The 144,179-nt window shown below is 46.5% G+C and overlaps 4 protein-coding genes across 9 annotated transcripts; 2 read left to right on the top strand and 2 right to left on the bottom strand.

The window, feature by feature from the left end:
- The first annotated feature begins 32,665 nt into the window (after positions 1-32,665).
- CD93 (CD93 molecule) lies at positions 32,666-36,558 on the top strand. The gene has a single exon (XM_061559480.1). It carries the CDS (start codon positions 32,844-32,846, stop codon positions 34,971-34,973), a length of 2,130 nt encoding a protein of 709 aa, XP_061415464.1. The 5' UTR covers positions 32,666-32,843; the 3' UTR covers positions 34,974-36,558.
- Positions 36,559-54,548: 17,990 nt separating this feature from the next.
- LOC133346931 (somatostatin receptor type 1-like) lies at positions 54,549-56,392 on the bottom strand. Its single transcript, XM_061558758.1, has 2 exons — positions 56,179-56,392; positions 54,549-55,928 (listed from the first exon to the last, which is right to left on the bottom strand). The coding sequence occupies exon 2, from the start codon at positions 55,778-55,780 to the stop codon at positions 54,659-54,661; it is 1,122 nt and encodes a 373-aa protein (XP_061414742.1). The 5' UTR covers positions 55,781-55,928; positions 56,179-56,392; the 3' UTR covers positions 54,549-54,658.
- Positions 56,393-63,474: 7,082 nt separating this feature from the next.
- TTC6 (tetratricopeptide repeat domain 6) lies at positions 63,475-117,260 on the bottom strand. Of its 6 annotated transcripts, none has more exons than XM_061559478.1 (32): positions 117,078-117,260; positions 114,796-114,936; positions 113,775-114,299; positions 113,169-113,436; positions 112,422-112,558; positions 111,105-111,266; positions 109,920-110,076; positions 109,636-109,740; positions 108,184-108,300; positions 107,762-107,878; positions 106,148-106,602; positions 105,463-105,976; positions 105,035-105,164; positions 104,437-104,612; positions 103,804-103,940; positions 103,020-103,189; positions 101,659-101,779; positions 100,298-100,448; positions 99,094-99,176; positions 95,466-95,542; positions 92,894-93,051; positions 89,147-89,284; positions 87,612-87,761; positions 86,655-86,795; positions 85,095-85,208; positions 83,625-83,744; positions 74,946-75,019; positions 71,145-71,355; positions 68,829-68,981; positions 67,334-67,504; positions 64,490-64,715; positions 63,475-63,728 (listed from the first exon to the last, which is right to left on the bottom strand). In XM_061559478.1, exons 4-32 carry the CDS (start codon positions 113,181-113,183, stop codon positions 63,583-63,585), a joined length of 4,626 nt encoding a protein of 1,541 aa, XP_061415462.1. In that variant the 5' UTR covers positions 113,184-113,436; positions 113,775-114,299; positions 114,796-114,936; positions 117,078-117,260; the 3' UTR covers positions 63,475-63,582. The 6 variants fall into 6 exon arrangements, with proteins under 6 accessions (XP_061415462.1, XP_061415461.1, XP_061415459.1 ...); XM_061559477.1 differs by having other exon boundaries at positions 113,775-114,168; XM_061559475.1 differs by having other exon boundaries at positions 113,775-114,936; positions 116,988-117,260.
- Positions 117,261-131,996: 14,736 nt separating this feature from the next.
- FOXA2 (forkhead box A2) lies at positions 131,997-136,077 on the top strand. The gene is made up of 2 exons (XM_061558757.1): positions 131,997-132,599; positions 133,799-136,077. The coding sequence occupies exons 1-2, from the start codon at positions 132,510-132,512 to the stop codon at positions 135,059-135,061; spliced, it is 1,353 nt and encodes a 450-aa protein (XP_061414741.1). The 5' UTR covers positions 131,997-132,509; the 3' UTR covers positions 135,062-136,077.
- Positions 136,078-144,179: the final 8,102 nt, after the last annotated feature.

The raw sequence follows: 144,179 nt of genomic DNA, 5'->3' as shown, positions 1-144,179 counted from the left end.
CAAACTAAACACAAAAAGCAATTCCAAAGAAATGAGTTTCAAATCTAGATTTAGAAGTGCATAGCTCCAGTGGCTTCCTAATGTCGGAAAGAAGAGCGTTCCAGACGGCCACAGAAGCGCATCCGAAAGTGCCACGCGATGCGTTGACCGTCTTTGTTCGATTGTTTGCCAAAAGCCGTTGCTGCGAGGATGACCGGTGTTCGCATGATGGTTTATGCTCCTTGACGACATCAGCGAGGTAAAATGGAGCATGGCCACTTGATGGAAGACTTTGATGAATGGAACTTTTCCTCTGTGCGTGCAGAAGCTAGCGACGGGGAGGGCACTTTGCGAATCGCGTCGTATTTCTCGTTGAACCACGGCCCTTTATGAATCAATGAGACGCGTGCGTTTGGTCAAAGAATCGGAAATGCAATGTGTCACCTCCAGGAACAAACAGTTTGTTTGGCTTCACAAATATAATAACACGGCGTGAACGCGACATGTCACTTCAATAATTTGCCATGTGTTTTTCTGCTCAATTATTGATATAGAATAAATGATGTAGGTCACCAAACCTCGGGTTATATCCACTAATTGCCAAAGTCCTTTGTTTAAACAAGCGTGTGAGTTTCCTTTATTTGTTCAACAACTCGGTAAATGCATTATAGAACACCTCCGAATGCCAGGCAAAGTCTGACTTTGTGCAACCAAGATTCCTTTAAATATAATCGTCCCCCACCGCGGATTTAATACTTTAAATGTCACTGCAAATAACATTGTAAAGCAACTTAATGAAGCATGAAATGGAGTGGCACCTGTGTTTTTGAAGATTGAACACGAATAAGATTTGCTCTATTGCAAGCTCTTTGCTTGCAACCTATGTTTACATAATAGGTTCAAGTATGGGACTTCGTTTTTTTAAAGAAAGCAAATCCCGTCCCAACATTTCACTTGACTCACGTGTTACCGCCTCACAGCATCGTATTCCACTACCATAATTTGGCCTTAACTACTTTTATCTTAGCTAAAGCCACGACATTATTTTCGGTTGTCACCCGGTCCACAATTAGTATGAACAGTAAATATTTTAAATAGGTCGTCTGGGCCCTGTTTTTTTTTTACTATTTTTGTCACTTTATATAACTCGTGTGATTTGATGCCATTGTCCAATGCGCCCGTTTGCCAGCATGTCACGACTCTATTGCTGAAACATTTCCACACGTGATCTTTGTCCGTGTTGTATTCAATCGTGGAGGGGGGGGGGACCGGAGGACCCTGGGAAAAATTCACTTTTTGGGGAGAGAGAGACACGCAAACTCCAAATATACAGCAGGCGTCAGGGTCGGGGTCGAACCCACGACCTCCGGCACGTGGAGCGAAACGTCGGACACCGCATTGAGCAACACGCGGTACAAGCCGAAAACACGGGGGAGAGAGTTGTACGGCGCAATCGCGAAAACAAAAACAACACCACGTGGCAGCGCGGGAATCAAATGGTCGAGACGCGCGGCGTCTCGTGCTCCCCTTCGCGTGGGGCCCACTCGGTCGCGTGGACGGGAAGACGATCGGGCGGCTTTTCGCGCGGGCGGCAACGCAGGAATGCAGACGGAGAAGCGACGGCTGCCTGGACACGCGAGGCGCGCGCGCCGGGCCAGGTGGCACCACGCGCTGCGGCCGGAGCGACCCGGCTTGGGAGAACTGTCGCGAGCGGTCGCCACGAGACGCGCTGCGCGTCGCCTGCCAGTGCCGCGAGGTCTCAGGCGCTCATCGCGAACGAGCCCCTTTGTGAGCAGGACGGGGGGGGGGATGGTGGAGGACACGGACGTTGGTGAATTACTCGGCCGCGAAAATTTTTGTCCACCCCCCCCCCCTTCTTCCCGGAACTCAATGATATCATGGCAAAAATGCATTTTCATCCGCCAAGGGTCCACGGTGCATTAGCGGCATGTGCGTAAGCAGATCCTTCCTGGATACGGCACAATGACGGGGGCTAATGCACCGAGCTTCCGTGTTGACATTATCGCAAGAACGAAGAAAAGCACGGCGGCACCCGCTGAACGTCGGTGCAATCACTTTTCTCGTGCGCACACAGACAAAGATCCTTCGTAAGTGCTGTGCGGCGAGCACCTATGAAGGCCGGCATGGTGCACGAGGAGGTGGGTAACCAACACCGCGCCGGCCGCCTTTGTCTCCCCCAGTGGCGATGTTTACGCACCGCACCAGGTACCGATTTTAGGCTGAGTCGACCTATGGGGAGGCCCCATGACCGGTTCAGATAATCATCACCGGTGTTGGCCGTGAGCGGGAATCGAACTCGGGTCGCCGGGTTTCGTAGCGCGAGCGCGCCAACCGCTGGTGCCACCGCTGTCCACGCGCAGATGAAAAATGCAATTCACGGTGCACACTCGTCAGCGAGGTGGTGGTGGTGATATCATGCACGCGTTGCAAGATGCAGACACACACAAAAAAATGCTCTCGGTACTAATGTATCTGCTGTTTATTCGCTTTTATTCACCGGCAAGATGCCGCGAATTGGCGGTGGGAGAATGTGACAATTGTGCCCTCGCAGTAGTTGGGAAGAGTGACATGAGAATCCCGTGAAATTAAACAGATTACTTACTGCACGGCAGCCTCTATTACCAATATGTAAAGCAGTCAATTTGTGTGTCTATAATTGTTGCCAACAGATAAAATATGGGAGACGATGGGAAAGGGAAATTCCCATTAAAAACGGATTATCATGAACGATATTGCATCTCCATCACGCGGAGCGAATTGACTGTGACCAAGAACACTTCACTGTAGTTATAGCGCATGCATTGTTAGCACAATTACGGAAGGAAATGTCAGAGTACTCTTCATTTATGGTTGTGTGCACTCGCAGATTGCACACCGCAAAACGAATTTCTCCAAGAGGAAATTACTGCTGTCACGCATTTTTAAAAAGTTGGGCCAAACTTTACACGGTATGCATGTATGCTGAACTTCTTTCGCACCGTACGTAGCCAACCGCGCTCACAGAGGGGAGGGGCACAAACTAAACACAAAAGCGGTTCCAAAGAAATTAGTTTTCAATTTAGAAAGCCATAGCGTGTATAACTAACGTTCAATACAGTTGCACGAACAGACACTGCGCATGCACACTCATTACACGCCCTGTGAGAGTACCCTGGCGGCTAAGAAGACTCTACGGTAATTTCGGAAATAAATGCCGTTACAAAAGCAATGTGGGTTCGCGCTCCTAATGTGTTCGCTTTCTCTAGCACCCCGAAGATGGCACAACGACGTCGGCCCGTGAGCCACACGGCCCCGTGGTGGCGAGGAGATGTTATTTCTCTCACCTGGTGTGCAGAAGGACATGGGTTCGATCTCGCACCCGTGCTATATTTGAATTCCGCGCGTTCTCTTTCTGCCCGCGGTGGTCGCGTGGATTGTCCTACGGGTAGCCCTCTCCATTTAGAGACGAGACACGCTTAGATGATTTGGCTGCCGCTTTACATTCCCACGTATGATGATACACGCCACTTGGATCAGCTCGCGATCGTGTGTGGCCAGGTGGCCCCGGAAAAAAAGCTAAGAGGTCAAGTGAGCGTTACCTGGTAAATTAATTATTTTAGTTTAATTTAGTGAGCGATGGCGAACATCTTGGTGGGAGGCCTTCATATGCCAATGGCTGTTGCAAGATGATGATGGTGCGTCAAATAAGAGTTGCGGTCTAATAACTGTAATAGGACACGAGGAAAATATGACAGGCACGCATTATGCTCACAGCACTGCGCTAACAGCGAGAACCCTGGTAGCAATGGCGATGAGTGTGGGCTTCATAGCGCACGATATCCGATCTCCGCTGTATGAATGACAGAGAAAATATGAGTACAAAACATGGCAAGCAGTGCTTGAGATCCATAACAGAGGCTTTTGGGTTAGATCGCGTACATATACGTGTCGTAAAACCCGCCACCACCCGATACAGCCAATTGGTAAGGATTGTAACGTAAACAAAACATGACAATTCGTTATTATCATGCGCCTTTTGGCGTCATTTGGTCCAATACCATGTGAGACTGGGCTCTAAGAAAAGCTGTCTCTGGTGTGGACCAATCAATTTCAAGGACAATGCATACATTAGCAGAGTTGTTTTTTGTTTGCATTCTGTCCGCAGGTATTGTGGTTAATGCAAATATGATTCCTTGTAAAAAGGTGTCAGTTGTGTTGCCAGAAAAAAGGGTAAAAAAACCTATTATTAAATTCGTTACTAGTTCAGCACACCGGTGTGTTGGACAGTAAACAACCGGCATCATCGGATGATGCCGGTTGTAATTACCGGCGAAACGTCGTACTCGAATTGTAGATGCTGTGAACTAGTAACGAATTGGCACGTTTTGTTAACGTGACCAACTTTAATAATTTTCCGTGTCGGGTGGTGGCCTGTTCGACGATACATTTATATTTACGCGATCTAACCCAACAACCTCGATTATGGATAATATTGCTCCCGAAAGCCAACGTGTTAAACAGTGCTCAAGACACAAACACCACGCGGTGCAACTATTTGTGGCAAATTATATCACGCGATTTAACATAAAAACTAATGTCCCTAGCTATAACACTCCATTAAAATATAATATTCAAGTACAAAAATGCGCATTTAAATGTGCCGACGCAATTATGCAATTAATAACGATCCTTACACATATTTCCATGCATAAATTAATGCAGATTACAATATATTAACCAAAATATCGGGCGACGTTGCATTTAGGCTAATGACTGAACAAAATTGTGTAAATGAGACGGATAATATTAGAACAAAAAAATATACACGAGCTAATTCTGAATAGAGTTTTCATGCTCCCCAACTAAGGTTGAAAGCGTCGACGCATGAGCTACCTCCGTTCGTTCATCCGTCCGTCACAATAAGTCTTGTGACAAATCATCTCGTACGAGCAAAAACGTCCGTGTTTTTCGCTGAGCGACATTCGGTTGAAAAGTGGCTAAGCGGATTTAGGAGTTGTCCCAAAATTAAAATAAAAAAAACGTAACCCAGCTGCAAAAGGGTAACGCCGGCGCTGTGACACAAACAATTGCCGGGCTGCGTTTTTATTTCTTAATACAAAACTGCAGGAAACCATTTCCCTCGAGACTTTGTGGAATTGAACACAAGAAAAAAAATCCCACAGCTTTGGCAGCCGCTTAATTTGTTGTCATAGGCAGCCAACGGGCTCTGCAGACCTGCTGACACGGCCGTTAATTACAAATCTGTTAATTGTGCCCTCCGCTATTTTTTGCAGGTGCATACCAGCTGTGTGATGATCCGTCGGCTTTTGAGCCCCGTGCGGGGTCACAGCTTTTCCTCTGTCGTTGCAAAAATAAATGTCATTTTACAAAGCAATTAAGGCATATATATTGGAGGATTTTTAAAATATATATAACCGATAGTCTTCTTGGTTCTTTCGGTAAAGTCACGTAGAATGTAAACAATAGAAATAATAAAATAAAACATAATAAAATAATTCTCACGACGTTTCGGCCACAACGCAAGCAGCCGTCATCAGGTGAAGACCAGGTCTGTCGGGGAGACAGCGTCACGAAAGCTTTAAATCGAAATATAACCGATAGTGTTTGGCCAATGTGTTAATTCTGCTGTCGCATCGCATTCTTAGACTTTTCTCGGAAAAATCTATCGAGTTGTATGCATTCCAAGACCGTGGTATTTAAACTGTTCATGGCCCAAGATACACACTGTCCATGCATTGCTTGTCAACACCAAAAACTATAAAGTACGGTTCCTGCCTTTGCAAAATAGAACAATACAGCTCACATTCTCACATATAAAGGTGACGTTACACACTTGTTCGTTGTTTTTGTGTGTTTAGTTTGTTGTGCGCACCTCCGATTCACACGATGAGCACGGTTGGCCACGTATGGTGCGAACGAAGTTCAACATACATACCTTTATAACAGGTAAATGCGCAGCCCTGCAATTGCTCGCTCGTGCCACTGCTGGTGGAATGGCCTCCACTAGAGGGTGTCCTAGAGAGCCCCTCTCAGGGGTATTTGGCCTTCTCTTCCACTTTACCCCACCACACGAGACCTGCTGATCGACTGACTGCCCCGACCACCCTCCATCTGTCATCATCCATGCCCATTAACAACTTCACGTGCCATCACACTCCACGTTACTCTGCCTTACCTACCCCTGCAGCATCAGCTCAGTTACCAGCCCCTGTCCCTCCATTCATTCCATCGCCTTCCTCACTGAACGCCGTAGGATTTCATCTTAAAGCGCCCTGGGAAGGGCTCTGTATAAATGCGAAATAGAATAGAATGTATATTGCTGGGTGGACAGAGGGGGGTCCAGGGGCATGCAACTCTAGAAGTCCTCACCAGAACGCAGTGGACCACCTCGTGAACCACGGCAACTCAGCGGAGGCATGGAAGACATCTACTCTGCTTGCTCGAGAGGTTCTTTTGTTAATCTCACCGGGACGCGGACCTCTGAGTTGCCATAAAAAGCCATAGTCGATATGTAGCAACACGGATCCAGTGCAAGAAATAATGAATGCAGGTAAGTGCATGTCTGTATCTCTGCAGAATTTATCCCACTTCACTATAATAATAGTAATACTTTCATTTTATATCGGGTCATTAATGCTTATAGCATCGCACAACGCTGTTCATTAATTCTATGTATAAGGGACCAAATCCCATACACAGTCACTACTGCCAAGCAAAATCCAAAATGAATAAACGCTTTAAGAAATGGCACCGAAACAAAAAAGTACAAACGACAACAACGACTAAAGTTATCACAGAAAAATAATTAAAAAAACCTTACCCAGCTGTAAAAGGGTAACGAGTCCAGAATATTTATATTCCATAAGAGTGCAGAAGGTCACATCCCAGACAAATCCAGGGAGGTTGAGTGAACTAACACGTAACCATCCATAATAAAGGTGTTTGGGTTAGATCGCGTACATATAAAACACACATTATACATAATATTGGTCGCGAAAGCCGAAGTAGGCAAACTAAAACATCGCCAGCACTCCGCGCTGAACCGTAATCAACCAACTTTGACAAACGTGCGAGGCATGTCTCCAACCGTGCAGCCATGGAGGCTGCATCATCGAGGTGAACAACAAAAAAGTGCTGATAACGATCCAGGAGGGCAAGGTCGAGATTCATCCCCCCGTACAATGGGCCGCCAAGAGCCCACTCAAGTAAGAACAGGGGGGAAAGTGATTCGAGAAAAAGAAACACACACACACTCCACAAACACAACATAATGATTTTGTGAATCTTTGAATAGTCCACATATGGGCCTGTCCCCTCTTCATGGGACCTCCACTGCCAGTAAATACGAATATAAGAAGAGGTTTATCCTTTTCTGGCAATGAAACAGTTGTGTTAAGATGTTAAAACACCAAACAGAAAGCCTTTTGCAAGGAATCATGTCTGCATTGACCACAAGTATTTGTGGTGAACATGCAAATTAATTAAACACGCTCTGGTAGTATATGATGCCTTGCCTTTGAAACTGATTGGTCCACACCAGAGGCAATCAGTTTCAAAGACAATGCGTATCGTTTGCATGATCACCACAAGTACTGTACTAAGTATATCAAAGCTTGAAATAAAGAAGGATTCATATGTAAAAGTTCAGGCTTTTGAGAGCAGCAGGTGACTCAACGTTTGGTGAAAATCACGTGGTAAAAGTGAACAGCAAGTCTCGATTTGAAGTTTTTGTAACTGCAGGGATCCATACTCTTTGGTTATTTTTGGTAAAGTCACGTAGGTAGAAAATAAAATGTCTTAATTTGGGGAGCGCATCACTACTGACGATGCGCTCCCCAAATTTCACCAGGCTCACTGTTCATGAACTCTTGGAAGTGCTTGCACAAAGGATAGTAACATCTCATCCTGTGTTCTTGGAATCTGATTATGAACAGCAAGTTCCTTTAAATAGTAATAACAATGAGAGCCAGTGGACAAACATTTTTAAAATAGTTGTTCTCCCCGACGGTGAATTGGACCCCGGTCTCCCGCGTGACAGGCGGGGATACTAACCACTATACTATCGAGGATTCGCTCAGAATGCGGCTGATTCTAGATTGACTGAAATTATAACAAGTAGAGTATGTGTGTTTAAGGCAGACATGATTCCTCGCAAAGGGTTTCAGTTTGGTGTTTTAACATCTTAACACAACTGTGTTATTGCCAGAAAGGGGTAGAAAGTAATATTATATTGCCCCCTCTTTGTACAGCACCTAGAGACGTGCTCGTATTTGGACGCCCCATGCCTCCAAATCGCATTCAACAGCAACAGAGTGTGAAGGCGACGTCCCCACAGAGTCGTGCCAGGCTCGCTGGCACTTTGGGGCCTCGTGGAGGGGTTCACAGGCTCGCTGACAGAAGGTCGTGGGGTCAGAGCCAGATGTTTGTCGGTGAACTCACTGTGCTCGCCACCGTGCCAATGTCTGGCAAGCACACACGTGCACACACACACTCGTACTCGCAGGCACCTTCCTATTAGCACGGTAGGCTACGTACGATGCGAAAATAGAAGTTTAAAATACATACAGGCGATATTCACACGGCTGTATCAGTGGTGCCTGATTACATAAATAGGTAATGTCTACGAAGACGAATTGTTAGGTTTGAAAAGTTTTAGGGTAGTTTTTTTTTTACAACTGGACTTCTACCACATTTAATTTAGACATTTTGTGAAAGCATTGCGTGAGTCTTCTTGGTTCTTTCGGTAAAGTCACGGTGAAGGGAAATAATAAAATAATAAAAATAAAACATAATAAAATCATTCTCACGACGTTTCGGCCACAACGCAAGCAGTCGTCCTCAGGTGAAGAACAGGTCTGTCGGAAAGACAGCGTCTGAATGGGCACCACCAGGCTTGGCAGCCTATATTTAAGCTGGGTTGGAGGGGGGAAGGGGCGCCTTGACAAGGAATTTGCATATCAAGAGAAATTTAGCATATTTATTGCGTGAGTATTTTTCTCGCACAACCCATACTTTCTGTTTTAATACGTTCTGCCCGCTGTGACTGTCGCGTTGAAGGCTGATACGTCACCACATCTCGTGGGTAGGTGGAGAGGTGGTGCAGTGGTTAGCGCCCTGCGCTGGGAACCTCGCGATCAACGTCTCCCAAAGCCCGCTGAGTGACGTCGGAGTCGAGTCCACGGGTCTACTAAGCAATCCGTGCTGACCAGCGTGGTGAAGTATGGTTAACCAACCCCCACACCTCCCCCCAAACGATGCTGTGTGTGGATCCCTTCATTCAGCAGTGGATTTACCAAGGGCTTTATCAATAGTTAAACGATGATTCTTTCGTACCTCTGGATGTTGGGTCGCAAGTGCACTGTGCTGTCATCACGAGTTGACAAAGTTCACCCTTGAGGCCCGATTTTGTCCGTCAATCCATCATCGATATTTGGCGCAAATGCGCAAAAACAAACCGTACCAAAAGAGAACATTGGGCATTTTCACTTTTTTTACGGGCGAAATGAAGCCAATTGCGATTCGTATGACTGTAAATGCAGGATGTTGCCACCGTGTAATGGTTAGCACGCTGGGCTAGCAATCTCAGTCGCCGATTTGTGTTCCCGGCAGTTGAAACAACTACCAATTTTCTTAGATCTCCCCACGCCTCTGTCCATCCATCAGCGTGAAACGGGTACACCACATATTCTTTGGGCCTTTCGGTAAAGTCACGTAGATAGGTTCAAATGATACTCAATAAAAATTAAATGAACAAAAAGACGACGTTTCGGTCACAACACAAGCGATCGTCATCAGGAGGAAAAGAGGTACAACACAGTTGATTGTCAGTTTTTACACGTGGTGGGGTGAAGTGTGAGTATTCTCACATTGCATAATCCCACGTTGGTATTTGTGTTTTATGGACTTGCACAGAGATAGAGAGGCGCGTTTAGCGTACCCACGCGCTCGCACAAAAACCCCAGACGCACGTGGACAACATTGACCGATTCCATCTGCAGATCGCGTATGCTTCACTACAGCATGCATTTTCACGCGACATAAATCCAACTCGCATTACACGGAATGTGAATATCCAAATAGGCGCTTGTGTGGGTTTATAAATGTGCTCGCTTGAATACAAATGCGCAAACCCGTGCTTGTGGAAGGAATGTACAGATAAGGGTGCAAAATGCTTCAGTCTAATGCGGACAATCCCAGTAATGCGTTCATACGCCAATTGAATTAACATGCAGGCAATGAAGGGGCTATGATCATCATTGTATTAGTCAGACGCTTTCATTGTTCTGCATTCATTTCACTCAACAGCTTTGAATAACCAACAATAGTTTATACTGGTAGAAACCTCCTGGTTACACCAGCCCACAGGGGATTATTGTGTCCGTCCGTCCGTCGTGAATGGAGGGGCTGGGTGGGGAGGGGAGGGTGGGGAGGGGCTGGGTGAGGAGCGTGGGGCTGGGTGGGGAAGGGCTGGGAGGGGATGGTGGGGAGGGGCTGGGTGGGGAGGGTGGGGAGGGGCTGGGTGGGGAGGGTGGAGAGGGGCTGGGTGGGGAGGGTGGGGCTGGGTGGGGGGTGGGAGGGGTGGGGCTGGGTGGGGAGGGGCTGGTCACCCCGTGGTGCCCTTATAAAACTCAACGTTTAACCTACTCACGCCGACTTGTGCCCGCCCTCACAGTCGGGCATATTTGCGGAATACACCACGCCGCCGTTGACCCTGGCCATTGACCGAGCAACCCAACGTTCCTACCAGCTCCCTCCGCAGGAATGTGTTATCCAGAGGTGGGACAAAGTCATTGTTATGCAAGTCCCTGTCGAGTCTGAAGTCATCAAATTCATGACTCGAGTCTGACTCGAGTCCAAGTCACATGACTCGAGTCCACACCTCTGGTGTTATCTGACCAAACATTCTCAACGGAGCTTTATTTCAGAGAGCATCGTGATCTCCGGAATGATTTGGTACCGTGGCGAGGGATAACACTCTGTTCCGGCAAAAACATATTTATATTCCATAAAACACAGTGACGTATCTTTGGACAAGAAAAAGATCAGTGAACGAGGAAGCTGGGTGGCTCTGAGCTTAGAGCGCCGAGCCAGCACTGCAGAAAGCCTGGGTTCGAATCTGGGCAGCTGCTTGCGAAAAATAAAGACCAGGTTGTCAAGTGTATGTAGTTGAACTTCTTTAGGACTGTATGTAACCAAACGTGCTAATCGGAGGTGCGAGGAGAATGACAACAGACTAACACACAAAAAGCACTTCTTAAAGAAATACGTTGTCGAGCTGGATTTAAAAGTGCATAGCTCCAGTGGCTTCTTGATATCGGAAGAGCTTTCCAGATAGCCGCAGGAGCGCATCTGAAAGCAGTGTAATTTGATAGTTTCTGCTCTCTCAATAACGCACGCAACAATAACATCCCATCAATTACATTTGTTTTTTCACCACAATCTGGCTAAATTCTAACGACGAAATGAAAAATGTTGGTTTCGCTGTCAAGAGGCGAACGAGAACACGGGGGGTGGGGGAAGTGCTCACTCGCAGGGTGCATAAGAAGTCACTTCAAGAGCTTTCAGAAGTAGTTTTGTGACATCTCCTTCTAACACAGGGCGATGTGCTACTCTCGTGAGAGATCTTTCTACTTTACCTGCGCCGATGGCGCAGGTAAAGTAGAAAGGTCATTATGTCATGATCATGCACGCAGCAAGCCAAGCAGGGTGGCCCAGCGGCAGAGTGGGCGACTTGCAATGGGAAGGTTGCAAGTTCAACTCCTGGTTGGGGTTGACTTGGCCCATCATCCATCCAGGGGTGATGTAACACGTGCCACTTGTTGGGTAATCAGCAGTGGTGGTACTTTGGATTATGACACATCCCTTGCCTTATGAATGAGGAATTTCCAGCACTGGCTTAGGACTGTCAGTCGATGACATGAGCACTGACTTCGCGTGATGTACCCTGCCCAAGTCCATTTTTCGTAACAGTCAATGTTATGTTTCACAGTCTATTTGTATCCTCTTTTTCTGTCTCCGAGTGTAAGTCCAAACGTACAGCGCTCCACGCTCATTCAGCTTTCATTCCACCTTACTTGTCAACGCCCATGTTTCTAATGCACACGCCATCGCTTGCGATGTACACGTTGTCCTACGAACACAATGCAAACGAATAAACTCAGTCGTACGACAAAAAAAAACACACGCGTGGCTGTTTCGCCTGCAAAATTAGCGTCACCAGGTACCGGGGAAATAAACGTGGACAAAATGCCGGGGCTGGAGTTCAGCAGCGCCCTGGGTCTGATGCAGAGAGCCAAGGGGCCGTCCATAAATGACGCCACGCGATTTTGGACGATTTTTGACCCCCCCCCCTCGTCACACGGCGTCACAAAAAGTCAGACCCCCCCTCAAATATGACGTCACTAAGCTCTGCCCCCCCCCCCCAAATAAAGATGCTTCAAATCGCTTTAAACTATTGTCATTGTAGTGCCTATTTTATGTGGCGCTGCGCTCTGATGTTGTAGGATAAAACATTTATTAAAAAGTCTATTTAATGAAGTAGAACGTGTTGTCTTTTTTTTATTTAAAGTTGCGCATTTTGATGTGACGTCACATTTCTCACCCCCCCCCCCCTCGTCACACATCGTCACAAATGTCTGACCCCCCCACCCTAGGTGCGTGACGCCATTTATGGACGGCCCCTAAGAGTCATTAGAAAAGTAAGTTTTCACTCTTTGACTTGAAAATGTATTCTTATTAGTATCATGTAGGCATACTGTAATAGAGGCACCTATGGTAGAGCGTGTACAGTGCTGTAAACACATGCTCTCATAGGCTTAGGAAACAGTATGTTAAGTTACATTGTTTTTTTACCCTTTTATCTGGCAACTAAACTTACACCTTTTTTACAAGGAGAATTGTTTGCATTGACCACAATACCTACAGTCGGAATGCAAACTAAAAACACAACTCTGATAATGTATGTGCACTGTCCTTGAAATTGATTGGTCCACACCCGAGACAGCTTTTCTTAGAGCCTAGTCTCACATGGGTTGGACCAGATGACGCCAAAAGGCGCATAACTCAAGGACAATGCACCATCAGAGTATGAGTGCTCGGGGTAAGCATTTACACCATTGGAACTTCATTTGCCAGTAGCAAAATATGATAATTGTTTTTTTACCCTCAATAAGGTATCAGTTGTGTTGCCAGATAAAAGGGTAAAAAACAATGATCATATTTTGCTACTGGCAAATGAGGTTCCAATGAAGTATGTCATGTTGTTGCATTAAAAACTCGTGAAAATAAAGAAGTTGTATTGTTGATTTAACGATTGTCGCATACAGCCATATAGATCAATACTGACACTGCAATACATACACGCTGATGACTAATGATTGCTATAGACCTTCGTATTATACGCAGTGCGAATTGAGCGAGTGCTTCGTTCTTGCCGATGTGCCACGGCAAAGCGTGCCACGGTATTTTCGGATGCAGAGGCAAGGAGAGAAGCTGGTAGGAGAGACGAACTTTACAATAGAGGTTTTTTTTTGGGGGGTTGGATTGCGTAAATATAAATGTGTCGTTTAACCTGCCACACACCGACACAGCCAGTTAGTAAGGGTTGTAACGTAAACAAAACATTACAATTCGTTACTAGTTCAGCACACCGGTGTGTTGGAAAGTAAACACAACCAGCATCATCGGATGGTGCTGGTTGTAATTACCGGCGAAATGGCATACTGTACTCGAATTGTAGATGTTGTGAACGAGTAACAAATTGGCACGTTCTGTTTACGTGAAAAACTACTAATTGGCTGTGTCGGGTGGTGGCGAGTTCAACGACACATTTATATTTACGCGATTTAACCCAAAAAACAACCTCCATTATGGATAATATGGTCGCGAAAGCCCTAAAACTGTTACTGCTGCGTGTTCAACTGACGAAACCCTCGCCGTGCCGTTCAGTGGTCGATCCAGATCCCCCCCCCCCCACCTCTCACCTCTCCCCCCACTCCTCCTCTCCATTGGTCTCGCATGCGCAGTGTGGCAGCAGACAGCCGTCAGCCCCCCACCGCCGGCCACCCCACCCCAGCCCACCACCCATCCGTTTAGGGTGCTGCAAAGATCGAGGCTTTCAAGGACGTGTGTGTGAGAGTCGTCGAGTAGCGCTGTGCTGAGAGTGGCTTGCACATTGTGCATTGGCATTGTCTTTGAGACAGTGAAAGATACACGATACACTACCGCACGCCAAGTCATTTTTCCCACGGTGTGCTATTGAACAGTCAGGTGAACATGCGTACGGATATTATTATTATTATTGCTATTGTAGAGGTGTTACGTGTGTGGGGGGGGGGGGGGGGGTTGAACGGGAAGTTACACTGGGGTGTCTACATCCACGTCCGCAAACGGTTACCACCCTGGGGGGCTGTGTGGGGGGGGGGGGGATGCTGGGATCCCACACAGCCCCGCCCCTCGAGGGCATGTCGGTATATAAGGCGGAGAGCGAGAGAGCTCGAGGCAGTTGTCGGGTACAGGTCAAGATGAAGAACCAGTGAATACTGAAGGCCACAGCTAGCTAGACCTGGAACTCCCCTGACTCGCTGTCCTTGTAAGGGCCGAGCAGGGCAAGCCAGTGGTGCGACCTCAGAGCAGCGAGGTCTGATGTCCTTCTAAGGGCCAGACTCGTGTGGCTGAGGGTCGGAACCTGCGCCGAAGCTGGGCCAGGTTAGCTAGCCTACATTTGGGGAAGGTCTGGGATAGAGGGGAGTAGGGAGTTAACGGGGAGCGTTAGCTGGGGAACACTTCCTCTAAATAGACCGGGTGAAGAGGCCGATACCTCTTCGAGTGTTAGAGTCGTTACTCTGCTGTATTGAATTTATTTGTAATAAATACGCGTTGCCTCCATCAACTTCTCCTGCGTCACATAAGCTCATCGCACTATGACCGCAGACATTTTCGACAAATGTGTTGCATCAGGAATGGACCGTCTCGTCATTCTATAAATGCGACGTGGAACGTCGGACATCGTTGCCGAATTCGCATCGCGCCGTGCGCACCCGAAACACATCGGAGTAGCAATTATATTATTACAGCTGATGCTGTAACCCTGCAGGAGTCGCTGGGACATCCATCTCAATCCATTTCACACTCGACGCTCACCGCGGTCACATTCGTCGTAATAAATGGGGGGGGGGGGGGGGTGATTGTGTTCTTCGGAAGAAGACAAAACACGGATGGGAAATGACTCTCCGATGTCCTTGCAGCTTTGTGCCGCGCGTTTCTCGGCATGACACACGTGCTGTTTACATCCGCGGGCTTGCAGCTTTAGTCCTCAGTTCTATAAGCGGACAGCTGTACAGCGCACCGGTGAGCACCTACGCAAGTAAACAAAGCAAGTGTAAGTCGCCGTATTGCCAAGGAGGAATTCGAATAACAACCTCGCCTGGTTCGATCCAGACCCTAACGCCTCCTGTATATTTGGAGTTTGCGTGTCACTCTCCCCGTGGTGGCGTGGATATTTCTCCCGGTCGTCCGGTTTTTCCCTCCACATCCATAAACATGCGTTTGGAGTAGAGTATTTGGCTGCTATAAATTTCCGCGTGATAAGCCATTTTGGTGAGCTTCTGAAAAAGAGTGATATTGCTCAGTGGGCCTTACCTGGTGAACAATTAAAATATTTATAGTTTCGTAATGGCCTTAAGCAGGATTCCAGTGAAGTGAGTATATGAAATCTGTTTTAGTAAACACATTAACGAATGTTGCACATTTATATCATTAAAACAAATCTGCACCTCAATGCGTGTATATATCAACGTTGTAAAGCTGCGAGAGAATTATTTTTAGCAAATTAATATAAATGTGTATTTGTTAGGGTGTAGATATTTCTCTACGGAAGCTTTGCTTAAGAGATTCGTCGGATTCTATATTTGAAGCTTTCGTGACTGCAAGAATTCATGCTCTTTGGTTTTTTCGGTAAAGTCACGTAGGTAAAACAATAAATAAAATAAAATGTAGTTATTTTCATTTATTTTATTTTATTGATTGTTTTACCTAAGTGACTTTACCGAATAAACCAAAGAGTATTCGTCGGATTGTTTGGTCGCTACAGATGAGTGGTTTGGTGAAAGAAAAAAAACCATCACCCTGATGCAATGTGGAGAGCAACATAATGAGGCGCAAACATCGCGTGCACTGCTGCACATTTGCCCAAGTGCTCACAAAATAACGCAAGTAATTGAGCGGTCATTCGTTACAGCCACTGCTCCATCAAGGCGTGTCCACTCTGCCGTGGTGGGGAGTGTGTTTTTTTAACTCTACTTTACCACTTTACCACAGTGCAGATTGGCCAAGTATGTTATGTTGTTGTTATGTTCTTGCATTAAAAATAATTATCAACCCGCCGTTGATGTGGCTGAGAATGGAACTCGGCTCATAGTGCATTGTGCTGAATGGAATATTAAAACTGTTTTCGTCCAATTGCACTCAAATGGATGAAATGAAATGGTGAAATTACAGGCTGGTAAAGGAATTTTATTTAAGTGGGAGGTATTTAAAATTTGTACCTTTCCGAACATTTCTAGCAACCGATAAATGTTATCTGTGTTGTCTGTTCAGCTGCACTCGTGCCATCATTTATATGATCATGAAATGTAAAAATGTTATCCGTAATTACATTAACATTAGATGTCTTTTTGACATGTAGACTCTTACAAACAAATGTATGATTTATAATACTTCTGACAAATACCTGATGATGCTGGTTGTAATTACCAGCACAACGTCTGCACGCAATTGCACGCAATTGTTGGAGGTTGTGAGATCGCTTGCCAACATGACCATTGTTGAACATGTGTTGAACTTCTTTTGCACCGTACGTAGCCAACCATGCTAATCGGAGGTGCGGGCGAAGGACAACAAACCAAACACAAAAAGCAGTTCTAAAGAAATTCTTTTCAATCTAGATTTACTAGTGCATCGCTCCAGTGGCTTCCTCATATCGGAAGGGAAGAGCGTTCCAGACGGCCGCAGAAGCGCATCTGAAAGCGCCACGCGATGCGGTGACCACCGTCTTTGTCCGATGGCCGAGCCAGGAGCCGCTGCTGTAGGGTGACCGGAGCTTGCCTGGTGGTTGATGGTTTATGCTCAAGCGGTAGTACATTCTGAGCACGTCCGTTGACTGAAAACTTTATTAATTGGCTGCATCGGGTGGAGGAGGGTTTACAACACACACACACAGACTTTACTTACACGATCTGACCCCAAAATCAATTGTGAACGAAGATTACGGGGTTAATGTGAGTTTCATTTCAGGTTTTTTTGTTAATGGAGAGGTAAAAGCTTTATTTTCCCACACAAAAACACCGCTGCGCTTGGATAAGAAGCGCATTAGTGGTTGTGATGGCAAAATCTGTCATTGTTATTGAAGATGGGACCTCAGACCCACGCTCTGAACGAGGTAATACGCTGCAGCTGTGCATCATGGACGAGATAAAAAAAAAAAACTAATTAAACCACCGTTACCAAAGTATAACCGGGGAGGGACTCACCTTCACACACAGAGACGGAATAGCGACCATTACATGTGCATCTCACGTAAGATAGATATTTATTTTGAAACTAAAACATGTTCGTGCGAAGCTCTGTTGCTGGATGCATTGTGTGTGCGCGCACATATACAGCGAGACAAAGGGCAAAGAAGGACAGGGTATAATCAGGCTCTTGTGTAAACATAATAACATAAGAGGTGCCATTCACATCTCTTCTGAAGCATCTTGCCAAATGTGAGCTGTCCCGGTCGCACTTATCATATGCAGCTGCAGTCGCTGCTACTGCTAAACACCGCAGTCATATCCTCAAAACGCAGCCAGCCAGCCTCAGCCGGCAGGCAGCAGCAGCAGTAACTCTGTGCAAATCGCACGTCATCCCAAACCACGACCCGATTACACACGGGAGCCAGCGAAATGATTACATCGGGGCTGAACCCGCACGCAAGCCGTGCCTGCCAAATCCGTGAAAGCAGTAAGTAAACAACAACAGCAGCAACAACAACAGCAGCAGCAGCAACAAAAACCCAGACAATGTGTCCATCTGCATCGTATTCAATTGCGTTCTTAATTGACAGACTATCCATTGCTTTGTAAGCAGCCGTTGCCTGCAGCCTGCAAACCCGCGCATCCTGCTGCCCGCTGCCCGGTGTCTCCGCTGAGTTCCCGCACCTCCGTTTAGCACGCTTGGCTACGTACGGTGCGAAAGAAGTTCAGCCATACACCGTTGACGGTGCAACGAGGCCGCTCACGGCCAACACCAGTGACGATTACATGAACCGGTTATGGAGCACCCCTAGGTCGACTCAGCCTCAAATGAGTACCTGGTGCGGTGTGTAGTCAACATCGCCGCTGGGGGGGACAAAGCAGGAGGCCCAGCCTGGTGCGGGCCGTCCATAAATGACGTCACGCGATTTTGGACGATTTTTGACCCCCCCCCCTCGTCACACGGCGTCACAAAAAGTCAGACCCCCCCTAAAATATGACGTCACATAGCTCTACCCACCCCAAAATAAACATGCTTCAAATCGCTTTAAACTATTGTCATTGTAGTGCGTATTTAATGTGGCGCTGCATTCTGATGTTGTAGGAGAAAGCATTTCTTAAAATGTCTATTTAATGAAGTACAACGTGTTGTCTATATTTATTTAAAGTTGCGCATTTTGATGTGACGCCACATTTCTCAACCCCCCCCACCTCGTCACACATCGTCACAAATATCTGACCCCCCCCCCCAAGGTGCGTGACGTCATTTATGGACGGCCCCTGATGTGCATTGCGGGGGGGGGGGTGGTTAGAGCTGACTGTGCCTATGACCCGTCATCAGCGGTGTCAAGATCGGCCTCTTCTTTGGCCGCGGAGGTTCGTGAAGGACGCGACCGGGCGCTTGGACGCGAGTCGCACTCCGGCAACAACGGAGGGCGCAGGAATCGACGCTCACGACAACGAGCGGAAGACGGGAGCGCTTCGACGCGGGAACGTAGAATCACAGTACAACACAGAACGCTGCTGATGAGCGCGGAGCGCAAGCCACCGTTGCGGGCATTGCTACGGTGCTCGTCATTTCAAAGCAATCGATTCAGGTGGGGAGCATCGGCGGGGAGGGGAGGCGTTGCAGCTGCCCGTAACGTAGCCCCGCAGGAGCGCACAAGCACTCGTGTCGTGGATGGTCGCTCGATGCTGAGCAGCATCCAAGGGCTTCAGTGCAGCGTTGCATCTTCGCGCTCTGACGAGATGGGGCGCCCGCCAGGGTGACTCGATCGTGGGCAGGAGCATCATTGTCTGGCGAATACCAACCAGTCACATGGGGATTGGATGGCAAGTTTTCTCTGAGAGAGCGGAAACGGATAATACAGGTAGGAACAACAGGTTCCACGCTGCCCACCAGGGAGTATTTGTCTGTCTGTCGTGCATATCCGGAATACCGCCCACCTATGCACCTCCCCACCGAACACCGAGCTACTCCGCGATTGGTTGACGATGTCGGGGAGGGTGGGGGGGTCAACATGCCCACTCATCCAACTGCCCCCCCCCCCCACCTGAACGCCGCGCTGTCCAACCAAGTTCCTACCTGCCCACTCCGAAGGAACGTGTTTAATGAGCGTTATTCCCGTATCAGCCGTCTCTTCACGGGAAAAAAAGAAAGTGACGAAAGTGCAGTGTTCATTTTACACATTCCCATCAGCCACTCGGCCTTCTGGGAGGGCATCATCTCAGCAGCGCCGGTTGACGTCTGTTTTCGTCACTGGTGGGAGCCCTAAAAAAATGAAAAACAGCACCCCTGAACGACCGCTTCCCACCACATCCATCCATAAATACCCTTTCCCATGAGATTTTGAACCGCGTCCATAGAGTATAAATAGGTGTTTCTTAACTCCAATGTAAAAAATAAAATAAAAGCGCAGCCCCTGAAATGTAACGCTCTCGCCACCGCTGCCGTAAGGTGCCTCCACGAGAGATGTCGTTTGGCCGGCCTACTCTTCCACGCCGAGCAGACGTCTCGAGAGGGATGGGAGAGTGCCCACACTTCACCCCACCTGCCGATCGTCTGAGCGTGGTGCACTGTCACTTCTCTCCGAGAGCCCCCCCACCCAACCCCCCCCCCCACCACCGCCCTCTTCACAAACCCTGCCGCGTCGGTCTCGGGGATTCTTTTCACGTAATCTCTGCCACCAACTCCCCCCCCAAACAAAATCGAAACTTTCACCCTTAATACAGAACATCCCGTATCTGACAATCATTTCTAGATTTGAAGCTTTCGTGACTGCAAGAATTCATACTCTTAGGTTTTTTCGGAGAAGTCATGTAGGTAAAAAATAAAATTAAAATTAATTAAAGTAATAATAGAAATAAAATAAAATAATAAATCACGACGTTTCGGAGGCAACACAAGTCTCCGTCATCAAGTGGGATCGTCACAGCTAGATTTACTGTATCAAGTGACAATCATATTTAAACTAAACTGTTTTTTGGTATTTTGCCAGGTAAGGCCCACTGAGCTATCTAGCTCTTTTTCAGACGCGACTTTGTTATCGAAAATGATAGCTCAACGAAGCGGCTTAGACATCGTGCGGACATTCACAGCCGCCCAATACTCCCATAAAAAAAATTTGTAGAGGGAAAAACCGGAGGACCCGGAGAAAATTCCACGCGACCACGGGCAGAGAGAGAGAGAGAACATGCTATCCGCCATCGCCAACGAACCCCCACACGCAACGCAGAATCTGTACGTGGCGTGACTCTCGCTTCCCAGAGACGATTACATCTTCGACTTTTTTTCCTCTCTCTCTCTCTCACTCGCACGAAATGCGTTCACGAATCACGCGCACGCTCGCTCGCTTCGATGGCGCAGTCAAGCGTCTAACCCGGTTGTGCGAAGCAGCGTGCGCGTTTCTTTGCTTTGTCCCCGGTGACGAATTCGTCGCGTCTGTGCGGCGAAGCCTTTGATGTCTGAAGGAGGTCCACGCGTTCCCCTCGGGACGTTCCGCTTGCAGCCGAGTCCCCGTAGAGACGGACATGCGGCGTTCTGTTGTTGTTGTTGTGTAGAGGCGTATCCATTCGTTGCCATCAAGGTGTTTTCAATTATGAGACTTGCACTATCCGATTGAGTTGGTGATGACGTTATTTTTGGGATTCATTGCCCACTTTATTGGCAAAAGCACAACTCTTTATCTGGGTGTGCACGCACACGACACCTGTCATACAATAACCCAGAATGCACCCTCGCTCGTCACATATAAAGGCTAAGCAGGAATGAGCCTGGACCGTGCTTAACGACGTACGATCGCCATCCACACGTGTCGAAAGCAAGATAACAATAGGCTCTACCCTACTCTACACTCTTTGGTTCTTTCGGTAAAGTCACGTAGTTAGAAATAAAATCAAACAAATCACGACGTTTCCATCGCAACACAAGCGGTCGTCATCAGTCACGAAAGCTTCAAATCGACATTGAGGAGGTGTTAAGATGTTCAAACATCAAATAGATGCTCATTGCGAGGCATCAAGTCTGCATTAACCACACATATTCGTGGCAAAACTTGCAAATAAATATACGCTGATAATATATGCATTGTTTTTTTTAAACTGATCGGCCTCCGCCACCTGTGTTAGAGCAGAGAAGAACGCCAAAAGGCGAACAGCACGAAGGCCATGCAAGCAGCAAAGCATGAACACCATTGGAACCTCATTTGCCAGTAGCAAAATATGATAATTGTTTTTTTACCCTTTTATCTGGCAACAAAACTGACACCTTTTTTTACAAGGAGTCATGTTTGCATAGACCACAATACCTGCAGTCAGAATGCAAACAAAAACATAACTCTGATAATGTATGCACTGTCCTTGAAATTGATTTGAAAGCTGTCTCGGGTGTGCACCAATCAATTTCAAGGACAGTGCATACATAATCAGAGTTATGTTTTTTGTTTGCATTCTGACTGCAGGTATTGTGGTCTATTCAAACATGACTCCTTGTAAAAAATGTGTCAGTTTTGTTGCCAGATAAAAGGGTAAAAAAACAATTATCAAAGCATGAACAGTTAAAGATTCAAGAGCCGAATGGCTCACAGGGCTATACCTAATAAATGAACTTGAGGTTTGAGCAGTTACGATCTAAGAGATCCACACGTGAATCGATGTAGGTTGCTGTGGGCCCACTCAGTGGGCAGTGAGAGTGCAATGCAGACAACTCCACTAGCGCGCACTGACCCACTCGTGGTGAAGTAGGGTCAAACGGCCCCCGCGACTCGCATGGCATGGGCAAGCCACCGTCCAACAGTGGCCTGACAACCCCAGCCCCGCACCAGTGCGTGTAGATACGCTTGGGTGCCATTCTAAAGCCCTCCACTTGCACACATTTGGCATTTGTTCCACGCGACGTGTTCTTGTAGTGGCCTTTTTGTTTCTCTAGACCCTGCAGAAGACTCCACTTTTTTTCTTCTGCTGTTGCTTTGCATGGGTATACAATCGAGCTTTTTATTCTCCGCAAAGAGATGCGGGCCCCCATGCTGGCGAATAAATGGAGCGATTTGGTGTGCAAGCGAAGAAAGGGGCCTTTGCTGGGGAGAGAGAGGGGGGGGGGCTCATTGCGCGCGATGCGCACCGCGCTCACCAACAGACGCGAGCTCCCCCTGAACATCGCCTCCAAGCGACTTGACGGCGGACAAATATCGCGTGTCCATTAAAGAGTGACAGGTCAGAGACAGGGGCCGAGAACGAATGACATGGGGGGGGGGGGGGGGGGGGGTCACGTCAACCTGGCGGTAGGCTTGCTTGCGAACCATCATTTGCTTAAAATACCCGTGTACGGAAGCGTATGCTTGTTCTGGCCAGGCGAACAACTGGAATGAGTGATTTCAGCTGCACGTTCAAAGTTCGGCGCATCCACGTAACGCCGCATTACCAACGCTGTTGCCGCGCACGTTAAATAGCAACTTGCATCTCGTTGGCATTCTTTGAAGCTACGACGAGAACATTGTGCCGGAGAGGCCACGTCAAAAGCAAGACCTTTCTCAAACGCCCACGTAAAAAGAAAGCACCAACAATAGGGACACTTTTTTCCCCAACAAAAGCTTCCACTGTCTTCATGCAGCGTTCCGTTTTTTTTCCTGTAAAGTCCGTGGCATTTTTTTTATTCCGTCTTTTGTTTCCATATCCTGCACTTCCGTAAGTTACAAATTCCATGCTGTGTGTGTGTGTGCTGTTGTATGTGCTGCAAATAGCGGCCATCAATCAGCGCGCCTGTGTCCCCAGTGAATGCAATGCGTCTAACACTTTTGTAGCCTGCCCATCTCTGTACGTTTGCTCTAACCAAGACCTGAACATTGCTCGCAATTATCCATCATATTGCTATATTATCCCCGCCTTTACCAAGTTGCACTCAGCAAAATGATGCAGGGGGGGGGGGGAACTCTCTCTCGGGACCGACCTTCGATTAGCACCCTTGGCTCGACACTGTGCGAAAGAAGTCCAACATACACACATACATCCATAGGCGGATTGAGATGATTACATTTTCAGTTTAAATCGATTCACCCATGTGTTGTCGGGTACACATTACTCATGATCCTCCGTGATAATGGGTGAGTCTTGTTGTAGGTGTGTGTGTGTGTGTAGATAAGATTCATGCTGGTATTGTTTTTTTATTCAGATCACGCAGCTTTGTAATTGCGAATATCACTCTTGATGATTCGATTCAGTATTTTTAATTCATAAGGCGTGACAATAAAAACATTTCAAATGTTTTTTTCTCCAACATGTTATGAATTAGAATAAGGAAGGTATTACTACTTTTGTTGCAAATAAAGGTTGCCTCTGAATATGTTCTTATGAATGTTTAATTCCTTTCATACTGTTGAAAGAGCACCCCATTGCTAAAGCTAGAACGAGTTGTGTTCTCGTAATTGTCAATTTCACATTTTTATTTGGTTCAGCATTCCCAACGAGCTATCCGGGTGGCCCAGAGGTCAGCGCGCCACCAGTGGTTGAACTGGGCTCCTCAACTTTGCAGTGAGTTGATGCCAGGTCACCAATGAGTGTCGTGCACTCCATGTAGCTCTTTTTCAGAAGCGACCTGACCGCAATGAATAGCTCAGAGAAGTGGCAAATCAATCACTCCGAACCTGACTAAAGCTACATTTCTGAGAATTTAAACAATGCTCCCGTACTTGGCCCTGCCCATAGGAATATGGAATTTCCACAAAACGTTTGGGGTTGCCAACTTAGATGAGCACTCTGCGATTCTTCGTCGGTGAAACTTTGACTCCTGACTTTCAAAAGTCAATGTTCAAAACGCACTTTGATATTTTACATTTCACGAAACTGCTTACAGATGGCTGCACGCACTAACTTTTAAGTGATCGCTCCACACCCCATGTGCATATAGATATACTAAAGTGCGCGTTTAACATTTACTGTGCAATCTCAAGAATCCTTCATCGTGCATTCTCTTCAATTATAAATGAGCAAGTCGGGTTTGTGGATGACGGCTCGCGATTGGATTCGGAGGGCAGCAGCAAACGACATCATCGAACTTTGGAGGATGAGAGAGACACGGACACGCTCATCTCCCGCAGCATTCAAAGTGGCCACGTTGTCAAGATCACAGGTAATGCTCCCGATCTCGACAGACTGTGAATGCTAAGCAGGTTGGAGCCTGGCTTTTACTTGAAATGGGCGACCACAGTCTATGTCGGGTTGTCATAGCCGGCCGGTTTTTTGTGTGTGCTGTGATCCTATGCTGCCTGTCTTGGCAAGCTCCGCACTGACCGGCGTGATGAAGTATGGCCCTCGTCCATGAGCCGGTTGGCAAGAGGGCTGCACGTGCGTCGACTGCACGATGGTCACGCGATCTGTCAGCGGGAAGGAATCGATGGCCCAATGTTGTGGCGTCACCCATCGGCAGCAGTTGCGATGGCCCCTTGGTGTTGACCTCTCGTGTCCAATATCACGGTGACGTTCATTTCAACGTCTATTTATATTGTCGGGGGAGCGGTGACGCAGCGGTTAGCGCGTTGCACTAGGAACCTGTTGACCGCGTGTCAATCCCTGGACACGTTTGACATCAGTGGCGAATGACCTCTGCGAATCCGTTTCGGAAATAGCCTTTACCAACCCGCATTGACCAGCTTGGTGAAACTTGGCTAAATAGCTCCTACGGCTGACATGGTGGTATAGGGGAGGCCGCTCATCCGGCAGTGGATTAAAATTTAAGGGCTGTAAATTATGATTATTGTTACTATGACGACCAGTCTAATCATTGTGACAATCGTGGCATCGGAGCCTATCTTGAAAAATAAATGATTGAGTAGCTTTATTTTACCGCGTGAGACCTCATGGAGACTTCAAGTGTCTTTTGCAAGGGAGACTCGAATCTAGCAGTGATTGTAATACACGTAGGCTTTCGCGACCAATATCACCCATAATATAGGACTAACCCGAACAACCTTTATTGTGGCTGATAGGAATGCCGTGCAATATGAGCCTCACATGCAAAGCGAAGCCAAAGCAGCTGACAAGTAAAGTTGGGGTCGCTTGCTCACGCAAGTGCTGCCCTGCAGAACCCCTCTCGAGGATGTTTTGGGAATGTTTGGCCTACTCTTCCACGTTGTCCAAACGTCTTGGAGGAGGTGGGAGTAACCACACTTGACCCCACTGCGGGCGGCCTTTGCATTGTAAATCCACGGCAGAATCCAGTGCGCTCCTTACCCATGGCACCACGGCAGAATCTCAAGGCAGCGCCAGAAAGAGACAGTCAATTACACAACAAAGGGGCCGTCCATAAATGACGTCACGCGATTTTGGACGATTTTTGACGATTTTTGACCCCCCCCCTCGTCACACGGCGTCACAAAAAGTCAGACCCCCCCCCTCAAATATGACGTCACAAAGCTCTGCCCCCCCCCCTAAATAAAACATGCTTCAAATCGCTTTAAACTATTGTCAATGTAGTGCGTTTTTAATGTGCCGCTGCACTCTGATGCTGTAGGAGAAAACATTTATTAAAAAGTATATTTAATTAAGTGGAACGTGTTGTCTATATTTATTTAAAGTTGCGCATTTTGATGTGACGTCACATTTCTCAACAACCCCCCCCCCCTCGTCACACATCGTCACAAATATCTGACCCCCCCCCATCCCCTAGGTCCGTGACGTCATTTATGGACGGTCCCAAAGTGAAACAGACCTAAGTCTCCCAACATACCAAGTGGGCCTTTGCACTGCACCGTGATCTCGTACGACGGAGTTTCTCGAGCTGCCGTGTTCCATCCGCAGTCCTAAGCAAGTCGCCTGCGCACCGGGTGACCTTCGTTTGCTTTTGGCAAAGAGCCGAGAGAGTTCAATTTGCGGTGCAGGATTTCAACGCTTTGCGCCGCTCGCTCGCTACGGCCGCTGCGGAGTTCTCCGGCTTTCTCGCCGGGTTCGCACCGACGACGCCCGACGTTCAGTTCGGCTCGCGAAAGAGGCTCCCGGCACGCGGAGCGAAACGCCGGGCGTCATCGTGGCCGAGCAACGCCGCGCGGAGCCCGCTACGACTGCAGAGAGCTGGCGGAGTTGACGCGACGCGGGACCAAGGCTCGCGCGCGCACGCAGCGGAGGCCACTCCGAATTCGACCCCAGCGAGTGGTCGGTTGCCAGCGTTGTGACTCAACCCTCCTCATTAACCACCCGATGGGTTGTCGTCAGTGACGTAGTAGATATTGAGGTGTGCAGGCGGTGCAACTGCGCCGGGGGCAAGTGACGGGGGTGGGTGAGAGGGGGGGGCAGGCACGCGCCAACCACGCTACGTTGCTTCACGTGGTTGTAATTCGAATCACGTGTCACACGTGTGTGTATGTGTGTGTGTTATTTGGGGTGAATGTAGCAGCCGCAAGTGGCTGCAGTGGGGCTACGTGAACAGATGACGTAGACAAGATTTACAAATACCCTACAACAAGATCAATCGAATCTCACCCACGGGAATCGATGCGTGCATCGCGAGCTAATGAAGCGATGTGAATCGATGAATAGATGTATGATCGTTACTCTCTCTGCTCCAATGCTTCCTGGGGGCAACTTGATGCGTAACGATGGGACATCATCAGGCCCTAACAGCTTTCCAACACTCCCCACACGAGCAGGAGTTTCAGAGTGCATTCATTTATCCGGGTGGAGTGATATTCGGTGGAATATTTACGCGTGTGATAGAGTGGGCTCACCGATGTCGTCTATCACACTGGGCCGAGGCCAGTAGCCCGATGGGTCATCGCATGGGTGGAGAGGCGCTTTTCATTAAACTGCGGAATGCGTTTTTGTCAGGAGAGGGAAACAACAACAAACATCATCATCATCCACGCGAGTGACGCCGGCCAACAAAAACAACCGAACACACGGATTCACTGATGCATGTGGTGGTGGTGGGGGGGGGGGGGTCCCGGTTCCGCTGCTGTTCAGCTCTCCGATGCGTGTCCGGCTCCTACCGCGTGTTGTTCGGCCACGATGGTGTCCGACGTTTCGCTTCGCGTGCTGGGAGCTTCTTCGGGGGGGGGGGACGGGGGGGGACGGAAGGAACCAAACGTTTGGCGTCGTGCAGGAGCGTGTGGTCGACGGAATGCGAAATAAACTCTCGTTTGTTTTGTGTTTTTACGCGGAGAAATAAATGTGGGAGTGAAGTATATTTTCTGCTTCAACTATTTCACTATGTTATATTCATTATTTTACCAGGTAAGGCCCACTGAAATATACAGCATAGCTCGTATTCAGAATCGACATGGCTATCACACAAATTATAGCTCACCGAAGTGGCTTATCACGTGGATATGTATAGCAGACAAATACCCTAAACACGTGTTTATACATGTGGAGGGGACACTGGAGGACCTGGAGACAAATCCACGCGACCACGGGGAGAGACGTATGCAGGCGTCAGGCAGGGACGGAGTCGAACCCACGACCTCCTGTATACCAGGCGAGGTAGTTAACATCTCCTCGCCACCGTGATGATGATGAGAGAGAGACACAAACTACAAATATACAGCAGCAGGCGTCAGGGTCGGGATCGAACCCACGACCTCCTGTATACCAGGCGAGGTAGTTAACATCTCCTCGCCACCGTGGTGCTTATTTACGTTCTCGTTGCATAAAGGTTGATGGATCTCACAAACGTCGTGAGACTCAATTCCTGTAAGTGCCGAGTAGGTGCCATACCCTGGCTCGCCAGTATAAGGCAGCACTGCAAGTGGAATAATCTCAATCTGTTTCCATCTGTACGGGGATAGAGTGCTGTATCGTTTTGGCGCGCGTGTGTTTCCTCCGGGTGCTCCGGTTTCATCCCTCACGTGCAATAAACACAACGCATCATTTATTGGCTGGAATCATATTAAATTTCAAACCCGATGTAGGACACCCCTGAAAATGACTTACAGGATTCAGTATGGTTTTCTTGGATACATAAATAATATTCTGATGTTCACTCACAACCAGTGCTTTGCCTTGACTGCAGCGGATAAAGTCCTCACTGCCAGGGCCGATTCAGCAATCGGTGACCGAGTCTACGAATAATTACCGGTTATCGTTCGACGTCCCCCGATACAAAAAAAACCATCCACAGTGCATTGTAGCCTCGCTGCAGAGGGCCCAACAAATGCACACATCCCTGTCTCGACATGGCCATCCCTCAACAAGAATCCCCACGTCCCTTCCCACCTCTCCACCCCCTGCGATTGCACGGCGGATAATGGGCTCGGGTGTCTAGACGGGTGGATGGAATGTTGCGGATTGAGATGGGTACACGAACGTCCACCCCCGTTCACCACCCTCTCCCCAACCCTCCTCACAAAATCGTTGTTGCCGGCTAAACCTATCTCTGTTGTGGGGAACTGTCAGACGAATGGCTTCATTAAAACTGTTAGAGAAAAGTGGGCCCAAGGCAGGACGCGTTGCTGTAAGAAATTGCTGGGAGGGGGATGGTGAAGGAAAATAACGGAGTGGCCGGGGTTATTACATCGAGGGCACGTCCACAGAAGGAGACGGAGCGATTAAATCAGCTCGTGTGCAGGCGCTCGGTCGATTATTATTCGGGTTACTACATTTCAAGGAACACGTGCATGCTGAATTTCTTTCGCACCGTACGTAGCCAACCGTGGCAATCGGAGGAGGTGCGGAGCAAGGACAACGAACTGAATTGTAATCGTGAGAATTGGCGACGGCGTGGGGAAGCCTTCATCCAGCAGATCATGGCTGATCACGATGATGACTTTGGGAGGTGGTGGCGGAGCGGTGGCGCAGCGGTTAGCGCACCGAGCGACAACCTCCGTTGCTCTTCCCGGCCACGGCGAGCGAGCATCAGTGTCGAGCGGCTTCCGTGCCACCACTCACGGGCCTCGCGTTCTCCTTCACCGACACGTGAAGTACGGTCAAATAAAAAAACTCGCACGAACGGCGCGGCGTCATCAAGTCTTCCTAAATATATGTTTAAATCCAGCAGTAGATTGTCCATGCAATGACTACCGATCTCCGCTCGCTGCAGTCGAAGAGTCTTCGCGTGACGAGAAGCTCCTTCGATGCGCGCCCCCACCCTGCGCCCCCGCCCCCCCAAACTTTCTGTTGTGATCAACATTTTTCATGTGCGCCCCCAGATGATAGGATAGCGACGTCGCGCAACAATCGATGAAGCAACGCCGAGCGCGGCTCAATACGGCACTAAATGGGCTCGGATGGCTGATTTGGACCGAAGGAAAAAGACAAAAAAATGCTAATAATCAGCGGTATGCATTCAATAGGCGATGCTATTGAGCGACACGCATAGATGCAGCAGCAGCAGCAGCAGCATCGGCAGTGTTTGGCCGGCTAAATATATCCTCGTCCCTATTCAAGCAACAAGGCCGACGACTTTAATTAAATATCGCGCGCTGACGACCGCCGAGGAGGAATGCGCATTGCACTGTAAGCGCCGCGAGGCGGTGGCGCTGGTTGGGCGGTGGTGCGTGAGGAGTTCTTCACTGGCCCAGCTGGACAGAGGAGGACAACCTCCCGGGCAGGGGAGAGACTTAAAGACCGATCCGAAACGACAACGTGATTTCAATGTGACCCCTGCAGCCATTGGTGGCCGCTACGTGCAAGGATTCACACCGATAAACAACACAAACTATTATTACATTCCGAAATCGGATCACATCCCCGTAACCGTGACGATCAGTGCATTGTGTAAGTTGTGGCATCGTGGGCCATGAATCAACTTACACATCTCCTCCCCCCCACCACCACCACCACCACCGCCACCACCACCACCACCGCCACCACCACCACCACCACCGCCACCGCCGCCACCGCCACCACCACCACCAATCACCTCTCTCCACCGCATTTCGTCTTTGCCCCTGCGCCTTATTAGGCCCCTACGCGCCCGTGCGCTCCGGTGCAGTTGCACCGCCTGCGCACCGGGTAGAGTGCAAGCGCTGACAGGCGCCTCTCTCCTCGCGCGCCTCTCGCAAGACACGGGGCACCAGCGGCAGCGGAGCGAGCGCGGGGCGGGCAAGGGGTGCCTTGGCCTCGCCCCTGGTGGCCAAAGACACGAGTGGGCCCCCCCTCCCATCCTTCACAAGCACCATGAGATATATCTTCACAACAACGGTATAAAAAGACAAGAACACGTACGGCACGATGCGATGAGGCAAGAGGAGCCGTGATGTATAACAGGCTACGGTGCACATCCCCTGAGCTGATAATGTAGTTCCGCTACAGATGGAACACATTCGTCAATAACACCTTGGCCATCGAAGTGATTCTTTTTTTCTTTATATATACCAGGCGACGTTTCTGGCAATCACTCTGCTTGCTCCCACGAAGGTGTTGAGATTGTGTCCTTCGCGCTCATGCACCACTGCTAACGCCGCATCAAAACGAGAGCATGGTAACAGCGACAAGAGCGTTCAACGGAGTTAGACCTCCGGTCCCGAGCATCCACGCAACCGCGCGGTGCCGCCCGCTTCTCGTGCGCTCGTCCTCGTCACGTGACGAGGTCACGTTACGAGGTGCGACACCGAACAAATCAAGAGAATGGCGCGATCTTCGAGGGCTTGTTTAAATGAACGTGGCAATTAATGACAGCCGGCGAGGCGCAAGAGACCGCGCGTGATGAGACTCGGGAGTGCTTTGATGAGTCTGTACATTCACCTCGTCCATCAGCCGCCGGCAGCAGTCCGGGCGACCTGAGGATGCGACACGCGACACATGCCATTGTGCGCTCTTCACAGCCACTGTGTATCTTTAGACATCGGTATTGACATTGACACGGTGTTACATCCTCTCGTACGTACGGACGAGCAGCGGCAGGCGAATACAAACAAACAAAACCCAATTGGAACATGACAGCCCCTGTGCTTGTGCATTATATATATATATAATATAGAGACGTGCGTGGGAGCTGACTTCGCTCGATTTTGATTTGCTTTAGCGTCAGACTCTTCCTAAGGGTGAGTTCAAGAATAATAATAAAAAAAATGTGAGCAGAAATATGAGGTCACATTTGTAAGAGCACTCTGCAAAAATGTTTGGGGGCCCAAAAAATGTGAAAGTTTGATTGTCGGATGTTGTTCCCGTTATTAAGCAGAGTCTCGGATTTATTATTTGTGCCAAATTTAAAGTTTCTCTGAGAACTTTCCTTTCTCGACGACAACATGATTAAATATTACAGAACGCTCACCACTCGCTCACTCTCGACTGGCTATAAATGCACACACACACACACAAGGTTCTAGATAGAGGGTGGTGGACTCCATCACACCCCACCCCCGCAAAGAGAGAGAACCTCTCCTGGGCCTGAAACTTAGCTGGGAAAATGAGCAGAGCTGCGTTGAGCCAGAGAGCGGCAAACAGTTGCCCCTGGCGCCGCTTCTGTACGCAACGAAATGGGCTGGGCGTACAGAGGAAACCATGAATCACTCGAAAATGTATGGGAATGTCTTGAATTTCCCTTGGGAAATGTAAACTCGCTTACATAACCGCGCGCGCGCGCGGCGCGACTGTTTTGTAGATAAACTTGGGATTTAAGCGGTCAGCAGAACTCCGTGCGCTTGTGACCTCTGCATGGCTCTGCCTGCAGCTCTTCACAGCGGCGATCGTGGGCTTCGCGAAACTTAAGCCGGGGGGGGGGGGGGATGCGTTCGACGTTGTTTGAAACTCCACGCATCGCGGTTTTTCGTTGCCCCCCCCACCCCCCTTCGTCTAAACGCTGCCTCGACTCCCCCCCCCCCCCTCCCAGGCGCCGAAGCGACGGCGAAGCGGCGGTGACGCAGAAGGAGATCGCCGTCAAACCGTCGGCTGGGGGCAAAGAGGCCGCGGTGGAGCGGACGACCTTTGGCGGTGGGACGCGGGGCCCGACGCGGCCCCGCTGAACACGCCGGATGAGCGCCGCGGTGGCCGTGCGCTAAATGCGCCGCATTAACGACGTCAATTAGTTCTGTCCCAGCGGTGCGTGCGGAGCATCGCAGTAGTTAGGAGGAGGAGGAGGGGTGTTGGGGGGTGTGGGTGGGAGTATTTACAGAGGGCAGGATATTGTCCTGGCAGGGGTACGGAGTCGGGGGTAGGGGGGGGGGTCGGCAGCTCGCCGAGCTATAAACTGGGCAGGATGTGGGGGCATGTTCGCACGCCGACGTAGAACTCCGCTCGGAACTCTCATGCGCCTGCGGACACTCACTCGCGGTTTCGTCGATTACGAGAGAGGGGAGCAAGAGCGCGCGGAGTGACCCGGGATACTAGGGCACATCTCATCGGGGGTGGAGTACACCTGGGCCTTGCTGTGGTAGTGGGGAGAGGGGGGGGGATAGCATCGTCGTCGTGATGAAGGTCCCGAGAGCGGCGTGCTGGCTCGTGCTGCTGCTGCACGGGGCACTGCTGCTCCTCGGCACGGGGTGTCGCGGGTCGGAGCCCGCGGAGACGCTCTGCGCGGGGGACGCGTGCTACGCGCTGCAGTTCGGCAAGAGAGACTTCGACGAGGCCCAGGAGTTCTGCGAGGGCAAGGGGGGCAGCTTGACCACGGCGAGGAGCACGGAGGAGGCCGCGATGCTGGAGACCCTGATCTCGAGCTTCGAGGCTAAGAGACCGACGCCTTCGCCGCAGGGAAAGAAGACGCCCAAAACCAAGGTGTGGATGGGACTGCGCAGGAGGAGGCGGCAGTGCGTCGCGCCCAAGAAGGCGCTGCGAGGCTTCTCGTGGGTGAACGGCGACGACGCGGGGAGCTACTCCAACTGGGCCAAGGAGCCGGTGGAGTCGTGCACGGCAGAGCGGTGCGTGGTGCTCTCCTACCGCTTCTACGTCGTGCGCAAAACCGGCGAGGTCGACCTCAAGTGGGAGGAAGGCAACTGCAACGCGCAGACCGAGTTCATCTGCAAGTACACGTACGCGCACATGTGCCCGCGGCTGGCGCTGCAGGGGCCCGGGCACGCCGTCTACACGACGCCCTTCGGAGCCACCAGCTCGCAGCACTTTCTGGTGCCGGTGGGCTCCACGGCCGAGGTCTACTGCGACCACACGGAGCCAGGCAGCAGCGCGACCTCGCGCTCCGTGTCCACGTGCGAGAGTCACGGATGGTCGACGCCAAGCGTGTCGTGTCCTCCGCCGGCGGAGCCGTCCGCGGGGTGTGGAGCCAACAACGGCGGCTGCGACCACATCTGCAGACCGGGGTCACACGGAGACGGCGGCGGGGGTCACCGCTGCCAGTGCATCCCTGGCTTCAACCTCGGCCCGGACGGGCGCACCTGCGTGTCTCCGGCCGTAGCCACGGACCCGTGCCTGTCGAACCCGTGCTCGCACGAGTGCGTGCCCGGCGGGCCCGGCGAGGGCTACGCGTGCGCGTGCCCGCCGGGGTACGAACTCGACTCGGGGTCACGCGCGTGCGTCGACGTGGACGAGTGCTCCCCGGAGCGGCCGTGGTCTGCGTGCGAGATGCTGTGCGCCAACACGCCGGGCTCGTTCGAGTGCTCGTGCGTGGAGGGCTTCGTGGTGGACCCGGACAACGCGCGCGGCTGCGTGCTCAGAGACGCGTGCAGCCTGCGCAACTGCGAGCACGGCTGCGAGACGGGCGACGTCGCGGGCGACGCGGAGTGCCGCTGCGACCCCGGCTACGAGCTGGACGAGGACGGGGAGAGCTGCAGCGACGTGGACGAGTGCGAGCTCGGCCTGTGCGACCAGCTGTGCGAGAACGCGCCGGCTGGCAACTTCACCTGCGGCTGCGGCCAGGGCTACTTCCTGGGCGAGGACGGCAGCAGCTGCTTCCTGGCCACGGAGAGCGCGGACTACGACCAGATGATCAAAGACTTGGGCAGACTCTACGAGGACCGTTCGGAGGCGGCGGTCGTCGGAGGCGCCGCGACTTTCGCGCCGGGGTCGCTTTCAACGACGTGGGGCGACGAGCGACCGCGCTCCGTCGCGAGCCTGGACACCGCCTCCTCGGCTACGCCACCGACAACTTCCCGCTCGCGTGTGGGCGTCCTGGGGCAGAGAGAAGAGGACGACGCGTCGAACGGGCACGGCGTCGCGGACAGCACGTGGCTGACCGTGGCGACGGTGGTGGCGGTCGTGTTCATCCTGCTGGCGGTGATCATCTCGATTTTGGCCGCGTGCCGCCACCGCTACCACCTCCGCCGGCGCCAACGCGAGCAGGAGCAGAGCAAGCATTCGGTGGACGAGCTCTGGATGGCGGTGCCCGATTCTGTCCGGTCGACGCCGGCCGCGTCGGCGGGGCCAGCGAGCAGCCCGACGCGCGTCAGAGACTCGGAGAACGGGGCGCGGGCTCCGAGTCAGGCGGACGATCAGAGCCGGGGGGGCCGAGAGCTGTCTGGGCAGCGAGAGCCAGGAGACCTCTCGCTCGTCGAGGTCAATGGGGGCAGCGGCCACGTCGGCCACGCCACTAACGCCCTCTCCGACATCCTGAACGAGGACGGCGGAGGCGAAGTTATTGTCGTCGATTAGAGGTTTACACTCGCGTCGGTAAACGCACGCGTCCGTGTCGTCCGTAACGAAACAAAAAAAGAACACGTTTTATTTGCAGGCAGCAGATGTGGGTCATATATACAAGGGGCTTAATTCAGTCGGAGTTGTCCAAGGATGAGCTCCGGAAAATACAACCTTACCTACTCACTCCTGCCCTCCTCTCGGGGGGCGGGGCGGGGGGGTGCTGGAAACATGTTCAGTGACAAATTAAGCCCTGGTCACACAAATGTGTGTGTGTGTGCTTGTGTACGCTCGCACAGGACAACACTTGTAGAATTCAGTGTGCGTACAAAGTACGAGAGTCGGTGTGTTTGCGCGCGTTACCTCGCGGTTTGAATGTAAAGCTGATGGCGCCGTAGAACACGTGCGCGGCTCACGTCATACAATAAACACACGCGAGCCCCGTGTCTCAGCGCTGATAACACTCGTCAAATAGGCGCTTCTCTCCCTCCCTCTCTCTCTCTCTCACCTCCCCCCACCGCCGATCGCCCACTATGTAGTCATCGTTGTGTGTAAACAAATGTTTAAGCACCGGTGTTCAAGTCTAATGTCGTAGCGCATGCATTTTTAAAATCGCGTTCATCTCGTTTTAAGCGGACAAGCAAAGCCATCACTGGACTGTAAAAGCGAACAGCAAGCTACGACCAAATCACGATACACGCGCCCGATGTTGTCAAACATCAGAAGCTAAGCCGGTGTTGGATCTGGTTAGGACGAGGATGGGAGATCCGGGTGCAATGTGTGGTGGGTTTTTCTCCGTGAGCCAAACAAAGAATGAATGTCATTGGCCGAACGCTGGAGCGCTGGTCAAGACAGAAGGTCAAGACGCAAGCCCGCAAAGTACCCTTCTCGTGTCACCGCTAGCAGGAAGGGGCAGGGGTGATTAAAAAAAACACTTTACTGGCCCCAAGAGACTCGGCGAGGCTTTTCCGGTAAATAAACGAATCAACAACATTATCATTAAACTGCGTACATTATAAAAGCCGACACCACAAATGTATTTACGTATGGAAGCTCCGCGCAGACACGTCCTGTATGTAAAATGAATGTCCCTTCACACAGACTCTGACACAAGAGCAGTCACATGCGCTGGATATCCGTGTAAAAAACAAAGCTTTATAGCTCATCGGGATTTCTCCAGTATAAATATTCTTATTCTCGTCCTCACGACCCCACACGTGGTCAACATTTGGGCTGAGTTTCTCACTCGATATTAATAAAAAAAAAACACTGTTAGGCAGTCGTGTAGTGTGGGGGCGGCGTAAGGCACTATCACTCAAAGTAAAATGTCCACCTATCTATAATAATAAAAAAAACAGTCCTGTATTATTTGACAACTCCATGCCTACAATCGTATGAACAGGTTTGACAAAATAAAATATGTAAATACATATGCAGGTTTCTGCAAAAAATATTTCGGGTGCCAAAACACTAATTTGCGCAATAGCATTCCAGACTGATGTGCCCGAGTACTGCTTCGTGCTAATATAAATAGATGCTCGAACGCGTTAAAATTTCTATCTAATTTGCATATGAATGGTGGGGGGAGGGGTAGGAGTTAACGTGGGACAATGGGCAAACGTTCTGCCATCGGTTCAGCAAGGGGCGGGGGGAGGGAAGGGGGGGGGGGGGCTGCCTGCAGTTGACGCACAGGTTTGAGAATTACAAACGTCACGACCATAATTGACCCCGCCACCAGAATGTGGAATGTCCAGCACCTGGCCGCTCCAGGCACCGCATAACGAAAGTTCCCACCGCTTCAGGCTCGGTGTGGACATGGAAACGTGGAGCTGATTTGAAGAAGGAATTTCACCAAACATCCCAACCGATAAGGACCTAAATTATGGAGGTAATTATTAATATATACAAGCTACAATGTTAAGGCGCAGCCCTGCAACTGCCTGCTGAAGCCACTACCAGCGGAAGGGCTCTCACGACAGCTAGCTCTGGAGAGCCCCTATACGATGTTATTTTGATCTCCTTTTCCACACTGACTAGACGTCTAAGGAAGAGGTGGGGGTGCCCACATTTTACCCCACCCACTGCCGATAGACTAAAGCAGTGGTGTTTATTCATCCTCCTGCTGGAGCATACAGGCGCGATGGGAGGAGTGGGGAGGAATTTAAGACATTTGCCAATGGGTTCAACTGCTGCGCAGAGAGATGAAATCCGAATGGGACCGGCGCCCCTGTGGATGGCAAGCCCAGTGTAAAATATAAACTATATTTTTATTTTACCAGGTAAGACCCACTAAGCTATATAGCTCTTTTTCACAAGCGATCTGGCCATAAATGATATCTCAACGAAGTGGCTCAGCACGTTGAAATGTAAAGCCGCTTCACGCTCGAAACGCATGTTGAGTATAAATCCGGAGTGAAAACCCGGAGGACCCGGAGAAAAATCTCCAAATAGAGGTTTCAGGGTCGGGATCGAACCCACAACCTCCTGTATATCAGGCGAGGTAGTTAACATATCCCAGCCACCGTAGCAATGCCGCAGCATCCTTGTTGTTACGCACAGCCCTGCAAGTACTGTACACGATGTCCTCCACCCATGCGATGGATGGAGGTCCCATAGGTGGCTGTGGCTGCACACCCTCTCCGCCCCCCACACACACATCCAAACACCGCCCCCCTTCCAGCTCGCCTCCGTGAGCTTTTGCCATCAGTATTCATCTCGCACTGGAGCTCACGTGCAGCGAGCGAAACGCCGGTCCCTGCAGCCGCCTCTTGGCACGAGTAACGGGGGGGGGGGGGGGGGGGGTGGGGAATAGTGGACAAAAAAACCCCAACGAGTCCATCTCTCCGATGTACAATCCGTGTCCGTCCACACAGGCTTGAGCGGCCTTCCCGGACCAGAGCTCCTCGGCACATTCAAGCAAGTTCAAGTTCATTTATTAGGTATAGCCCTGTGAGCCATTCGGCTCTTGAATCGGGTGCAACCGCAACAAACAAAAAACAAAAACACGAACAAAAAACATCTTAAAGTGAATATGTGACTAAGTGCAAACAGAAAATCCAAGAAAAGACAGCAAAATATTGCAAGCCGCGCCGGTGCCCGTGTCACGCGGCTCTGGGGCCGTCCATAAATGACGTCACGCGATTTTGGACGATTTTTGACCCCCCTTCCTCTTCACACGGCGTCACAAAAAGTCAGACCCCCCCTCAAATATGACGTCACAAAGCTCTGCCGCCCCCCCCCCCCAAATAAAACATGCTTCAAATCGCTTTAAACTATTGCCATTGTAGTGCGTATTTAATGTGGCGCTGCACTCTGATGTTGTAGGAGAAAACATTTATTAAAACGTCTATTTAATTAAGTAGAACGTGTTGTCTATATGTATTTAAAGTTGCGCATTTTGATGTGACGTCACATTTCTCACCCCCCCTCCTCGTCACACATCGTCACAAATGTTTGACCCCCCCCGCCCCCCCCCTAAGTGTGTGACGTCACTTATGGACGGCCCTTATTGAGGCCTCGCCAGGTGTGCAGGAGCTTCCTGGGTATCCAGCACACTCCTGACGCATGTGTATTTGGAGTTTGAATGTCTCGCTACCCCCACCCCGTCCCCGTGGTCGCGTGGATCTTTCTCCTCCGCTGTTTTCCCTCCACATTAACAATCGCCACGCGTTGAGAGTGTGTCCGCTATAGATTGCCACAAAAAAAACACTTGTCGAGCCGTTATGCGTTGCCAGGTCGCTTCTGAAAAAAAATAGCTGCAAAGTTCAGTGCGCGTTACCTGGCCAACATAAATAGTCATAGTTGAAGTTGCCGGGATTCCTGTTTTTTTTCCAGTTGGAAACACTCGTTTTGTGGCGTATGTATTGTCACTCTGGACCGGTTTCGCTCTTCTCGGCCACATCAGCAGCAGTCAGTGCCTGGTAAGAAGCTGTGGCCGAGTTGACCGATGTTGTCATACGTTCGGTGTACACTGAATCGCAGTGATACTGCACACAACTCATTGTGCACTGGCGTCAGATTGGTAAAGGTGCAGCTCTTGCAATCGCTTTGCTCACGCCCCGCTCGCTGCTGCCAGAGTGACCCTCCGCCAGAGAGCTCCTCGGGGGGGGGGGGGGGGGGTATTTCTTGAGCTACTCCTCCACGCTGGGAAAATGTCTTGGAAGAGGCGGGTAGTGGTAACACTTTGCCCCACTACACGCCGACCTGCCCAGCCACTTCGGGCTACACATTTATTCTGCCTGGGTGGACATCGGCATTTAAAAACATTAAAATGTGCCCAATGTTTTAACTTCAGTGCCGGGAGATCGAACCGGCGACGTCTTCATTGAAAATCCAGCGCTTGCAAAGGCTCACGACATCTGCATGGCACGCCCGGTGTATGTGGAAACAACGCGCGCGTGTGTGTATGTGTGTGTATCTGTGTGTGTGTGTGTATCTGTGTGTGTGTGTGTATCTGTGTGTGTGTGTATCTGTGTGTGTGTATCTGTGTGTGTGCGTATCTGTGTGTGTGTATCTGTGTGTGTGTATCTCTCTGTGTGTGTGTGTATCTGTGTGTGTGTGTATCTGTGTGTGTGCGTATCTGTGTGTGTGTATCTGTGTGTGTGTATCTGTGTGTGTGTATGTGTGGTGGGGAGCGATAGTGAAGCGATTAGCGCGCTGCGCTATGAACCCGGCCACCCGAGTTCGATTCCGATTATCTGAACCGGTCCCGGGCCTCCCCCCTAGGTCGCCTCAGCCTCAAAATCAGTACCTGGTGCGGTGTGTACACATCGCCACTGGGGAGACAAAGACGGCCGGGCGTAGTGCTGGCCACCTACCCCCTCGTGGGCATTGCTGGCCTTCATCGGTGCTGCTCGCTAACAGCACTTGCCCCTACAGTCTCTCTTCAGGCTATGCGGGGGATACTTATTTTGTGCGCGGCAATAATGGACCAAATCACTGCAGAATGTCACGCGGCTTTTTTTGGGGGGCCTGGCAAAGTGATCCGTGTGTGTGTGCGATACCATCCACGCGTACACCGGACTGGTGCTGTCCCGCTTGCGGAGCGACGCCTGATGTTGTACGAAACTTATATGCTCCCCCCCCCCCCCACCAGCGTCAAAATTCTCCCGCCCGCGGCACCAACACTCGGGCATTTCAGCCGCGTGGAGGTATTTTTCAATTAACGCCGCAGCATTTCACCTCGCAGCGCTTTCTGGAGGCAGCGTGCGTGTTTGCGTTGGTGCTGTTATGGGGGGGGGGGGGGGGGGGGTCGGCGTGTCTTATGAAGTGGGTAGATAACGGGGGAGGAAGAGCAATGAATCACAAGAGCCGTCACCTGCACCCTAAGCGTGCCCCGCACAGACCTCCCCCGCTCTCAACAACAACAAAGGAAATGCACCGAGTGGTCCCAGTGTTAGAGACGCATCCAACAGCGCGAATCCGGCCCTGGCGGTGCCGCCTTCTTCTCTTTGTCGAAGGCGGCTCTGCAGCACCAAGGGCACGCGCGCTCGCCGTTGCTCCCCGGAATGACATGAGCACCAATCCACATCCATCGAGCCCAGGGGTCGGCAATCTTGCCAGCTCCGGAGCTGCATGCGGCTCTTTAAAATGACTGCTTCGTGACCCTTATTTGTCAAGGACGACGACGACAATAACAACAACAACAGCCATTCGCCACCAAGAGGCGGTGACGTCACCACGGCGCTCGTGCCAGGCGATGTGCACGTTAAGACCACGGGAAGCGTCGCACGCCCGCTGTCAGGTCACGGGACAGACCCAGCAGGTGCCGTGGGTTGACCGACTGAGATGACTGGCCGATGCACTACATGTGCCCCCTACTGTGTCAATTTGCTGTGTTTAAGTCACCCGGCGCTCAGCTCATTGCTGTGAGCGTCGCTCCTCTGCCCTGCGTTGTTGTTGGAGGGCGACTGCCTTCAACTGCGCAGTAGCGTCCTTCACGAGCCTCCTCCACAGAGGCCGATCTTGACACCGCTGGTACCAGTCATAGGCGAATCCACTCCGTTCCACATTCTCTTTTACCAAATCACTCCATATCTTATCTAGCCCGTGCCGCGCCAGTTTAGCCCCCTCTATATGGCCGAATAAAAAGCTGTTTTAGGCACGCGGTGGCTGGGTATGCGGGTTACATGACCTAACACCAACGCAGCCTTGCCTGCAGGAGGAGCTCACCGATGGGACTTTGTCCAGATTTTTCAAAGATTTGTGAGCTCCTCACACAATCCAGCCTGGTTAAACCCAGGATGGATCGTAGGCAGGTCAGCCTAAATTTTTCTAGACAGCGAAGATATTTCATTGGGGGGGGGGGTCCACGTTTCGCAAGCATAGAAAGAGGAGAGCATTCCCGTGAAGACCAGAAGCTTTCGTGTGGAGTAACAGACCAGGTAGCTTTTACACAGATTTACGTCAAGGACAGCTTTAACGGACTGTAAGGGCCAATGTTAGAGTACCTATGAAGGCTGGCACGGCACACGAGGGGGTGGGTGGCCAGCACCACGCCCGATCGCATGTCTCCCTAGTAGCAATGTTTACACACTGCACCAGGTATTCACGAGGCTGAGTCAAGTTCAAGTTCATTTATTAGGTATAGCCCTGTGAGCCATTCAGCTCTTGAATCGGGTGCAACCGCAACAAACAAAAAACAAAAACATGAACAAAAAACATCTTAAAGTGAATATGTGACCAAGTGCAAACAGACCTCGGGGAGACCCAGGACCAGTTCAGATAATCGTCACTGCTCTTGTCCGTGAGCGGGAATCGAACTCCGGTCTCCAGGTTCGTAGCGCAGCGCGCTAACCGCTACACCACCGCTCCCCGCGTCAAGCACAGCCTCGTATTCACGTGCATTGTCGGGGTCTCGAAATATATTTTTTACAGAATTCGAAAACCCCCCCGGCTCTTCTTGTTATTTGGGTTGCTCGCCCCCGATCTAGCCTTACACGTTTGTTATTTTATCTGCTAATACGATTGTAGCAATATAGGGTAACAATAATATCAGATTGTTTATTATGGAGGGGTAGCTTATGTGCTCTCGATAGCGCCTTACCCCGAGGTGGCCTAACACAGCAGCATTGGGGAGCATTTCGAGTGAGGTTTCAACCGCGTGCTCAGCTCTCCCGATCAGTTTGGGGCTTGTACCGAAATTTTGCTCGACGTGAAGTTCCGCTCGAACGTGCTGGGAACTTTCCGACGTAAAAAAATAAAAAATATTCTAGATTAGCTTACCAGCACGTGCAGCGAAACGTTGGACATCATGCAGAAAAACACGCGGGACGCAACACGAAATCGCATTGGTGTGCGGCAACTTTTTGCTGGCCACATTCACAACCCAGCTAGCTGGACGAGATATTCCATTTCCGCTAAAACAAGGAGACAGCGGGCGACTCGAGCAGGTAAAAAAAATGTTGCCAATGGCTCTAAAACATTTCGCCTTATCCAGAACAAGCCAATGGCGTGGAGTGTCCATAGCCGTGTCCCTAAGTCGTCATCAGGACAGCCGTGCACGTAGTCTGGTTTGATAATTAATACATTAATTAAGAGTTGATTGCTGGTTGATTGCTTTTGATTGGCAGGGTTAGCAAACAGGTTTTAATTAATTACTTTACGATGTATCGTGGCATAACGCTGGCGTGGTAGTGCTATTGTGATTCTAGTGAAGCGTTCATTGGTTAATAGGATAATTGGTTCGCATTATGGGGGATCATAAATGAGGAATTGGCGATGCGGGTAGATGGAAAAAATTGGTGGTGTGACAGTGTTCCAATAAACGATCAGCTGGTTTGGTCTGAATGGCTAGAGTTTGTTTCCTGCCATGACGAATTCGGTGAAGTGTTATTTAATAAGATGAATTAAATTAGCTCCGAGTGAGTTTACTCGACTCCCACGTGCCCGCCAGTATCTGCAGAGACGGGGGGGGGGGGGTTTGGGCAGGGGGTAACTGATCGATCCCCCTTCTAGGGGTTGGTTACCCCAGCTCGGAGGAGGTTGCTTCGTTACACTTGCCCCTTGCTATGGACACTGCGCTGTAGGTAACTGATCCACCCCTCCCGAGGGGGTTGGTTTCCCCAGCTCGGAGTTAGGTTTATCGATTGTCAACATTCTCTCTTTCGATTTGCCGAAACAACAAATCCGTGGGCATCTTTTGTCCACGCGACTTCTGCTTTCGTATGGCAGGAGGGGCAAGCAACCGCTCCGAAACGCGTCACTGTCAAAAGCTAATTATGTTTTTAAACCCAAAAAACAGGATTGTAACCCACGTGACAACTCGATTTGATTGGCCGTGTCGTGTGATGGAGGGGCTCTGAAAAAAATGAATGAACATTGTACACTGCGCGATGATCAACACAACCCAAAAACATAACCTGCAACAGTGATTCGAGATGTAATTATTGATCGTGAAAGTTACGTAATAAAATTAACCAAGCAAATGAACGCAGCGAGCTGTAACGATATCCGCGTTGTAGCGTTCTGACCCGCCCCTACCAAATATCTGTGAAAAGAGAGCTCCATCGCTCATCGGATTCCTCCTCCAGCCTTTATAAAGATTCGGATTCCGTAAACTCCAGGCCAATCCCGAGCCCGTATATCCAGTCTTGGGAATTCATTGCCCCATCACACGCACTCACGCACGCACTTCTTTGAAGGTTTTTTTTTTTCTTTCAAATTTGAAAATGTGGCCACCACCACGAGCAACGCGCACGCAGTGAATCCATATCGCCAATTACTTCGCGTGTGATCTTTATATCAATAGTTGACATTCACCTCCCAGAAATCTATTAATTACATGTACAAACTATCGACAGCTTCTGGATTCCAACAAAACTTTTTTTTAGGGTTCGCTACGCGACAAAATGCGTAATATACGTTACGCAACGGGGCCGTAATGTATCAAGTAAATTGCACGTTGCCCGAAAGTGCAAGAAATGCGGAGATAGAGCAATGGGGTCGGCTGTGCGTGGGAGAGCAATGGGGTCGGCTGTGCGTGGGAGAGCAATGGGGTCGGCTGTGCGTGGGAGAGCAATGGGGTCGGCTGTGTGTGGGAGAGCAATGGGGTCGGCTGTGCGTGGGAGAGCAATGGGGTCGGCTGTGTGTGGGAGAGCAATGGGGTCGGCTGTGCGTGGGAGAGCAATGGGGTCGGCTGTGCGTGGGAGAGCAATGGGGTCGGCTGTGCGTGGGAGAGCAATGGGGTCGGCTGTGTGTGGGAGAGCAATGGGGTCGGCTGTGCGTGGGAGAGCAATGGGGTCGGCTGTGCGTGGGAGAGCAATGGGGTCGGCTGTGTGTGGGAGAGCAATGGGGTCGGCTGTGCGTGGGAGAGCAATGGGGTCGGCTGTGCGTGGGAGAGCAATGGGGTCGGCTGTGCGTGGGAGAGCAATGGGGTCGGCTGTGCGTGGGAGAGCAATGGGGTCGGCTGTGTGTGGGAGAGCAATGGGGTCGGCTGTGCGTGGGAGAGCAATGGGGTCGGCTGTGTGTGGGAGAGCAATGGGGTCGGCTGTGCGTGGGAGAGCAATGGGGTCGGCTGTGCGTGGGAGAGCAATGGGGTCGGCTGTGTGTGGGAGAGCAATGGGGTCGGCTGTGTGTGGGAGCGCGATGGATCACTGCATCGCGTGACCTCGAAGAATGGCTCGAGCTTAAGCAACCTTTTTTTTTATCAAGCAGTGGATAGACCATGGGCTGCTGATGATGATCAAAAGCTGGAGAGATAAGACACCGATTTGGATCGAACCCACGAACTCCTGGCATGCGAGGAGGTCGTGGGTTCGATCCCCGACCCTGATGCCTGGGTATTTGGAGTGGTCGCGTGGATTTTCTCCAGATCCTCCGGTTTTCCCTCCACATTTAGAAACATGCGCTTAAAGTATTTGGCGGATATAAATTGCCACGTGAAAAGCCACTTTATTGAGCTATCATTTTTGGCCAGGTCGCTTCTGAAAAACAGCTGCATAGCTCAGTGGGCCTTACCAAGTAAGATAAAAACAATAGTTTAGTTCTTCTTGGTTCTTTCGGTAAAGTCACGTAGAAGGGAAATAATAAAATAATAAAAATAAAACATAATAAAATAATTCTCACGACGTTTCGGCCACAACGCAAGCAGCCGTCCTCAGGTGAAGACCAGGTCTGTTCAGACGCTGTCTCCCCGACAGACCTGTTCTTCACCTGAGGACGGCTGCTTGCGTTGTGGCCGAAACGTCGTGAGAATTATTTAATAATGTTTTATTTTTATTATTTTATTATTTCCTTTCTACGTGACTTTACCGAAAGAACCAAGAAGATGAATCCCCGCAGTCACGAAAGCTTTAAATCCAAATTTAATAGTTTAGTTTACAATAGTACAGGGTGGTTCAGATGGCTCATGACTCCCAATTAATTGACCACTACATTTTTTCCTATTTGGGCATTCATTGCTATTTTCACACCCATTGGTATGCAAAAATAAATGACACTATTCCTGCGTTCAGCAATATGTACAGGAGCTAGACGCCAATGTTGAGAGAGGTGTGCTGGTCACGACGAGAGGGTTTCAGGAGAGAGAGGGAAAGAGAGAGTTCGTGACCCTATTACTGTTCCTCTGTTGAAGTAGCTTAGACCACAGTGGGTTTATTCTACGGTTCCATATCACACCAGTTACTGGGCACAAGCTTTGCGCCCTTTGTCTTGGCTTTAGTGCCACACTCCACAGGAGGAAAACAAACTGATTCGCAAGGTATGGGCATCGCAGAGCCCACGTGTGTATACGATTGCAGCACAGGTTTTAGAGCCATGCAGAACGTCACACTGACTCTGCCAGATGTCAATTTTCTAGCCATGTTGGAGCATTGATAGAATGTACATGAGCCACTTAGTCGCCCTGGTCGATTCGTCTATACGTGTATGTGACAAAACAGCTTCTGGTAGAAGCCAACGGCTGTATGTATTCACAGTTTACACATAAGCTGTACGCGTATGAAACATATATGACAAATTACGACAAATTTGGGCCTTCAATAATCAGATCGCTGACGGTTAAGTTACGTTTGCGTATATTTTTTTTCCAACGCAGAGTAAGAATCGTTTTTTTCCCCCTTCAACAGCCAGTAGTTTGAACCCCATACGCGTCTGTAGGGAGCCACGGACTATTATAGCATCCATACCTCCCCGTGACAGCACGTGGGGCTTACCCGGCGTGGCCCCAGGTCAGATAATAACACCTCGAGGTGAAATACATCCAGACCCTTGGGCCATGGCGGGATGACAAAATAAATAAAACCTCGCAATACCTTGCAGGCCCGGCAGAGGACCCGTCTGTTCACCCCACTTCATCAATCACAGCCAACCTGTGTGTATATACACACACACACGCGTTTAAAGCTGTACGTCAATCAATAGCGCACTGCGCTTTGAGCCCAGACATGTGAATTCCATTCCCGGCAACGATGAAACATCAGCGACGAAGAAAAGCTGAAACGGTCATGCCTGCCCTTCCTCCCAACCCCCTTCTCCATCAACCCGCATTGACCAGCGTGGTCTTCGTCTTCTTCCTTTGTACGGCTGCAGGGCAACGACTCCGATGTCACATCCAGGTGGTCAAGCCCCGACAACCGCGTTAGGAGCAACGGAGTGGTGCATCGCTGTGACGTCTCCTTCATGTTTGTGGATGGGGCACTGCGTCGGTATTCGCTGTGCCGTCTCTGTCCTGGATGACCGCAGTCGCACACCACCACTGGGAACGTTTTTCATTTTCCATTTGGGTATCAGGTATCCGCACCAGCGTGGTGAAGCATGTTAGATAAAACATGACTCTCACGAACACCACTGCGTGACGAGGCCTTCATCCAACAGTAGATTAACAAAAGAGCTGTAAGTAAAACAATTACGTCAATCAATGGGTAAGGTTCCACTGGGGATGGAACTACGCGCCGTGATCTCCGCCACTCGAGTTGAACTCCCGGTCGCGGCTAAAATCATTGGCGCGTGACATCTCCACCGGTCACCCAACTTCTCTCGTCACTCATCGCACTGACCAGCGTGGAGGAAGCATGGTCGAGCGTCTTCCACGATCGACACAGCGCATGGCGAAAGGCGTTCATCGACCGGTGAAATGACATTCTGTACCAAAAAAGAAAATAGTATCATTCAGCTAAGCTCTAATTTCACGTGGCGAATGTTACCGTACAAAGCAATCGGTGCAAACTGCATTTCCACGAACAAAAACTTAATCTCAGCAGCAGAAGCTGCTGAAGCAGCGTGCAAGGCGCACCACTCATGTACACGGTGTGGGGGGAGGGGTCCAATTTTGCGGTGGGGATGCTTATTGTTGTTAATCGGCGCGCTCGCGGTACTTTGCAGTGACAAGCGGCGGTCATTGTTGAACAAAGGGGAATTACTACGACCGTCGCCCCCGAAAATTGCGCCAAAGATAAACGAGAGCTGGGCCATTCCGACGATTTTCCCCGTCGGCCGAGAAAGGGAGTCGCGCGGGGCTTCTCCGTCGGCGTCAAGGGGCGATGCGGCTAAATTGCGAAAATACTGAAACGCGCTTTCAAAAAACTCGAAAGCGAGTGGCTCTGCGATTGCACTCTCAGCGATCGCTCTTCAGTCACGACACGGGGCGACCACTCACCGACTCGTCCCTCCCTCCCCCTACCCCCCCCCCCAACCTTCCCCGGTGCGTTGCCCGGGGTGAACGTGGGATGAATACGGGACCCATCAGTACACATCAGTTGTCCGCGTGATTAGCCCAAGCCAATTCAGAGCCATCGCGATTGCGCGGTTGGCTTCCTCCTGAGCAGAATGTCGGGGACGCGCGAAATTCGCGCCCGATCGCGTCTCTCGCTGCTTCCTCTCCCCTCGCGAGTTCACCCAGGGGCCACGGCCGAGCAGTTTTCTCGCCGTGCTGTCGCTCGTCGCAGCATCAGCGGCCGTAACGGCGTCAGCAGCTTCGGCGTCAGCAGCAGCAGAGTGACAGAGCGCACGGCGAGCGGAGCTGTTTGTGACACGTGCCATAGCAACGACGCGCGCATTATGTCCGCTACGAATGGCAATGGCAAGGCCCACTCCACGCCCTCCCATCCTCCCCTTTCCCCTCCTCCCCCACCGGCCCCTTTATCAGCACTATAAATGCGTAACGCGGTGTGGCGACGGGAAGAGCATCCGCACGTGCTCGTGCGCGTTATATCTCATTCACAGCAACCAAGACCACCACCACCAACCACCCACCACCCGCCACCACCACCCGCCACCACCAACCACCTCCCTCCACCGCCACCTCCCTCCATCGCCACCCACCTCCCCCTCTCCACTCCAGCAAATTGATTAAAAGCACAACACGCGCAGTGCGCTCTCCTCGTTATGAAACGCGTGCAAGGTTGCGGCTGCTGCTGCACGTTTTCCTAACGGTGCCCCGAGCCATGAAGGCCATGATAACCGTGCGCTATGTCGCACTCGACCGAGTCGCGCGTGTGCAGAGTGGCGCGCGCCTGTGAATTGCGCTCGATGACCTTAATTTAATCTAGCAAAGGCGCCCCTTTGAGATGTATGATATCGTTTGGGACCAGAGTTACGTAGGAGAAACTGTTCGTGTTGGGGTTAAAAAAACAATTATAAAGGAAGTGACTCGCTCCTCACACGTGAGTGCGAGTCGGTAATCGTGGAGTTGTTTTGTTATTTCTCTTCTCAGCAAGTGGTGGAAATTCCACGTTTCTATGGCGAGGGGGCGGGGAGCGAATTTTAGTTTTCTATTCTCAGCAAGTGGTGGAAATTCCACGTTTCTATGGCGAGGGGAGCGGGGAGCGAGTTTTCAAATAACACCGACTCGTGATTGACCACAAAGAGGTCCTCTCTGTATCGACCACCGAGGGCGCGCTTTGATGAATATCCACGCGAAAAAAAGACCCATCAAGCTCCTCCCCACCCCGTTCCCCCTCGGCATCGACCGGCGTGGTGAAGTATGGACAACAAACCCAAATAAACTCCATCCACGACCCCACACACGGCGTGGTGGGGTTGGAGGACTCTCTCCATTGGCGGATTTGGAAAGGGCTGGAGAGGAATGGGCCCTGCTCGCCACACGAAACGTGTCCTCACTTAACACCAAACGCTCTCCACCCCTCGACATCAGCGACTAATCACTAATTACGCGAACGTAGACATTGTGTACCTTTCCTGTTAATTATTTAATTGGTAAAACGTGCGCTAATCAAAAAGTGCGTCACCGGCATCTGTGATGAGACTGAAGCAGCTTCGTGCGGGGGGGGGGGGGTCCAGGCGGGAAGGGTTGTGATTAACTTCTTTCGCACCGTACGTAGCCAGCCGTGCTAATCGGAGGTGTCGGGGATAGGAGAGGGGGGTTAATGGGATCAATCGTAACGCAGTGAATAGCGCGCTGATCACTTTCGCATTTGCACCACCACCACCATCACGCAGCGCAGAGGACTGCAGCCACTGGAATAGGACCAACCCCGAGTTGTATCGCTTCCCCGCGCACGTGCCCACGTGTCCCTGGCGCACACGTGCCCACGTGTCCCTGGCGCACACGTGCCCACGTGTCCCTGGCGCACACGTGCCCACGTGTCCCTGGCGCACACGTGCCCACGTGTCCCTGGCGCACACGTGCCCACGTGTCCCTGGCGCACACGTGCCCACGTGTCCCTGGCGCACACGTGCCCACGTGTCCCTCGCGCACACGTGTCTGTCTCACACGTGTCTCTCGCACGGCAGTGTAACCCCCCCCCCCGCCCCCCCCCGTGGAAAATCATGACCCACGGGAGCAGATATCACAGAATTATCTCCTACGATCCATTGAGACAGGCGCAAGGGTGACGTAATTGCGAACAACTTGCGCCGGACAGCAAGAACGTGTGCTGCTGGATTCCATTCCCGATATCCAAGTCGGGTTTTCTTCCCGCAGCTTAAAAGACGAAGGACGTGAAATGTGATTGGTGTTGGTCAACCATTCCAATGCAGGAGCCAGCCGAATCAAAACACCTCTCACGACTCGGTGTGGCTTTCCTGGTTAAATAAGTATAGGTTAATAGCGGCCTCTGGTCCGCACGGTACAAGGTGATCCAGATATCTTGTGACCCCCCCCCCCCCCATTTAATTATCTAAAACTTTATTTTTGTTGTATGCCAATGGGTGTGAAAACAAAAATGAATACTCACAAGGGAAAAACTCTTGTTCATTAATTGGGGGTCACAAGACATCTGGACCACGCTATCGATGGAAGCACTTTCTCACCCGCTCTGCCTTATGAGAGCAATGCCCGTTGCATGGCACCCATGGTTTTAATTTTCAAAGGTGGATTTGAGTAAAATTAAGCGCAGCACCAAATTTAATGTGATGGGATTTCTTGTTGCTGCTGTTATTGTTGCAGCATTAATTGCTGATCGGGTTGAGGGCATCAACTGTCATTAAGATTATCCAGTTTCAGCACAGGTAAGCTTCCTGTTTATTGTTTAACAATTCAATTATTTACATAATTTTTTTCCACCCAAAAAAAACATTTTATTTTAAAAGCGCTTCTTGAAATGTGTGCCCGATGTGCCTTTTGGGTATTTGTTTTGCGTTGTTGCTGCTGCTTCGTGTTGCTCTGACGATTTCCTCGCCGAGTCACACGGCCGTCAGCCGCCGCGTTCGTTCCGCTGGTGCGCAATCGAGTGTCAATTGCGGTGTCGCTGTAAGTGTTTCACGCATTGCCGAAAACGCGGTGCTGAGCAGCGCTCAGGTCAACAACGGTCTGCTCACTCCGAGTGCTTCTTACTTTCACCTCAATCGCGCGGTCTCTGGAACGCCCTTGGCCGGCAATCGCTGATTGTGCGTGAGACGTTCGCTTTGACCAAGCACCACCCCCGCCGCCCCCCTGTGCCCTTGTGCGCCCTCCGCCCTGACAGGCGTCCCCTGAACACCGCGAGCGCACTGCCCCCGTGATCATCCGATCCGTCTCCCCAACTTCCCGTGAACACGCGGCTTACCCCCCTCCCTCTCTGCCGCTCTGGCCAACTCGGTGAAGGGCACGCAGCCGCATGTAATGCAGTGCTGTGTGTTTCTTCTGAGTCAATGATTAATCGTTTCCGTCCCCCCCCCCCTATTAACCGGTGTTGACAGCTGTTGCGCAATGTTGTGACGGTACCGAAGCTACCCTTGATGTTGTGTTTGTGTTTTAGTTTAGAATCCCAGCGTTGCGTTCAGCGGCAGCCCGCAATGCACTGCGGTGGTTTGGGCGTTAACGGGTGAGCAGTGGTTCAGAGGCATCAGCTGTGCTGCGTTTCTTTTTTATTTATTTATCTCGAGGAGAACTTTGTCACCCCTCGTTGTTGGCTCCATCCATTACTTTGTCCAACGTTCCGCGAGACGTGCCGGGGCAGGATTTCCACCTCGAGGTGCTCTGCACCGGACACTTCTTCTTGCTCGACGCATTGCGAGTCTTGATATGGGGGAGCTTTTTTAAATTTCATTTGTGGATGACGGCGCCACTGATCGACTTGTCTCTCGAACTGGTCTCTCTGCAATGCGAACGTGGACACAGACACCATGCAAGTACTTGTAGCCCCGCCCCCCTTCTGATATTGAGGATCTCCGTGGTAAAGAAATAGTGGGTAACACGGTGCAAGATGTAAACTACCTCGCCTGGTATACAGAAGGCCGTGAGTTCGAACCTGACCCTGACGCCTGCATTATATTCGGAGTTTGTGGTGTCTCTCTCCCCGTGGTGGCGTGGATCAACATCGCCACCGCGTTCAGAGTATAGTGGCCGCTGTAAATGTCCACATGACGAGCCATTTCGTCGCGCGATCATTTGCGGTGGCCAAGTCGCTTCTAAAAAAGATCCATACAGCTCAGTGGGCCTTACCTTGGTAATATGAAAAATTTAACCCGTAAAAACAAAGTTTTTCACTATAAATCCTTTATATGCGTGGCGGCTAGAGTCCTCTCGTCCTCTGGCTTGAGACGGCTGTCACCTATGGGTCAGATGATTGCCTGCCACCATTAAGCAATTGGTAATAAAATATAATTTATTTTTTCCTAAAAAGTGTAAAATTTTGGGAAAAAAAATTCACGAAAATAAATTGTCACGCACAACGAGACTGTGTGCAAAATGGCAGCTCGATTGGATCACGGGAAGTGGGTTAAAAAACGACCGAAAGATTTGCACGGTCGTAAGCGCGCAAGCAAGCAAGCAAGTTAACATAATATAAAGGATTTAAAAATAATGAATAGGTGTGACGGCTCCGTGCATGGCCGTGTGAGATGGGGGTGCCGTTTCTTTGAGCAGTTATCAATCCGGCTTGACCCCATCTCAACGACGTAAGACCCACGGGGCGGCTGAGATCACAGTAAATGCGCTGCTTATTTTAACGGCAGCGTGTGACGTTGAATACTGAAAGCCGAGTCCGGGAAAAGCCTCGCCGAATCTCAGGACGAGTCTACATGATGTGGGGGGTCCTGCGTTGCGATGGTCGGTCTGTATCCCGCCAATGAGCGTTCTGAATCCACGTGGGAAATATTGACCGCTGTACCTGGACAAACACCGCGCATTCGAGTAATCGCCCGGGCAGGTGATGGGTCCACTCGCTGCACTGCGACCTCTTGACCACACCGTAGCCCCGTGCATTGAGAGCGTTGCTTCGCTGGTTGATGTGAGCGTGAACCACCAACCCCCCCTGGGTTGTTACTGCGTGTTGTTGGGTAAGATGTTCGACGTTTAGCTCCACTAACGGGGAACTTCTTCAGTTCCCGAAGAAGAAACGATCCGAGCACGTGGAGCGAGACTTCGGATATCGTGACGAACGACACGCTCGATTTAAAGCTTTCGTGACTGCAGGGATTCATCTTCTTGGTTCTTTCGGTAAAGTCACGTAGAATGGAAATAATAAAATAATAAAAATAAAACATAATAAAATAATTCTCACGACGTTTCGGCCACAACGCAAGCAGCCGTCCTCAGGTGAAGAACATGTCTGTCAGAAAGACAGCGTCTGTTCTTCACCTGAGGACGGTTGCTTGCGTTGTGGCCAAAACGTCGTGAGAATTAATTTATTATCTTTTATTTTTATTATTGTATTATTTCCATTTTACGTGACTTTACCGAAAGAACCAAGAAGATGAACGACACGCTGTGTGGCCACACAGCAGGGCCGCGAAAAAACCTTACGGAGTAGTACAGGGTGCTTCAAAACAATTGCAACACTTCAGAGAATTTGCAACAATACCACGAGAAAATTGCCTCCGGGCTCTGGAGACCACCTGGAGAAGATTCCAGGCACGCGTTGACAACGATGGCGCACAAGCGGAGACTTTTTGAAGCTATTAACATGACATTTGTTATCATGTCACAGTGTATCATACGTTCTTTTTCCATTAAAAACGATAGCCCCTATGTAAGTGTTCACATTTTTTCGAAGCACCCTGTACTACTGCAACCCTCTCCTTCACGCCGTTAATCCGCCAACCCCACACTGGGTTCCACGCGTGCGTCGATCCCGCCAGACCAGACAGAGAGAGAGAGAGAAACCGCAACACGGGCAGTCTGAATCGCAGTTTATTCCGGGCACTCGACACACGTTCACCAAGCGAGTGGCATTGTGCGACGCAGCGGAGACTTTTGCGCCGTAAACCTCCAAAAAAACACACACACGCAGCACTTAACGTAGACTTCCGTGTCTCGCAGTAAAACACAAAAACAAAAACCCGAGACACATCGAACATAATGCGCGCGTGAGCGGCCGTGCGTGGGTCTCCGAGCGAGTAAGCAGGCGGTGCATTCATTGGGGGCACTTCATGGGATCGGTACCAACAACAACAACAACAAAAACCAACAACAATTCAACAACAAGAGGCGGTTTACAAGAAGCTTCGCTGCCTTGCGTTTAACTTCACGAGGAGCCGTCGATGGTGCCTTGGGGCCCACACACGAGCAGCCCCCCTGCCGCTCACACAGCTTGACGCGTGCCCCCCACAATTGCGGCAACGGGCAACTTTAAGAATTGGCAACGTCCCCCGTGACTTGCGCGAAGGAAACCAATCCAGGATGCACGCGTTGCATTCGCCCCTGCGTTTAAGCCCTGCGGACTCACCCTACGATGCGTGGAACGGGGTGATTTGCAATCTTCAAAGGCAGATCATAGAATGGCTATAAACCTCACTCCATCTCTCTCTCTGGCGAGGTCGTGGACGGGTCCATATAAATATAGGCACCATCCTCGACCACTTGAAACAATAATAAACTGCTTTCTCCCAACATAGCAGCCGCACTCGAGACCTCACAAGGAGGAGGACTCCTCGGTTTGGTCGTCCGCCCGAGACGCCAGCTGGGAGCTGTCGCGCGGCTGGTGTGGGCGTCTCGCAGTCCACGCAGGAGACGCGGCGAGCGCGCCACGAGCAACGCGTTCTCTCGCGTTGCCGACAGTGGGAGCACCTCGACCCGCTGCTTTTGGTGCGACGAGGGGTGGGGGGGGGGGGGCGCATTCTCACGACGACATTGCGATGCTCCTAGCGTGATCCACCAACCCCCCCCCCCCCCGCATCAACTCGAAAGCGCTGGGAGGGAGGGATTGCATCAGTAAAATGTGCGTCACCAGCCCCGCTGCTGTCCGCGTTGATGCTGAACGAGGGTACCGTGTGTGGGAGCTGTCACGGGGTCGACCCACCCCCCATCCCACAGCCGCCCCCCCCCCTTTCCTCCACCGCAACTCCGTGAGTCCGCGGCACCCAGAGGGGCTCACCCCCCGAGTTCACAGCGTGGTGGTGCGTGAAGCGCAAGTCCCGTTGCGGTAGACGGCGTTGTTCGCCTCCACCGCCTCGGGCAGGCTCAGGTCGTTGCGGCTGAAGGCTTTGCTCTTGAGCGCCGTGGCGTAGTAATCGACCGGCTCCTCCATGCCGCCGTCCATCCAGCGCAAGCAGATCGTCCTCTGGAAGGAGCGCTTGAAGTTGTCCGAGAGGAAGCCGTAGAGGATGGGGTTGGCGCAGCTGTTGGCGTAGCTGAGCACCACGAAGAGCTGCGTGACCGTGGGGTCCGTGGGCACGCCGAACACGTAGAGGATCTGGATGACGTAGAAGGGCATCCAGCAAATGACGAACACGGTGACCACCATCACGACGAGGCGCGTGATCTTGCGCTCGGACCTGCGCCGCTGCTGCCAGCCCGCCTTGAGGGCGACGACGCGCATCTTGACGATGATGAGCAGGTAGCAGAGGCAGATGGCCACCACTGGCACCAGGAAGCCCACGAGGAACACGTAGATGATGAACGCCACCGACCAGTTGGCGTGAGGCCACATGAGGTTGCACACCACGGGGCCCGAGTCGGTCGCGTCGGCGTCGTCGTCGTCGCCGCCGCCGCCGCTCGTCTCGGTGTCGGCGAAGATGATGATGGGCAGAATGACCACGAGCGACAGACCCCACACGCACACGTTGGTCATCTTGGCGATGCTCGGCCTCCGGTAGCGCGCCGCCTTGATGGGGTGCACCACGGACACGTAGCGGTCCACGCTCAGCACCGTGAGGCAGAAGATGCTCGTGAACATGTTGATGCCGTCCACGCTGAGCACGAGGCGACAGAGCAGCGAGCCGAAGGGCCAGTGGTGCATGGCCGCGGACGTGGCCAGGAAGGGCACGCTGAGCATGAAGAGTTCATCGGCGATGGCCAGGTTCAGGATGTAGATGTTGGTGGCCGTCTTCATCTTGGCGTAGCGGAAAATCACGTAGATCACCATGGAGTTGCCCAGGAGTCCCACGAAGCACACGACCGCGTAGATGAAGGGGATGACCACGGCGCTGGCGTCGCTGTCCGTGTCGTTGTAGCCGTGGCTCGTGACGTTCGCCCAACTCATGTTTGTCAAGGTCCGTGGCACCATCGCCCTCCGCTGCTTACGAGCGAGCCGAGGCTGTGTCTCGCGCTCTCCTCTCTCTTTCTCTCCGGACTAACCCCAAGCCCCCCCCCCCCCCCCGCAGCATTAAATAAATCCTCCGATGGGTGCTGAATAACCAAAACTCGTGCCTTCTCTACGCGCACACGCACACACGCACGCGCGCGCGCACACAATCGAGTGAATGAACACACCGACAATTTAACACCAAAAAAACGGTGGAAATTGATTAAGGCAATGCGCCGCGCTGCAACGCGCCTTCAATTAACCGTGTGGCGCAAAAGGCTGTGGCGAGATCCAGAGCACGCGCACACGGGCACGCGCGCGCGCACACGGGCACGCGCGTGCGTTCCTTCCCCTTCCCGCTACGGCTCTCGCGTGCGCACCTCGCGGCCAGCCACCGCTCGCTCGGGTCCCCGTGGACGTCGTCCGTGTCGCCCTGCGTGGTCCTCCAAGTCGCCCCGTGCGCTGCTGTCGTCGTGTGCGAGCGAGCGAGCGGGTAGCCAGCGGGTAGCGACGCCCAGACCCTGGACACTCTAAATTGGCGGCGGCGGCGTGGAGGGTGTGGGGAGCGCTGCCGTACTCTTGCCGTCGTCCGCGGTTCTCAGGTGCGCGGCCACCACCACCACCCCCCCCCCCCCTCGGCATTTATTCCCCGCGCGGCACATGCGCGGAAATGACGAGCACGCCATCTCCAAGGTATCTTGCTTGCTCGAGTTGCCACTGGCAACAACGATTATCTCTTTTGTTTCGTTGTATCGTACTACGGTAGTTACTGTTGTTGTTGTTGCTGTTACGTTGTTGTTACTATTGTGGACTGAACGCTATATTGGGTTGTTGGTGCGGTCTGTAGGCCGACTGTACCGGATTACCTTAACTGGGACGTTGACATTTAAGTCAGGGCAAGCAACTAATTTATTGTTTCTTATAAAACAGGGCGCGCTGAACGTGATCATCATCCCGCCGCTGCATCATTCCCTCAAGGCGTCGCCTCCCAAGCGCTGCTGCTGATGATGATGACGATGACGTGCTCAAATACCCGACGCGTTTGAGGTTGAGTCGACCATGGGGAGGTCCGGACTGCGTCAAGATATCAATTAGCACTGGTGATGTCCGTCGTGGTGGGGAATCGAACTCGGGTTTGCGGGATCGTGGGCTTTAAACGACCGCTCCGCGAGCAGTGGAGAGAAAGTTTCGTGGAGATTTGAAAAGAAACATTGCGCGCTACGTGTTTAAAAAAAAATCAGGAAATCACCTGATATCCTAAACATTCAACACTGACTGTACACTCTTTGGTTCTTTCGGTAAAGTCACGTAGAAAGAAAAAATACATTAAATAATAGCATACGTTTTGATTGCAACACAAGCAATCATCATCAGGTACAAATGAAAGAGAAAAAAACCTAGTAAACTTAGAAATTCTAGATTTGAAGCTTTCGTGACTGCAAGGATTCATACTCTTTGCTTTTTTCGGTAAAGCCACGTAGGTTAAAAGAAACAAATTAAATCACGACGTTTCGGAGGCAACACAAGCTTCCGTCTTCAGGTGAAACCGTCACAGCAAAATTGCTGTATCACTTGATTTGTTTTATTTTCTTTTAACCTACGTGACTTTACCGAAAAAACCAGAGTAAACTTAGAAATATAATGCAATACAACACAGAGAGTCGGCTAACATAACAGCCAACACCCTACCTGGTTGATTATCGTTCTTCCAAAGATTGCTAAATTTGAGAGAGAGACAAAACACAGCCACGGAGACACACAGACAGACACATAAGTAGAGAGAGATAACACAGAGACACACAGAGAGAGACACACACATAGGCACACAGAGAAACAACGCCTCTGTGTCGAGGCCTTAAACATTTTACAACACTTATTTTACCAGGTAAGGCCTACGTAGATCTTTTTCACAAATGATAGCTCAACGAAGTGGCTTATCACGTGGGAATTTATAGCGGCCAAGAACTCTAAACGCGTGACGTTGATTCAAAACATGTGGAGGGAAAAACCGGAGGCCCTGGAAAAAAATGATCGCGACCACGGGGAGAGAAACTTGCAAACTCGGGATCGAACCCACGACCACCTGTGTACTAAACGAGGTAGTTGGCATTTCGCCCCAGCCATATCGACTGCATGAGAATTAAACAATTTGCATGAACTTTTGAGTTGTCCCGAAAGCAGCCTAAACATATATTTTAATGAACCCATGGAGGCATGGATGATGTCCACTAACTTTATGTTCAGGTACTTCGTATTTATTCGTATAACTTTAATGTACATCTACATACTTCAATACTCGTGTTGCTATGAGTATTATCAAAACGTTCACTTATCAAACTGCAAATCCGAAAGTTTGAATCGTACTTAGCTGTGACAGTTTCTAATAAGTCAGTGGAACTTTGCGCGTTTGCTACGTGTCCATCCTGCGTGTGGAAGCCCGTGCGTTTAACTTTGTGTCGTCTCGGGAGTAAAGGCCTCATCACTCGACTTCCCCCTCCCCCCCATCCTCATCAAGGATAGCCAAGGCACTCGTGGCTGAAAATAAGTATTCTGCCGTGAAAATACATTTACGATATCCTTCCTTGTTTTTTCTTTGTAAATTAGGCCAACGTGAATGTCAAGGTCAAGGACACTTATTTGGATTGCTCAGTCTTGGTGCTGCTGTGTTAACCTCCCCCCCACCCCACAAACAAGATGCCACGTGCAGAGCGATGCATTGCGCGCGCACAACGATCCGCAGGGTAAATTCAGGGCACGCGTCCACAGCAGGCGTGGAGTGCTGCCAACCGGTACACTCAGCTTGGCAGCAGTCTGTGTATGTACGTTGAACTTCTTTTGCACCGCACGTAGCCGAACGCGCTAATCGGAGGTGCGGGGGAAGGACAACAAACTAAACGCAAAAAAAAATCAGTTCTCAATAAATGAGTTTTCAAAAAATCTAGATGATGATTTAAAAGTGCATAGCTCCAGTGTTTTCCTGTCGGAAAGAAGAGCGTTCCAGACGGCCGCAGAAGCGCATCTGAAAGCGCAATGCGGTCTCCCTCCAGTGTAACGCATGCAGGCTGTGTGTGGCGTCAACTAATGTGTGGTGCAGACATACATACGTGTGGGCAAGCGCTGATGAGATGCTGATAGGCTGCACGCAATCGCGCCATTTAAGTGTAAAAAGTGTAATAAGCACGTCAGATAATGCACCCTCTCTCTGCCAGGTGTAAAGCTTTTATTTAATTTACTTGTCGAATGTCACACCATCAACTGCAGCAAAGTAGAGTCATTGTCTGAAGGTAATTCAAATTATAATTTGTTAATGTGCAAGGTGTCGTCGTCGTCGTCGTCGTGGCAGATGATATTGCAATGGGCAGCAACACTTTCATCAAACATTTAAAGCATTAGTTGCTGTCAAATTCATACAAGTCCCCAATTTAGGCATCGATTTTTAGTTTCTACTCAGTCGAAATCAATACAAAAGAGAGAGATATGCAAGCGGTTTAATGGCATTCATATCACATGCAGAAAGTAAAGCCATTGACATCTGGCTTCCAAGATCTTGGTTTTGATCAGCTGGGCGCTATAACTTGATTATGGGTTGAGTTAAAATCTGTGCTCTGGCTGAGCATAGGACGCTGGACACAATGATCACCTTTCATGCACTCGAATAACATTGAAATGAATCCCCGGTACTTTACAAATGTTTGATGTAGACACCTCCAAATGTTACATACGTGGGATTTAATGACGATTAGCCTCATGGAACAAATCGTATTTTCACTGCAAATATTTCGATACACTTAATGAAATGTCATTCTCTGTTCTTTTTTTTTTAAGGCTGACATTTATATAGCGCACGGCATCAGTTTCATAATCTATATGTGAAATTCTGGGTGTAGCACACTTGGGGTATTAACACGATTGCATTCCACACTCGCCAGCTGGGCTTTTAAAGTCCCCACACGATGTGAGGAAAATGTAAATTGATAATATTTGTCTCCATGAACCATGACAAGATGAATTAATTCATTTCATTTGCAATACATTTCACAACTGAAATCCATATTAAATGTTCAGATTTAATTATGTTTGCTAAGCAGCCCGTTTAATCTCGTAAAATAACACAGCAGTAGCTTTAGACCGTACGCTTCCCCTCGCATCTTGGAGATTGCCGTGGTGGGCATGTAGAAATTACGCGAGGCGATGATGCAATGTACCAATTTCACAACGAGTGAAAAAAAACATCACTGGCACGGCAAAGGTAGGTTGTGAGTAACAATACTCCAGCCCAACCTCTCTGCGCCCCGCAGACCACTCGCAGGCAACCCTCACAATTCGTCTGCTGTCCATCGTGCACCATTAACAAATTAAAGCGACTCTAAATCTTACGAACCGACGGCAGTTTCGTGGACCATTCCGCGTGGCCTTGCAGAGACCATCGTGACCAGCAGACTTGGATACCGCTTCTCTCGCCGTTCTATTGCTGAGCTTGCGAGCTCACCCGAGCAACACCCAACGCAAAAATAGACATTATGTCACTGATGATGGCTTCGTATGACCAATGAAAAGCAACACATACAAATTAGAGTTCTCAGTACTTTAGCCACTCATTTGCTTTGTTTGAGAATTGGTGAATTGCAGATACACATTACCTTCAAATGTATGCTTGGGGTCGTGCGAAGGTCTAGACGGTCTGTGGTTGGTGTTTGCAGCAGCAGCAGCACACCGGAGCGTGTTTCGTTTTCCACCTCTTAGGTATCCACATCTTTCGTGGGTTTTAAGCACCGTCCATTGCTTGTGGAAGATGGAAGTGTGTTGGTGGTGGGCTCGCTGATGAGCTGTGTAAGCCAGTGAGTTGGTGGTGGGCTCGCTGATGAGCTGTGTGTTGTGTAAGCCAGTGAGTTGGTGGTGGGCTCGCTGATGAGCTGTGTAAGCCAGTGTGTTGGTGGTGGGCTCGCTGATGAGCTGTATGTTGTGTAAGCCAGTGAGTTGGTGGTGGGCTCGCTGATGAGCTGTATGTTGTGTAAGCCAGTGAGTTGGTGGTGGGCTCGCTGATGAGCTGTGTAAGCCAGTGAGTTGGTGGTGGGCTCGCTGATGAGCTGTGTAAGCCAGTGTGTTGGTGGTGGGCTCGCTGATGAGCTGTATGTTGTGTAAGCCAGTGTGTTGGTGGTGGGCTCGCTGATGAGCTGTGTGTTGTGTAAGCCAGTGTGTTGGTGGTGGTGGGCTTGTTGATCCGGTGTTTGTTAGGCACAGTGCTTGAACCCCATGCTGCTGAAATTCGCGTCACGCGGAGTTTGTGCCGCGTGTTTCCAAACAGGCCAGGGAGAGGCCTCCATAGAGCAGTGCAGTGACAAATGGCTCTGCATATCGGTGTTAGCCACCACCCTCGTGTCGCCATAAAGTCACGCAAATTGACGATGCTTGTCTCAATGAACTGATAAAGACGTAGGTGACACTGCAAGTGCCTCGTCTCAAACGGTGTTAGACCAGAGGACGAGGCTCAAAAGAAAGCTGTCTCTGGTGTGGACCAATCAGTTTCAAGGACAATGCATATATTATCAGAGTATGTTTTTGTTTGCATTCTGACCACAAGCATTGTGGTTAATGCAGACATGATTCCTTGTAAAAGGTTTCAGTTTGGTGTTTTAACATCTTAGCACCTGTTTTGTTTTGATTTAAAGCTTTCGTGACTGCAGGGATTCATATTCTTGGTGCTTTCGGTAAAGTCACGTAGAAGGGAAATAATAAAATAAGATTGTTTTATATTTGTATTCTTTTATTATTTCCCTTCTACGTGACTTTACCGAAAAAACCAAGAATATCTTAACACCTGTTTTGTTGCCAGAAAAAAGGAGAAAAACCTATTATCATAATAGTTGCAATTCATGAAACCTCGTCCTTAGCCACCAACTTGTGAACGCTAATGCACTCACAACTGTAAATTTTATAAAGCAGTTAGATTTTTCAAGTCAAATTATTTGATTAACAAATGAATATCAAAGTCTCATTTCCACTCATTTAAATTCATGCTTCTTAATAGCCAATTTAAGGCAACACCCTTTTAGTGACCTTATGTGTAGAAACAATATAATTGCACGCATTCTAACCAAATTAGCCACAACACTAAACTTACTGTGCACAAATACGCGTTTATTTAACACTGCAAATAAAATTGTAAATTACCGAAATGAAACGAGAGTCACCCTTGGACTAAAATGAACCACTTCCAATTAAACTCCGCCTTGAGTTGCGAAATGTCAGTGGGTAAAGCAAATTTATGAAAAAAAATTGGAAATCGAAAATGAAATGAGTATTTCATGCAGAGCGAAAACATATATACCCTCTATATATAAAGGCACGATTGCAATCAAGGGTAATTATGCTAGAAAAGTGAACAAACCGAGGGCGTAATGTGAAATACAGTATTCTCGTAAGAGTATTTTTTTTACATTTAATTGACAACACGCCTCTTTGGCAATAAACATTAACTTAGCAACTACAGTGGTCTTATAACCATGTTTAGTATTTGACACATGTTTTGGCGTATGTTATTGTGCAAATGTTACACCAGTGTAAATAAAAGTGATCTCGGTCTTTAGGATTACATGCAGATGCTATTGTAATGTGGTAAGGGCCTTCTTTAATGAAAGCAAATTATAAAAATAAATATAACATGTCGAGTGTTAAATTGACGTGAATTAGAAATACTTGAAGGTGATGTCCTGAACGTACTGGTATATGGAATGAGTGTCAATAAAGCTTACTTTGCTTTCAAAGCCATTCTATACGGACACGTGTATCTGTCTCCAGGTGTATCCGTATACATGATGGCTTAAGATCAAAGGTTCAAGGTAATTTACTGGTCCAATGATATTCTGTGTTTTCCCACAGGGATCATAATTGATTTTCTTTCGAGGGGGGGGGGGGTTCTGTTCTTTTTTTTTGAAGGACTTTAAAGACGTGTCACCATGTGGGTCAAATACCAGTAACAAGTTTCTATAGGTTCTAGATTTGAAGCTTTCGTGATCGCAAGGATTCATATTCTTGGGTTTTTTCGGTAAAGTCACGTAGGTAAAATTTTTTAATTAATAAAAGTAAAATAAAAATAAAATAAAAATCACGACGTTTTGGAGGCAACACAAGCTTCCGTCTTCAGGTGGAACCGTCACAGCACACTTGCTGTATCAAGTACTTGATAGAAGCCTGTGTTGCCTCCGAAACGTCGTGATTTGTATTTTATTTTCATTTAACTTTTATTAATTTTAATTTTTTTACCTACGTGACTTTACCGAAAAAACCCAAGAATATAGTTTCTATAGGTTGTAGATTTGAAGCTTTCGTGACTGCAAGGATTCATATTCTTAGGTTTTTTCGGTAAAGTCACGTAGGTAAAACATCAAAATTTATAAAAATAATATAAAACAAAAATCACGACGTTTCGGAGGCAACACAAGTCTCCGTCATCAGGTGGGACCGTCACAGCCGGATTAGCTGCATCAAGTGAGGCAATGATTCAAGATGTAATCCCTTAACAAGCAAGTTGTTAACCAAGTGCCAAGCAAGTTGTTAAGGGATTACATCTTGAATCATTGCCTCACTTGATGCAGCTAATCCGGCTGTGACGGTCCCACCTGCTGACGGAAACTTGTGTTGCCTCCGAAACGTCGTGATTTTTGTTTTATTTTATTTTTATTAATTTTGATGTTTTACCTACGTGACTTTACCGAAAAAAACCTAAGAATATAGTTTCTATAGGCTTCAACTTGTGATCACTGTCAATGTAAAAAAAAGGAGAATCACATTTTCAGTGACTCTTTTCTCCCCGTCTGTATCTCCACCGCAAGTTTATAATCGGATATCGCATCCTCCTTTTTCCCCAGCTTGCCACGGACTTCTGCCCTGCACAAGTAGGTAACTGCATCGTGCGGCTGAAGGGTCAGAGCTGTAACACAAGGGCAAAGCCATTAATGACACTGAATGGGAAGGCCTTCATTCAGCAGTGGCCTGACAAAGGACTACAAATTATTATTTTATTTTTAAAGACTTTAATTTAAATCTATACAACAGTGTTAATGTTTACAATACATGAGCTATATTCGGATAAACACATTTTGAAAGCCACAATATTTATACAACGCACAGATTTCATGTATGCCCTTAGCTTCCCTCCTAAATGTCTCCATTATGTATGGTGATGTGATGGTTGTGTCACATCAATAGGCCAATGAATACATTTATATCGCCTAAACTAGAGCAAGGTTACATCCATAGACATTTGGTCGTTGCTGCAAACACAAGCTTTCTTCATTCTCAAACATGTGAATTGGCACTTGGTTAAAGTATTTATTTTTCAAGAGAAACCTGCATCGCCAGCCCGCTTGACGGTTCAAGGACTTTCCTAGAGCAGACGACTGTGAGCAATGTTTGAAAAACTCGTATGGAGTGAGGTTAGTTTTTAAAGTGGCTTTCAACGTTGTTTACTGAAATAACGGTTTCAGTCACAATCCTATACAAATAAGAAAGGTTACTCGCAATCCTAATAAATAATACACTGAAATCCACAGAATTGTGAATAAAAAAAGTGAAAACAGCAGTGGAATGATATTCTTGGTTCTTTCACGTAGAAAGGAAACAATACAATAATAGAAATATAAAACAATAAAAGCATTGGAATGGATTTCTTTTCTGTCTGCGGAATCTTACCTTCAGTGTAGTCTGCTTCCGCTCGTTTGTACTGACCGAGCATGCAGTGAAGGTTCGCACGATTGAAGTAGATGTGTGACGTTTGTGGGCTTAGCGTGGCGGCCTTGCAGAAGTCAGCTAGAGCCCCCGTGGCATCGCCGCTCAGCGAGCGGACGATGGCCCGATTCAGGAAGGCACATTCATCCATCGGATCCAGTTCCACCACTCGGTCATAGTAATCTAGCGCCTGCAGTGGTGAAGGTCACACACACACACAGGTTCAATTACTACAGGGGAACATTAGCACAAGATGGGTCATCATATGCTGTGCTTGTGCATCAATTCAATGCGAGGCATATATCAGATTTCATATGTTGATGTACAATTAATATAATAAAAAACACAGCGGGCCATTGACATGTGTTTAACTTAAATTAACTTTAAAGTATAAATCAATGCCCAGATGTATTCCATCATAGCAGTAATGGGGAATTGTACCGAAATAGAATGAGCCGGCTTCATTGGTTAAGGCTTGTATGTATGTATGTTTGTTTAACTTCTTTCACACCGTACGTATCCAACTGTGCTGATCGGAGGTGTGGGAGCTCAAACCTCCACTCTAGCCCGCCATAGCCATCCTTCATCACTAACTTATCATGTATAAGTATTTACAGCAGTGTCAATACGACGCTGGATGAATGCTTCCCCGGGACTTTCAGTTATGGGGGTTGTTAGGCCATACCTCACCAGCCTGAGTATTGGTGCAGGGGGCCCTTGGATTGATTACAAATATTACTTGCCACCGATGTTAGCTACGGCGAACTCAGGCTAACAGGTTCGTAGCGCAGTGTGACAACCACTGCACCATGGACGCCACTCTCAATTGAATAAAAATGCCAAATTGAAGATGTTCCATCTGCAGGTATATCTCGTATCTATTGTATAATATGAATAGCAGCTTTAAAAAACACATGAACAATAACAACAATCTATGAATGGCAATCAATTGTTATATTCAATTGATTTTGTTTATTAGTACAACTCATTGTTTTTTTTACAAACAATTACAATTTTTATTTTAGACAACGTACTTTAGTTAAGGTACTTCTATCCGTAATACACGTGTTTTTTTAAACAACTTGATTGTGATGTGATTCTTTTTAATATAATTATTTTCGCAAACGAAATACATTTATTTTAATATTACGACAGTAGTGGTTGGTCACGACGACATGAACTGTCTGCAAAAACTTGTTGTCATCAAGTTAAATACGTGGAAAAGTCGCAGCACTGAAATTGCTTACTGTATTTGGCCTACTCTTCTACACTGGCTTGACATCTTGAAAGAGTAAGGGATTACCCACAGTTTATCTCACCACATTGTGAACTGCTGATCGTCTGTGGTGTACCCGCATACTACTGAGTCGGGGGGGGGGGGTTTAGCAAACGTATCTATGGGACCCTTTTTGTCAGTACCAAGATGCTAACGTCCGATAGAAGGCTGTCTCTTGTGTAGGCCAATCAGTTTCAACGACAATGCACACATACTCAAAGTATATTTGTTTGCATGTTTTGCACGTATTATGTTAAACTTCGATTTAAAGCGTTGTAGCCGAAACGTCGTGAGAATTATTTTATTTTATTATGTTTTATTTTTATTATTTTATTACTTCCCTTCTACGTGACTTTACCGAAAGAACCAAGAAGATATGTTAAACTTCTTTCGTACCGCACGTAGCCAAACCGTGGTGCTAATCAGAGGAGCGCATGTGTGGTTAATGCAGCCTTGATGTTTATTTTGGTGTTTGAACATCTTAAAACCTGTACTATTTCCAGAAAGGTTAATGCCTAATCTTTTTTTGTTTTCCCTTAGCAAAATAGCCAATTGTTTCAACTACCATGCTGGGATATCCAACCGGTGGGCTCTGGGTCGAAAGTCAAAGTGTAGGTGACCGTTATACCACGGCAGGATCTTAAAGAAGCATTTGCAATAAAAAATATTGCAGACGAAAGCTTCCTGAGTTTTTATTACATTTTACTTTACCCTCAAAAGTGTATCAAAACTGTATTGCACGCATGTGAGTACACACGTATAATTTAATTGATCATATTCAGCATGCACTATATTGAAAGTGGCAAGTGGTGGTGCAGTGGTGAGCGCACCGTACTAAGTAGCCAGCGACACGACTTTGATTCCTTTCCATGGCTAACATCGGTGGTAAATTTGATCTGAATTGGGACTTGGAAGTATTGTTAAAATAATACCCATGAACGACAGTGTGGGGAGGCCTTCATCCGTCATTCAATGAACAAAGGACTGCATATTATTCTATTAAAAGTTTGGAAACATTGCTCGCCCAAAATTAATTGTGATAATTGGTACATTATGTACAAGAGTGTGCAGTTCTTTGCAATTTACAATCACTCCAATTAGATGTTCAAATTCTCGAAGTGTTCCATAAAAGGGAACCCATAATAGCTATATTATTATTCTCTTCTTTTCTATTCTCTGATATACTGAAAGTGTGTATTCATTAAAACTTCACGGCAGAACAAAGTCTTATTGCAAACTGAAAATTTTCCATCCCAACCACATTTATTTTCATTCTGAATTCAACTTTTACACGAATGATTCATGTTGAAACAAACGTTTGCAGAGCCAGATTCGTGCACTGTTTTTGTTGTTGTTGTTGTTGTTGTCCCGTCTCCATTCACAACAATGGGTCAAATGGCCAAGGCAATGTTGCTCGGCCGTCTTGCCGAGACACAAAATGAGCCCTCTGTTATTCGAAACACCGAGTGTGTCGTCTGGCTCCGGGACGTGATCGTAACAAAAGGGTGCCTCGTTTGCAGCGTCAAGACCACCTGCGTCAGCTGGCGGCCGTGCAGGTACACGTTGGCGGCGTTGTAGTACGCGAGGGCGTAGTTGGGATCGGCGACGATGGCTGCCTGGTAGTCGCGCATGGCGCTCACCACATCGCCTGAACCCTGGTGGATCGCGCCGCGGTTTGTCAGCACCTCCGCCGACTTCCCCAGCTGCGCCGCGGTGTCCGTTCGGGAGGGGCGTGAAACCGTGCACACGCGCGTATCGCCCGGGTCAGTTGCGATGACCATTGAAGCAACACGTGTCCAAGTACATTTTTTGGCAACAAAAAATAGCGCTCTCCCTGAGTTATACTGATTAAGATATAGGCAAAGGATTGTATAAAATAATTTATGAGCTCATTAAATATGGTACTTTTATTGTAATGCAAAGTACATTACTTTTTAAAGGTGCATCCTTAACTTATTAATATTTAAATTGTTGCTGCAATCATGATCATAAGCAATAGATAGGTTTATAAAATTTATTATTGGTTTTATTGTGTTTAGAGAGGGCGTACCATACATACTTCATAACAATCCATTATTTATTATAATGTAACGCACACAATACATCTATTTAACGATTGACTTATTTTGAAGGCCCATATGCACGACACTTATTTCTTCACATGTGCATATAATATATACTAGCCTTTTGCCTGTCCAAGGACGGGTGTATTGCAGTAAATCTGAGACTTGCAAGCGAAAAGCAGAGCGCGACGTGATATATTAATTGCATCAATTCGCGTTCAATTTGTAAGGCCGCGGTGACACAGACATATTTCATTTTAAGGTTATAATCCCTTGTTCATCATGACGTCCTTTTTACTTCTATGTCTCAACAGCATTACGGAGATCGCGTGACGTGAGGGTTCTGCCTTTGTAGTGAGGGTTGTAAGTTGACACTGAGGAGGGGGGAGGAGGCACCTCGCCCCCCCATGTGGAGTGACGTCACCCGCTAATTATTATTAATCAGGGGCGGGGGGTGTCCATTTGGAGGACGTCACCTGTTCATGATTATTAATGAGGGGGGCTGTTCGATGTGTTGTGACGTCACTTGCTCATGATTATTAATGAGGGGGGGTGGTCCATGTGGAGGACGTGACCTGTTCATGATTATTCTTTGGGTCTTTCGGTAAATTTACGTAGATAGGTTGAAAGAACGCAACACATTACAATATTAATTCCTGCAGTCACGAAAGCTTTAAGTCAAGATCTGTTCATGATTATTAATGAGGGGGGCTGGTCGACGTGGAGTGACGTCACATGCGGAACACACAGACATTCTTGGCTCATTATAGTATGGAATTAATATTGAAATGCCTTGATAATCACGGTGACTGACAAAACATATGTATTGCACAAGCGTTACTTTGAGCAACCTCTTGACACTTTTCAAACATCATAAGTTCTAATAATCACCACGAGTTTATGCTTCTGAGTTCAATGTGTCAAAGGCGATGTACAATCCATATGAGGAATGGCAAACTTCCACCTTCACGGCTGTATTGATGTCTTGCAGTGCGGCAAACGTGCTGTTCATCTGGAGGTTTACAACTGCACGGCCCTCAAATGCTTCAGCGCATCTTGTGTCCAGCTCAATTGCTGTTGTGAAATGATTCCAAGCCTTCTGAAACCTTCCATTCGCCTGCAAAGAAACAGGGGGAAGCTTTTAGATTCTTAAGTAAAATGATTTCTAGGTCGGTGTGCTGCTAATTTTGTACAATTTAAGTACGGATCATCTATACTGCAGTTATGCTCATATACAATGCTGGTAAAATCCTATGAGCTTTACATTGTCATTGTTAATGTTGTGATTTAAAAAGTTAAATTCCAAGACTCTCACAATATGCTCGAACATTGTTGGATATAAAATATTTCTCAACTTTTTCATTGACTGCCTGGTAGTAAAGCTTGAATAATTCCTTTTTGCAATTATATTTTATCAGCCATTAGCATGTTCCAATTTTCTAGAATGTAGCTATAATTTATCTGGTATTTTGGTGGTTTATGGTGTTTTTAAAAGTACAATACACCTACAGAAATAGTGCATACCATTACTAATTATCAAAATGTGGTGTGAAACAACGTGTCAAGAGCTGATGCGGTACATAGCTTTCTTTAAAACATCAGAAAAAAGAGGTTAATTAAAATCCATAATTTCTCACAATCTTTAGAAAAATAAGTGCAATTGTGCATTATTAGAAGAGACATTAACAATAGACTTTTAATCTCAATGAGCGCTCACCTGGTTATGAATTAACATCTCGTTTTTTGTACGTTTTCAACCGATTCCCTATACCTGCGTAACGACATAAATGGGCCGTTCTATGGCTACAGTGGGTGTACTATACACAAGGGCTCACTAGGGGGCAGACTCCAGATGTCACGGAGGTCGGATCAGGACATGACACTCTGGATAAACCGGCAAGAGCACGTGACCGGAGGAGGGGGCACAGGGGCCTCCAAAAGGGGGCGAGTGGGCCACGTGATGTGGACCCAGAGTCTTCGCGAAGGATCGAGAAGGGGGGCGTGACCAGAGGCGGAGCTCGGTGACGTCACAGGAGATATAAGCCGAGCCCCGAGAAGGAGCATGGCTTCGATTAAAGCTTTCGTGACTGCAGGGATTCATCTTCTTGGTTCTTTCGGTAAAGTCACGTAGAAGGGAAGTAATAACATAATAAAAATAAAACATAATAAAATAATTCTCACGACGTTTCGGCCACAACGCAAGACCAAGTCTGTCGGGGAGACAGCGTCCGACGCTGTCTCCCCGACAGACCAGGTCTTCACCTGAGGACGGCTGCTTGCGTTGTGGCCGAAACGTCGTGAGAATTATTTTATTATGTTTTATTTTTATTATTTTATTACTTCCCTTCTACGTGACTTTACCGAAAGAACCAAGAAGAAGGAGCGTGGCTGTTCAACCCGGGAGGAAGTCGTCTTCTCTGATCTTCGCTCTTCAGTACGCAGAGACACGACGGCGTGTTGGCAGTTCTGGTTCAACCATATAAAGTCCGCTAAAGTGGTTAGGTGGTTAGGAACGGTGGCCACTATCTTATGTAGTTAACCTGTAATGTACATAGTCGCTCGGAATGTACATAGTTAACCTTGAAACATTGAATTTAGTTATTTTTTTTTTACCTACGTGACTTTACCGAAAGAACCAAAGAGTACTTGGAACATTGAATAGTGTTGGTTGTGTTAGAGAATAAACTCCCAGTCTTGGTGTGCGCCTGATTAGAACCCACTACATCTGTAACATGTAGAGCACGCCTGCCGATACTCGCTGTTAGTATCGCGACCAGTGTAACCATGATTGTAACTAAGATCTGTACCGTATAACAAAAGTAGTACCGTCGCAAGACGCCCATAAAATATAATACAATTTCTTCATCGGAGGTCTCGGATTACAACTTTGCCTATGTTCTTTAAGCACTATTTTTGGTTGAGCCTAGTGCTTGGAAAAAAAAGTTTGTAATAGGTTGCTGTAGGGCCATGTAGTGGGGAGTGCAGAAATAAAAATGTTCGTACTTTACTTCTATGCTACCACGTATGCGATCCCCACCTTTAACAAGCACAGTAAAATAACCCCCACGACTACCGTGGAATGGGGAGGCCCTCATCCAGAAGTGGATTGTTGGTTGTAATCAACACGTAAGTATTGATGATAATGAGCTATCGTTAACCTTATTTCGTATGGACCACCTGAACGTGAAATTGCAGTCATTGTTTAGCAGCTACATCAGCCAATACAAGAAGAAGAATTGTAAAACCAACACGACGGCTCCGACTGTTGCTTCGTTCCAACCTGAAGGCTGTAGGCCAGGTTAACCCTGGCGTGGCCGCTCAGCGGGTCGAGACGCAGCGCTCGGAGGTAGTCACGCTGAGCCGCCCTGGTGCCGGACGCGTGGCGGTAGTTCATGAGGGCGTTGCCGCGCCCAACGTACGCGCTCACGTAGAAGGGGTCCGCCTTCGTGGCTTCGCCAAATGCAGCGACGGCTTCTTTCACGCGGCCGAGCCTTGGGACGAAAAGGGTTTTGCTGCTTAATAACAGCGGGCAGCGAGACGTGCCAAGGGAAGCAGAGGATGGCATGGGAAATAGATGGCAGCGATAATAAATGAAAAGAGAATCTGAGGCCACTTACTGGGCAGCAATTATAAAGGAAAGGAAGGAGTAGAAGAGAATGGGGTTGGCATCTGCCCAGCAGTGGGAAGTTACAGGCTTATAATAAAGGTTTTGTTTTTGGGTGAGATCACGTAAATAAAAATGTGTCATTAACCCACCACCACCACCACCTGACACAGCCAATTAGCAAGGGTTGCCACGTAAACAAAAGGTGGAAATTAGTTACGAATTTAGCACACTGGTGTGTTCGAGAGTAAATCTCACAACATTAACAATTGGAGCACGACGTTTGACTGGTGATTACAACCAGCTTCATCAGGTGTTTTGCCCAGAATTTTGAAGAATGAATAATATCAGTCGCGAAAGCCTACGAGTTACAGGCTGACAACAGCAGCAGCAATAAGGGCCCAGCAATTGGTGACCTCCTTGACATTTATATTTATAAATATTGTTTGTATCTTATACCTACTATAATCACCCAGGAATGTCCGTCCTTAATGCTCGACCAGCCCTCCTCATTAATATTCATGAGCAGGTGACACCCTCCAAATGGACCCCCCCCACCCCTCCTCATTAATAATCACGAGCGGGTGACGTCACTCCACATGGAGCACCCTCCCCCCTCACTAATAATCATGTGCAAGTGACGTCACTCCACATCGAACAGCCCCCCTCTTTAATAATCATGAACAGGTGACGTCCTCCAAATGTACAATCCCCCCATTATTATAACCTACTATAATGAGCCAAGAATGTCTGTGTGCAATGCTCGTGACATCACTCTACGTCGACCAGCCCCCCTCATTAATAATCATTATAAGGTGACGTCCTCCAAATGGACACCCCCCCCACCATTCATAATAATTAGCGGGTGACGTCACTACACATGGGGGGCCGACGCGCCTCCTCCCCCCTCCTCAGCGTCAACTTACAACCCTCACTACAAAGGCAGAACCCTCACGTCACGCGATCTCCGGCACGCTGTTGAGACATCAAAGTAAAAAGGACGTCATGATAATCAAGAGATTATAACTTTAAAATGAAATAGGTCTGTGTCACCGCGCCCTTACAAATTGCACGCGAATTGATGCAATGAATATATCACGTCGCGGTCTGCTTTTCGCTTGCAAGTTTCAGATGTACTGCAATACACCCGTCCTTGGACGGGCAAAAGGCTAGTATATAATAAAGACCTTAATCTGTATATACATCTCAAAAATCTCTAGGGTACTTTCCGCCAAGGTAGAAAGCGTAAATTTGGTACATAAGTAGCTTTTAGTACACAAGCAACAGGACAAATCTGAAAATCCGAGATTATTCATTCTAAGGCTCCCAAATCTTGATCTTAAGTACCCCATAAACATGTGTGTGCGTGTCATTCAGAAACCGTTCAATCTAAACGATAGCGTTTTTTTCGTTTGCTAGAGCATTAAACAGCAAATACAATTAAAGCAAGAACCATTGTTCTTTTATTGTTTTTGAGATATTCGGATTCAAGCGGTTTTGAACGAAAAAATACGCATATTATGATGTTCAAATATGAATAATTCGAAAACGGTAAAATATAGAAGTTTCATCTCGTAGAGCATTCATTTCATGAATAGTTGAATAAAGTCGTCAACAATTTGTGTTTTTGTTGCGGTAAACTACACATTTTTGGAGTAGTTGTTAGTGTCTGATCGTAGATAAAAAAAATCATATCAGGTTAATTATATTTATTTAGAACGTTTGCCTGGCAAAGACAGGCGTCATGAACTAGTAATGCATAAATTAAAAACTCTAAACATTTCAAGATAACATTGCCTCGAAATAAAAAATTGCCGACCTTTAGACAATGAGCCATGAATATTTAATAAGTGATAGCACTTCATCGTGCATAACTTGAGAGGCCAGATTAATAGTGGATAAGAGTTGGAAACTGGGGAGTGGTAATAATAATACGATTTCAGAACAAATATCCGGATATTTTTTTCTCAAAAATGTTTTGCATATGAATAGTTCTCTATACAAGTGGCACTTCAAAAAGGTCACAGTTAAAGGACTGCCGGATGACGATGATGCGAAGAAAATGAATAGCATTGTGTTGTGAGCAGCAGTGCAACAACATGCAATGTGTTGTGACATAGACTTTCAATATATATTCAATCTTGATTTGAAGCTTTCGTGACTTGCAGGAATCCATACTCTTTGGTTCCTTCGGTAAAGTCACGTAGGTAGAAAATAAAATAAATCACGACGTTTCGGGCGCAACACAAGCATCCATAATCAGGTGGAAAAGCACTTTTAAAACCTGATGATGGACGCTTGTGTTGCGCCCGAAACGTCGTGATTTATTTAATTTTATACCTACGTGACTTTACCGAAAGAACCAAACAGTATATATATGCATCTGAGGATGCGGCAATGTTGTTTTGTAATGTCACGTTGTAACAGGATTGTGCTAATGCATGCTGCCGACATATTAAGTACGAATGCCAAATGTGTTTAAGGGACCCTTCCACGGGACACATCGCCTTACATCATGCGGTCCAAAGATATTCATTCGTATTATTAACGGGTGCAGAGAAGGACTGTTTGCAAAAGGTATTATACCTACGATAATCACCCAGGAATGTCTGTCATTAACGCTGGCGACGTCACTCCACATCGACCAGCCCGCCTCATTAATAGTAATGAGCAGGTGACGTCCTCTAAATGGACCCCTCCCCCCACCTCTCCTCATTATCAATCATGAGCGGGTGACGTCACTTAATATGGAGTACTCCCCCCCCCCTCACTAATAATCATGCACAAGTGACATCACTCCACATCGAACAACCCCCCTCATTAATAATCATGAGCAGGTGACGTCCTCTAAATGGGCACCCCCCCCCCCCATTATTATAAGCTACTATAATGAGCCAAGAATGTCTGTGTGCAACGCTCGTGACGTCACTCCACGTCGACCAGCCCCCTTCATTAATAATCATGAACAGGTGACGTCACTCCACATAGAACAGCCCCCCTCATTAATAATCATGAACAGGTGACGTCAATCCACATCGAACAACCCCCCTCATTAATAATCATTATAGGGTGACGTCCTCCAAATAGACACCCACCTCCCCCCATTCAAAATAATTAGCGGCTGATGTCCCTCCACATGGGGGGGCGAGGCGCCTCCTCCCCCCTCCTCAGCGTCAACTTAAAACCCTCACTACAAAGGTAGAACCCTCACGTCACGCGATCTCCGTCACGCTGTTGAGACATCAAGGTAAAAAGGACGTCATGATGAACAAGGGATTATAACCTTAACATGAAAAAGGTCTGTGTCACCGCGCCCTTACAAATGGCACACGCATTCATGCAATGAATATCACGTCGCGGTCTGCTTTTCGCTCGCAAGTTTCAGATTTACTGCAATACACACGTCCTTGGACGAGCAAAAGGCAAGTATATATAGTCAAGATGTACGTGCAGATATATCACAGTTATGCAACTAACCTGTGATAGCAGATTCCCAATGCTTGGAGCAGTTTGGGGTCTGGAGGACCGATCTTGCTGGCTGCATAAAAATCCTGTATCAAGGCAGAGATGTGAGTGATTATTTAAACGTATTACTGGTATCATGACATTCATCTATATGTGCATGAAGTCATTTTCGTCACTCAACCTCCGACAACGATAATCACCCTCAATTCGAAGTTGGCTTTCACAATCTCGTGGTGAGCTTGTTAATATCCTTTATACTCTAACATGTGATTTCACTTGGTTTATTTATTTATGAGGATGTATCTATTGTTTAATTGAACTGTTCTGTAAAGTCCAATTTATAAACGTATATCTCACATGGAAAAAGTAGCAATATATTTTTTATCAGTTACATTTCCACGAATTATGAATGTAATGCTTTATATTTAAATAAAAAATTGCATCCCTTTGAAAATCAACTGATGAATGAGGGCCTTCCCATGTCACGTCGGTAGTGTGGTTTGTTTGACCATACTTCACCATGCCGGTCAGTGTGGGGAGGGGGGGGGGGCACAAGGAAAACTTTAGATATCTTAACTCAGCCACTGATTTTACCTGTGGCCAGGAATCGAACTGAGCTTGCCGGGTCTTCGGTGCAGTGTCATCATCACTACACCATCATTCACACCTCCGACTAGGAACACGCTGTATGGTTTTAAAATTGCGAGCACGACAAAATTGCTGTAGAATTAATTTTTTTTTTAATGACTGCCAATAGCAAGATTGTACTTTAATTATAAATTAATAGAAATTTTCACTATCACTTCCAGAATTTGCTTTTAACTGATTAAATAATTTGTCCATCAACTGCAACGTAAATGAATTATGTATTAATCTTCTTCTTGTTTCTTTCGGTAAAGTCACGTAGAAGGGAAGTAATAAAATAATAAAAATAAAACATAATAAAACAATTCTCACGACGTTTCGGCTACAACGCAAGCAGCCGTCTTCAGGTGAAGAATGAGACACTACCAAACTAGGAGCTTATATAAAAGCTGCATTGGGGGTTGAAGAGCGCCTTAACAAAAAGAATGTGCATGTGAAGAGGGATTTAGCATATTCATGGAAAATGCGTAGGCGTTGGGCGGGGGGGTGTCAAAGTCATATTATGCCCATGCATTATGCAGGATCAGCAGCAACCAAGGGGGGTGCAGGGATTAGCAGTAACAAAGGAAAGGAATGTTAATGATATGTAGCTGCAGTTACTCAACAACCACGTAGAAAACTAAAGTATAAACTACATAAAAACTAAAGTATAAACTGCATCGCACCATCAGTATACTTACTATACTCTATAATAAGCTGAGTTACTAACAGCAAGTAATACATTACAATTTTACCTCGTAAAAATTCTATAATATGCTTCCATCTAAACCTTATTCTCTTACATCACACGAGCATATACCGTACTATATACTGCCATAGATAAACCCAACATTAAATTATATACTGTATTGCTGTAAACCAACCTATATCTTATACATTTAATATCACACTATGTATTATTCTACACACCCTAATGTGTATCGAAATGGTTTATTACGTCCTTCCAATGATTGCTGAGCCAGAATCCATCTTCTCGGTTAAAGTTGTCTCTGTGTTTGTATATGTGGATCGCCTCATGAACGAATCTCTCATGATAGCCAGATGGCTTGCAGAGAACCTCTGTCTTGGAGAAGTCAATATCATGTGAGCCCACTGAGTTGTAACAGTGATCTGCCACGGCTGAGGTGTTAGTCCTACCGTGTTTCAGGTCAGCTTTATGTTCACGGATGCGGTCCGAGACATGTCGTTTGGTTTCCCCAATGTAACTGCTACCACAGAGGCAACTTAGTTTGTAGACGCCAGGGTACTGTATGTCTGGAACCACATCTTTTACAGACGGTACCAGATCACGGATTTTATGTACTGTGTTGAATCGGACCTGGATCTTGTGTTTAATCAGGATTTTGGAGATCTTTTGCTGGGGTCACAAAAAAGATCTCCAAAATCCTGATTAAACACAAGATCCAGGTCCGATTCAACACAGTACATAAAATCCGTGATCTGGTACCGTCTGTAAAAGATGTGGTTCCAGACATACAGTACCCTGGCGTCTACAAACTAAGTTGCCTCTGTGGTAGCAGTTACATTGGGGAAACCAAACGACATGTCTCGGACCGCATCCGTGAACATAAAGCTGACCTGAAACACGGTAGGACTAACACCTCAGCCGTGGCAGATCACTGTTACAACTCAGTGGGCTCACATGATATTGACTTCTCCAAGACAGAGGTTCTCTGCAAGCCATCTGGCTATCATGAGAGATTCGTTCATGAGGCGATCCACATATACAAACACAGAGACAACTTTAACCGAGAAGATGGATTCTGGCTCAGCAATCATTGGAAGGACGTAATAAACCATTTCGATACACATTAGGGTGTGTAGAATAATACATAGTGTGATATTAAATGTATAAGATATAGGTTGGTTTACAGCAATACAGTATATAATTTAATGTTGGGTTTATCTATGGCAGTATATAGTACGGTATATGCTCGTGTGATGTAAGAGAATAAGGTTTAGATGGAAGCATATTATAGAATTTTTACGAGGTAAAATTGTAATGTATTACTTGCTGTTAGTAACTCAGCTTATTATAGAGTATAGTAAGTATACTGATGGTGCGATGCAGTTTATACTTTAGTTTTTATGTAGTTTATACTTTAGTTTTCTACGTGGTTGTTGAGTAACTGCAGCTACATATCATTAACATTCCTTTCCTTTGTTACTGCTAATCCCTGCACCCCCCTTGGTTGCTGCTGATCCTGCATAATGCATGGGCATAATATGACTTTGACACCCCCCCGCCCAACGCCTACGCATTTTCCATGAATATGCTAAATCCCTCTTCACATGCACATTCTTTTTGTTAAGGCGCTCTTCAACCCCCAATGCAGCTTTTATATAAGCTCCTAGTTTGGTAGTGTCTCATTCTTCACCTGAAGACGGCTGCTTGCGTTGTAGCCGAAACGTCGTGAGAATTGTTTTATTATGTTTTATTTTTATTATTTTATTACTTCCCTTCTACGTGACTTTACCGAAAGAAACAAGAAGATGAATCCCTGCAGTCACGAAAGCTTTAAATCGAAATTTATGTATTAATCATAAAACTGTTGGAGATTTGCCGGGGGGTACATCACACCTCATCACATTCGTCAATCACACTGCCTTCTTACTCTTTGGTTTTTCTCGGTAAAGTCACGTAGGTAAAAAATAAAATAAATCCCGACGTTATTTGAAGCCTTGCCTTGTAACAGAAGGTATATACAGAATATATATTCGAATAATTTGTGTGCTATAGAGAAGGGCCAATGCCCGAAATTTCACTAATTATATATTTTCCTTTATACAGCCACGGTGTTTATTGATGTGCTAATTGTGCCTGAGCATCGGTGCAAACGCAGCAGCATCACCACATAATTCGTGGTCGGTGCTTACATGTGTTGATTCTGACGTGCTAATACTACTACTTCGAGGCCAATTTAAAATACAGAAAAGCACGAGTGTAATTACGTGTATCACTAATGATAATAATTATGATGGGTAATCATTTAACTATTTACACAGGAGAACCACACTGAATCGTAGGACTCTCTTTTTGCAGGAGGGTCCTGCAAAAAGGTTTTTTTGTTACTTGAAGATGTGTTCAGCCAAATTAAGGAGCTGATTTAACAGGAGAGGAGGAAACCAGATCACCCAGGTGCACGAGGGGGCAACATTATATCCCATACAGATGGAAACAGATGGCGATCAGTCGCGATTATATACATACATCTGGGATGTATAGAGTGTTTATGAATACATACAGTCAATTATTTAATGCAAGTAATGGCATCTGGGTGCATTCTGTTTAGTCCTTTATATGCACGTCATATAGCTCTAAAACTGATTATAAGCAGTGATCTATGAAAGTGTGTTCAATGCTCCAGGTCCAGCTAATAGCTGCGCATTATACGCTATGTAGATAACCTACACTTTTCTCAATCAACTCCGCTGAGTGAAGCGTTATCTCAAATGTCGCGCAATAACACAGCTCAACGGTTTTAGAAATTCATCACAAGGCTTTCATCTATTCTGAAGATTTATATTGCTTGAGTAATCACATGCATTAAGTAACAGGGGAATGTACCTAAACCCTTTTTTTTTTATAAAAGACAATACAGCACATTGTTTCTTTCCAGGGTAATGTATATCCTTGTGCTACTAAATTGCACTTGCTTTGGTCTTAATCGTTCGTCATTAGTTAAAGTATAAAAAAATTCAAATTTTTATATTAATTTGTAGTGTTCGTGTAGCTGGAACATGATAAGATGAGGATTGATAGTTCATAAGAATACCTGTTAGATAATAATAAACCATTAAAGTCTATGTTACATTTATTTTGCACAGCACGCTACTTAGGCAACGGTGCTAACCGGAGGTGCGGGGGAAGGACAACACATTTGACACAAAAAGCAGTTCTATATTATTTAAAATGACAAAGCTTTAGTGGCTTTCTAATATGCAGTGACCGTCTTTGTTCCATGCAATATCGATACGGTGGAATGTTTATGTATAAAGCACGCCAAAGTCACCGCATCTCAAGACGTACATTCTATGGTGAGATTATTTCAGAGGGGAGAAAGCGAGAGGATGTAAATGTCAAGTTGTCCCTAGTGATGAGGCTGGGCTTGTCCACAAGGTAGCTGGAGATGCCTGTACTGCACTGATCATTCATAATGATGATGAAACGGGTACGGGTATACAGTTCAGCTTTTACTGCCCTCCTCATGTCGAAAATGATTTGCATTGTTTTTATTTGAGTTAGTGGTCTAACACAGCTGAGTGCATTGCACATGCAGTATGGTGTGGTAACGCAACATGCAAGACATGATGGGAGCGGATATCCAATGGTGACAAACGTATTTTTTGCCGTCTAGAAATGATTCCTTGTGGTTGTAGTATTACCCTTATTTTGCCTAGCCTGCACGCACTTTCCTGCGCGCGAGTTGTCTCATCATTTAGAGAAAGTGTTTCAATCATTTGAAATAGGACAGCAGGATGATGAAAGTGCATTCGTAGAGAAGGGACAATCAATCACAGGCAGAGGAGAAGAGGGCAATCTAGAGCCTACACTTGAAAACAGGAATTGGCAGGACAAAGATTCAAGAGGGAAACACAGAAGGAATACATCTTGACTTAAAGCTTTTGTGACTGTAGGAATTCATATTCTTTGGCTCTTTCGGTAAAGTCACGTAGATAGGTTCAAATTAATTAAAATAAAATAAAAAAACTAAGACGTTTCGATCACAACACAAGCGATCGTCATCAGGAGAAAGAAAGAGGGGGAAAGCTGCTGAGGCAGACTGTTTTAAAGGTTTAAAATGGGTGTCGCCCAAGGGTCATAAACGGCATGGGTTGGGCTAGTGATGTAAGACCACCTCATCTGTACTTAACTCAGCTCACTTGGTATCCTTAATTTAGGACATCTCACTATCTCCAGGTGATTTGCTCGTTAGTTTAGATGTAGTTTCTTTGTTCACCAAAGTTCCTGTGCCCGACACCATTACAATCATTGAAGATTTAGTCCAACAAGGATTGAATGCTGATAGTACCGGCCCTGGTTAGACACTGCCTCACCAATACATACTTCACCCGTAATGGAGCATCTTACAAACAAGTTGAAGGCACCCCAATGGTTCTCCCTTATCTCCGGTTGTAGCCAATGTTTTCATAGAAAAATTTGAGACAGATGCCATCCAGGCATCCACTCTACGTCCGTCCTTGTGGAAGAGGTACGTAGATGACACGTTCGTCATCTGGCCACATGGACGACCAGCTCTGAGCCAATTCCTCAACCACATTAATTCCATACACCCAGCCATCAAATTCACCATGGAGGTGAAAAGGATTGCAAGCTACCATTTTTGGATGTTCTAATCGAAAAGAGACCACATGGCTCAATGGGACACTGTCTACAGGAAAGCAACTCATACGAATCCCTACCTAAAACCTGACTCCAACCACCATCCATCCCAGAATAATTCCTTCATCAAAACTCTACACCAGAGCTCGATATATCTCTGACCATCATCACCTAGCCAGTGAACTGAAACACGTGCACCAAGCTCTCAAGATAAATGGATATTCAGACCACACAATCTGTAAAGCTATCACCCCAACCGTTGGGAAAGAACCATCTGAGGACCCAATTAAAACCATCACCTTAGTTTTAATAGCAGGGGTCACCTAAAATATTTCCAAAATCTTTAGCAAACACAAGATCCAGGCTCGATTTAACACAGTATGTAAAATTTGTGATCTAATCCCATCTGTGAAGGATAGGATCCCTGATATGCAATACCCCGGGCGTCTACAAACTAAGCTGTGTCTGCGGCAGTAGTTACATTGAGGAAACTAAGCGTCATGTCTCGGACCGTGTTCGTGAGCATAAGGCAGATTTGAAACACGGTAGGACCAACACTTCAGCCGTGGCTGATCATTGTTTGCGTGATGAAGTCACAGGTATGGTTTGCTGCAGTAGTGAGGGATGAGTGAGGTGGGATAGAGCATCACCAGAGATGGAGGCCAGGGGAAGAAATAAATGAAATAATAGCAGAATCAAACACCAGCGTGCCACTGGTATTTTTTCTTAAACAGAACACAAGCAGACACACACACATCAACAATCTTACAAATGTCATGAATGCATGCGTACACAATCCTGTAATAAAGTGTTAAAGGAAACGCTACCATTTAATCTGATGTTTATATTATTTAGCCTATTTACATAAGGCACATAACCTGTTCGCAGGTGTTTTCTAATTTCTCCGATCTAAGCTCTCTATTCAACAGATATGCATAATATTGTATGTATCTATATTAACAAGCCTGTAATATTTACATCAATTAATTATCATCAGCCATGATCTATCCGTCTGGAACACCCTCCCTTCCGATATTAGGAATCCACTGGAGCTATGCACTTTTATAATCGAGATTGAAAACCGCTTTTTTTTGTTTAGTTTCTTGTCCTCCCCCTGCACCTCCAATTAGCACGGTTGGCTATGTATGGTGCAAAAGAAGTTCAACACACATATATACAGAGATTCAGTGATGAGATCAGCTCGTGCGCTGATCCTTGCATATAGCGTGACCGTGACAGATGGGGGTGGCTTGGGAAGATCTTCATTAATTCACATTGTCGCACAAGGGGTGCTATGTTCACAATACAGTTTAATACCCTGCAATGCTCCAGACTTCCAAAACAGCTACGCATATATAAAACCAATGTTCTATTTACATTGACCTTTTGAGAGGTATGTTGACTCTGTGTGGGAGGGATGCAGCATCAATTTTTTGTTTTCTCATATTTCCCAGCCACTATCTGGAGTGTGACACATAGCGGTAGGGATTGTGGCTGGTAATGTTTGACAATTGTAACCTGACATCAATGGAGCCACCAGTCTGATGCGTCAAATGAACCCCGGGGTCCAATAAGCCCCCCCCCGGCTCTCGCATAAACTGCGTTGCGACGTCATTAAATCCTTTATATTAAGTTCGCTTGCTTGCGTGCTTGCTTGCTTGCTTACGACCGTGCAAACCTTTCGGTCGTTTTTTAACCCACTTCCCGTGATCCAATCGAGCTGACATTTTGCACACAGACTCGTTGTGCGAGACAATTAATGTTCGTGAATTTTTTTTTCCTAAATTTGACACTGTTTAGGGAAAACAAATTAAATATTTAATTACCAATTGTTTAATACTGCAGACAATCATCTGACCCATAGGTGGCAGCCATCTCAAGCCAGAGGACGAGAGGACTCTAGCCGCCACGCATATAAAGGATTTAGAGTGAAAAACTTTGTTTTTACGGGTTTACTTGTTTTATGTCTGTTGAAGGCGAACGACACGGCAATCTGTTCCTCTCGACGAGCTCTACACGATGCGCTAATCAAAGTTTAAAAGTTCTGTTTCTTCTGCACATTCTTCCTCGCTGCGCTTGGACGACACGACAATAGAATTATCCGTTGCAGGTGAGTCGCGGCGTTTATGTGCGCGGTGGGACAGAGTCGCCATGAATAAACTAATTATGATTTTGACTTCAGTTTATTCGGGACCCTGGGGTCTCGCCATAAGGTTCAATTGTTGTGAAAAATAATTTCCAAAAATGTATAATTTATATCGCAATAGTGTCTGTTAGAATTGTAAACTTGTTTCAAAGATTTTTGGCAAGAGGTAATTTAATTGTGTTTGGCATTGTAGATCCTAAATAGTGTAGCATGCTCAATTCAACACACATTTGTACATGGTAAAAAAAATATGTTCGACTTTTGTTAGATTTTCTTCTTTAATGGTCGTTTTACTTGCTTAACTCTGAGAATACATGAATTATATAACTTTTTCACAGAGCAAAACAAATCTTTCATGATGCTAAAACTGGAGTCAATTAGAATATAAAATTATACCACAATCTTGGTTTTCGGGTAATGACATTGGCCTGAAAGGCACCAAGCAATGAACAAAAGTTGTACTTTTAGCAAAAAGATCCTTTCTTGAGCATAATACATTTCTGATCACAGATTAAATAAGAAAGTGATGTGCTCATTTTCTTTGCATTCACAGTACCTGCTGTGCATTTTGATAGTCTCCTTTGTCAAAGTATAGCAATCCTCGATTTGTCATCACTTTTCTGCACAAGTCATTTTGCTTTCCAAGCAAGGCAATGGTACTGTAATCCTTCACAGCCTGCATCGTGAGAAAACAAAAGCTTAAAGAAGACCTTGAGGCAGAGGTCACACATGCATATAGGACATTTCAATGACAAAAAAAAGTAATATACTGCAAGATTTTCTTTCAATAATGTCAGTCACTTCTTTTTTCCACATTCACATTTAGAGTGCCAATTTCGTCTGGTACTCCCAACGATTCAGGGCAGAAGGCATTGGGAGTTTGCTAAACTTAATTTTTCTGACCACCCAATATTTGCGTTGGCAAGTATCGGTTTCTTATCCTCCAAAGTCCAGTTAAGCTCACTTTTACTAAATTACAATGACATTTGTTGAGCATAATATTATGCAGTCGATATGATTATTTTCATAATCAATCATTTGGCTATACAGCATATGAATCTGTTGAGATTAGCAATCCGGACAAACATTGCCCAGTACATTGAATGATAATCACAAAATGCATTGAAAACTAATACCATATATTTAAATAATATCTGCAACTGTTATCTGGGGTAATTTTTCAACTCCCTTCTTGTTGGCATATCAAGTAGCTGCTTGAGTCCATGTATCAACAATGCAATTACTGGGTTGGATTTTTTTTTTATCAAATACTACCAATGATAAACGGGGATCGTTTCTGCCTGAAAGCTATATCAGGGATTATACATTTTACATATGAGCTATTAGAATAAAACAAACACGGGCATTATTTCCCAAGGCAGAATACAATATTATGAGATGTATTTGTTTCAGGATAACTAAGACAAATACGTCCTAAGAACACTGTTAAATGTGAAAGAGGGTACAATTATTCTACTAACAGCACTATATACGCATTACTCGTACATTAAGAGATAATGTAATAAACACAGAAAACTAAAACATGAAAATGATATCTGCTGCATTAAAATGTACTGCAATAGAAGATGACATCAGTATTACATAATGCCCTTCTTTTATATGCATATTTTTAAAAGGAAATCATTGGTAAGCCCCATATATCACACTTCACAATGCTGTCATTTTTCTATAAATAGGGAATTAATGACCTTGTGCACACATGGATAAAACATTGCTCATGGATAACAAACTGACTAGCATGCTGCTGCTGTACCAGCAAGGTCCTGGCTGGTGTGGAAGGTCAGGTGTGCTCCTGCAGTCAAGGCGGTGGATGTTAACTTTAAGGACTCAATTTCTCACACAAACCGCTATCCGGCTGATGGGTGCGAGATTACTCGGCTATCCACCACGCTGTGTGCCCTGAAGAATACACGTGTGTGCAAAATATTAATGCAACACGCCCAAGCAGCAAAGTCCACTCAGGAGCATCGTAACGCAATGATGTCCCCATTGATTTTGTTGCTACCTTGTCAGTCTCATGAAGCTCTTGATAGCAGATGGCACGGTTGTAAAAGGCCAGTGAGCAGCTGCCGTCCAGGTAGATGGCAGAGCTAAGGTCTTCCACTGCTAGCTTGTATGCCTGTGGCGGTGGTGGCGATAGACTTATTGAGGTCACACACCTTAAATATTTGCTTACAAAACAAGGTATTATACGCCTTATTATCCGGATTGTAAGACGCACTTTCCCCCCCCTCCCCCTTTATTTCAAAGCAAAAGTAGGCAGTGAGTTTCATAATTTGGTGCGAGTGTGACCAGATTTGTAAAACTTAATGGACACACGAGCAATTGATAGGGGTGCGTTTAACTGTCCGGAGCATCTTATAATCCAGAGAATACAGTATATATACACATACACACTACATAAAGCTAACTTTATTTCATGCAGAACTGTGTATCCATGAAAATAAATACGTATGGAAAGTCAGCCTATATATTTTTTGTTTATATACCGGCTTCTGCGCACACACATATACAGCATATACAGGGTGTTATATTGAACAATTGAGCAAGAATAACTATTTCTGACAAATTAATCTCGTATTTATTTTACACGTATTTCTATCAGAATATACAAAAAATATGTGTTGCATAAGCTGACTTTCCCCATACTGTATACGTGTATGCAGAAACTGTTGTGCTTTGAGACTTCGTATTTCTGCACAGAGTAAATTTAAATTTAGCAACTATAAGCTTATACATGACATTTCACACCTTCTAACAATGCTTGGTATTGAGATGTCTTAGCTTAGCGTAATACAATGCAGGGACAATATTTGTAATTTACAACTTTTCAAATGTTCACTATTTAGATGTCAAGATTGTTAACAGGTTTTAATAATGTTTGTATGTTGAACTTCTCTTACACCTTATGTAGCCAACCATGCTAATCGGAGGTTTTAAAGAAATTAGTTTACAATCTAGATTTAAAAGTGCAATGCTCCAGTGGCTTCCTAATATCGGAAGGAAGAGCATTCCAGATGGCCGCAGAAGCTCATCTGAAAGCGTGCGATGCAGTAATCATCTTTGTTCGACGGTTAGCCAAAACTGGTGATACTCTTAGGTTTTTTTTCGGTAAAGTCACGTAGGTGAAAAAAAATAAAAACATTAGAAATAATAAAAGAAATAAAATAATAAATCACGACGTTTCGAAGGCAACACAAGCTTCCTTCATCAGGTGTAAAAAGGCACAGCAAAATAACTGTAGTTATTTTAAGGCACAGCAAAATAACTAGTTATTTTAACTGCAAATAACTAGTTATTTTGCTGTGCCTTTTTACACCTGATGAAGGAAGCTTGTGTTGCCTCTGAAACGTCGTGATTTATAATTGTATTTCTATTATTATTAATATTATTTGTATTTATTATTTATTTAGTTTTACCTACGTGACTTTACCGAAAAAAACCTAAGAGTATGAATCCTTGCAGTCACGAAAGCTTCAAATCTAGAATTAAAACTGGTGATACGGTATTGGAATACACGTAAATGCTCTCACTCAATGGATACAATTAAGAAAAAAGCACATACCTTGATGCAATATTTAAGTGACCCACGATACAGGAGTGCTCTCACACAGCTGGGCTGTATCCTCAACACTTCATTACAGTTCATGATGGCCTTTGTAAATCTGCCCTTCATGCCGTAGTATGCTGCACGGGTCAGATACGCCTGCAAACAAGATCGTCTTACAATGTAGCACGCAACACGAGCAAAGTCCCTTCGGTCATTGTCAACATTTTGGAATGTATATCTTACACGGTGGAACATTACTATTTTAATACACAAAACATTAATATAAATTATTCATAGCCCTTTTGTCAATCCACATGCTGGATCAAGACCTCCACGTTCCACGTTTGACCATACTTCACTACACTAGTTAATGTGGGTTGGTGAAGGGGGGGAGGAGCCCAGGACTTGTTTTGATATATATTAGCCACGGCTGGTATTGAGACTCTGTTTACTCGGTCGGAAACACTATTTCAACCATTTTTGAAGAAAACAATATCTCTCGTGATATACTTGGCCACTGTATTAAATGTTTAATTGGTCCCAATGCATCTCAATGTGGTCAATAAATATGTAAAGATGTGCTTTGATTATGGTGGGTGAAACAAAACTATCAATAGCTTAATACTGTGCACTGGCAAGAAGTACACAAATACAAACATTCCTCATTTGTCAAATACTATCATTTTAAATAGACCAATGTGTACACAAGACAACTTTGCTAGTAAAACCCTTATAGGTGGAAAGGATTATAAGAATATAGGGTACAATATAATAATTGTAATTCACGTCAATGCCATACCCACTCTGCTTTTTCGAAAAGCTAAGTCAAGTGCTTGAGCATCGTTGTTCGAATATTGACGTGTTTGTTTTTTAGAGTTTAGAGAATATTTGTACTCGTCAAAACCAACTGCATAATATAAATAAGCAATGGAAAATTCAACATAATACTTCTGTAGAATCCTCTTTTGTTACCTGAATATGGTGTGGGTTGAGAGCCAATGTCTGGTTGATGTCCAGCAATCCTGAAGAATCCTGCAACTTCAAGCGACAGATGCCTCGCTTGTACAAGGCCTCTTGGTGCTTTGGCACGATATGCAGAACAGCGCTGAATGCCTTCAAAGCCTTTAACAAAAACACACAGTGCAACCAGTCTGAATGTTAAGAAGCCTGGGGCATAGGCTTCAATAAATATCTAAAAAGTGTCATCCCATTTTGGAACTATGATTACTTTTTAATGGCTTAAAATAATGTTTTGGCACTTTGCATAAATAAGGTTATTCTGAAGTCTTTCATATAAAATAACAACCCTTCACGTGCAATATTACTATTTCAACATATTACCGTGGAATACAAATATATTTTGTCACCACATTCGTAAACATATAACAATTAAACACAAATAAACTGATAAAGTATTCTGCAGTCGTGTATTCCATTGGAACAATTTTAGATGCACTGTATTTGCATTTAGATTGCCCTTATGTGTGTATAGGGTAATGAGTAAATTTGAAAATGAGCATGAGATTAAATTAAATGTTAAACAATGCATGTTTATGCATGAACACAAAAAAATCCCCAAATATATGCACAAGGAAACTTGCATTCAATAAATGATCATAGCATCCGATGCTTAATTTCAGCCAAAGAGTCCAGAACGCCGTGGCAGGAATTATTTTGAGACACCACATCCATATCACCCTTTTCGTTAGCACACTTGACAACAAGGGTGCGTCTGTGCATCTAATTAGGGCACATTATTATAGGATTGTTATGGGTAGGCACACCTTGTATTTTAGTGGTAGTGCCTTGTGCCAATAATCCCTACCCCAAGATAGCCTAGCAGTGTTTCGGAATATATCAAGTGAGAAATTAAGCCCCGATAGTAACTAATGTAGGTAATCAGGCAATGGCCTCATGCAGTGAGCAAAGCGAGGGGGTTCGACATTGACATGTTCATGCTAAATGATGAACATCATAACACACAGCCTGAATTACAGGTCTGTCCCATTTGCTTGCGACAACACAGGAAGCAGGTGGTAGGATGTCTTGGTGATGCTTATTGGAGAATAGAGACTTTCAAGCCTATTTCTGAAATTATTTCATAACTTCCTGCTGTGGTAAATCAGAGGTCATTGGTGGCAGGCCACCAAGGCTTTTAAAAGTGACACATTTCCCGCGGCATTTGATAGCTAGCCATCGAACAAAGAGGGCCACTGCATCACACGCTTTTAGATGCATTTCAGCGGCTGTCTGAAATGCCCTTCCTTTCTATATTAGGAAGCCACTGGAGCTACGCACTTTTAAATCTAGATTGAAAATTTAATTCTTAAGAACTGATTTTTGTGTTTAGTTTGTTGTCCTTCCGCCGCACCTCCGATTAGCATGGTTGGCTACGTACGGTGCAAAAGAATTCAACATCCATCCATACACAATCAACCCATTATACAGCAACGATTAAATAAAATCTGTTATGGACAATTTTGATGACATTGAGTTAAAATTGATACCTCTTTGAAGTTAGTTTGCTCTATTAGACACAGCCCCAAAAGGAAATAAATGTTGGCCCTTGAGGCATCAGCTGGCTGCTGGTCTTTGTTGACTGAGTTGCTCAAGTGTAGCGCTTGCTCAAAGCTCATTTTTGCTTCCTGCAACACAACATGAAAATAATTTTTAACACATTTTATGAGAGCACTCTTTAATGTTCATCATAATGAATTATTCAAACTATTAATTGTGACAGTTTATGGAATGTGGTATATGCATTTGGTGTATCAGCATTCAAAACTAATAGTTGTGTATTTTATACATTATGCATTAGAGAAAGGTGCAATATTTTCATTGAAAAATATGTATGAACAGTAATTGAAAATGTGTTAACAAGAAAGGCAGTGGAAAACGATACGGTACAGCCGTATCGTTTTTCATTTTAAAGTCAATAATGTAATTAAAATGTCAACGGTGTAATTACCGACAGCAGTAAAAATGATCCAAGCCAACTTTATAAATTGCATCCACCTTTTCCTCAACCTCCATTTGATTCATCTATGCAGGTGGGCTGTTTTACATTACAGACATTATATACTTAGTCACAGGGCTTGAATCATGTGTATAAAATTGTATCTATATATTTTTACCAAACCACACTCAGTTATCTTTTTGTAAACGAACGTCAAAGTGTAATACAGCATAAACTACACTGCTGGTATGTCAGCAGTGAAGCTAAATATCATATTAACTTATTTCGCAAGCCTATTTGCTGGCCTCAGCAACTGAATCGTCAAAGTTATATTTTATCATATTCTCGGAAATGTAAGTAAGATGAGTCCAAGATAAACATGGACACGGCGTTAATTTATGATTTTAAATTAGTTACAAACAAAATCTTATTCCAATACACTGGCAGAACGCCCACCGAGATTCAATGTTTATAAATTACTATGAGGGAGTTTTCTACCAAAATCTAGTATTGTTAACGTTATGTGTTACCAACAATAATACTCTTTGGTTCTTTCGGTAAAGTCACGTAGGTATGAAATAAAATAATTTATAAAATAATTTATTTTATACCTGCAGTCATGAAAGCTTAAAATCAATAAGTCATAGGTAGGAATTCCTATTCATTGCATGATGTTGAAAAGCGGGTCACGTCACATTCCCAGGATATTATGAATGGTAGAGTGGATAAGCAGCACTCATTATAATTAGCCGAATTATAATGAGAGCTCTCATTACTCTGATAGTGAATTCTCTTTGTGCTGTACGCCTTTTGGCGTTCTCTGGTCTAACATCGTTTTGAGACGAGGCTCAAAAGAAAGCTGTCTCTGGTGTGGACCAATCAGTTTCAAAGACAATGCATATATTATCAGAGTATGTTTTTTTTGTTGCATTCAGACCACAAGTATTGTGGTTAATGCAGACATGATTCCTTGTAAAAGGTTTCAGTTTGGTGGTTTAACATCTTAACACCTGTTTTGTTGCTAGAAAAAAGGGGAAAACCTATTCTCATATTTTGGTACTGGCAAATGAGGTCTCATGATGACGATACACATCCGCAATGTTTTTGTTGACACTGCATTTGCAGTAGTGCCTTGAAGGAAAAATATATAAGTGGTATTTTGGGCAATAGCACATAGAAGCTATGTGCCATGAAGAAGGACTAGTGCTTGAAACATGACTTATTACATGTTGTTATGCGTTAAGGACAGGTTTACTGATGCACGTGTTGAGTTTTTGCTTCGTAGATATGGGGATGAAATGGAAGTTTTCAATGTAATCCACCACAATAGTGCAAGCACATTTACTGCCTCTGTCTTTGCTGCGATTTTAAGCGACACTTATTTAAATCTATAAGTATGACACTCTAAACTCAATTGTATGGTGATTCATCCATGGGGAATTGCATATACTGGAGTTGTATGGAGATGGAAATTATGCCAGTATGATACACAGATCAGTGATTACTGTATTGCTACCACCCAGTGTGGCAATTTCGAAAACACATTTTCTTTAAGCGTTTTATTTCTGAGAATCAAACAAATGATAGCGAGTTCACGGTGGTAGCTTTTAATCGAAATGTTTTAATCTAAAAAGGGTGCCATTGTATATTTGATAAAGAATATGGATTTGAAAAATAAACCGTGATATGAAGCATCTAGAAAATATGGAAATAGAAACAGTGTCTATAAAACAGAGTACACATCCCAGTGTATACTGCGAATGGTGGATATTTCTCAAGGTGGATACTTGTAGCATTTGCCACCCGATGTGGTAGCATCCAACCTCCTTGGCTCATGGGGGCTATTGCAACCAGCAGCTTGATGTTACCGAGACATGTGTGAAAAAGAGCTTCATAGCTCATCGGATTTCTCAGGATAAATAAAGTATTCTGATTCTGAGAAGGCGATGCAATCCAGTTTCGCCAATAGGACACAACGTGTGTGCGTGTGTGCACTACAAAGATATAGATATATAAAATTTATATTTGGCTAATTTGCGATTTATAGAAACGTGGCATGCATGTTATATGCTGTATTGCGAAGCCTATCTTGTGGTATGATGAATACATTAATTTTTCCTCCTTTTGTTACCCTACCGATGTCATCAAACTTCATATTCTCATTTCCAGTTCTGCGCAAATATATGCTTTACAGACTTTGTGTCCAAGATAACACTCGACAATCTAATGCTATACTCTCTTTTCATATATAATGCAACAAAGTGCAGAAGCTCAAGGGAGGCAAGATGCAGGTGGATGTAACTTCTTGCTTAATGAGTCATACAAATGTTAATGCTCCCACTCAAATTGTTCCGCAGTGTGAGGACACATTTGAATGTTCACAGTGTGTCAGCGAGTACGGTGAGTTCACACCACCTGGCTAATTGCCTTAGCTGTAAGCTTTTAGTTACGGTATACACACAAAGTGCTTGCCACAAATTCACCACAACACCTGGCTAATCTCGTCAAGGAGCATAAACCATCATGCAAACTTTTGTCATCCTCGCAGCGGGCTTTTGGCTAGCCATCGAACAAAGACGGTCACTGCATCGCGTGCTTTCCGTTCAGAGGTCGCAAACGGATTTTGATTCCTTACCCGTACCCGGCCGCACCAGGGTCACAAACGGGTACCCGTACCCTACACGTACCCTACCCGATACCCGGCCAGGTACGGGTAGCCGGGTATCGGGTAGGGTACGGGTATCGGGTACCTGATTGCGACCTCTGTTTCAGTTGCACTTGTGGCCGTCTGGAATGCTTTTCCTCCCTATGTTAGGAAGCCACTGAAGTTATGCACTTTTGTGTCTAGATTGGAAGCTCATTTCTTTTTTGCGTTTAGTTTGTCCTTCCCCCACACCTCAGATTCGCGTGGTTGGCTACGTCCAGTGTGAAAGAAGTTCAACATACATACTACATACATGAAAAGTGATTTTACAATAGAAAAATGCACCTTTGAATGTGATTTAACACGTGCCATCCTTATACTTACTGCAAAGGATAAATCCACTGTTGGAAATTGAGATTTTTAACTTATAAAACCTTTTTATACCCCATAAATTATAATGCATGAAGTGAATGTTCTGTCTGCTGTGTCTAATTATGGTGTATTATTTATCTAAACACATTTTTTTCTCGGCGTTTCTAATTTCATTTGGCAAAATCAGAGAAAATTTAATTATGAAAGACATCAACCGATATACTGCGTCCTGTGTATTTATACAAAATATGTCTCTCCCTCTCTGAAATGGCATGTTATTACCTGGAACTGCTCGGCCTTCATCTGAATGTTGCCGAGCAAAGCAAGCGTCGTGACTTGCGGCTGCATGCTGCACATGTCAGCCAGACACTCGATGGCCCGCTGATGATCCTTCAGAAAGGACTGGATGATCGCCTGCTGCATTGAGCACAAGCCCAACTCTGACAGATGGTGCCAACACATTAGCACAAGTTGTGTACAAACATCCAGCATTAATTCGCACGACTCAGATAAACACTCTTGAACTTGAAATTTGAATTCTATATAAAGCTTGATACTGCCCTCTGCAGTTCGTTTTGTGCAAATGTATACAGGTAGTCCTCTACTTACGATGGAGATGCGTTACGACGACCCCATCGTAAGTCAAAAATATCGTAAGTCGAAGATGGCCTAGCCTACCCAGGAGTCTTAAAGAATGGTGATAATTTAGCAAAACAGAGCAATTTACAGTACCGTACTGTATAAATTATATACTGTATGTATTTATTAATTACAATACTGTATTGCACAGTAAAATGTAAAGTAAAAAAACAAGGTAAATTCTTAGCCTACCTATATGAACTGCAATTCAATAGAAAGTGTTTTCAGGAAATAATCCTATCTGCTACAAAAACCTTTAACATGCAAAAAAAGTGTCAGTTTTGTTGCCAGATAAAAGGGTAAAAAAACAATTATCACATTTTGCTACTGGCAAAGGAGGTTCCAATGGTCTTTAACATGCATTGAACTATCGTATCGTGGTAACCCTAAAATAAAATCGCTAAAGCTACGTATCATACATGCATTGAACGTATCGTAACGTATCATATTGTCCTGTACTCACCAAGATTCGTACCCTGCTGCGTTTGCCTGCCGCGCGAAATTTAAAATAATTTACAATTTTGTCGTATCGCTATCGCCATCGTAAGATCGAAATATCGTAAGTTGGACCATCGTAACTCGGGGAAAATCTGTATTTAATGTCAATCTAAGAAAGACTGCATACTCTTTGCGCATAATAATACTTACATTTTATATAGCGCCATTCATGCCAACATCATCCCACAACGCTGTACATTAATTATATATAAGGACCAAATCCCAAACACACGATTAGCTACACACGGCGCGAAAGAAGCCCAACACACGTACGTGCATACCAAGCAATTGAAAACCCAATAACCAAGCAAAATCTAATATTAATAAACAAATTAGGAAATGGCATTGATGCATAGATTGATATCGATTTGTTAAAAGCCACAATAGATCGAATCGCGTGTGCAAGAAGCAATGTTCTGTTGGTGTATGGTAAATTATCTTGACATCTGTGAACACTCATCGGATTCCTCCAGTATAAATACAGTTTTCGATTCTGACATTAAATGCCAATAATATGGTAATGTGAAATTTAGGATGTTGAAGCAAACTACAAATTGTAAACATTTTAAACGAGTCTGTGAAAATAAGGCACAAAATTATTGATTCCTGAAATATATTTCTGCCACCAATCGTGATGTCATCTTACACAACTGAAACATATTGCATCTAAATGTTCAAATTAGACTTGAATTGCATTTAACACTATCTATTTTATGATGATTGACAGTTTATCACATCACATTCATTTCCCAATATATACCACATTTGCATTGGAAGTCTACTTCGCATACTAAAATGACTTTAAAAAATGCAATGCTTTGACAAAAATGTGTAAATGAGCACAATTGTTCATGCAAAGGCAATGGGTGAATGGAAAGACTGATAGAAAAATCTTGCAATAATTGAACTTTTCGGGATACTTAAGATGAATAACAAGTCAATTGACATACGTTTCGTATGTAAATTAGAACATTACAAAATCAGAAACCTGCAGCCTTGACTTTGTTCCAACAATTCTGAATTTCTTCATCATGTTTTTTTTTAAACCCTGCACTTTATCACCTATTCTATGTCTTATATTCCATCTCTGAATCTAAACCAATACTCACCAAGCTTTTACTTTCATGGCAATGTTTACATTTTAAACATGTACAAGTCGCATTATTATGGCGTATTTTTGTATTCAATATGGAATTTATGAAATTTTTTCCATTATACCAGATATTATGTTGAGCTTTGTTGTGTCAACATGAAATATTTATCTGGGATTCACGATAAAGGTTACACTTTATGCTGAATGACATATCACATTGAATGTATGCAACAAGTGTGTCTTATAAAATAATGTATGTGAATATACAATGGTCACGTAACAAGGATATCCATGAAAATATATATTTGGCTCCTTTATCCTTAGTATAGACTTACTATATACCAGTGAAACTATTCATAGATTACACTACATATACCACATATAATGCAATATATTAATAACATATACTACATATAATGCAATATATTCATAATTTAATGTAATATACCGATAAAATGTAAACTCACCTTTCATATAAAAGTGTAGTGATTTGTATATTCAAGGTCGATATGGGTCAGAGCCAACGCAAATTGTATCAATAAATATGCTTTTAAAAGTTCCATATTTACTCATGCATTTGTGTACATGTATATTATGTAGAAGTGTGTGTGCGTGTAACCTCACCTTGACTCATTTCTAAAACGTGGCACAGGCAAAAGACAGCCAGTTCCTTGTTGTTCATTTCATACAGATACTGCCCTCTGCAGAAGATAATACGAAATGCAAGCACATTGCGTTGAATTGTCATTGGGTGGCCCTTTCTGCCACGTCCTAATCACGTAATGAATGGATTTTAGGGGTGTAACGTCTCTAATAATATTTTTTCATACAAAAGTTAAGCATTTGTTAAATGACATAGTTTCCTCAAAGTCAGGCACACATGGACCCAATGGCTTGACAGTATAATTTTTTCACAATTATATTCTCAACTGACAAAAAATGGCCCTTAAATTGTATGTTGTTTGTGTATATCATACATTTATTATAAACTGTCAGCGATTAGTTAAATCCTTGCTCATATCTACATTGAATTAAATTTTTCTTTGGAAATGTTCTTAAAAAAATAGCTCTACATTGGCCTCTGATTTATGCTGTAAAACGTTTGGCTAATTATGATCAAATACTGTGGTGGCAAAAACTGCATTTCTGTCAAAATGAATACAGCCCTCTCTATTTTGAATCCTGCACATTACCATACTTATTTTGAAGATAGTGACTATATGAATCAATCACATTCACAAAAATGAAAGCCATTGTTTACTTTAATATTTTGTGAAACTTATAATATGAATAAGTACGTAGATCAATCTCAGATACATACCACATTGCATACAACAGTTGTATACAAAAGTTACTCTGCCATGCTTCTATGGAATACATTTTCCAGCAGAACACTTATGATGATCAACAAGAGTTTAAGTGACCGTTTTATATTCGTGCAATTTCAAACTAATCATGCTATACATCGAACAAAATGTAGAGCAATATGTGTAATTCTAGAAATCCCCGCATAAATGTACACATACATTCCATTAGAGTCTTGAAACCAAAATATTTAGAATGCTGATGAGTTAATGCCATTATAAACACACGAATACTTTACATCATCAACGTTGTTGCATAGATGATGTTAATATTTTATGGGCTCAAGAAAAAAAAAGACACGGTTGCTAAAGAATGGCTTTAAAAGGTAGCGAGTGATAATCCAATACTAATACCACAGTGTCCAATTACTGCTTTTTTTTCCGTGCCTTAAATGCTAATGTTGTTTGCTCTTCCCTGGGTGGCAGCAGGAGTTAAGGAAGGGAGATGCGAGCATTAAACAGAGCTCTCAGAGACCCCTTTTATTGTGCTCAGGCTCAGGGCCCCGTTCCCGGGGGGGAGACGCGCAAGGTGTTAATCTGCCGATTGTCTTGCGATGGGGTGGGGGGGGTAGCCAATGTTGGCCATTGTGCATCGTCAGAGCTGATGGACAGCAGCAAGAAATGGAATCCGTGTGAGAGAGGGACCCGCACGAGAAGAGGGAGGGAAAGGTAAACAGAGATTAAAGCTTCATTGTGCACGCCAGGCAGGGGGCCCTTTGTTGAAATGGTAGGGGAAGAGAGAGAGATGGTGGGGGGGGGGGATAGGAGTGGTAGGGTAGAAAGGGGGTAGGGATGCATCAATCCCATGCTGGGGTGGGCGTCTCCATGACAAGTGTGGCAGACCTCGACTCTTCTATCCCAAAAAAATGACAAATGAAGCAAAGGCCGATATAGGTCTTATCATCCATGAAACATGATTGCCTTTGATTCCACGTTAGTCTTTGATTCCAAAATTACAACATCAGAATTGCGTGGTCTTCGTGTGGCAGCTGTATGAAGGACACACATCCCATTGCTATACATGTGCAGCCGTTTTTTCAATCCACTGCTGGATGAATGTTTTGTCGTGCCATGTAAGTCATAGAAGTTTTTTAATCATCCACACATCACCACGCTGGTCAGTGCAGGTCAGTGAAGAGAGCAGGGGCCCATGACTGGTTCAGTTGTCACGAACTAATGATGTTTGCCGTGGCTGGCAATCAAGAACCAAGTTTGCTTGGTTCATAACACAGCGTGCTAATCATTGCGCCACCACTACACCCCCAATTGTTATAAAACGCACTGTCAATTCAATGTTGCATGCTATAACTGAGCGGTGAAGCAGCGGGTTCGCGCACTTTCATTATAAGCCCGGCGACACGAGTCCGGTTTCCAGCCGCGGCTAACATCAATGGCGAGAGCAATATCTAAACGGGATCTCGCCGTCCCCATCACCAACCCGCACTACTGCCCAGCGTGGTCAAGTGTGGTGAAAAGGCCCATATGCCTCCCTCGCACCCTCCTTTGCCTCCCCGACAACACTATCCTCAAAGCATCACTCTCCACTGCGTCTCTCCCACCCATAACGTTCACCCCCTGCGTGGGACCCTAACTCCTCCGTTGGCTACGCACGGTGCGAAAGAAGTTCAACATACATATGTACACAACTCGCTTGGAGGTGTTACTCCATTTTCCCCTTAGCCCTCTCGTATTCCCATGCTCAACCCCGTCTGACTGTACGCTTTACCTTCCGCTGTTTCTTTTTCAATACTAAAATACTTCTGATAAACAAGATAAAAACATCCATAACATAGGATTTTGGGGGTTAGATCGCGTAAATATATAAATGTGTCGTTAAAACCCGCCACCACCCGACACAGCCAACTCGTGAGGGTTGTCACGTAAACTAGTTGGCTGTGTTGGCTGTGTCGGGTGGTGGCGGGTTTTAATGACACATTTATAAAAGCCTACGTGTTAAAGATAAAAACACCATGCCTGACATCACGTGGGGAGACCTTTCATCTGGCAATGGTCTGATGAAGGGCTGTAAATTATTATAACAATTACAATTTAGGGGGACTTTACGTAAGAAAAGGCGAATATGATCAAATGTATGATATACATTTGCTTATCAACAAATATTTCCCATTGCACAAAAAATCAATCCCCATCTATGCACTAAATTTCGATTTAAAGCTTTCGTGACTGCAGGGATTCATCTTCTTGGTTCTTTCGGTAAAGTCACGTAGAAGGGAGATAAAATAATACAATTCTCACAACGTTTCGGCCAGGACGGCTGCTTGCGTTGTGGCCGAAACGTCGTGAGAATTGTATTATTTTATTATGTTTTAGTTTTATTATTTTATTATCTCCCTTCTACGTGACTTTACCGAAACAACCAAGAAAACATCTATGCACTGTTGAAGAAAAGGACAATTGAGCTACTGCTATTGTATACAAGTGTGGGTTTAATATTTAAACAATAAACTCGATGCATTTACTGTGAACATGTATATAGCATTTAATATTGGCATGAGTAGTAATAGTTTTAAAAATAAAATTTTTATATTAAAAACACTGTCAATATTGGAAGTTACCACGTCCCCGTAACTTAGCAACCAAAAACATTTGACACAAGCTCACTCCCAGGCCGTGCACTTTGGCACCAAGCGCTCATCAACAGCTCCAATCAGATCATTATCCTGGCCTTTGGACATTTTTCTGTCGGAACGCTGAGAAGACAAATCAGGGTCTGGCCTGGGAGAAACTTAATCCAATTGTAAGCTGCCGGCAAATGCACAAAGCAAATGAAATCCTGAAACTCTTTTGCAGAAAGCTGACCTCCCGCAGAAGCTAAATGGCTGCAATGTTCCGGCCTGGCAGAGGATTTGTGCCGTGGAGCGTCTCACCTCATCAGGTAGAGGTGGAACGAAGTTGGCTGCAGGTGGATCGCCTTGGTCACATCACAGAGGGCGCTGTGGAGGTCGCCAACCTGTTAGAAAATGTAAACACGTTTGACGATTGAACATTACTTTGTAAGAACAGGAACGGAAAGAGATACAAAAACGTTGCATCGATCGGCATTTCAGAGTAAGACAATCACTGAACTTGCAGTGTTTTATTTGTATATAAAATGTGTTTGGTTATTTCAGCCCAAATTCACCATTGCTTTCCAAACTCCTGACAGCAAAATTAAATTAATGTATATTAAGATAAAAAAGTTGACGATTTAATTTATAACAATATAATGCTTATAATGGTGGCATCATGCAATATAATGGTGGCATCATGCATAATAACAAAAAAAAACATATCCCAGGATATTCAACAGCAGCAAACACAAAATAATATATGTATATATTTTTTTTTACCTTACAGTAAGTGTGACAATCTTTATAATATTTATATATATATGTCTTGAGTTGAATAATGAACGAAACTGGTGGGTGGCCTCAGAATTCTTAGCAACTGTTCTTTGACCCATTGTGAAGCCTTCAGTGTGGTGATCTTTGATGTCTTGCTTGCGTTTGTTTTGGGTGTCTTCTCATTGATTCTGGTCCCTTTTGTTACTATAGATAGTGGTATTTGCAGATCATCCTTAGCTACCAACCAATGCATTCAGTCCTAGTTCATTATACAGAGCAACAGCATTCCACCCAGTTGCCAATCAATGCAACGTGGTAACCACATGCAGTCAACTTTAAATTTGCATCAGTGCGATACATATACACATCATTGATGACATTTGTTGGGGAATTTAAAACATTATTCACTTACACAACATCTTCATGCAACATGTTGCAAGCAAAAAGAATAACTTATTTATTGGAAGATTATACGTGAAATTAAGTTCTGCTTTGATTGTTTTACTTTGTTCTATGTTTCAACACTCTCTAATTTGGGAGAGATCACTCACAACTGATCTTGGATTCAGATTCAAATTGGAAAGAGATATTGCATTTCCATGGTTATCACCTCGTTTCAAAGACCGCGGTTGACCTGGTGGAATTAACACACAGAGTAGAGAAAAACGTGGCAAAGGCCCGTGTGCCCAGCAACGCGAATCCCACCGCCTCTCCCCAAAAGAAGTGCGTGGCAGCAGCTTCGACCAACCTTGTGGTACGCGTCAGCCCGATGCACGTAGGCGCGGGCGCAGGTAGGCAAGGTCTTCAAGGCCGCAGTAAAACACTTTATGGCCGCATGGTATTGCTCCTTCACTGTGAGCAGGATCAGTCCTAGGTTCATGTGGGCCAGGGCCACAGTCCTTCCATTCATCACCCACAAGGAGCAGCAGCCGTTAGGTGACAATATTAGAGTGCAAGTGAAAAATACTAAATTTCGATTTAAAGCTTTCGTGACTGCAGGGATTCATCTTCTTGGTTCTTTCGGTAAAGTCACGTAGAAGGGAAGTAATAAAATAAAAAAAACATAATAAAACAATTCTCACGACGTTTCGGCCACAACGCAAGCAGCCGTCCTGAGGACGGCTGCTTGCCGAAACGTCGTGAGAATTGTTTTATTATGTTTTATTTTTATTATTTTATTACTTCCCTTCTACGTGACTTTACCGAAAGAACCAAGAAGATGAAAAATACTAATTTAGAAGCAAATATATCATAAAGGTAAACGTTTAAATCAGTACAGAAAAATAAGCGTTGCACGATCTTGACTCCACAGCTATTATTCGTTTTGGAACTGAAGAATGTATGCATATATGTACTTAATAATATAATGTACTTTAAGATGATCTTTACACATTAAACAGAATGGAAATGTGTACGTGAAAATCACTTACGTGTGGGATGCTAATACAAAGGTCATTCCATTCATTTCAATATTCCCTCTTTTTTTTAATGCCCAAAGTAAATATGGTCAGGTTATAGACACATTTATCTTATTATGAGTGGATTATGTTATCGGAGTCTTGATGATAGCATACTTTGAAACCAGTCCGTTGCGTTATTCAAAACTCTTGTACACAGCTGCAGATGCCGCGAAAAGGCATCTTACAATTATTATTCTCTTTCGGTGATTCAATTAAGTGCCACAAGTCGTGGTTGAGATCAAATTTAGGAAGAGTTAAAAATATATATTCTGGTGCATGCATAGCCTCACGTAGCTGCAGGGTCTATGCGAACAAATTACACGCAATAATTTAAAATAAACGATTTTTACACGCACAATTCTAGCTCTGTGAAGGCATCGTGAGAGTATGAATCGATTTTAATCAATAAATTGATGCAATACTACTTAAGATGCACTTCGTGGTATGTTGACAAAACTGGTATCCGCTGCTAAGCTACAGGGGCATGCGATCACATGACCCATTAGACCTCTTTAACTAGGATTCATTATTGCATAAGCCACACACTTGTCTTTCAATGTATTATTGCTCACAAGTGATAAAAGGAACATGCAAATGGAATACTAAGCAATGCTGAAAGGCTAACGGTGGGTTGATGAAACACACCAACCTGTCCATCTGCTGTACAATCTCAAAGTCACAGATTGCTTCTGTCCACCTTCCCATCTGGGCGTACAGCATCCCACGGTGCAGGAAAGCCAGCATATTGTCTGCCCGGTTGTTCAAGAGGACTGCAGAAACAAGGACCACAAAGAAAAGTAAAGTATTCAAAGCTGGTAAGAAAGCAATGTTACTTGATTGCGATCTAAGTTCATATAAACTAAACTAAAACTAAACTTTGTTTTATTTTGACCAGGTAAGGCCCACTGACTTCTTTTTCAGAAGCGACCTGGCCACACACGATAGCTCAACGAAGTGGCTTACCATTGTGTGGAAGTGGTATAGCAGCCAAAAACTCTAAACGCATGTCGATTCTAAATGTGGAGGGAAAACAGGAGGGCTCGGAGAAAAATCCATGCGACAACGGGGAGAACATCAATACTCTAAACGTACAAGCGTCAGGGTCGGGATGAAACCCACGACTTCCTGCATACCAGGCGAGGGAGTTAAGATCTCGCCTCCACGGCACCCTATGCACAAACACAAGTTGTAAATGCACGTTGCAAACATGTAACTAAAATTATGATTTGAACCCAAATGCACTGTACATATTCAAACTAAACCTTGGAGATAAATTAGGGTAGGTTTAATGATTAACATATCGTATCTGAACTTACATCTGCACTAAAAACAAAGCAAAGTACAATACAATTTACAAATTGGACAAGGCAGTCATTCATAGGCAGAGGACAAATATCTTTAGTCCAGCATAAGGGCAGGGAGTCGAGAGCACGAATGGCTGGGGGAAGGGAGTTCGAGATGATGGGGGCAGCAGGGGAGACTGAGCGACCTCCCACTGAGCAAAGGTTGCCTGGAGCTTGGTTGCTGGAGCAGAGAGTTGCTTGGCAGAGGGTGAGATGAAAGGGGGCCAAAGTATGTAAGAGCGAGTCGTCCATGGAGGATCTTGAAGGAAAGACAGACTATTTGGATGATGTGTTAGGGGTGCCACAGTGGCGAGATGTTAACTACCTCGCCTGGTATACAAGAGGTCATGGGTTCGCATGTTCTCCCCCCCGTGGTCTTGTGGATTTTTCTCCGGGTCCTCTGCTTTTTTCCTCCACATTTAGAAACGTGCGTTTAAAGTATTTGGCTATTATAACTTTTCACAAAAGCCACTTTGTTGAGCTATCATCCGTGGCTAGGTCGTTTCTGAAAAACAGCCATATAACTCAGTCGGCCTTACCTAGTATAATAAAAAAAAAGTTCAGTTTGTTTAGTTTTAGTGTTATGATTTCCGGCAGGTGCGAGATGTCTTGCCGGTGTGAGATCTCTTGCCGGTCAATATTTCAACAGCTTTCAATGACATCACACCTGAGATGCTGAGGTCCTGCAGAGCCTTTGTCGGGAGAGCTTCACGCAGGAGGCACCCTCGATGGTAGAAGCCGATCCAGTTCTTTGGGTCCAAGCGGATGCTCAACGTAAAGTCTTTGATTGCCTCCTTGTAGCAGTTCACACCGGCGTACGCTATTCCTCGATGTGTACTGGAAAAAAAAAAGATAATTTAAAGCCCTTCGTTAAGCCATTGCTGGTTGAAGGCCTCCCCATGTCGTGTAGGGTATGGGGTTTGTTAGCTCTACGTGATCACACTGATCAGTGCCGATTGGTGACTCTATGTGATCAGACTGATCAGTGCCGATTGATGTGAGCTGTGGCTAGAAATTGTGCTCAGGAAGGGAGGTTCAGTACAGCGTTCTCACCAATTTTCCACCTCTCTCCAAATATGTGCTTTATTTGTACAAATTGTAGCACAAATGTGCAATGTATGATTGGCCAACAGAAAAATGGCTTTGAGAAAGTATGTTTTAATTACATAATGGTTGCTGTAAATAATTACCTGGGAATGTAAGGATGCATCAATTCATTGATTTAAATCAATTCTGTACGTTCACGATACAGACAATGTAAAATTTGTATACATCAATGACAATGCATGAAAAAAAAGATGCAAATGACATGCTAATGTTACATTATGGATTATAAGGCACGCAATACTGCACAATAACGAGAAACAATTAAGAACTAATACCGATGCAATGTAAAAAATGACAAAAACGAATGGGCTATCGAAATGAATCATTATAGGTGCATTAGTTACCGATGCAGTGCATTGTTCGGCTCTCGATCAATCAAAGTTGTAAAGTCCTGGATGGCAGCAGCCCAATCTCTTTGCTTCAAGTGAAATCTTCCACACCTTATCAACGCTTCCACCTGGCTTGGGTTGATACGGGCAGCCTGGAGGTGACATTTTTCAGAGTTAAGATGTATTCTCCAATTTAAATAAAATACTGCAGTACATTTGGAGGCAATGCAGTACCTGAATTTAAATTACTTTGTAATAATGTAAGTTAAACATTTAATTCCCGTTGTCAGTGCATTTGTACAATAGACAGCACACAGCAGGGCTATTTGAATATAGACATAAGCATGGGAAAATAATCTAAATATCACTTGTACAATATGCATATGAAATAGAAAGATTTTAATCGTGCCTTATTACATTGCAGTGAAACATAAAATTAATTTAAAAACAACCACGAAAAAATGTGCGTGTACCTTTAAACATCGTACAATACGTAATAATCTCTACACATCAGTTGCTCAATCCTTACATATAAAAATATTTAGCTTTTTAACCAATCTTAATCAGGGTGCCGTTATGAATAATGACTTAGAACATACGTGTGCAAATTTCATATGCCAAAGATTTATAATTTAAAACATACAGCACCTGAGCATAATCCTGCATAGCCAGTTGCATATCCCCTCTCCGCTGATTGGCTTCCGCACGTCGAAAGTAACTCCCATAATCCTCAGAGTTGTACTTTATAGCCTGGCTGTAGTTGCACAGAGCCATGTCGATGTCTCCGAGACTGCTGTATATTTCTGCGCGGGATCTATATGCATCTTTGTGAAATACAGGACAGAATTGCCTTCACATTTGCAGAGCTCTGAAATGTGACGTGCTTTACAGACATTGCAACGGATTTGCCGCGCAACACTTTGCTTTTGTTACTGGAATGTAGTAGAGTACAATGTCGCATGTCATCTGACCATAGGCATATATAAAATAACTGGAGCAAAAGTAAAGCACAAACTACTTGTTAAACATGGGAAAATGTACTACTATAGATTAGAAGCGAATGGATACTGTACGTGAACGTGTATAGAAAATGACAGTAACACTATGCACTGAGTTTGGGTGGCGAATAGATCAAGGTGGATATGTGAGTTGGATACGTGACGTTGTACCTTTACTGTATAATCGTGTCTTGTGAAATATGTGTGTATGTAGGTATGTATGTGATTAGTGAGTCGTAGGGTAATACCTGCACGTGTCTGGTTATGTTTGAGGATGAAGTTCAGGTCATGTAGTGCAGCACGCGGATTGTCTTGCAGCAGGTGAATAAAGTGTCGATGCCAGTACGCGTCCAGCAGCATCACTTCCTTGTTGATGGCCTGAAGAAAATTGTTTTAATGACAATGAGGAATACATGTATCGTCCTATTATTATTATTGTGTGCGTTATGGAAATTATGTAAAGTCATACTTTTCCCATGTTCAAAGCCAGCCAAGCAATTATACGGTCAAATTTTGCACGCAACACAGGCGATGGTTCTTAATGGAGTAGGAAACGGAGGTAATAAATTATCTCACGGCAGGCTGAACCGCGAAGCCTTTTCAGAATTTCATTACAATGCATACATGTCGGTGAAAAGAGAAAAAAATGCAATGTATAAAACTGCATACAACTTACTGTATCTAAATCTGACTTTGCCAAATCGAGCCGCCCGAGCTTTCTGTAGACAGCTCCCCTGCGACAAAAATGGAATGACGAGGGCTGTCCTTGAGCCTCAATGAGACCAGAGAGACGTTCAACTTCTGCTTCAAGATCCTCCTTCCCTGGCTTCAGCTCTGCAAAACCCGTGTTCACACCAGCAGGCGCAGCACTAACATCACGAATTTCAACATCTGTCTTATCTACTGCTGATACACCTAACGCCTCCGAATTGGTCCCTGTGGCCGCATGCAATAAGTTGTTGCTGGGCTTTGGTTTCGGAGGAAACACTTCATCAAACCAGCGGTTCCAAATGTCTCGGACCCACTCCCGAGGACTTTCATCTTCAGGGATTCTGCCCTGATTGTCGGCAAAGCTCCCAAAATCCAAACACCGTGGAAGGCTTGGTCTGCGGCGGTCACGATGAACGCTGTGTAAAACCCACGAGGGTGGCTTCCCGCGTGGGCTCTGCAGATGAGGATCTGAACAACACCTGCAATAACAAACGGAGATTTTTTTTGTAAATGACACACTTTAGGAACCGCACGCGAAGTAAAAAAATACGTCTCAAAAACCCCAGCCGGAAGGATAATATCTAATATGAAGTGTGTACGGTATTCTGTGCAACGCCATAGAATTGTTTATGCAAAGGCACACAGAATACCTTGTCAAGAGCCTTGGGGGTAACTGGAGCTGATCCAAGACAGCTTCGAGCTTGTCTGGGTGGAGCGAACGTCTTTTTTTCTTCTTTGTCTTTGGGTAATGGACATATTTTAGACCTGCTTCTCTGGCCTTTTCAGCTGGAGTTAATTTGGCAATTTTTTGCCTTGGCTTAACACACACTTCTGTTTGATCATAACTTTTTGCAGAAGCATCTTTAAGTTCTTTGGCAGCAAATTGTATCATCGCTTTGTGAGCTTCCAGTTCATCCATGCAAGTCCTGAAGTCAGAAGGTGCTTTCAAATTAAAGTCAGAATCTTCATGATTTAAAGATGGCTCAGATGTGCATTTCCTTGGTTTTAACATGTGGTTTACCTTCTCGACTACAGAATGTACGTGCCAATTTAAAAGTCTTGGATCTTCGCATTTTTCACTTGAACATGTTTCCCACACTTCTTGCTGTAACAAAGCAACAAAAAAACAAATGCTATTAATGTACTGTTTGACAGGAACGTATCCAATTAGAGGCAGCCAATTGCACTACATTGTCTCTGTTTTTTTACGTGATGTTAAAAGTTGTATTGACTGTTTTATTCCAAAACAATATGAACTAAGGAAACTAAATCACTCATGAAAATGAACTCGGGATTCCATAATGTGACTCCACTGGCTACATTCCTCAATTTAGAAATAAAATGCGAGCTATTTTAATGCAATTGTACGTTCATAACGATGCACGTATCACACGTCACCCTGTAAAAAGTTGCTATATAAACAGCAACATGCAGTTATGCTAAACACAAAAAATATTATACAAACATCAAAAACATATTAATGCACCTGCTATAGATAACCAATTTTGGGGCAGTTTGTCAGAGATAGATATTAACATGCACACCTCTGGTAAATGAGACACACACACACATTAGAAATTGTTTAGAAATCGTACTGATTTTTTTTTGCTCTCAATAACAAAAGCACATACACACAGAGTTGGACATTACCTACACACGCACGCACTTTGTCTCAGTAACAATTTATGAAGATTCGCAAATTGTTGGGAATGTAAAAAAATATCAGTGTCAATAATTTAAATAGCCTAATGTAAAACCTCAGCTTTTGTAAAAATAGGCAGAACACAAACAACATCGCTGTGTGTTATATGAATATTATTTTATTATTTCCCTTCTATGTGACTTTACCGAAAGAACTAATAATATGAATCCCTACAGTCACGAAAGCTTTAAATAAAAAATCTCGACTTGTAACAATATAATTTTTCATACAGGTCCCCATTTTGAAGACGACGCCACACTTATCATTACATTCGGCTGTACAGTATTTGTTTAAAAATGTTCCACTTGAAAGAAAAACAATCCCAAGGTGAGAACATATATACGCAATGTTTTTTTTTACACTACACCTTTTCATCTGTAGTGCGGCTACACCCAAAGTGCAAACACATGTGGGTACACCCAAGAGCTGGGCTGCGGTGGTAAATAAAGTGTGTGGCCAAGCCGGTGTTGAAAGCTCGTCAAGAGAGCTAAACCTTGCAGAACAATGGCCTGTGTTCAGTGTGGGGGGGGGGGGGCATGTCAGTGTGGGGGGGGGCATGTACCTGTCTCCGTGCCCCGCCAGAGCCTGCGCAGGTCACCACGAGGTCACTGAGTGACCGCAACGGCCCGGGTCTGCCCAAGGCTGGCTCTGATCCATAAGTCCGAGATAACACACGACCCTATTCAATTCCAGGTCGCCAATTATTAACCAGCAAAGAGCGAATGGTCTTTTTAACAGAGTATTTACTGCAAGTGACGTGCAATATACATATAATTGTGAGACATTTACACTTTTGTGCAGCGTATGGTTTAAGTAAAAGTGCATCGTTGTGTTCTGAAATGTGTGAAAAATAAAGTTTGTAAAGCCGCAGCTTTTTTTTCACGTATGTCCTATTTTGGATGTTTTACCAAGATTACATTTAAATATGTATTCAATACAGTCATAACAAATAAAGATGGTTATTAATATAATTCTGTGACTCACGATATGATCTCTCTCTTCAAGACGTTCTCTCATCTCTTCCTCATCATCATCATCGCCTTCATTATCCATTTCAGCAGGAAGTGCCTCTGTATTGGCCATTGTTTTCAACAGATCAGTCTGCTCGTAACAGAAACGTTGTTTCACAATTGTATAATGCCCCGTAATATTAAATGACATTATCAGTCAATTATTAAAATTCATCGTTTTTCTAGACTGATTATAATACCTAAAGAAAGCCTGACGGTGTTTGAAGTTATCCCCCACCTCCTTCCCAAGTAATTTATTATCTTTATACACACACAAGGTGCAGCGGTGGGTGAGACAGTGGCTCACGCACTGAACTATGAACCCGGTGACCTACGTTTGATTCCCAGCCATGGCTATTATCAGCGGTGAGTGATAGTTTAACTGATCATGGGCACCTTCACAAAGCCACACTGACTAGTTAGTGTGGTGAAGCATGGACCACCAACCCCCATGACTGTGTGAATAACAAATTATTTTATTATTCACACATATTCAATACATATTTATACACAGCACGGCACATATATAAGAGATAATATATTAAAGGTATGTACTCACACTTATTACATTATACTGTACTGTATAAAAAATACAACATGCTGTGGTGACATCTGAAACCAATGCATTGATTAAAACATCATATGAAAATTGAACTTAAAAATAAGACTAGCAATCAAGTTCTACTTTTTCATTCCTCATTCTCAAAATGTTCTTATACATTCGATATAATGTACTGTTATTGTAGTAAATGTATAATGGTATAATTCTTATCTTGCAACTGCAAGCCTAGCAGAAGGGAGACATGGTTACTGGCAGGATCATAAAGAGAAAATGTATTATTTAAAAAGAGTACTGTTGTTTTAATTTTGCCATCGGTGTCATGTCATGCAACGACATAGCCATCTGTGTTAGGAAACAGCCCATTAAATCGGACACTACAGAGCTACTTCTGACATTCCATAAATTGACCAATGTCACAGTAGTGGGCAGGACATTTCCAAATGATCCGCACAGAGATTGACGTCTGTGGCATGATATTCAAAACAGTCTTTTAAATTCTCAATGCTGAAATGGAGTAAATGTAAAAATGGTGGGATTTTTTTTGAGTGCAGTCATTGGTGACGACACTTAAGAACCGATTGCATTACAGGCGGCTAGCTGTCTGAATTTGAACCCCGGCTCTCAGCCCTGTTAGCTCAGCACTCTTGACCTCTGGGCCACCCCAGGCAGCTCAAACATACCTGCAGAGTACATAAGATGGCATTCTAGTAAAAAATTTAAGGACAAGAAAAAGGCAGCTTTAAAGCATCAACTGCTTTTTTTCAGTTAGAAGATGCAATTTTTCTCCGCAGACATCGAATAAAGCCTATTTTTTTTATATGACCGCAGTTTAAATTTGCACATAACCAACAAAGAAAATCTTACCTGGTATATGGGACAAAGAAGCTGTTTGAAGTAAGAGGTTGGGCAAGCAAACTTAGGAGGCGAAGGATTCCAGAACAACCTTGAAACATCTATCTTCAGTGGCACCTGGCATTAAAAAGCAACCAAGGGTCTTTATTACACAGTACACCAAGGCTCTTGACAAGCACAGGTGCACATTATAAAGCATAGGGGAATTAAATGAATGAGCGTAAACGGGTGTATATGTATTTACACACACGATGGGAAATAAAAGTTCGGAATGACATCAATGCCTATAAACGTACCTGCTTCCCAACCACACAAAACTGAGGACTTTGTACGCAGATCTCTGCGACCCTCTGCCATTCCTCTAGACTTGAAGGACACGGTGTTGGCATAACAGGTAGACAGTCTTTCTCAGAAGCTAATACTTCTGTAAGGCTGACTCCTTGCTCGAGAGTTCTGAAATACATTTTAAAAGAACAATAAAGTACCTATTTGATGCCGATCTGCAAGCCACCATCTCCGATGAGGGCACAGCTGGTTATTTACGGTGCGAAAGTTCTACATAAGTACTACTTTATTATGTCACTACGTAAAATTTGCAAAACTCTGATTCAGGAACACATTCTGTAATTAAATAAATATTAGTAACCAGTGGTGAAAAATTGCTCATTGTTGTGTATTGTTAAACAAAACATGTTATAGAAAACAAAAACCTGAAATAGAGACTTTTATAGACTTTTGGGGCAAATGCTATTAAGACTGGCACAGCATACATGGGGGTGGTATGACCAGCACACCACGTGGCCGCCTTTGTCTCCCCATAGTGTGATGTTTACACCCCCCACCAGATACTTATTGAAGGTTGAATTGACCTATGGGTGACTCAGGACCAGTTCAGATTGCACTCGCCACTGATATTAGCTGTGGCCAGGAAACAAACTGAGGTCAATGGGTTTGTAGCGCAGTGCACCAACCTCTGCATGACCAATCCTCAAAAGTTATATACAGACACATACACTTCTACTTACATCCACATACGCACACATATACACGTTAAACACATACCGACACATACACATAAAGTATATAAACACAAAGTCATACGTACACACATTCACGCATAAAGATTAAAGATCCCCCATATAGCTATACAGCCTAACGGGGGGAAGGGGAGGGTAGGGGCTGTTAGCAAGCATATATTAACGTCACCACTATCCACAAAGGGTTGTTGTGGCTAGCACCCACACCTTTGTCTCTTCTTTGTTGATGTTTGCTCACTGCACCAGGTAGTCATCTAAGGCTGAGTCAATCTCGGATAAACCTCAGAAAAGGTTCAGGTCCCACTTGGCAGCGGTGTTATCTGCAGCCAGGGTTCAAACCCAGGGTACCGAGTTGCAGGCACAGCATGATAACCACTGCACCACCATCAACAACATAGACATTTAAAGTAGCTTCGTTATTTGTGTCATGAGTAATTTAGGTACCTTGCCGTTTCCGAATTGAAACTTTCTTCAGCTAATTTACTCCAGGAAGGTGGATACTTGCTGGGTGCATGACAAAACCTGGAAAACTGCTGCAATCTTGGAGGAACAACATCGCTTAGGTTTCCAGTGCAGAAATAGTGGATGCTGCAAGCACCAATCTCCCTGTCAAAACACAAAACAATATTATAGTTCTTAAGAATATATAAGTGTACCATGTGTCAAAATATCATTTAAAAAATTCAAACGATTAGCCCGTAAAACTCTACACTTGCTACACAGGTGGCAAATGTCGCTGTGGTTATCAATGGTGGCTAAGTTCACAAAAAGAGACTGTGTATAGGAAAGCATATATACTATTAGAATTAACTTTTTATAATCATGACAACAGGACGTAATTAGGATCTTTGTTCCAGAGTTGTGTTGGCATGAAAACACAACTGTGGGCACATTGAAGGCTTTGTAAACAGTTGATTATCAACCAGAGACACATGAATGGTCCCAGGAAAGAAAACTCTCCAAGAGAGGATGTCCTCACAAAAAACACTATCAACAGGCCATGGTTAAAACTATTTTTTATTTTACCAGGTAAGGCCCACTGAGCTATATATCTACTTTTCAGAAGCGACCTGGCCACAAGTGATTGCTCAACGAAGTGGCTTATCATGTGGAAATTTATAGCAGCCAAATACTCTAAACGCACGTTGATACTAAATGTGGAGGGAAAAACCGGAGGACCCAGAAAAAAATCCACGTGACTACGGGGAGAGAGACACACAAACTCCAAATATACAGCAGGCATCAGGGTTGGGATCGAACCCACGACCTCCTGTATACCAGGTCGAGCTAGTTCACATCTCGCCACCGTGGCACCCATCTTCACAGAACATCTTCAAAGAACATCTTCACAGAACAGCACATGTGTCAGTTATAAAAACATGAGATACATGAACAGTGGCAAAGCTATTGAGTGTGCAGGCGGTGCATCTGCATTGAGGCCCATGGGACGAAGGGGCCCACAGGCCGGAGGGGCACAAGTGCCGGGTTACAAAGAGTGGTGACATTGGACAGGGGGCACCATTTCATTTCCGGAACCAGGGCATCACTATGCTATGCTATAGTTGGCATGGGCCATACATGAACATCACTTGATTGGGATGTCTTAACATAGAGTACTCATAACATCAACTAAAAATTGTGTTTTTTTATGATTTCATGAACACATTTCTTAGTTGTTTTCATTTACACATCATGCTGTCAACGTGCAACTAATGATAATAACACACACATATCCACAAAAGAAAATAGAAAATATCCCACTTATCAGTAGCTGCCTTTGCAGGCAGGTTATGCAGAGGCTTATCCGCAAACTGTTTACTGTTGTCTGAGCCACCAAGTTTCCTTTTAACAATATGTTGCTTTATTCTTTGTACTTGAAAAAAGTTGGCAGGAGAAATCTGGACAAACATAATGACACTTAAAGTTAATGTACATCACATACAAGTTTCTGAGCCCACCATAAGTTCGAAATTAAGTTGTAAAACACATCTTAACACTTTTTGACATATACCCTATGACATAAATGTATTGATGTGAATATGACCAAAGACCACTAACATTAATCATGACGTATGGTAGTGCTGTAACAAAAACAATAGATTTATTGTCATGGCAGGATCACTTCTAAATCAATCTGTTACCCTGGAATAAGAATGCATTCAGCTTTTTTTTACCTTTTTGTGTCGAAACCACTCTTTGCAAGTTGTTCAAACATTTTACAAAGTCATCTGTCACCAAGGACTGTCAGGTCCGGGGTGCACGCCTCCAAATACTTGGGTGGAGGAATTTAGACTGGGTAATGAGATAGTTAATTAAGGAAAGGCAAACAGTCGCCTTTCTGCATTTCACAACCATCAATTCTTGCTTGCTAACGCATCGAACGGTCATCTGAACAACAAAATGTCAGGTCATCTACTTATTTCCCTTAATCGATATACATTTGGATTCAGTTTGCACAAAATTTCACCCTGACCTCGCCTAACCTGTTTGCTGGAATCCATGAAATACCTGATCGGGAAGCATGGCATCTTCTCTTTCATTAGCCAAATCAACAGTTCGTTTTCCTGTGATTGCTGTGACTGGAATCAAGGATTGTCTGGGATTTCGAAGAGACCTTGAACATTTTCTTTGTCACCGCACAATCTTTCATCTCTGACGCAGCGTCTGGCAAGCATGTGACAAAGACTGGCGCTTTGTTTCGGCTGCCACAAATTGATGAACTTCCATCTGCTTGATTTTTCTTGTTTTCTGCACGTTTCTGTATGCTTAAGGAGTCCTATTTCAAATGTATCACATGGGACAAAGTGCAGCAATGTTTCAGTAGACATGAACTTTGCATCATCAAAAGATTAATGAAACAGCATGTTTTTCTAGCTCTATGGTGTTGAATGTATAACGCGACAATGGAAGTACACAATTCATTATTACAATTGTTTAAGATAATAATAATAATTTACGCTTACTAGGCACCTTTTACAATGTCTGCAGGTGCCAGGATTGAGGCAGCAGAAGGAAAAAAATACTTGACAATACTGCATTTAATTTTAACGCAAGGTACACATTGGTTTGACATGGTGATGAAATATTTAATATCATAGTAATATATCTACTGACCTGATCAAATTTGGGCATAGAGGTGTGCATCACTCCTTCATTATCTTTAGTCATCTGATGCGTGTCAATGCAGAATTCTTCCCTACACATATTCCTGTTATTTAACGTGACCTTGTCAGACAGGCTTGGTGAGTGTAGCACGAATGGTGCAGGATATGGTAGTAGATTTCCCTTTCCACCATCTTCATCCTTCATATGTTTCTCAAACATTTTTGGAGCGTCAGGTTTAGCGATCTCTTTAGCCTCTTTCAACAGCTCTGCAGCTGACTTTTGGGAAGCCATTAATTCATATGTTTTGGTCGCAGCACATTTATCCCTATGTATTAATTGTGCATCTTCTTGCGAAAGCCAACGCGAACCATCTTCCTTTTGTTGTTGATCATTTGGCTTATTTCTGTCCAGAGAGTATGACTTAGATATTTTATCGCAACTTTCACCATCATTGTTTTTGTATCCAAAATTATGTTTTTGATTCTGTAAAGCAGATTTTGTGGTAGCTCCAGGTGCTGTCCTTCCTGTGGAACTCTGTAGTTGTGGCACAGTAGATTTAGCAAATGCTTGAGAAGGCGAATTTACAGTTGGCTTGGCTCTGGTATTAATAACAATCTGAGTAGTAGTCCCAGCAAAAGGTGCTATAACAGGTTTTTGGCACGAGGGCACAAGCACATTTGGCACAATTTCTTCATCACGTTTACCATGAATATCAGGGATAGATGGTGTTGATGACCATTTCCCACGTTTTCTCTCCTGTGTCTTATCTACATTCCCATCTTTATTTATTCTGGGAATGGCTGCACCACCCACAGGTGACTTACAAATTCTGACAGAATTCTCTTTAGGGATGCGTAGATCACACGATCCAGCGGGTTCACTCTTTGTACGCAGTGCACACTCGGTTAAAACGATTTTATTTTGAAAACCTGAAAATGCAACTTTGTTAACGCGGCCGTGGGATGAGACACTGGCAAGTCTGGTTTGGCTACGAACGAGCTGCGGAGAAGGTTCAAGTTCTGGGAAAAACCTGGGCGTCTGCGCGGCTGCAAGGAGTTCTGTCTGCACACTGCGCCGTGGTTTGCTCTGCAGGCAATCTTCTTCCCCGCTTTGGCCACACGCGCGATCGATCCGGTGATCGTTCGATGCCATATTTAAGGAGTGGTGAATCCTGTAAAATGTGAAAAATCACAAGTTGCATATATAAACACTTCCTAAGCGGGCTCACTGTCAAATAGTTTGCATGGAATTAAAGTTCAAATCCTGTATCAGCTACATGGTAATTTTTACAATAAATTATAATAGCTATTTGTCTACTGTAAAACATAAATAGTCTAAAACGCAAAATTTAGGACTATGTCTTCTTGGTTCTTTCGGTAAAGTCACGTAGAATGGAAATAATAAAAGAATAAAAATAAAACATAATAAAATAATTCTCAGGAGAAGAACAGGTCTGTCTAAACCTGTTCTTCACATGAGGACGGCTGCTTGCGTTGTGGCCGAAACGTCGTGAGAATTATTTAATTATGTATTATTTTTATTATTTCCATTCTACGTGAATTTACCGAAAGAACCAAGAAGATGAATTCCTGCAGTCACGAAAGCTTTAAATCGAAATTTGAGGACTATGGTCGATCATATTTTTATCCGGGTCCTCCCATTTATAAACATGCGTTTAGAGTATTTGGCTGCTATACATTTCTACATAATAAGCCACTTCGTTGAGCTGCTATTTGTGGCCAGGTCGCTTCTGAAAAATAACTATATTGCTCAGTGGGCCTTACCTGGTAAAAAAAGTTAATAGTTATAGAACAAAAATTTAGGCCGGTTTCCTGTAGCATGTTAATTATATTTTGACCCATTAATTACAGTGGTGGCTCCTGCAAAATCTCTCAGGGGGGCAAATGTCTGGATGATTGATAAGGATAAGGTCCACCCATGCAATGGATAAATTAACAGCTTAAGCATGTAAAGGCAACTTCACTTCTTTAATATTAATGAAAAATAAAGTGACTCTTACAATACATCTTGTTTGTTTCTATACTCACTATTAATACAATCCACTGAAGTTTCTTTTATTAAAGATTCCACTAGGTGGCGACAAATTAAATTGTTGGATGAAACGTGCTTACGTATGATGACGTAAGCACGTTAGGGCGAGCCCTCCCGGAAGCCATAGAGAATGCATTGGAGCGCCCGCCGTTCGAAAAAAAACATCTTTGAATGTAAGTCTATGGGGCCACTCGGGGCGATTCTCAGCCGGAGTGAAATCGCCCAAAAAGAGGCGGTACTCCACAGAACGTGACATGATGCTGATTGGACTATATCCAGAGGCACAGTGACGGCTAGCGTGACTCTGTGGTTCAATGACATTGGTGGTGCGTCGCCCAATCGCCCTAATGAAGAAACCGCCCCTGATTAATTAGCTGCAAACGTCTTCATGTATAGAGGACCACGGAGATTTGACAATAATTGTTAGAACCGGCTCCACCGCCCGGCTGATGCTTTTGCCCCGTGTCTGTTGATTGCTCCTCGCACCTCTGAGTCTCCTACTGGACACGTGTTGAAAAAGAGCTTTATAGCTCATCGATTCCTCCAGTATACATATTCTGATTCTCTCTCTCTGCTCGAGAGTGAATACAAGTTCAAATGATGATTACTCTATAAGACGCTCCGGATACTAAGACACACTCCTAATCTTTGCAAGGTTCTTGAATGAAGTTAGGGGCCGTCCATAAATGACGTCACGCGATTTTGGACGGTTTTTGACCCCCCCCGTCACAAAAAGTCAGACCCCCCTCAAATATGACGTCACAAAGCTCTGCCCCCCCCCCCCCCAAAACCATATTTCCATTTTGAAAATAAAACATGCTTCAAATCGCTTCAAACTATTGTCATTGCAGTGCGTATTTAATGTGGCGCTGCACTCTGATGTTGTAGGAGTGTTCTTATAACAATTAGTGTTGTTATAATAATTATATATTTATTTAAAGTTGCGCATTTTGATGTGACGTCATATTTCTCACCCCCCCCCCTCGTCACAAATGTCTGACCCCCCCCCACCCCCTAGGTGCGTGACGTCATTTATGGACGTCCCCTTACACAAATCTAGTCACACGCACGCGCGCGCGCACCGGATTATAAGACGCACCAGTGACACATCTCATCAACAGCACCTACAACATTTTCTCAACATTAGTGGGGGGTGGTGGTGGGAATTACGTCTTATAATCCAGACGAAACGGCGTTCGACACCTTAATTGTCCGCTCCGGCGTGGTGAGGGTGCGTCTTTATAATCCCGAGTCGCTCACCGTCGGCGTCGTGCGAGCCTTCATCAGTCGCTCCTTGAGTCACAAAACACACGCATTCGGTAACAAGCTTCGGATTTAATTCCATTTGCAAAAAACTAATTTTTGTTTCTACTCGCGAGATGAGCGGTCAAAGTGGGGGAAGAGGCCGTTGCCACGGTAACAGCAACAGGCAGCGGCGGTGACGTCCCGACGCGATGGCGTCATCACGCACAGCGCGGTGACGTCATCACGCACAGCGCGGTGACGTCATCACGCTCAGCGCGGTGACGTCGCCACGGACATGGCAAAGACGAAGATGCCCCCACCCCCAGTGTAGCTTCGGCAGATTGTTGGGGCAAGTGCTGTGAGCGAGCGGCGCTTATTGAAGTCAGCCGTGGCACGGCACACGTTCTACCTAATTAAATAGACTTTTTAATAAATGTTTTCTCCTACAACATCAGAGTGCAGCGCCACATTAAATACGCACTGCAATGACAATAGTTTAAAGCGATTTGAAGCATGTTTTATTTTTTGGGGGGCGCCAGAGCTTTGTGACGTCATATTTGAGGGGGGGTCTGACTTTTTGTGACGCCGTGTGACGAAGGGGGGGGGGGGGTCAAAAATCGTCCAAAATCGCGTGACGTCATTTATGGACGGCCCCATACACCAATGTTTGTTGTCCTTTTCTCGCTCCTCCGACTCTGGCTACGTACTATTGGCTACGTACTGTGCGAAAGAAGTTCAGAATCCGAAAATGTATTTATACAGGGGGAATCCGATTAGCTATACAGCTACAAATAATAGCTCAACAAAGTGGCCCACCATTTGAATATTTATAGCACCAACATTGTCTAAATAATCTCAATGCATCGAAATCATCTCACACCAATAACCCACATTCGCCACGATGTGACAGTCACGTCACCGCGGAGCATGTGCCAGGCCAGGTGCACTTTGAGGCCACGTGAAGTGTCGAAGGCTCGCTGACAGGTCACGGAACAGACCCAGGTGCCATGGGTTGACTGACTGAGATGACTGGCAGATCAACATACGTACAACGAGACAGCGCAGGTCGAGAACGAACGAGATAAACAGTGAAAATTAGACAAAAACGAGACAGACGGTACAAAGGTGACAGCAGAGACGAGACAAAATAATCGTTGCAAACGACACAGACCGAACGAGAAACAGAACGAACGAACACTATCACTTAACGAGACAGAGCGAGAGGCAGAACAAAACAGCGTGTGAATCGCGATCCATTCGAGACAGATGGCACGAACACAACGGAACAAGGAGCAGAACGCAAAAGGCAGGGCAGCACGCAGAGTACAAACAGCGACTGAAAACAAAAACCAGCAACTGTTCCCGCATTGACATGTGTCTTGTGTATGGAGCGGTACCGCATTGCGCTTTGAACCCAGGGACCCGAGTTCGATTTCCCGCTCACGGCCAACACCAGTAAAGATTATCGGAGTCGGTTCGTGGTCCTCCTCTAGGTCGACTTAGCCTCCAATGAGTACCCGGTGCGGTGTGCAAACATCGCCAATGGGGAGGCAAAGGCGGCCGGGCGTCGTAGCTGGCCAACCCCTCGTGTGCCGTGCCGGCCTTCATAGGTGCTCGCTAGCAGCACTTGCCCCAACAGTCTGTTAAGGCTATATAGGGAATCTTGTCTTTGTGTGTACTGTATGTTGAATTTCTTTCGCGCCGTACCTAGCCAACCGTACTCTCGTCGGAGGTGCGCGCAGTCGTTCCACGTGGGAAGCATCCCTGCCCAATGCATATATTACTGGCGCAATTGATTATCACATCGCGATATGAAAACCGACCGTGTTCGATCACCGGCTAGTGGTAGATAGCTGAAGCGGTCTTAGTCCCTGACCAAAATCACAAATATGCAACACACCAGCTGTGGTGAAGTATGGATACACAACCCCCATTACCGCTGCAGCGTGGGAAGGTCTTTATCTACCAGTGAAAGGTTATAATTTGTTTGAATACATTTTAATGACTGAAATGTGAGATATTTGCTTGCAAATATGTACCGCAAAATGATGCCTTACCTAAATGGTATATGGAGGTTTGAGACTGTGCGTAGGAAATGATGCCATGATCATCATCACCATGATCAATCTACTGCTGGATGAAGGCCTCCCCAACAATCCTCCACGCAGCACGGTCACACGAGATGGATTTCATCGATCCATCTTCTCGAGTAGACGATCACATCGGCCGTCCACTCCGTGATTACTCTGAGATCATCATCCGTAATCCCAAGCCCACTTAATATCATAGATAGATACGTTATATATATTTTTATCTTTAAGGCAATGCAATTGATGAATGTGTTGATGTTTAAACAAATATTTATAACATGATGATTCATTTTTTTAGCGTGTGTTTTCTAACCATGCGTTTTACGCTCTTTTCAGTATTTCAATAAAAATTCCAAGCATACATCTCTACACTGTTCAAATTTAATTCCATATTTTCCCTTCGCGACGCTATTATATTATGTGTGTATTCTAAAACAATTTTTTTCTATTAAGTTGAAATACTATTATCATACCCCCTCTTAATATGGCCTGACTTGAAGATACGTGCATTGTACACTTTGTAATAATTTGTATATTTTAATTCCAAAATATACATATTGTTATCAAAGTAAAATAAACAAATACGGATTTGAACAATTGCAAACGCCGGTGCTGGTAGGTCTGGTGCTCGTATGTACACGCGCAGACGCCGAGTCAATCCACTGCTGGATGAGATGCGGGGCTATCCGCGCCGTGCGGGTCTTGTGGGTTATTTGACCATTCTTCATCACGTATAGGTCAAGCGCCGGTTATTTAAGAGAAGAGAAGAAGGGGGTGGCCGACGTCAGATGTAGAGATCGTCGCCACCTGATTTCGATTCCCAGCCACTGCTCACATCGGTGGCGAGTCATATCTCAACTGCATGGTCCTGGGAACACAACATGCAACATTGAGTACTTTATGGCATACACATCGCTGTGTCGTTAAACACGAAACAATGAACTCATTATTCCCGTATTTTCTCTCCACGTATAAAAATAAAAATCCCAACGATGTCTTTTACGCAATAGCAGGAGGGGTACTTTCTGCTAATTTATTTTCCCCTTTAAATTCGCCGCAAGCGCGCTAATGATGCTGTTGCGTGTTGCGTATTTACTGTCGCTTTGCGTCGAACCTAGGACCCACGTCCAACAGAGTGGGCCCTTGCCTACGAACATCTGCCAGTTCACGAGCATTGCTTCAAGTGAGCCCTGCCACAGCGTGTGCCTGCTCATTGTATTCAACCAAACGCTGCTGACTTCGTGCACCGCTCCGGGAAGGTCGAGTGACTAGTGATGGGAATGCGTTTTCTATATATATATTTGAAAAAATAAATTCCGTAAATTTTGTATGGCAAGGAGGCGAATCGCCCGGTTATCGCACCACCGATTCTCACGTCTGGCCACGTACGGCGCGAAAGAAGCTCAACATGCATATGCATCGTGTGTGCCCGCTTAGGTGGTGGCTGCTGTCTCGTGGAGGAGGGAGGGGGGGAGGGGGTATTTGGGGGGGGGGGTAAACGTAAGTAAACATTCCCGCGTGTGGTCCCGTATTGACCCCGCGGAATAATCTGGAGCCCGAGACGGACAATGCCGCAGTGAAAAGAGCCGTGCAGATTGTGAACATTAAGCCGGGGAAGAGGAGACTTGTGGGACGCCTTCTCCAGACTTTGTTCCGCTAAAAATAAGAAATATATGTGTACGTGTGTTGGGGGAGCGGTGGCGCACTGGTTAGCGGTACGAACTCGAAATCAGAAACCAACAAAATGCGAAGCGAGCGGTGGCGCGGTGATCCGCGCACTGCCCCCACCTGAGTTCGATTTTCGACGCACGGCGAACATCAGTGGAGGATTTTGATTTAAAGCTTTCGTGACTGCAGGGATTCATATTCTTGGTTCTTTCGGTAAAGTCACGTAGAAGGGAAATAATAAATAAAATTATTTTATTTTATTATATATTTTTTATTTTATTGTTTCCCTTCTACGTGACTTTACCGAAAGAACCAAGAACATCAGTGGAGGAGTCGGGATAGCTGAAACCGGTCCGCCTATCCAACATCACCCTGCAGTGACCCACGTGGTGAAGTATGATCAAATAACTCCCCCCCCGCCTCCTTCCTCGCCACGACCTACGACAATTGATCGTCAAAGGGGATGCGAATTTTCCACGCAAGACGTATCGGCGATCATGAACGAGTGTCTGTTGTAAATTACAACGATGTTCTAGGGAGGCGATACATCTAATAGGTCCACCCCTATAGCCGATTCGAGACTCGTGCAGTAACTTAAACCCATCGATAACGCGCACATCGGGACACCGCAAAAACGTGCATCGGTTTCACGCCTAGTTCTAAATCGATCTGTTGTCTCCTGCAAAGCACTTAAAATATATTGACCTCCGTAATCGTTGAACCGTGTGATCGGCCTTCCGTGGAGTGTGACGCTGAAGCCAACACAGAGCGAGAGAAGCCAGCCGCTGCTATCCGTTGGGGTCCCAAGTGTGTCATACAGAACGACGTGCCAGTTGAAATATGGATTCACTGATGACAAGGGTCATTCGCCTGAAACGACGGATCTTGTAATCTTCCACAGTCGTGCTTTGTTAATGACCTGTCAATGTTGGAAGTGAAGCATCGTTTAGTTAACATGATCAAAACATGATCAGAACATGATAAAAAAATAAAGGGTTGTTTTGGGTTAGATCGCGTAAATATAAATGTGTCGTTAACCCGCTACCACCCGACACAGCCAACTAGTAAGGTTTGTCACGTGAACAAAACGCGAGTAAGCTCACAACATTTAATACTCTGGTGATTGCGACCAGCTTCATCAGGCGATTTGCCAGAATTGTGAAGACGTCTTCACAGTTCTGGTCTTAAATAGAGCAAGATGACGAAAGCCCACGCGTTAAATTAACATTTGCAAGCTACGGGACTTCGATCGAGATCACAGTTACCGACGGCACGTGTCTATCTATCTGAAACGCCGAGCGGTCAGCCACAGACATGAGTAATGCAGTTGCTGTAGACGGGCGTCTAAAACGTTCATTTAAATCGAGCGGCGTTGCTGCGACGTTGCAGGGTGACGCGTCGGCGATTCTCACCGGAGGACTCTAGGCTCGTTCCAACGAGGGAGAGTCCGAGGTGCAACGTTGTCGAATTCGCGCCTCCACCGAATATTCGCGGTTGATTGGATTCACTCACGGAGCGGGCGGGGGGGGGGGGTTCGGCCTTCCCTTTTGCCTCTGCAAAAGTGTGACGATGAATCCGAAACAACGCGAACAAAAGACGTGGTCCAATCTAGCGATAGATGAAGCTCATGACGGTCGTGGGATGTTTTTTATATTTTTTCTCACCATACTTCACGAGGGTGGTCAGTGCCTGCTGGTGGAGAAGAGGGAGAATGGGTGGGAAGGCGGCACCGGTTCTGATCTCACTCGCCAGTATGTTCAGAATCAGAATTTGTATTTATACTGGAGGAATCCGATGAGCTATAAAGCTCTTTCGCACAGATGCCCAGTACGGGCGGGTCAGAAAGTTACATCAACAAAAAAAACTAAAACGCGATATGAGTGCAAAGTATAGCAAATGTAAGTAAATCACAAATCATTTGCATATATATTTGTTTATATTTTTACCAGGTAAAGCCCACTGAGCTATTAGCTGCTTTTTCAGAAACCACCTGACCACAAATAATATTGCTCAATGTTAGCCGTGGCAGCGAGCGGGGTTCATGACGCAGCGAGATAACCACTCTGCCACCGCTCCACCCCAAAGGCCACACACGTATCGGTTACTATAGCCAATCATACCTAGAGAGGTTACACAGACTCGATATGATTTGCCCGAGTACAATACTTTACTAATTTAGCAGCGTTAGTTTAACAAGCCTGACTCCGCTGATGAGATCGAGAAGGTCGCATGATCACACCGGTCTGGAGAGCCAAGAGGCCCGGTGACCGCAATTTATATTTTACTTTTGTAGTCTGGAGACACAGAACGGAGTTTCGATCATTGCCCATAGAGGGCGCACTCTACTCGAAAACGCGCGCGGAGCTCTCTCTGTGTGGGTGTGGATGATCTTGCATTATCTATGTACTTTCGTTTTACTACTTTTTAAAATTATATTTTAATAGGAAAGGCCCACTGAGAAATACAGCACATTTTTCAGAAGCGACCTGGCCACAAATGATAGCTCAACGGGGGAGTGGCTTATCTTCATGTGTACATTTATAGCAGCCGAACGCTCTAAACGTATGTTGATTAATTATAAATGTGGAGGGTTAAACCCGGAGGATCCGGAGAAAAATCCACGCGACCAGCGGGAAATGATTCAAACTCCAAATATATATACAGGCGTCAGGGTCGGGATTGAACTCACGACCTCTTCTATATCGGACGAGGGAGTTAACATTTCACCACTCATCAAATACACACTCGTCACACACAAACACACACTCATTACACATACTCATCTCACACACACACTCATAGAACACACACACTCATCACACACACAGTCATCACACACACACACTCATCACACACCAAGGCCGTAGCCATGGAGTCAACATTGGGGGGAACCAGATCTTCCAGTGGGGGTCCCCCCCCCCCAGAAAAAATAAATCAAAATTTGAAAACGAATTTCCTGCCGTTTCCTGCCTAAAATAAAAAAAGTTCACTAACACATAGGATGGACTTTTATTTTAATTTATACAATAATGTCTAATAGTGTATTGTATTACATTGCTCTGTTTTTCCTTGTTTACCTTTTCTTCTTTCATTGTATGTAATGGCAGAGATTAGGGATTAATAAAGTACAACCATAACTAAAATCATATACACAGAAATCTCTTTTATAGCAATGTATTGGGGGGGGGGGACATTTTGAGCATATTTGAATATTGGGGGGATGTGTCCCCAATATATATTATAATTACGGCCTTGTCACACACACACTCATCACACACACACTCATCACACACACACTCATCACACACACTCATCACACACACATCACACACACTCATCACACACACATCACACACACACACTCATCACACACACACTCATCACACACACACACTCATCACACACACCCTCATCACACACTCACACACTCATCACACACACACTCATCACACATACACTCATCACACACTCATCACACACACTCATCACACACTCATCACACACACTCATCACACTCACTCATCACACACACACACCCATCACACACACACACTCATCACACACACACTCATCACACACACACACTCATCACACATACACTCACACACACACTCATCACACACACCCTCATCACACACACTCACACACACTCATCACACACCACTCATCACACACACACACTCATCACACACTCATCACACACACTCATCACACACTCATCACACACACTCATCACACTCACTCATCACAACAACACCCATCACCCACACACTCATCACACACACACTCATCACACACACACTCATCACACATACACTCATCACACACACACATCACACACACACTCATCACACACACCACACTCATCACCATACACTCATCACACACACACTCATCACACACACTCATCACACACACACACTCATCACACATACACTCATCACACACACACTCATCACACACACCCTCATCACACACACTCACACACTCATCACACACACCTCATCACACACACACTCATCACACACCACTCATCACACACACTCATCACACACACACACTCATCACACACCCTCATCACACACACTCACACACTCATCACACACACACTCATCACACATCACTCATCACCACACTCATCACACACACTCATCACACACTCATCACACACACTCATCACACACACTCATCACACACACACCCATCACACACACTCATCACACACACTCATCACACACACACCCATCACACACACACTCATCACACACACACCCATCACACACACACACTCATCACACACACACTCATCACACACACACCCATCACACACACACACTCATCACACACACACCCATCACACACACACACTCATCACACACACACACTCATCACACACACACCCATCACACACACACACTCATCACACACACACACTCATCACACACACACTCATCACACACACACACTCATCACACACACCTCATCACCACACACACTCATCACACACACTCATCACACACACACACTCATCACACACTCATCACACACACACACTCATCACACACACACACTCATCACACACTCATCACACAACACCCCACCCACACTCATCACACACACACACACACATCACACACACATCACACACACACACTCATCACACACACTCATCACACACACACACACACTCATCACACACACACACTCATCACACACACATCACACACACACATCACACACACACACACTCATCACACACACTCATCACACACACACTCATCACACACACACACTCATCACACACACATCACACACACATCACACACACTCACACATCACACACACTCACACATCACACACACACACACTCATCACACACACACACTCATCACACACACACATCACACACACATCACACACACTCATCACACACACACATCACACACACACACTCATCACACACACACACTCATCACACACACACTCATCACACATCACACACACATCACACACACACACTCATCACACACACACACTCATCACACACACATCACACACACACACTCATCACACACACTCATCACACACACACACTCATCACACACACACTCATCACACACACATCACACACACACACTCATCACACACTCATCACACACACACTCATCACACATACACACTCATCACACACACACTCACTCATCACACACACACACGCGCAGCAAACACGACGGACACTCGGCGGCCAAGAGGAGTCGTGGACGCGCGCGTTGTATACCCAAGCCAGGCCGCGGCCAGCATTGTTTCCCTAGCGTAAACTCCCGTCCACTTAAAGCGCCCCTTAGCCAAAGATAACATCCATTAAAATTAATCCCATCAGCAGACGATTACTGCGGAGGACAGACGCATAGCCCCGACCGCTCGTCCCGGATTAATCATGTTGGTTTGTCCCAAAACCCCAGCCAGCCAGCCAGCAACTTGGGCAGTCAACAATAAATCTGCGCCTCTCACCTTCACTGCGAATCCCGTCACCGTAACCACCACCACCACCGCCGCCAACTTCCCAGCTTGATAGGCGGAGTGTACACGTTTTTGTTTGCGTGTTAATTACTGGGGGGGGGGGGGGGGGGGGGTTAGCAGGTGAGACCCCCATTGTGTGCGGTGTTATTGGGGGGGGGAGCGGTGGTGCAACGGTGTTATTGGGGGGGGGGGGGGTAACGGTGGTGCAGCGGTTGCCGCACTGCGCTACGAACCCGGCGACCCGAGTTCGATTCCCGCTCACGGCCAACACCGGTAATGATTATCTGAAGCGGTCCTGGGCCTCTCCTAGGCCTACTCAGCCTCAAACGAGTACCTGGATACTGTGTGCAAACGTCGCCGCGAGAGAGACAAAGGCGGTCGGGCGTGGTGCTGGCCACCCACCCCCTCTTGTACCGTTTTCGCCTTCATAGGTGCTCGCTTACAGCACTTGCCCCTACAGTCTGTTGAGGCTATGCTATACGGGGGATATTTGTCCTTTACTCTGTTACGCATGTATGTGTTTGTCTACGCTATGTATGCATTTGCATGTTCGTCTATAAGCTGCGGATGTCGTAGGGCAGTGAGATTTGTTTTTTTTATGCATAGGGTATTATGTGTTTGTGCCTTTGTATGAGTATAATCTGCAGGCTATTTAATTTGGGTTGTTTATATGTAACACGTCATTTTATAACAACGGCTATGTATATAGCTGCGTATTAATATGCGCGTTCGATTCGTTAGTCTGATGGGTACGGTGTCTTTGTGGGGAGCGGAGGGGCAGTGGTTAGCGCACTTGGCAACGAAGCTGACGACCCAAGTTCGATTCCCGCTTGTGGCCAACAATTAGGGACGATCACCTGAACCGGTACTTGGTCTCCCCGAGGTCGACTCAGCCTCCAACGAGTGTGTGAACATCAGCCCGGGGGAGACTAAGGCGTCCTGGCGTGGTTCTAGCCGCACGCTTCGTGTGCCGTGGTGGCTTTCCTCCATGAGTGCTCGCTCGCAGCATTTGGTCCGACAGCTCTGCAGTTTACGGCTGTAGGGAGGCGGGATACTGTATTTGTCTTTGTGTGTAACTGTGTGTGTAAGGGCGTGTTTATATGCGTATAATGGTAGGCGCACGTGTGTTTGTATATATGTGTATACGAGCGCACGTGTATCTGTGCTTTTACGTGTGCAATATTTTTTTCCGTTGCGAATATAAAAACCCTCGGCATAGATAATAATCAACGACAAACAGCGATGCGTGCAAACTATTTTGGAGACAAGGGCGCAGCTCACGTGCTATTTGCGTTGTAAATTTGAAAACAAATATTGAGAGATCGGTTGAACAGTGGTGAATAAACACAAATTAATTTAAAACGTAATATCATTACCTCTTGCCTTCATCGTTACCGCTCGCTGCCTTTAAAAGTAACTCTGTGCTGGAATGTTTTTAAATGTTTATTTTTCTATATATTACACTTACATCCGCAACAAACATTTGAATTGCACGCGCGTGTGCGTGCGTGTGCACACACTCCATATCTCTCTCATGCACCATAATTAATATCAATAATGATTTCAATGCGTAACGCGCCGCCAGCACGATATTTGCTGTGAGAGGAGGGGACGATCCCGAGGTGCAGAGGAGGCAGCTGCAAGACCGCCACGTAATGAGCCTGGTGCCAACAATTGCCTAAGCTCTGCGGTCCCCGATATGTTAAGGGGGGAGGGAACCGGAGCGCCCGGAGAACACTCACACGTGCGAGGGGGAAACACTCTATCTCGGCGGTCGGAAATCAAAATAAAACAAGAAGAGCCATTTCTTTACGAATTCGGTAAAAAAAATCCTCAGAATTTCAAGAGCCGCCAATGCACGTTCAGAACTTCGCGAAGCGGTCCTTAAAGAGCCGCAGAATGCCGACTCCTCCTCTATCTACATGTAGATGGGACAGGCGGTGGGGGGGGGGGGGGGGGGTCCACATTTGCTGTACCGCCTTGTCGTGGCGAGCCAGGCTACGGCTCCGAGACGCCCAGCGTGATAGGAGATTCAGCATGCATTTCGGTGATCCACCAACGCCTCGCTGTCTCCACAGTGCTGGTTCAGCGGCGTGCGCCATCATCGTACAGGGATGAATTGGGGGCAGCGGTGACGCAATGGTTAGCGCAATGTGCCATGAAGCGAGCCGACCTGAGTTCGATTTCCGACCACGCTTAACATCAGCTGGGAGTGGTACATCAGAATTGCTTCTGAGGCCCCCACCCCCCCTTCAGTAACCCACACAGATGTGCACGATGAAGTATGGTCAAACACACTTTCACGACCGACATGGTTGTGGCCACGCCTTCGGCTGTGTAAGAATTAATCGACAATGGGTTGGAACCTATTGGATGCGGCCAAATATCCCAATGCAGGATACGCCTGATCAAAAAGTATAGACGCGTGACTCATTAGATTGGCGAGAGAGGGCTTGCACCGAAGGAGATGGAGTGATGGAATCAGTTCACGTGTGCAGGTGGCTGGAGGGATTGTTGTATCGCAGGATCGTGAGAGATGGGGTCGGTTTGGGGGAGGCCTTCATCCAGCAGTGGATTGTTAATGGCTGCTACTGCTGATGACGATCACGACGATGATCATTGCAAGATTTCAGTGCAACAACAAAAAAAAAAATCTGAAAAAAACTCTGCGCGCATACGAATTTATATCCGTTGAACTTCTTTCGCACCGTGCGTAGCCACCCGTGCTCGTAGGAGGTGCGGCGTTGGTGGCGCCTTTGCAGTGTAGCAGTGGTTGCCTGGCTCAGGCTGCCGTGGCAGCCCACGGACGGCAAACCTCGCAACAACAAAAAAACAACAAAAAAATCCACGGCGTGTTGAAGGGTTCAAAGGCGGCTCGTCACGGCGAGACGGAGGGACCTGGGATTGTTACCAGAGGCGCCCGAAACTCAATGCGAACTATTTTCCCATTTCGCCGTCGCACAAAGGGATGCGTGGCTTATAAAAGCGTGAACTTTGCTGGCTGAAATGTTAATTTTAAAGGGGGGGGAGGGAGCGGAGGGGGGGGCAGGGGGACACGATAGTAGTTGGGGAGTTGATCGGCAGGTCGTGTGTGGTGGGGTAAAGTGTTGGTTACTCTCACCACCTTTTCCAAGACGTCGAGCTAAACGCGGAGTGGTAGGCCAAATGTCCTCTTGTAGGGCTCCCTGGAGCTCCTTCAAGTGGAGGCACCTTCCAGCAGCAGTGACGTGAGCGATCAATCGCAGGGCTGCGCCTTTTGCCCGTGGAACAAAGATTGTAATTCGATTGTATAATAAGCCCATCATCAGCAGCAGCCATGGCCAATCTGCTGCTAGATGAAGGCATCCCAAATCCTTCATCATTTCTCGCGATCCTGGCGACGTGATGACATCACGCCCGAGCACCCGCACACGAGCCCATTTCTTTAATCGCGCTCCATCTCCTTTGTGGACGTATTTGTGTGCATAGATTGAAAACGCATGTCGACTATCAGTTTATACTGATCACCCGTAATTAAAACATATCCGTATTTTTGCGACGAACATTATGATTCATAGTTGGGGTTTGTTTTAGGAGGGAGGGGGTGAGGGGGAGGTCAGATCGCGTAAATTAAAATGTGTGTGTCGTAAATCCTCCTCCACCCGACACAGCCAATTAAGAAATGTGGTCACGTGATGAGCAAACGTGGCCAATTTATTATCGTTTCAGCAGCACCGGCAGCGTTGCAGAGTCATCTCACGACGTCTGTCGATTTGCTCGTTACACGCCATCAATGTAACGGTGTGTAACGCAGCAGACCACCTATTATTTCCCAGCCACGTCGAAAATGATTTCCTTTTTTTTTATTTTGCCAGGCAGTGATAATGACGAATGTGCCGGGCTATTTGTTTGTATTCTAGCAAAGGCTCGTGGAGTCTTAAGACGCGCTTCGTCTCGAGTCCCGCTAGATTGAGGCCAGTTCCATGAAGTTCATCGACCTACGTTTCACGTAACCGTCATTTGACAAAAAAAACGATCCATTCGTACCCCGGATTACGTCGGGGATGCGTTCCTGAAATGTGCGACGACGAATATCGAAACGACGCGAATCAAAGCGATGTACAGGGTCGTAGTCGGTGGCGAAGGCTGAAAGGCGACGGATAACGAGACAGGACGGACGACGACGCTGCTGCTGCTGCTGCTGCTGCTGTCAGCGACGTAAGCGTGGGGTTGAGGAGATGCAAATCGGGTAGCGGTGTTCAATCAAGTGACGACGCATTCGCGAAACGACGAATAAGGGGGAGTTGTAAATCGGGGTCCAACTTTATATATTTACTTAATTATTTATGTGAACACCCCCCCCCCCCCCCCATAATGTCGAGCGAAAGTATGGCGATGCCTTCACCCAGCAGTGGATTTACAATTGGGATGTGAATTTCTGTTGCGCAATGTCGCGTGGTCATCAACGGAAGACCACAGCTACGAATGTCACGGTGTGTATCGCTGGGCCTTCGATGGACAAATTACTGTCTCTCTATAAATGGTCGCGACTAGGGAGACAAAGGCGGTCCGGGCGTGGTGCTGGCGACACACCCCCCTCGTGTGCCGTGCCGGCCTTCATAGTTACTGCTACTCGCTAACAGCACTTACCCCAATAGTCTGTTAAGGCTACACGGGAGTTGTCTTTGTCGGCGTCGTTAAATCTACAACTTACACAATGTAAATACACAGCGATCGGGGCAACGCTTCTCGTCGCACTGTGCTTCGAACCCGGCGAGCTGAGCTAAATTCCCGGCTAACATCAGTGGCGAGTTAAGACTTCACCAATCGTGCGTCCCTCATTGCAACCAACCGGACCAGCACGGTGAAGCATGGTCAAACAAATCCGGCGTTGGGGGGGGAGGGGGACGTTGTGAAAGTTTCCATCCAGCAGTGGATCGATTATATGTATCATTAATAATTCACTATACCCTATAGGGATTGAAACGTGTGGATGGCTGAAGCGCGCTGATCATGCCCGCGCCGTGGGTGTTTGTATTACACAGGTCGGATTATAACAAAGCGAGTGTGTCGTGAATTACTCGAGCTGCTAACGGATGGTCAACTAACAAAGAGCAGACCCCGTCTCTCTTGCTCCCGGTGTTTTTATGTGGGCAATCTATAACTTTAGATTCACTATAGATTATCCACAAATTCAATTAAACTGCGCACACTCGCGAACAGACGGCCGTCAGCGCTACTAAAACCAATTTAGTTACACAAAGACAAAGATCCCCCGTATAACCCTTCCAGGTTGTTGAAACGAGTGCTGATAGCAAGGCACCTTCAATTACACACACACACACACGCGCGCGTGTAAAAAACACACACACGCACACAATGTACCAAGTAGCCTGGGGCAGTGGCGAGCGACAGTCTAACAATCGAGTCGATGTGTATAAGTAGTAATTACGAGATTAGGATCTGCCGTAATATTGCAAAAGCGCTCATTGTGTTCGAGCTCCGGGCCTGGTTTAGGGCAGCTACACAATGAGTGTGGTAGACCCCCGTGTAAGACAGCAGCAGCAACGTTAGACGCAGCAGCAGCAGCAGCAGCGGCGCCCTATAGGTGTGAGCTGATTATTCAAATCGGCGAGAGAGAGGCGCGCGCGCGCGCGCGACGAGGGGGTAAGGGCGCTTCCAGGCAAAGGGAGCGTGCGTCGTTTTAAACGCTGCCCCACACGCCCATGCGCGCCACTCCATCCCACCACCACCACCACGCGCGCGCGCGCGCCTCCGCGAGCGGCATTCCACGAGCGAGGGTGGCCGCGACAGGCAGCAGCAGCGGCAGCAGCAGCAGCGGTGGCAGCCAACAGGCAGCGAGCAGACAGCGAGCGGGACGCACACACACACGCAGCAGTAGCAGCAGTAGCAGCAGTAGCAGCAGCTCTAGATCAGTTCGCACGGCGCTCCTCAGGTGCAGGCGCGAGTCGCGTGCCTCTCTCTCGCCACGTGAGCGGGGGAGGCGATTGCCTAAAGGGGGGGGGGGGGTGATGGTTGGGCAGTGATCTGTTATTTATTCGTTCCTTATTACGGAAGAAAGAAAGCAACAGCAGCAGCAGGAGTAGCAACGCAAAGGACAACGAACTCCCCCCCCCCCGTCCAAAAAAAGCGAGGATATTATTTCACACCATTATCTAAGCCCCCGGCCATGCACCTAGCCCCGAGTCTTCTAGGATCAGTGAAAATGGAAGGACACGAGGTGACAGACTGGAACAGCTACTACATGGACACGTCGGAGGTGAGTGAGTGAGCGAGTGAATGAGTGAGCGTCGTGCGTGCGTGCGTGCGCGCTCGCGTGAAAACGTGCTGCGTTGCACCGTCGCTCGGCTGGCGACAATTGGTAAGCGCGATTTGACGATGTAATTGGAAAAGTGCGATTACGCACTTGGCAAAAGATTGCGTCTCGCTGTGGGTCTTTTTTATGTTGTTACGGGAGGTCGATTCATTCCTCGGTAGCGCCGCTCGTTCGCTGAGGCTGCGTGCTGTCGTTCGGGAGAGCGGCGATGCGCACGGCTCATCCCCTCGCCTTCACGCCCTAACAGATTGATTCTCTTATCCCCAAACAAGGGGGGGGGGCATTGCCGCGGCGTATTTAAACACGTGCAGCCAGCGGTGGTATTGGCTTCAAACGAAATCTTTTGATATTTGGCGATTTGCCGACGTAAACTTCGTGGCCCTTTGTAAATAAATGTTATCCGCTGCTCAGTGTATACACAAAGGCCGGGTTATATGTGTACACACACACACGTGTGTAGGTATATGTATGTATGCACCTGTGCGCGCGTGTGTGTGAGAGCTAATTTATTTAACGTGTTGAACTGCACAGAACCACGGGGTGCGTCTGTGCCACTGCAGTTCCACACTCGCACACCAAACTCCACGTTGCTCAGTACGCTCTTAGTTTCTCTGGGATGCATTTTGCCCACGATAAAAGTACTACGATGGTGGGGGAGGGGGGGGGGAGAAGCACAGCGTAAGGACGGGGAGGATGGCGGTGGTGAATTGATGTGGGGGGGGGGGGCGCTAGGTGGTGTTGGTGGGGGGCCCCCGCCCACACTCCCCTAATGACGACACTCTGCAAGCACCCTCATTCTCACGGTCTCCACCCGCCGCCGCTCCAGGCCGCCTGCCCGCCCGCCCGCCCGGGCAGCAGCAGCAGCGAGCGAGCGACGCGACATCACCGCTCGTTACGACGCCGCACGGCCACCCCTTGACTCCTCTCGTCCTGTCAACCGCTGCCTCGTAGCCACTGACACGCGGAAAAAGGGGGGTGGGGGGCACTTCGTTAGCCGCGCTCTCTCTCTCTCGATTCACTGTGCCCCCGAATAAGTAGCTGGCCGTACGCACGGCACAACGCGCGGCACAACGCGCGCGCGCAAGCAAATCGCGTGAATAATCCCGGTGCCCTCCGCTGCCGCTATGTTTTCCTGTCCCAAGGTGTACCCCACGGTGAGCAGCATGAACAACGGGATGGGCATGGGCGGCATGAACGGCTACATGAGCGGCGTGAGCTCGCTCAGCTCCTCGGCGAACCTGAGCGCCGGCTCGCCAAACATGGGCTACGTGAACACGGCGATGGGGGCCGGCTCCCTGTCCAGCATGGCCGGGCCGGGCGGCGCCATGGGCTCGGCCGGGGGCATCCCCGCCATGGGGGCCAGCATGAGCCCCATGGGGGCCCAGGGCGGCTCCATCAACAGCTACTCGGCGGCGTACGGCGCCATGAGCCCCGCCACCATGAGCCAGATGTCGTACGCGCAAGGCAACCTGAACCGCGCGCGGGATCCCAAGAGCTACCGGCGCAGCTACACGCACGCCAAGCCGCCGTACTCGTACATCTCGCTCATCACCATGGCCATCCAGCAGGCGCCCAACAAGATGATGACGCTCAACGAGATCTACCAGTGGATCATGGACCTCTTCCCCTTCTACCGGCAGAACCAGCAGCGCTGGCAGAACTCTATCCGGCACTCGCTCTCCTTCAACGACTGTTTCGTCAAGGTGCCGCGCTCGCCCGACAAGCCGGGCAAGGGCTCCTTCTGGGCGCTCCACCCGGACTCGGGCAACATGTTCGAGAACGGCTGCTACCTGCGCAGGCAGAAGCGCTTCAAGTGCGACAGGAAGATGGGCCCCAAGTCGGCGCAGGACGCCACGAACTCGAGACACTCAAGCGTCGACGGCGCGCACGTGGACGACTCGATCGGCGTTCACGACAGCGACAGCCCGCCCAGCATGGAGCAGATGAAATCCGGCATAGCGGACATGAAACACCAGCAGCAGCAGCAACAACAGCAGCATCAGCAACAGCATCAGCACGTGATAGGAGGACACCCGGGGGCCGATGGTTCCCCGTCGCCTGCGTCCCAAGCGCAGTCGATGCTGTCGCACGCGGCGCATCTCGTGCACGTAACGTCAGCCGAGACGGCGGCTCACTTGAAGGCGGACCCGCGTTACTCCTTCAACCACCCGTTCTCCATCACCAACCTCATGTCGTCCGAGCAGCAGAGCCACCATCACAAAATGGACCTCAAAGCCTATGAGCAGGCCATGCAGCAGTACCCGCATGGCTACGGCGGCAGCATGGGCAATAGCCTCTCGCTGGGCTCCATGTCCGTGAAATCGGCGCTTGAGCCGTCCTCGATGTCCAATGAGACGGCGTACTACCAAGGTGTGTATTCCAGACCCATCATGAATTCCTCGTAAAGGCCCCCCACCCTCTCTCTCCCACCCAACCTCACCTGCTCCCTTCCCCACTGCTTCCCACCCCCCCCCCCAAATGAACGATCTCCCGTTTTACGCAATTAAAGAAAACAAGAGGGAGCGAGAGAGATGGAGAGAGGTCAAATAAAAATGTAGCAGTCACCTCTCCCAAGCGTGCATAATGGAAATACGCATCGTATGAGAAAACCCAACTTTGACACAATACATATATATACATATTCTGGTATACATGCGAAAAGTATTTGCATTTTAGCTCAAAAATAAACCTTTGGTCCCCCCTCTCCCCCCTGTCTATTCCTGCGGCATGTCTATACTGCATCTTGTACATTCACACGCACGCGCGGATACGCACGGCGACAGCGCGCGTGTCCCTCCGGGTTTCCACGTTTCGCAGGCTGTGAACGACTTGAAACGACATTGCGTGCGCGCGTGCGTGCGTGTGTGTAAACGCGAACGTGTGTTCTCTTTGACCGTGTATAATAGGCATGTAGTGATGGTTTTTTTCTTCTCCTCTCTCTCTCTACACACAATCTGTATAATGTACAAACAACAACGACAATGACGTCAATCGACGCGCTCCGGACTGCCGACATCGTGCGATGCGGTCCAACGGATGAACGTCACCTTTGTTTCTTTCACTTTGCGAACAGGCAATAATCTCAAGGAGAGCCGCGCTAACTTATCGAGCGAGTAACAACAATGCGTCGTCTGCCCGCGTTGTTACCATTGTACGCGACTGTGCGTCTAAACGGCGACGTCTCCCGTCTCGTTCAGTTCACGCGAGCTCGGATAGTGAAACTCTCACACGCACACACACACACACACGCGTGTGTTTTTATTTCTCTATTTTTTCTGTTGTTTTTTTCGTGTGCGTGCGTTATTTATAAGATGGTCTAAGTCCAGCACTGGATGAACACATTATTTAATTTCGTTGAAAATCGTTGCGATGTGTGTGTGTATATATATATATATGTGTTGATTAGCGCGCAGCGAAGACAAGTGGCGTTCCTATTGGTTTAATCTTATATGCAAATAAATGAAACATGCTGTTGATATGAACACAACGTTACCGTGTCTCTGTACATGCGCGCAGACTGACACGTTCGCGATACGTGTGTACACGTGTGTCGTCGTCGTCCCCACCACCACCACCACCACCCGCCCGGCGCATTGCCTTAAAACTATAGTCCGACGGTTTTATGGTGGCCCAGTTTGTTGGCGAGCTGCGTTATGGGCACCCAAGCCAAACCCGAGTTTGAGCCCAAGCCAACGGCTGATATCGCTGAGCGGCAAGTGATCTCAGCACCGGTTCCTGCACGGTACCCTGCCGTTCCATCAATCCTCGCAGATCAGCGCGGTGAAGTAACGTGGGTTTCGTCCGGAAATGGGTTGAGGATGTCTGGCAAAAATGGTGAATAAAACGATGCAACGCCCACGCCGTTTGAAAGTCCAGACATCTACGCCACGCAAATCACAGACAACATGCTATCCAATTGTTTTCCGAGACACTGCGATCACTTGCACATACGGGTAATGAAAGGTGGAGGGGGGGGCGCGGTATTTGTGTTTGTTTACATTGATATTACACGTGCATCTCTTCACTATTTACGTCGGGTGATCGAAACGCCGCACGTGGGAAGAGAACAGCATGGACCAAGCTGCTGCAAGGCATCACTTGACGTTGGTATATTTATATGCGGCGACAGCAAGGGTGGTGTCCATCATTGCATTCGTGCTTGATGCTAAATTTTGGCAGTGCGTGTGGATCACCACCTGAAGCTTCATGTACCTTGCACTGCTATCTTTGTTTTTGTATTGTTTGTTGTTGTTGTAACGTTCTGACCCGTTCCTGCTGAGCATCTGTGAAACATAGCTTTATTGCTCATCGGATTCCTCCAGTGTAAATAAATATTCAGATTCTCAAGTACAGGTAATGAAGACAGGATAAGTGAATTTGTGTTGGAGAAAACTTTCGTACATTTAAATAGAATAATGTAAGGTGGTCACTCACTTTATTTCTATATTTTACATTGTTATATGGTATTTTTAGTATCGTGCGCATGTCCACGTAAAAAGCTACACGAACGTGTGCACGGCACATCTGCCGAATATTCATAATAATGAACAGCACATTGTTAATCTACTGCTGGATGAAGGTTTCCTCCGCCTCCCGCTGTGTTGTTTGACCATGCTTCACCATGCTGGTCACATTGCCGTTTGGTGAACGGTGACACACGGGATCGTTTGTCATATCACATGGCCGGGAATTGAACGCTGGTTGTTTGTTGGGTCGATACGTCGGCGATGCGTTGCTGAATGCTGCGACGACGAATATCGAAACGACGTAAATCAATTAACAGCAATGTACAGAGTAGGTGGACGAGGCGAAGGTTGAGGCGACGCATACAAGAAAGGATGGACGATGCGGTCAGCGACGTAAGTGTGCGGCTCAGGCAGTGGCGTCAAACAAGGTGACGACGTATTTGCGAAACGACGTTCAATGGTGAGACGTCAACGGGTTCGCCAAAAAAGAACGGCGTTTGGCTAACCGTTGAACAAGGACGGCCACTGCTTCGCGTGGCGCTTTCAGATGCGCTTCTGCGGCCGTCTGGAACGCTCTTCTCTCCGATATTGGGAAGCCACTGGAGCAATGCACTCTTACGTCGAAAGCGAATTTCTTGAGAGTTGTAGTGTTTCGTTTGTTGTGCTGCCCCCGCAACCTCCGATGAACACGGTTGACTACGTAGGGTACGAAAGAAGTTCAACATACAAAGACATGCACATACGGGACACGCTGCGACACGCCTTCTGCAGCGGCGCTCTTCGCCGTTGAAGCCGGGAGCTGTACGGCGATTGAGGTCGAAGGGTTCGACTCGCTTGGCGTGAATTACCACTCGTTAAATTTCGATTTCAAGCTTTCGTGACTGCAGGGATTCATCGTTTTGGTTCTTTCGGTAAAATCACGTAGAAGGGAAGTAATAAAATAATAAAAAAATAAAACATAATAAAATAATTCTCACGACGTTTCGGCCACAACGCAAGCAGCCGTCCTCACAGGTCTGTCTTTCTGACAGACCTGCTCTTCACCTGAGGACGGCTGCTTGCGTTGTGGCCGAAACGTCGTCAGAATTATTTTATTATTTTATTACTTCCCTTTTACGTGACTTTACCGAAAGAACCAAGAAGATACCACTCGTTAATTAACACTCGTTAATTAACACTCGTGAATTAACACTCGTTAGAACGCAGCGGTTTTAAAAGTGACCTAATTTGATTTTTTATATAAAACGAAATTTACAAGTAGATTGGCCACGGACTGTTCGTTATTCTTATTAGTGACCTAATTCGGTACGTAACGAAGTAATGTGAGCGGACCGTGCATGTCGCCTTCACACATCCGCCTCTCTGCGTGAAACATAATAAAACGACGCAACCGTGGAACTTTACACAGCACATCAGCAGCAGCAGCAGTCGCGCACACACGCGGCCTTCGCTGGTTGGTGGAGGTGGTGGTGGTGGTGGGGTGCATGCCATCAGCGGCGTTGATTTCACGGCGAGCAAAACTCCGCGCCGGTTTCGACACCTTGGTGTCTCATCAGCAAGTGTGAGGCTTCCTTCAATGTTGATATATGACGGATATGGCAACAACGTTAGCGAAGATGACTGCACGTGTCTGTGTAGACTGCACGTATCTGTGTAGACTGCATGTGTCTGTGTAGACTGTATGTGTCTATAGACTGCACGTGTCGGCATGTACTGCGTGCGCACAGATATTGTACCCAGGGCGGGTAAAGCGATGTGCGTACGCATGTTCCAGCCGGCGTACAACGTATTACATTGATAATTGGTTTCAGACGCTTCTTGTTGAAAATATGAACATCTTGGAAATACGAAATTCACCGACGTCATGCTTAGTGCCGCCTCCGTCATGCGTGACACCGGAATAGCGGCGAGCTGCGGCGTGCACGAGTGCTGTATTTGCCATGTACGAATCCACCAAGACGCGTAGTACATACAAAGACAAATATCCCCCGTATAGCCTTCACAGACTGTTGGGCCAAGTGTCAGCGAGAACGTATGAAGGCCCGCAAGGCACACGAAGGGGTGGGTGCGTGGCCAATACCAGTGGCGATGTTGACACATACCGCATCAGGTACTCATTTAAGACTGAGTAGACCTAGGGGAGGCCCTGGACCAGTTCAAATAAACGTCATTGATGTTGGTCATGAGCGGGATTCTAACTCGGGTCTCCGGGTTTTTAGCGCACCGCGCTAACCAATGCCCAACCGCTCCTTATATACACACACACATGTACACACACACACACATATGTAGACACACACACATATATGTAGACACACACACACATCTCAACACACAACGATAGTAACATCCAAAAATATTTATTCACGATCATTCTCCCAATAGGAACCGCCGCCATCGTCCAAATCACGTGCTCTTAAAAATAGCGATAATTGCCCGACAAATCGCCTGCTACATCCGGTACTCTAAATAAATATATTCCTTTTGCGAGTTGATGTTGAGTTTGTTTTCATTTTGTTATTTGTGCTTAGGCACCGCTGCCCGATGCAGGATCACTCTAAAACGTGTGGAATAATTACAATAATAACAATAATAATATTTAGAATAATAATAACAAGAAAAATAATAATAACATGGAAACCCCGCGGGGAAACGCGAAGATGAAAGCGAGGGCGAGGAAGCAAGAAAGACGCCGACAAAAATAAAAGACGCGCGGGTCGCGTGCACCAATCCCCGGGCGAGCGGTCCCGCGTCTTCACCGCGCCTGCACAATGCCGATCCCCCGGGCCGAACATCTTGTTGGGTTCACACGAAAGCTGTTTCGTGCTTTGGCGGTGTGGGGTTGTGGGTGGGGGGGGGGCAACAGCGAGCACGAAGTTGGGGGGGTGGGTGGGTGGGGGCGGCTATCCGGACAATTGCCGCGGGACGGACTCCCCGCAGGGCGCGACACGCCGCATACGCTGATCGGGGTCCCGTGGTGCCGCGCATTGTCTCGGGCGGCGGTACAGCACGGGCCTTCGGAACTGTGGCCACGCCGGCCGGGACACACACGTGGTGCGGCTGGGGTAGGCGGCCTGGATACACACGTGGTGCGGCAGGGGTAGGAGCCGTGACACACACGTGGTGCGGGGGGGGGGGGAGGCGGCACGGGGACACACGTGGTGCGGTAGGGGTAGGAGGCATGGACACACACGTGGTGCGGTAGTGGTATGAGCCGTGATACACACGTGGTGCGGTAGTGGTAGGCGGCGTGATACACACGTGGTGCGGAGGGGGTAGGAGGCCGGGACACACACGTGGTTCGGGGGGGGGGGGGCAGCCTGGACACACACGTTGTGCGGGGGGGGGGGGGGGTAGGAGCCGTGACACACACGTGGTGCGGTAGTGGTAGGAGCCGTGACACACACGTGGTGCGGTAGTGGTAGGAGCCGTGACACACACGTGGTGCGGCGGGGGTAGGCGGCACGGGGACACACACGTGGTGCGGGGAGGGGCAGCCTGGACACACACGTGGTGCGGCAGGAGGGGGGCGACCGGGACACACACGTGGTGCGGCAGGGGGAGGCAGCCGTGAAACGCGTTTCATTTGCGCACAAAGCACCCCCGATGAGAGAGCGCGCTCGCACACAGCGACCTCAAAGAAATGGGCCCGACGCTTACAACCAAAAGAGCTCATCAAATCTCGCTCGCTCACTCTCCTTCCATCCGTCGCTCGCTCATCTCGCTCTCTCTCCACCAAGCGAATGAATTCCTATGTTTGTGTCTGCTGGGAGCGGTGGTGGAGCGGTTAGCGCGCTGCGCTCCAAATCCTACGACCCGAGTTTGATTCCCGCTCACGGCCATCAACACCAGTGACGATTATCTGAACCCGTGCTGCCCCCCCCCCTCGGTCGACTCAGCCTTAAATGAGTACCTGGTGTGAACTTCACCACTCGGAAGACAAAGGCGGCCCAGCGTAGTGTTGGCCACCCCCCCCGCCTCCTCGTGTGCCGTTCCGGCCTTCACAGCGGCTCTCTGAACGCACTTGTCCCAACAGTCTGTTAGGGTTATACGGGGGATCTTTGCGTGCGCGCGCGCGCCTGAGTTTATGGCCAGTGGACGAGCGCGTTCCGTGCAGGCGACCCACGAGGAGCGAGCGCCGATTGTGGCGGCAGAGCGCCACGTGCGCTGCGCGTGCCCCGGGTGGCGATTTGTAATGAAACGTTGTCAAGAAATAACCGCGGTTGGCCTTTGTTCATATATATATGTACCACCGATACACGCTCCCCTCTCCCCCCCCAGCATTATATATTAATTTAGTTACTCATGCACGTGTAGGGAAGTATTGCCTATCTAATTACTGCATATTTATATGTGTGTGTGTGTGAGCCGCTGCGCAAATCAAACTGGCAAAATTGGGTTCCTCCCGGACACAGAATCGCCCTACCAAATCACGGTTCTTTGTGTGCCGCAGATTATATACAAGCCGCGCGCTGGCAATATAAATAAAAACCTCGTGACATAAAGAATAAACAAAGTCGGTAAACAAGAGTGGGTGGCTCAAAATGCGCCGTGCATATCGGCCGCGCGCCACTCGCCCGCTGGAGGCTCCCGCCGTGGACGCCCGGAGCAGCAGCTGCTCGTCGCCGGATCCGCGCTCATCTCGCTCCACCTTTACGCATTTCTGTTCCATTCGTTTGTTGTTGTTGTTGTTGCTTAGGGTCGTACAGTACTTTGGTGGTGGTGGGGAGCGGTAGTGCTACGGTTAGCGCACCGCGCTACCAACACCAGGGGCGAAACTTTGAACCGGTCCAATGCCTAACCCGTCGGTCACCTCGTCCTTAAACGAGTGCCCGCTGCGCTGTGCTTAAACGTCAGCACTGGGGAGACAAAGGCGGTCGGGCGTGGCGTTAGCTACCCCCAAACGTGTGCCGTGCCGGCCATCATAGGCGATGGCTTTAGAGCATGTGCCCCAACAGTCTGCTAAGGGCGATACGGCGGAATAATTTGTCCTTTTTATTCATCACGGCTGTGAAGGCGCGTGGTCGAGAGGGGATGGATGCTCGCTGCTGGCTGTGGCGACCGTAGGCTCTTAGCGTTGCTCTCTCTGATCTATCTCTCTCATCTATGTCTCTCCTCTCTCTCCTCTATCTCTCATCTATCTCTCTCTCCCCTCTCTCTCCCCCCTCTTTCTCCTCTCCCTCTCCCCTCTCTCTCCTCTCTCTCTCATCTCTCTCTCCTCTCTTTCTCCTCTCTCTCCTCTCTCTCTCCCCTCTCTCCTCTCTCCTCTCTCTCCCTCGCTCTCTCCCGAGACGATCGTCGGGAGTTCAATTCCCAATCAAGGTACGTCCATAGCAGCACGCAATGCGTGAATCTGGAGCTTGGCAGCAAGCACACAGTGTAACATTGCCGAACATTGCATATTCATTGCATGTATATGTACGCAACGTTTTATATATATACATTTTCGCGTTTTGGTGTCTATCCATATAATGTATGCATGTTGGACTTCTTTCGCACCGTACGTAGCCAACCGTGCTAATCGGAGGTGCGGCGGAAGGACAACATATGCAGATATAGACAGGGAAAAAACGGATAAATGTAAAAAAAAAATCAATTATCGTCCGGTAATAATTATTGATGCGGAGATAATCTACGTGCGACTCGAGCACAATTGAAATAAATGACACTCGGAAGAGGCGTGCGCGTCTTGATGCGTATCGTGAAGTTGCCCTCTTCACGCCGCTGGCGTGGGGCGTGTGGGGGGGCGGGGGGCTCTAATTAGATGCGCGTGCATGTTTTTAATATAGGAAATGCCAGAGGCTTCTCAATTTGCGAGCGGTTTAATCACCTCGGCGGTAGTCGCGTCGCGTCTGCGATGTGACATTCAGCGCGCTCGTCTGACGACGACGTGGTGACGATTCCAGATTTGGGAAGAACCCCCCCCCCAAAAAAAAAACCCCCGTAAATAAATGTGCACGCCGAATGATTTGCTGAAATCTATAGGCCGTCGATGGGTGATATTATACATGTAAAAATGAATATTATCGCGAATACATCCGCCGTGTATGATCGGAGTCGATTTTCTAACGTGTGCGCGCGCATCGTCGAAACGTTGAGAACCAACGGGCGATGCGCGTGCCGCGGTCATCGTGACAGCGACACGCACAGGGGGAGCGGTGGCGCAGCGGTCAGCGCACTGCGACTTTAAAGCAGCCACGGCGCACGGCAAATGGTGAGTGACAGTCGAGCCGATGCTGACTCATCCCACTCCCATCAGCGACCCGCTTACACACTGAAGCATGGTCAAACACGACCGGCGCGGGGAGGCCATTATCCAGCAGTGGAGTGAAACATATGACATTTTTTATTTATTATAATCTAAAATACTCGATTATGTCAATCATTTACGCAGGAAATACTCGCTCATTCTCGAAAACTTTAATATTAAATTTATAAAAGCAGCCTCTTGCATTGGAGTATTTGGCTCCGTGCCACCCGAAATAATAACAGCACAACTAATTTGCACGTATAATACTATACTACTAGTGCATGCAATAACAATTTGCTACGCACATCTTAACTGTGTAACTGCAAGTCCATATAAACGTGCGCGCGTGTATGGACGTACGTATGTGTACGCGTGCATCTATGTGCGTGTATTGTACGTGTGAGCGCACACGTGTGTACGTGTATGTGTGCGTGTGTTCATGCGCACGTGTGTGTACGCGTGCGTGTGTGTATAGATGTGGGGAGCGGTAGAGTAGTGGTTAGCGCGCTCTGCTGCGAACCAAGCTACCCGTTTTCGATTCCCGCTCACAGCCAACATCAGTGACGAAAATCCAAGCCGGTGATGGGCCTCCCCTTAGATTGACTCGGACTTAATTAAATGAGTTCCTCGTGCGGTGTCTGAAACAACCAGAATTTGGAAGACAAAGGCGGACGTGCGTGGTTCTGACCGGCCACCCACCCCCGATGTGTGCCGTGCCGTGCCTTCCCAAAGTGCTCGCTAACAGCACTTTCTCCAACAGTCTGTGAAAGATCTTTGTGCTTGCATGTGCACGTGTGTGCATGCACA

Source organism: Lethenteron reissneri, chromosome 25 (genome assembly GCF_015708825.2).
Source record: "Lethenteron reissneri isolate LAM-NWPU_2019-01 chromosome 25, ASM1570882v1, whole genome shotgun sequence".
Classification (NCBI taxonomy): Eukaryota; Metazoa; Chordata; class Hyperoartia; order Petromyzontiformes; family Petromyzontidae; genus Lethenteron; species Lethenteron reissneri.
The sequence above is the reverse complement of the archived record's forward strand: the minus strand, read 5'-3'. Positions and strand labels throughout refer to the sequence as shown.

What these genes read in the sequence shown, in the direction of transcription:
- CD93 (XM_061559480.1), top strand. Translation starts at nt 32,844, where the DNA reads ATGAAGGTCCCGAGAGCGGCGTGCTGGCTCGTGCTGCTGCTGCACGGG.
- LOC133346931 (XM_061558758.1), bottom strand. Translation starts at nt 55,780, where the DNA reads ATGGTGCCACGGACCTTGACAAACATGAGTTGGGCGAACGTCACGAGC.
- TTC6 (XM_061559475.1), bottom strand. An exon ending in CTGGCGGGGCACGGAGACAG is followed by an intron (nt 106,603 to 107,761) that starts GTACATGCCCCC and finishes GCTTTGTTACAG; the next exon opens with CAAGAAGTGTGGGAAACATG. An exon ending in ACATCAATACAGCCGTGAAG is followed by an intron (nt 67,505 to 68,828) that starts GTGGAAGTTTGC and finishes ACCGCGGCGCAG; the next exon opens with CTGGGGAAGTCGGCGGAGGT.
- FOXA2 (XM_061558757.1), top strand. Translation starts at nt 132,510, where the DNA reads ATGCACCTAGCCCCGAGTCTTCTAGGATCAGTGAAAATGGAAGGACAC. An exon ending in ACTACATGGACACGTCGGAG is followed by an intron (nt 132,600 to 133,798) that starts GTGAGTGAGTGA and finishes TCCTGTCCCAAG; the next exon opens with GTGTACCCCACGGTGAGCAG.